This window comes from Pelobates fuscus, chromosome 3, assembly GCF_036172605.1.
Source record: "Pelobates fuscus isolate aPelFus1 chromosome 3, aPelFus1.pri, whole genome shotgun sequence".
Taxonomy (NCBI): Eukaryota; Metazoa; Chordata; class Amphibia; order Anura; family Pelobatidae; genus Pelobates; species Pelobates fuscus.
In genome coordinates, this window is record NC_086319.1 from 308,941,692 (window position 1) to 309,085,870 (window position 144,179).

Consider the following 144,179-nt stretch of genomic DNA (forward strand, 5'->3'; position numbering starts at 1 on the left):
ACAGTGTCAGTATGTCTGTCACAGTGTGTGTGTGTGTGTCAGTGTGTATCTGTATGTTGTCAGTATGTATGTATCTGTGTGTGTGCCAGTGTGTATACCTGTGCATGTATCTGTATGTAGCCAATGTGTGTATCTGCATGTGTGTCAGTGTTTGTATCTGCATTTGTCAGGTTATGTATCTGTGTGTCTGTATGTTGTCATTGTGTGTGTCTGTGTATCTGTATGTTGTCAGTGTATCTGCGTGTGTGTGTGTGTGCATCTGTGTGTCTGCATGTGTGCCAGGTTGTGTGTCTGTATGTGTGTGTGTCAGTGTGTGTAAATGTGTCTGTATAGCTGCATCTGTATGATTGTGTATATCTGTGTATCTGCAAGTGTTTCTGTGTGTGTATGTGTATCACAGTGTGTGTGTGTGTGTTTGTGACAGTGCATGTGCATTTGTGCATACATCTCAGCATTCAACACTACACGCAAATACACACCTGCATTCAAACTTCAACACTACATATAAACACACCTCTTTTTTTAAACAACAAAATTATATATAAACACACCAGTGTATTTATAAACCAACACTACACATAAATGCATACTTGCATTTAAATGCCATCTCCACATACAAACACACCCCTACATTCACACAAACATACTCCATACAAAAACATGCTTACACTCAAACACACAAATACTGCTCAGTGCTAAATACAACCCTGCATGCATGGGACAATGGTAGCGCCCCAGCTGTCAAAACATTGTTGGAGTTGCATGACAGATGGGGATCTACCTTTTGCCCCCTCTTGCCCAAAATAATTCATGCACCAGAGCCCTCTCTACTTTACGTCCGCCTCTGCGTTGGGGTGGGGGGCATGATTGCATGCCAGGGAGGGGACGACAGGGTTTAGGGGGCCCAAGCAAATGTTTGCCCAGGGTCCAATCCATATTAAAGACGGCCCTGCCCTCTACCCACCCCACAACCCCTCTACCCACCTTACATAACCTCTACCCACCATACATAACCCCATACCCACCATACATAACCCCATACCTACCCACCTCACAGCCCCCCTACCCACTGACTACCCACTCACAGCCCCCCTACCCACCTCACAGCCCCTCTACCCACCATACATAACCCCTACCCACCTCACAGCCCCCCTACCCACTAACTACCCACTCACAGCCCCCCTACCCACCTCACAGCCCTCCTACCCACCTCACAGTCCCCCTACCCACCTCACTGTCCCCCTACCTAGTCACAGCCCCCTACCCACTCACAGTCCCCGTACCAACCTTGCAGAACCGCTACCTACTTAAGTCCCCCTACCCACCATACAGCCCCCATATCCACCATACAGAACCCCTACCCACCATATTAGAAAAATAAATATATATCAATATGTAAGGCGTATATGTATGCATGTCTTGTCACCCCAGATGATTGATTAATCTATAAACACATTATATATATTATGGGTTTATATATTTTATGTGTATTATATAAATATATTACTCAATCATCTAATGCAGCGTTTCTCAATTACCCTAGGGTTCCGCGAGAACAAAATTGGGCTTCCACAGCGATTTGCACGTCGGGTGCCCCAAGCATTTAGGGCCATCTGATGGGTATCGCTAAACAGGGGTCCGGTCAGTCGCCGCGGTCATCTAAAACCACGACCGGACCCCTGTAGTATTGGATGCTGGGAGGAAGGGACAGCACTTCCTCCCAGACAGAGTGCGCCGCCTGGAGGGGGAGAGGGAGCAGCGAGGACTGAGCAGCACACCAACCTCTGCCAGCAGCACTGAAGATCCTCCTGCAGAAATGTTAAAACACTATCAGTGTTCCACGGGGAAAATTAATTTGGAACCCCTGATCTGATGATTGAGTAATATATAAACACATAATAAATTTCATATATATATATTTATATATTACTCAGTCATCTAGGGTGGCAACACATAGCCGTACTTATTACATGTGACAATACGTGGCACAGTGACTTATGGGGCTGGCATAGCTTTTTTTTCCAGGGCTGCTTTGTATCCCCAGTCCGGCCCTGCTATAGGGTCGGGAATACATGTTTGTGTTCCTGACCCTATAGTGATCCTTTAAATAAAACATTGTTACCTATAACTTGGATTAAGCAATAAAGCAGTAAATGCTTGCTCAGATGTTAATTTTGTGAACAATTGTTCCATGTGAACATTTACTTGAGTTGCAGAGTATTCGAAATCTGAAGGATCATCCATTAAATTACAAAGTTTCTGACATGAACCTGTAAATTTATCAGCTACAATGTCTAGTTTCAAAACTTCAGTTATAAATTTTTGTTGTTTTAGATCCAACATTTCTGCTGCTGAACTGCCGCCAGTAAGGTGCTTGCTTTATTGGCTTCCGAATAATGCTTAAATTTAAATATACACAATAAAAAACACTCAGATCTAACAAAAGTAACTCTGATATTTACTTGATTTCTGACAACAATTTCATTGAAGGATTTGCTTTATTCTTATTTTTAAGTTTGTACAGTTTGTTAGTCAAAACATATTTTTCTTGTCCGTCATTTCGTTTCAAGTAAGCAACTTAATAAAAGATCCCTTGCTTGTGTAATAAAAGATTCTATGCTTTTTAAATTACTGATGAGGGCATTTCTAAAAGTTCATAAATACAGCTTTCATCTTGTTTTTTCTAAAGATTGATTCATTACTGTTTCCTGAGTGTGAGACAAATGTTATTATTTGTCAGATGGGTGTATCTGCTTTTTATTTCCTACACAGGAAACCAGAGGAGACTCACAAAAACTGCATACATGATAACTTGCAGAGTCATTAGTTCATGGATCTCTCTTGGTTTCTGGGGCATCTAGTGAAAGGACCTCATGACTGTCATTAAAAATATTTCATGGTACCCATGTTCATTGCTGTAAAAATAGCTAAATAAATCAATGTGAACAAATTTAGGCTTAGACCAATGCTTCTTGGTAAAATCTAGACTGTTAAGCTCTATGAAAATTAGTCTGAGAAGCACTGGCCGATTGTTCCAAAATATGTAAAATAACAAACTCTTTCTGTGACTACTCCTAAATCTACAACCTTTCAAAATCACTTAAAGGAACACGTTAGTGTTAGAGATGCAAAGATGTATTCCTAACACTATAGCGCCCCTCTGCCCCGCAAATAATTTCCGATGGAAGTCTTCATGCACAGCGTGATGCTTAATGCTGGAAGTCTTCATGCACAACGTGAGAACGTCCAGCGTAGTTTCACGGAGACTGAGACAGTCACAAGAGGCAATCTTAACCCTGTAATTTATACACTGCAGGTTCTCTAAATCTGCAAGGTTTTTCTTGGCAGGGCTACGGGAACAGGGACACTGAACCCAGACCACTTCAATTAGATGAAAATGGTCTTGGTATCTATAGTGTTCCTTTAAGTGTGATTTCTACTACTCTGCAACCAAAAGCCTGAAGATGTATATTTCCATGAGAAACAGTATGGGTTTTGGAGACATTAGAGTGAGCAACTCCCAGATAAATGAATTAATAAATAAATAATCTGCGGGAGAATACAATATTAAAAGAACCTTGTAGGAGACCCCAGGATTCTCTAATTGCCAGAATGGAGCCAGAATTGGTTTAGTGTGTAACATACTGGCAAAATCTGTTGCATGACATTTTGTCTTGAATTCTGGTAATCACCTGTAGTTTGATTATATGTTAAATCCATATATACCCAAATGGAATTTGCAGTCCTTCAATAACTGGAGAGGTTCAGGTTGCCCACTGTTGATGGTATTTTTATGATTCATCCAGATTCTGTCATGTGAAAGAAGGAAATCAGATTGGAATAGAATTGCTTATGCATTATAATTAATCGAAATAACAATGCCCCAGGCATCGTCTTCTTTTTTTTCTTCCAGTGACCTAACTCTATAAAAGTCACAGGAAAATAAAATCAATAGAACTGCATTTTTTAAGTTATCCTCTATTTCCATAGTAGGATGATTAATGATGAGTGATTAAAACAAACAGGCAACGAGACAATGCAGCATTTTAGAGTGAGTTTTCAATGATTCACTCTTAGACAAGTGGAGTCGAATTCTGTACAAAATAATTTCTTATGACTATGTATCAGCTGATTGTTCTAGGAAAGATTCCGCATCATTTCCACACCATCATTGGCGGGTCGATAGTCCATGCATTTTATAGAACCCATCTTGTGAGCTGTTTGTCGAGGGTCCTTAACGAAACTCAATCATTCCCTTAACTTCAATTGACAATTATCAGCTTGTTCTTTACTGGGCACATTTACAAAAACTAATGTACGTACACTGACCTTTGTCTATCACTCTTAGGGTCCAACTGTTTGACTATAAGCATAAGGAAAACATGGGACTTCGGATGAAGAGATCTTTTCTTCACAATCTGTTTAGTTTACAGTCTTCATTTCCTATGGATGGTAGATTTCCTTCAGGTATTCATCTCCATCAACGATTAAGCAATGCTATACACAAACAGGGGTGTATCTAGAAATCCCAGGATCCAGCGCAAGAATCAAAAAAGGGCCCCCTCATTGCCCCCATGCTTACCTCTAAGTAATATCCCTCTGAGTGGAATGTGTGTGGTGCCTGAATGTGATTCTGTGTGGGGCTTAGCTAAGTGTGTATGTGTGTGACTGGCTGAGTGTGATTGTAAGAAGTTGTCTGAGTGTGATTGTATATAGGGTTTGGTTGCATGAGAGTGTGGAGTGATTGTCCTTGCTTGGGTACACTAACCCTAGCAGAGCAGCCCCCCATGCTGATGGTTACATGCTTGCTTCACTGCCAGTGTATTGGTGTCATTGCATCCTATACTTTTGGTTGCGCAACACACTAACAGGGAGCAAGTGAACAGCCTGCCACCCAATCTATGACATTAGACCCTGTTTGCCAGAGTCTAATCTGGAGGATTTGTATTGACAGGTGGGGGAAGGACCATATTTTTAAAGAGCTTTAAATTGAAATCTATACATTTGCTCACATTTCTCTTAGCACAGTGTACAGATGAAATTTAAACTCTTTAATATACATTTATTTTATGTACACTTTAACATAACACATTAAGACTGGGGCTATCTGGGGATACTGGATTTATGAATGTACCCCAAGTATTTGGGGTACATCCAAAACTCGGGTAAAAATGTGTGTGTGATAATTATGTTAACTGTTTATCTGAGGGGAGGAAATGTGTGGGATGTAACATGTTTGTAATTGGTTACTGTCCTAATTATGTAGGTGTCTCCCTTTCATGGGCAAAATCGCATAAAAGGAGAATCCTTGTCAATAAAATTTAGTTCTTCTTGACCCTTCAAAACGTAGCCTCGTCTCGTTTTTGGAAGGGGACTTTTACTGCATTATTACTTAACTTTTTAACAGCTGAACCTGACTCTCCTCTTGGATCTTGTGGATGGGAATAACCAACTTCATTACTATACAGCAACTTGCCGGGAAAAAGGACGTCTCCAACGGCTGATACCCTCTCACTACCTGGGTAGCCGTTACAGCCTCCAATTTCCTAAGATCTCAATCAATGGAGGCACTTTGCAAAGTCAAGGACTTAAAGGATATACTGCTAATGTCTTGGTGACAGATACCAGAGGGCATGTTCAGAGGTCCTGTGGAGTCCATGCCTTGGGGCATCAGAGCTGGTTTAGCAGCGCGAGGGGAACCTACACAATATTAGGCAGGTAGTTTTAATATTGTGGATGATCAGTATACACCCTTTTATGCATATTATTACAAATCACATTAATTGAGCAAAACAATTCCTTTAATTAAACATTTTCTTCCTTTTAAGCAAACACGCTCTCACTGACTCCCAAATACATTCTCAATGACAGACACTCATTTTCACTGAAACACACTAAATCTGTTGGTTGTTGGTTTTCATATACTTAAAAACTGAATATTCATTATTTAGTTACTTACAGAAATAATAATTAAATTCATTATTTCTTTACTTTTTAGATGTGAAGATATCTAGGAAGATTATCACTTTTTCAACAAAGTTAAGGTGAGTATTTCCTTTTATTTTTCAGAGAAATAATAAAAGAAAAACATGAAAAAAATTAAAGGCTTTAATATGTCTCAGCAGCGAAATGGTTAATCCAGAAATCCTTTTAAATAAATCTTGGGTCAGTTACCCTGAAGCAGTACAAAGGAGAGAGAATTACATCAGTCGAATATCCTTTCCGCTTCAAAACTAGTAAATCAATGAGTTAGGAACAAACAGAGAGAAATCCTTTAAGTGGAGCTGAATCGGTATCGAGGAGGGGAATCACGGAGGAGTGCTTGATGATCTGGCATTGGAGTCCAAGGTTAGTATACATGGAGAGTGTGCAAGGAATCAGAATTCAAAACACAATGTTGTAACAATTATCAGCCCGCAGAGCCTCTGACAGCGCATCCATTTATGCGTCATAGAAGTCCCATCAGTGTCTCAATTAAAGAAATATAACCCTCCATGATTTTTTTTTTAAATCTGAGGGAAACTCCTGATCTTAGATGCAACCTACACAAAGCCTCTGGGGGGTTACTATTCATACTTGAGGCCTCAGCTGAGTCTTTCGGCATTTACCTCAGATTTAAAAATAGTTTAGTCAAATCGGCAACCAATAAGGGAGAGAGGTGGTGAGATACATAATAACCCATCCTCAAAGATCCAAACCTATTGGCGGTGTGGCTCTGCCACAGGCAGAATGCTTCACGTCTGGTGGTCTTGTCCAGATATAACACCCTACTCTTACCCACTGTTCATTTCCTCCCTTCACTGGGCCTTCCCCTCTCTAAATTTATGATTTTACACCTTTGCAATTTCTATCTGTCACACGGCCAGGCCGGAGCGGCCACATGCCAGCGCCCGGCCTTCGCGACCGTGTGTCTGTGCCCGCGCAGACACATAATGGATAAGCTTAACTCTTGTCTGGTCTCCCTCTGCTCTCCACGCTACACAGCTGGAAGCTGCGATTTCAAGAGACAGACACCAATTGTGACGCTGGTGATGCGGACACACGTTTTGGCGTCACCAGGTTTCAGCAACCAATGGGAATCCTTCTTAGGCTATTTAAGCAAATTTTTTCCTATTGGATCCAGTCTGTCCGTGACACTATCCTCACCTTTCCTCCATGCTGTTTCCCCATTTTTCTGTGATATCTTCATGATATCTAACCGCATTTGCTACTGCTATCCAGGGTCACCATTGAGTGGTACAGCCAGTTTTAATAAGCAGCCCCAGCTGTTATCTGTAATGATGCACACTGTAATAATATACCCTGTAATGATATGCGATTTGGTTGGGTACTGGATTGCTTTGCAAGTATGTGATGGCCCAAGTCCGTTATTGACTCTACATACTGATCCCATTCTAGGTATATAGGTATATTTATTTTGAATTATTATTATATATTCGAAATGTTAAAATTAATTTATTCAAGAAAACAGATCAAGTTGAAGTCACTGGAGTAAAATAACCCCCTTTACCCCCAAAAATATTTATTCAACATTTATTCACCGAATTTTACCTGCAGCTCTTTTTTTTTTTTTTTTTTTTATTGTATCTCTATTCTCCTGCTTGTAAATTGGTTTTATAACTACGTTTACTCCTCCCCATCATACTCTACTCTGGGGTAGTGCTGACAACTTTTGACTTGATGTCAAGTACAAATGAGTAACTTTAGTTTCCCTACATATTTTGCAGAACTCTGTGTGGATATTTCAAATCACATTATGAGTACAATTTACTGGTTTGATGGAAGCTGCTGGAGTTGTTTAGTTCGACCCTATATATTAATGCAAGCTCTATGAGCATGACCTGTGTGGAATGAGGAAGTTTTCATAGAATTCTGTGCACGCTGACGTGATCGACTCTTTCATATAACTCAATTGACACCAATGTATAATCATTTAAAATACAAAAAGATAAGTCCTCACTCCCATCACTACTGGGCCGGCAGTAAGGCAGTAAGGCAGTAAGGACTACAGTGCACATCAGCCCCAATATATAGTAAAAACCAAAGAAAAGAAAAAGTTACCTGTGCTCTCTCCTTAATCCCTGTGTATATTTAGACAAATGGAGGTTATTTAGTTGCTCCAATGGCCATTGGAGGGAATGCCCACCTGTCGACGTCAAGGCAGACCCCCCTAAAGCGGGTCCTAACACTGACCCTTTAGCCTGCTTCCTTGAGCTTCTGGCAAAGATATCTCTAATGAGACAGAGAGGGGTATTTTTTTTAAATACACCCCTATATACTTATTAACCCTTAATAGGGAACACATGGGATGGGCGGCAGCATTGTAACAAGGCTGTTTGATACAAAGTAAATACAAATACAAAAAGAGAAGTCCTGTGCTTACTCCCATCACTACTGGGCCGGCAGCAATGACTACAGTACACATCAGCCCCAAATAGTAAAAACCAAAGAAAAGAAAAAGTTACCTGCGCTCTCTCCTTAATCCCTATGTATATTTAGACAAATGGAGGTCATTTAGTTGCTCCAATGGCCATTGGAGGGAATGCCCGCCTGCCTAAAGCGGGTCCTAACACTGACCTTTCAGTATAATCATTTCAACCTGCAGGCTTTGCAAACACCTCCATTTTATACATACTCATCATAGTTTGTCAGGCTAGTTGGTCCCAAATACTGCATTTTTTTCAGGAAATATCCCAGAGGACAAGCCAAGCCCGTACTTTTTTTTTTTTTTGTCAATTCCTTTATTCTTTAGGCAGATTCAAGGTACAAGACAAACAAAATTGAGTTAGAGCAGAAGTTACAGACATAACCAGGCTGAGCACATATAAGAAACATGGATATATTAGTGGGTATAGATACGTTTAGGGTAACTCCAGGAATATTCGGCCTCATTTTAAAATACACTGAGTGGAACAGGATAGATATGCATGAGTAAGGAATTATACAATAAACACAACAGGTATGCATGAGTGTAATATAGTAAACCATGCTTGGTGAACATATAAACACATAGAATTAGTGCGTCTGGGTACTGGCTGCTAGATGGTGAGAGAACAAATATTTCTGCACAATTGATATGCTGGAAATCTATAATGGAGACATTCAGAAATCAGTGATTAATCCAATGCCCCTGGTAGGAAACAAGATACAGTCCACCTTCAAGTCAGGCATGGTACCATCTCCCTCCCCCACGCAGTCTTGTATAGACTTAATGCTCATGGTCAGTAGCAGGTATGCATCTGCTGTATAATGAAAATTCACTTTTTTGTGCCCAGACCTTGAAAGTGGCCAGGACCGCATTTCCAAGGACCCCCCTTCTCCCCTCGGTACATGCCCCTGCTTTTAATCATCTATAACTCCTCCTTATAGTGGTTTTCATCTGACCTTCACAACTACATATGTTAACAATACAGATGATGATGCAGGTCTGGATTTCCCATTAGGCAGATTAGACACCTGCCAACAGGTGCATGTCTGATGGGGCACCCACTCTGCCTGTTGAAAGTTCCTTCCCCTACCACCTGCCTGGGGTTTGCTGATCAGAACAGAGAATGCTGGAATCTGGAATCACTATATTCAATCTGTGGGAGCCTGATCAGTGATGACACCGCCCCCTGAGATTGAGCACAGCATCGTCTGGTGGAAGTGGGGAGAGGACACACCGCAAGACGTCCTACATCAGTAAGGCTTAGTTGACCATGCTGAAACATTCGGGTGGTGTAGGCCTCTCCTTGATGGCCGTGTTTTATCAGGCAGCTCATATACTCTGTGTCGCCAACTGGCATGTACCTTCCACCTCTAAGCTTTGGGTGGCAATGGAATTGAAGCAGGGGGAGAGGAAGATCCCTCACTGACCCTAAGTATGTTGACCCTGCGCTCACACAATTTGAGTCGATCTGCTCCTCTAGGGAACATGTCTCTAGAGGGGTCTTGACATTATATGCCATGATACAGGCAGGAGGGAGCGAGACAGTCCCCAAGGTTCATAATGGGAGAGGGAGATATCAGCTCAAAATACCAGGAGATGAGCTATAAAGTCCTAACTAATTGGTATAGGACTTTAGATGTGATACACCGCATGAATGCTGCAATGCCGGAGACCTATTGGCGGTGTGGCTCTGCCACAGGAGGAATGCTTCATGTCTGGTGGTCTTGTCCAGATATAACACCCTACTGGGTGCAGATACACTCAAAGATCAGGAAAATCACGGACTCAGATATCCCTTTCCAACCACTCCCCATGCTTCTTCACGATACCGAGATACCAATAAAAGCTTATAAGAATTAATTAACCAAACATCTGCTTACAGCTGCAAAGTCTTTGATCCCAACCTATTGTAAGCAACCTGGCGGGCCTTCCCTCCAGCAATGGGTAACCAGAGTAGAAATGGAATCTATAACAGTAGAGCTCAGAGGTTCATCGGACAAAGATCTGGACCCCGTGGTTAGATTACATTTCACATGTAGCCTGTTGTTAATAGGCAAGAGGCGTCTCATCCTCTCCCCCTCTGGGACTGTGTTGCCCTCCCTTTTATTTTTTTCTCCTTCTTTTCCCACTACATCACCTCTTCCCCCTATACACTCTGCACCATTTACTCCTTACTCTACACCACCTTCTATTTCTTACTACCAGCTAGATCGAGCTACTATTTTTCAGCACACTACGATGTAGCACCACTGTTTTGTGATAAAATTATTCAATGTACTATATATTCTGCAGACTAATATCGTGCTTTTCCTGTGCAAAGAATCCTTCTGTATAATTTTTTTTCCACATACATAAAGAATGTACAAAAAAAAGAAATGACAGACACACGCATGCATGCACACACACTGCTACCCAGACTGTTCATGTACATTACTACACATGCTGCTACCCATACTGCTCCCACTACTGCACATACTATTCCATACAACGTTACACACACATACTGCTACCCACTCTATCCACACACACTACTATACCTACTGCTGCACATACTGCTAATACCCACACTGTTACACACACCCTACTATACATTGGTTACTACATATTACTCACACTTTTACTCAAAAACAAATGCACACATACTGCTATGCACATTGTACAAACACTACTACACATACTGCTGCCCATACATACAAACACACATGCTTTACACAAACACACAATGATAGCTACAAAAATGCATATACACGCCTCAGTTCTATGCTGGAGATGTGAGGAGGCAATAGGGACGGACCTACACATTTGATGGTCCTGTAGAAAAATAACTCAATACTGGACCCAGGTCCACACGCAGATCAAGGAAATCCTGGACACCGACCTCCAGCTACAACCACTTCAGATGCTCCTCCACCACACAGAGATGCCCATATCGAGATATAAAAAAAAATCACTTACGAACCACCTACTAAACGCAGCCAAACTACTCATCCCAGCCAGATGGCGCACCACGCAGGCCCCTAACCCCAAACAGTGGATGGACAGGGTGGAAGAGATCCATGGGATGGAGACACTCATCGCATCTCTGAAGGGAACCACTGAACGATGCCTACAGACGTGGACACCGTGGATTGACTTCATCTCCCGTAGAGAGACCTAGGGGCTCAACCTGGGGCCCTTGATAGATGGAACACAGGACGACCGCCCCAACATAGGCCTTGGAGGGGGTGAACGAGACGTGAGGCGAGAAGGGACGTGGACGGCCGCGGGTGGCGCGCGGGGGCGGGCCCTTCTGCTCGGGTGGGCACCTGGGAGGGGGTGACACCCTTCCCTCCACACACCCATTGTGCCCTGTCCCCTGCTCAACCCCACTAGGCCGCCCTTCACACTGGCCCTCGTACTGATGCACAACTAGTACAACTTCTGCCCAGACTCTAACTTCACACCGTCTAACACAGATCTCGACTCCTGGCAACAGCACCTGCGCGGACGAGGGGACCATAGGAACACGGATGGACTCGAATCGTGGATTAAGCTCGCCGAAGGAAGACCATCAAGCATAAGGGGGAGACACAGGTGACACACACCCCGAGATTGGAAGGGGACATGGGAGGCACAATGGGTCTCGCTGCAAGTCTGACTGACGCTCGACCGACAGATGCCCAAGACGGGACACACCGAAGATGGGGGGTGGAAACGAGGGCGACGGACTTGACAACCCGTACACGACAACTATCGACATAGCACCACAGAACCCAGACGCATCTGGGAAGATGACCACTAGTGGCCCCGGAACTATAACGGCCTACTCGGAACAGGGCCGTAACCCCTTAGAATTCTTAGAACGGACACTAGGTCACCTCTATCCCCAGAACACACGCCAAAAGTGCTTACATTGGCACTAGGCAGACAAGGAAAGCCATCCACCGCGTAATGCGGTTATACGATACGCGATCTACGGCAGATACGCGAATCTCCTGTATTATCGCTGATGAAGCTTGTTTAGACATTTGCAGTAGATGAAAAGATGAAGCATGGTTTTAAGATTATTTGAACTATGAAGTTACAACTGTTGTACTGTTACATTTATGCTATCCTGTGACAAAATGAAAAAATGAAAAATAAAGATTGTAAAAAAAATTAAAAATGCATATACACGTAGACATGCAGATATTGTGTAGCGTGTGCCCATGTGTACCAGATATTTACACACACTGATACACATGGGCACACGCTACACACTAGACTTCCTTTCAGTTTGAACTGCAACATGTCAACATTTTGGCCAATTGATTAACCAATGTCCGAGCCGAAATGTACCAGAATCATAAACTCAACATGCCACGCAATGGCTGAACATGTTTGTGTTGATTAGTGATTCTGACTTTGTCAGTGGTGCAAAAAAAAATAAAAGACGATGGATGGGAAAAAGTGATTGATTACCGGACAGCCACTAAATGTTGATTTTATTTAGAGATTAGGTGAGATGTGAGCAATAGAGAGGAAAAGGGTAGTAGCAGTGAAAAAAATAATCTATATAGATTTAAATGCTCATATTAGTTTGCTGCAAAATATATAGCTCACAACTATGCAACCTTTACTGATAAGATAATAGAAAACAGGAAATCTCAACTCTAACTTCCTCCTCCTGTGCCTTACTATTTTCTGTTTGTATTTCTAACCTTATCTCATTTCCTAGACTCTGATGGAAGTGCTTTGGCAGTTGTTTAGTCCCCTCCATCTGTATCCTTGCCATCCCTCTTATCGTATTTTGTATTTTTCCTCTTCGGTTTCACATTCTCTTCTGAGATCTTCCCAAGTATCTACAAATATGCTATAGAGACACAAATCCTAAAAAGTAGTTTTTCCATTTTGTATAAAATGGAACATGGAAATGTAAAAAAAAAAAAAATGTTAAAAGAACTACTTAAAAAGCCTTTCTGTGACCAAATTTCTATAAAACTGATATCATACATAATATAGCTCATGTTATTGCATGTAAACAGTGGATCTACATTAGGGTCACCAGGTCCACCATGTTTTCTTGGACACATATCACTTCTTAATGCTGTTGGGCTGTTTAGATATGGCTTCCAAAGACAGTCATGTGCAATATCAGTTCTACATTCTACAGGTAACCCCTTTTCACTTGCTGTTCATTGAATAAGTTATACATGTCCATGAAAACAATATGAGACTGGCAAACTAGCATATATTGTGTGTATCTGTTTGTCACAGTATATGTGTCTACGTGAAACTACTCCGTCATGCAAAAACCAATGCTACACATTAATATACCCCCTGCAACCAAACACCGATCTGCACACAAATAAAGTAAAACAAATGTAAACAATATACTCCTTACATTCAAACGCACCTTTGCATTCTAATATCAATAATACACAAAATAGGCCCCTGCATATATATATACACTGTATGTGTATATATTCATATCTGCTTTATAATTGGCTTCTATTGGGCTTATACATTTATTAATAAAAAGTTTGGTATATATCAACATGGTCTGTTCATTTCCAAAAGATCTGCAGATATCCTACATACAAATGTCCTTACCTGATAGTCTGTAACAAACCGTGACAATGAGTGACATACTGAGAAGGACAGGTGGTAGATAAACAGGCCAGATAGGTCATAGCGCATTAATTCAGATTAGATATGGATCCTGAAATATTCTTTATGAGAAAGCAACAGGATTTAGTGAGAAATTGAATGTGGTGAAAGAAGGAGATTTAGTAATTCAAGTGTAAAACAGATGTTGTGGACATCCACAGGAATTTTTTTTCCAGGAGAAAGAGATACAGATACCTTTGTAAGAGAAAGGTAAAAATAGTAAAAACAAGTTCCTAAATATCTTCTAAACCACATGCACAGTACAGGGTATCCAGGGTTTAAAATTGCACACAAATTGCATAGATAAATATTTGTTCCTGGATATTTTATAAATACCAAACAGCAAACACAGCCTTACACCCAAACATTAACACTACACACAAATGCAACAATGCATTCACACGCACATAGTCAATACAAAAACCCATAAACATCCAAACAAGCAAAAACTGCACACAAATACAATCCTGCAAGATGGGCAAATGGTAGATGCCCAGCTGAAAAAGCATTGTGAGAATTTGCCAACAGTTCCAACTTTTTATCTACCACTGCCCTAACGGGGCCCCCCAAAAAACTCTTCCACCAAGGCTCATTCATCACTATGGCACAACACACACTGTTGACATACCCCCCTTGCTGCCAGACAAAAGTTCATGAAACACTACTGTTTCACTTAATACCATTATACAAACTATGACATTTACTTATAATTAAATCTGGATTACGCAACTGGGAATCATTGCATTCTGGATATGTATCGCTTTACCTATTGGGTCGTGTTCCCCATTCTTTCTAGATCTACAGAGCAATTCTTGTTCCTGTTGGCCACAAACTGCCCGCACTTACACGTTTCATTTAACCATTGTACAATGTTGCAGAATATGTTGGAGTTTTATAAGTAATAATAGTTATAATGTTGTTTCATCTTTCAGGTGTCAGCAGCTCTAATAGTAGTTGATTCTGCTTTGCTGTGGAGATCACTTCCAGCCTTTGCAATTTAGCCTCATCTTCTTCTCACTGTCACGGATTAAGCTGCTGAGGCTGTGTCGTGTCTGATATACTGCTTTATGCAGCTGAAAGATATGAGAGGACAGAACTTTTTTTTTTTACATAGCAGGATAGCAATCCAGTAATTGAAAATCACCCATGCACTAAGCAGGCCTTCTGCTGCTTCTATTAAACAGCTTAGATTTCATAAGGTTGCATGACGGGGGCTGACCTGTAAATGTTTAGAACTTGCAGAAAATTCCAATTGGGTTGATTAAAGAGAATCCTATTGTATCCCACAGTTTAATTATACAACACATGTAAATGCTTGTTCCATGGCTTTCTAATCCAAACAATAAAATGTGGGTGCAACTATGTATACTCACTTTTCTGCATGTCTGCCAATTTATGTATGGTCCGTATCAGCGTATATCATTATCAGGTAGTTTGACAGACTAGCATTTGCATGTTTGAGGCACACCTTAATACCGTAATAATTACCGGTACCTTACTGGGAACAAAGAATATTGCCTTAATTCCTAATGAGAGTGAAATTAACATCTTCTGACTTGTGTTAATAACTATATACTTAGTGGCCAATTGATTAGATACAGCAGCTTAGCCATTCATATAAATAGCCATTCATCTGGCTGCAACTCACCTAAAGGAGATGGGTGGGGTCAGGGCCGGCCTTAGGCCTGTAGGCGCCCTGTGCGAAAAATCTTCAAGGCGCCCTACTCTGGCCACTAGCCCTCTTGGTCCACATCCTCCCATTTATACTTCTAACCATTTAAAACCTCCTTATTAATCCCCCACAAAAAAAATATTAAAAAGTTGTATCAAAATACAAATGTTACATTAGTGCAATATAAATATAGCTCTATATAGGTGTCTCCCATTTGCAATTAAAATGAGACAATAATAAAGATTTACTCATCTTTTCCCTGCGCATCCCACAATGTCATGGAGGAGACGTTGCCTACCACGCCAATGTCCAATCCAATGCTTCTCATAGAAGACAAGCAAGTGTTGCACAGGCAGTAAAATGTTCCCATAGGAAATGATTGAATCAATGCTTTTTTATGGGGCTCCTGCATCACGTGACCAAGTTTTACTCAGTCAGTGCAGTGGAAGCACCTCGAGTGACTCTTATACTGACTTATTGCTGGACTTAACACAGCAATTTAAATATTGCAGTATCTCAAAAACACAGGCCCATGCACTCAAACCACTTCATCTCAATGGTCTTGGTGACAATAGTGTTACTTTAAGTAAAACTACTTGAATTTGTTGTTTAAACGGTAAGAAAAAAACCTATATATAGCAAATTGTCTATTTAAAAAATTGATGCACAACAACACATACTCACTCTCACTGACACACACAATCACAAGTACACATAGAACCACTGTCAGATGCACTCATGATGCATACAATCAATGACACAAACACTGACGTGCACTCACTGACACAAACACACAGAAACTCATTGACAGACATACACTGAGCAAACATTCACCAACACACCAACACACACACTCACTGCCACAAGCACTCACTGCTACACACTGTCACAATCATTCACTAACACACATTGACACAATAACTCACTGACACACACACACACACTGAGCAAGCACTCACTAACACACACACTCACTGCCACAAGCACTCACTGACACACACTGTCACAATCATTCACTAACACACATTGACACAAGAACTCACTGCCACAGGCATTCACTGTCACAAGCACTAACTGAAACACAAACACACACTGGCACAGACCCTGGCATAAACACTGTCACACAAACACTGAGAGTTGTACCTTATGACACACACAGACACTGGCATACAACAGTTTACAAATGCATATATCCACTGTGTGGTTTACAGAGACATTAGTTTGGCAGATAATACAGGGTTGTAATGGTTGGTGCCTGGCAGCACTGACAGAAATGGGGCACTAACAGACAGTTAATAGATATTAACATTAACAGACAGGATTAGCTGATCTGCAGGGTGTCACACAGCAGCAGGGGAAGGAAGGCTGTGAGGTGATGGCACTCCTCCGAGGGGAATCTACAGGCAGCACAGGGGCCATACAAGTGGTCAGTGCTGTAAAATGCCAGACTGGCAGCTAAGGAGGGGGGGGGGGGGGGTTCTGGAGGAGCATGCTTAGTGGATGAGTAAGCAGAGGGGCTGTCAGATTGGAGAGTGAGTGTCTGCTCCCTTACTGACTCCTCCTCCTTAGCTCTGCAGCCACTCGCAGCTCCTTTTAAACTGCATGTCTCTTATCAGGAGCTGGGAGTTCACGGAAGCCAGGAATGCCTGTGATCTGTGTGCTGCCTGGTTACTCCCCCACGGCTCTCCTCTATATTAACCTCCTAAATGCCACAGAGACTGCAAGGGAAGGATTAACAAGCCCTAGTGTCCAAGCATGTGAGAGCTGTGTTGGCTGCCCGGCGCCCCTGTTGCCATGGCGCCCTGTGTGGCCGCACAGCTCGCACACCCCAAAGGCCGGCCCTGGGTGGGGTGGGCATGAAAAAGGGACAAAGGAGGAGACACAGTAAATTGCAAGATGCAATGGCATGGGAAGTGTGGACATCATAAATTATGGAGATGGAGAAGGAGAGGATGGAAAGCTCCTGTACTGACCTAAACCTGATAGTGCAGGGCTGCTATTATTGGCTGACAGTCCTAAGCTGACACTCTCAATTAACGAGCTGGCCAATTAACGAGCTGGCCGTGAATTACAGGGCTCAATGGGAGCTTCTTGCAGCTTCTAGGGGAGGCGGTGACAAGTGTCTGGTGGACCACAGGTAAGTTGTCAAACTGTTCTTAAACAGTTTGACTATTTACTGTGGGTGGTTGCCAGGGCACTACTTGTACCATAACCACTACAGTGGACTGTTCATTTAAGCAATGCTTGTACTAGGATTGTACCAACATCACTAGGATGCTAGGTTTGAGAAAGTTCTGTATATAAGGTCAAAATTCACTTTGGTGAAACAATAAAGAATCACTTGAGCAAAGGTGTCAAAGCATCAACATTACTCTGGAAGCCAATGGAACACTGCTGCTCATAGCTCATAGCTCAACTTTTGGAACTTTGACCCAGAATTCTGGAGTAATGTCCTAAAAGTGCTTAAAGGACCACTCTAGGCACCCAGACCACTTCAGCTTAATGAGGTGGTCTGGGTGCCAGGTCCTTCTAGGGTTAACCCATTTTTTCAGAGAAACTGCTATGTTTATGAATGGGTTAAGCCTTCCCCCTATGTCCTCTAGTGGCTGTCTCATTGACAGCCGCTAGAGGCGCTTGCGTGCTTCTCACGGTGATTTTCACAGTGAGAGCACGCCAGCGTCCATAGGAAAGCATTATGAATGCTTTCCTATGTGACCGGCTGAATGCGCGCGCAGCTCTTGCCGCGCGTGCGCATTCAGCCGACGGGGAGGAGAAGAGGCGGATCGGAGGAGGAGAGCAGGAGGAGAGCTCTCCGCCCAGCGCTGGAAAAAGGTAAGATTTAACCCCTTTCCCCTTTCCAGAGCCGGGCGGGAGGGGGTCCCTGAGGGTGGGGGCACCCTCAGGGCACTCTAGTGCCAGGAAAACGAGTATGTTTTCCTGGCACTAGAGTGGTCCTTTAATTCTGCATGGACACCAATTGAATGTTCCTGCTGATTGTTGATTTGCTAGAATTAGTCTTTAAACCCTCATGTGTAATATAATTTTTAAATCTTATTTCTCTTACAATTATGGCCATATGGAGCCTCAGTATTTACCCTTTGTAGATTATGGTTATTATGCTCAATACTCTGATTCACTAGAAGGTTGTATTATGTAATATAAAAAACACAGAACAGTGTTTGTGAAATCCAATACTAAAATCTAATTTGCAGTCACAGTTATTGACTAGAAAGCTAGGTTCACAACAGGTTCAGCTTGTTTTCGTGTCTGAGCACTTCGTCAGGAAATGTTCAATGGTTTTAGAACACACAGACTGTTGCAGTTTTTTACTTTGGTATTTTGTTTGAAGTATCATTTGCAAAATTACTTATATTAATAGATAGAAAGCAGGAATATTTGGCAAAAGGGATTACAAAATTGGCCTTGAGAGCAGGGGCGTACCTAGAGCAAATGGTACCCGGGGCGGGTCCTAGTTTTGGCACCCCCCCCCCCCTCCTCCCCCCTGCACTTTAAAATGTAAAATACACCCACAATTTTTTTTAATGTATGTAGCATTGAGCAGTGCTTGCATGTTTCAATGTAAGCATGCTTTTGTATGGAGTAAGTGTGAGTGAATGTAGGGGTGTGTTTGTATGTAGTGTTGGCATTTTAATGCAGGCATGCTTTTGTGTGTAGTGTTGGCGAGATGCAGTGGTGTGGTTATATATAATGGTGATGTTTTAATACAGAGGTGTGTATGTAGTGTTTACACTGGAATGCAGGGATGTGTTTGTGTGTAGTGTTGGCAAGATGATGAGATTTATGCAGATATATACACACACTGACACACATGCAGATACGACACACAGTCACAAACAGATACAGAGACACACATGCAACTACACAGACACACATACAGATACACAATGCCATCCTCCTGTTTAGTACCTGCTGGCTGAGGCTGTTGGGAGTTGGGCTCTGGTTTTCTCCCAATCAGTGCCGCCCTCCATCCTGCGTGTCTCAGTGTTAGCTGGGAGGAAGTGACTGAATTTCACTTCCCCCAGGACTGCCATTTTATTATTACAGAAGCCTGGTCGCACCATTAAAGCACCACAGTGCACAACTGGGCCCCTGAAGCAGTGGTGACTCTAGGAACAATATATAGGGGAGGCACATAAACAGGTGGGGCTGGGAGCATTAATAATTTTCACTAGGTAATGGGGTAATGTGCTGCCATTGGCTGTCTGACGACAGCATGCTGTGCATGCTGGCATCAGACAACACATTTGCATAGAATTCACATTAGCCACCTAGATTTCTGGGATGGCTGACACCTCTTAACTTTGATCTTTGTTTAGCGGATAACTCCCCTATTTCTTATCCTTTTGTGGGATTGCCATATTTAAGGACACCAAATAAGGGAGCTATCTGCTAAACAGCACCCTAATTTGGTATCTTTACATATGGAATCTCACATAAGGGCACCAATTTAGGGAATTCTCTACTAGACAGCTAAAAGATCAACATTTAAAAAGCCTTTTTCTTAATTTTAATCTTTAGGTTGTTTAGTAGATAACTCACTTATTTGTTATCCTTATGTGGGATTGACATATTTAAGGACACCAAATTAGGAGCTATCTACTAAACATATACACAACCACAGATATACACACGCATTTAGTTATTAAGAGGTCCAACCAACCTCCCTACCTTACTCTGGGAGTGACTAGCGGTTGCTGCTGATCTGGGATCTCTGTGCTCTTCCTTCACAGCTCACTTGCACAACCAGTAGTGATGCCGATGCCAGGATGGCGTCATACCCCGGCTGCCGGCTTACTGCAGGGCGTACACAAACTCCTATATGGTCCATAAAAATGTTTAATCTCACTGTCTCCCAGTATATATCTGTCCTACCTGTCTGGGGGGAATGTGACAACGTGGATGTATATGTAAGTGGGTGAGTATTACTAGCAGGAGAAAGGTATATGGCAGGGTGGGACAGTGTGATGGATACTATGACAGTGTGTGCCATTGCACACAGTGGATTTAAGGAGGTGATTGCAGGTGAGGTGGTGAGTATATGGTGTTTTATGTCACGGGTGGGAACAATGGGATTGGGTGTTATATGGAAGAGAGGATATTATGTCAAGGCAGGGCCAGGGTGTATGGCAGGGTGTGTATTATGATACGGTGGAGGTATATAGCAGGGAGGATATTATGACAATGTGGGTATTATATGACATGTTAAAGGGGTATATGCCAGGGTGGGAATTATGACCAGGTAGTGGGTTTATAGCAGGGAGAGTATTATGACAAGGCAGGGGTGTATATGGCAGGGAGGGTATTATGACAAGGCGGGGGTGTATATGGCAGGGCAGGGGTGTTTGTCCAATCTACTTGTCTGCTGTGACAATCTACTTGTCCTGATACAAATCTTTATTGATAGTAATTTAGGAGACAGACCTGGTGTAGGGCACATAGTGTGGGGGGGATTGAGATGTAGTATGGGTAAGACACATAGTGTGGGGTGATAGGGATGTAGTATGGGTAAGACACATAGTGTGGGGTGATAGGGATGTAGTATGGGTAAGATACATAGTGTGGGGTGGGATAGGGATGGCAGAGTGAGGCGGGGACAGGTGGCAGAGTGTAGGAGGGAGGGGCTGACAGAGCGTGGGAGGGAGTGACAGATAACAGAGTGAGGAAAAGAGGGAGTGACAGGTGGCAGAGTGAGGGAAGGAGGGAGTGACAGGTGGCAGAATGAGTGAGGGGATGACAGGTGGCAGAGTGAGGGGATGACAGGTCGCAGAGTGAGGGGGTGGTTAGTGACAGAGTGACTGAGGGAGGCGGTGACAGGGTGACTGAGGGAGGGGGTGACTGGTGACTGAGGGAGGGGGTGACTGGTGACTGAGGGAGGGGGTGACTGGTGACTGAGGGAGGGGGTGACTGGTGACTGAGGGAGGGGGTGACAGAGTGACTGAGGGGGGGTGACAGGGTGACTGAGGGGGTTGACAGAGTGACTAAGGGAGGGGCTGACTGGTGACAGAGTGACTGAGGAAGGGTGAGAGGGTGAATGAGTGGGGGGGTGACAGGGTGACTGAGGGTGGGGGTGAGAGGGTGGCTGAGGGGGGTGTCAGGGGGGTGACAGGGTGACTGAGGGAGGGGGTGAGAGGGTGACTGAGGGAAGGGGTGACAGGGTAACTGAGGGTGGGGGTGAGAGGGTGGCTAAGGGTGGGTGACAGGGTGACTGAGGGAGGGGGTGAGAGGGTGACTGAGGGAGGGGGTGAGAGGGTGACTGGGGGGTGAGGGGGGTGAGAGGGTGACTGAGGGTTGGGTGAGAGGGTGGCTAAGGATGGGTGACAGGGTGACTGAGGGAGGGGGTGAGAGGGTGACTGAGGGAGGGGGTGAGAGGGTGACTGAGGGAGGGGGTGAGAGGGTGAATGAGGGGGGTGAGAGGGTGACTGAGGGGGGGGATAAGAGGGTGACTGAGGGAGGGGGTGACAGGGTGACTGAGGGAGGGGGTGACAGGGTGACTGGGGGAGGGGGTGACAGGGTGACTGGGGGAGGGGGTGACAGGGTGACTGGGGGAGGGGGTGACAGGGTGACTGGGGGAGGGGGTGAGAGGGTGACTGAGGGGGGGTGACAGGCTGACTGAGGGCAGGTGACAGGGTTACTGAGGGGGGTGACAGGGTGACTGATGGGGGTGACAGGATGACTGAGGGAGGGGGGTGAGAGGGTGACTGAGGGAGGGGGTGAGAGGGTGACTGAGGGAGGGGGTGAGAGGGTGACTGAGGGAGGGGGTGAGAGGGTGACTGAGGGAGGGGGTGAGAGGGTGAATGAGGGGGGTGAGAGGGTGACTGAGGGGGGGGGATAAGAGGGTGACTGAGGGAGGGGGTGACAGGGTGACTGAGGGAGGGGGTGACAGGGTGACTGAGGGAGGGGGTGACAGGGTGACTGGGGGTGGGGGTGAGAGGGTGACTGAGGGAGGGGGTGAGAGGGTGACTGAGGGGGGGTGACAGGCTGACTGAGGGCAGGTGACAGGGTTACTGAGGGGGGGTGACAGGGTGACTGATGGGGGTGACAGGGTGACTGATGGGGGTGACAGGATGACTGAGGGAGGGGGTGAGAGGGTGGCTGAGGGAGGGGGTGAGAGGGTGGCTGAGGGAGGGGGTGACAGGGTGGCTGAGGGAGGGGATGACAGGGTGGCTGAGGGAGGGGGTGATAGGGTGGCTGAGGGAGGGGGTGACAGGGTGGCTGAGGGAGGGGGTGAGAGGGTGTCTGAGAGAGGGGGTGAGAGGGTGTCTGAGGGAGGTTGTGAGAGGCTGACTGATGGGAGGGGGTGAGAGGCTGACTGATGGGGGGTGACTGAGGGTGGGGGTGACAGGCTGACTGATGGGGGTGACAGGGTGGCTGAGGGAGGGGGTGAGGGTGAATTTACAAAAAAAATATTATTTTACCGTGATTCAGGGGCTGTCTCTCTTCATGCCAGCCCAGGGTCAGGCAGTGCAGGAGGTGCAGGCAGAGTGGCCGCAGGGGAGAAACCTGTCCGAATACAGGCTCTGCGCCCCCTGCTGGCACACTCCATAACAACCTCCCTGGTGCCCAGTGATGACTCAGATCACAGGCTGGGAATCCCCTCCCTGTGTTCTGACTCACTCACTGAGCGCCGGAGCCGCGAGGGAGAGGACGACCAGCAGGAGGGACAGAGTGTGGCACCCCCCTACTGGATGGCACCCGGGGCGGACCGCCCCCCCCTTAGTACGCCACTGCTTGAGAGGACTGCACGGAATTCAAAACACATAATGGATTAAAAATTATGAATTTTTAGTTAAACAAGGAAATAACAACAACAACATGAAACAGCTTTAAACAGCCTCCCATCAGAAGTGCTTTAGAACTTTAGATTGATTGTAAGGTATAGACTTAAAGGTTGGTAGTCTGGCTTAGACACACTGCTATTCCAAGTACTAGATAAAATAAAGATAATATAAAGAGTGAAACCTGTCTGTTTTTTGGACAGAAAATGAACATATAGACCAGTTATCTTTGTATCCACATTAATGGGACAGTATGTTCACCAGAACCACTACGTCTTAATGTTCCTGCAGGCTTTTCAATGTAAACACTGCCTTTTCAGTGAAAAGGCAGTATTTACATTGGTACCTAGTAACACCTCTAGTGGCAGTCATTAAAACGGCCACTAAAAGTACTTCCTAGTCCTCTAGAACCTACGCTCGGCATCTCCGCGCTCTGTATGTAGATGCTGGATGTTTCCCATGGAGATGCATTGATTCAATGCACCTCTATGAGGAGATGATGATTGGCACAGCACAGCATTTTGCCGTGCATGTGCAATAGCCTCCAGATGCTTTCCTACGGGAAAGCATTGAATTGGCTGAGATCAAGGTTGGATGATATCAGCCATACAGGTGGAGCCAGGCAAGGCCGGCTGCAGCGAGAGTGGCATGGCTTGGGAGAAAAGGTGAGCAAAATCACCTTTTTACTGAGATCGGAGGGAGGCTGTATACCTAAAAAGCCACTTCAGGACTATAGAATACATGTTTGTATTTCAGACAATATAGTGTTCCTTTAACACCCACAGGATTATTCAAAGTGAATTTAAAATTTTAAACCAAAGTAGCCAAGCATAGCTGACTTAGTGAATTTTTGCAGTCTGGCTATTTTAACCTTAAGTTTGAAATTTACTCTAAATGTACCCTGAATTCTCACTTTTTTAATAATCCTGTAATAGATATTGTTGAAAGCCAGAGAAGAATTACGATCTCACAGAGCCCTATGCAAGTTACCTATGTGCCTCTCCCCATTCTTTACAAAAGGATAATAAATAAGACCAAACAAATTCATGGTTCCATGACCCCTATATAACACAGGGGTCCTAGGTGGACGCCAAGGGTTATCCTGTGGCTTATTCCTCTTGTACCATACTGATGCACTATCGAGGCTATCGATTCCACTATCAGTAACAGAAGATGAGGGGACTTCAAGCTGGTTTTGAATACATTTATTGAAAATATAACATATGTACTAACAACTATAAGTATATATATGCCTGGTTCCACCCCATAGTATCTTAAGTTGTTACCTATGTTATATGCAGAGGTATATTGAAAGGGAGAGTGATAAACTAAAGCAGTGAGAATTTGAGAAGATAAAGGATGGAGTCAGATGGAGCATTGGGGAAGTAGCATGGGTGAGAAATAGTGATGGTACTGGTAGAGGTGAAAATGATCAGTAGTTGAAACAGTGGATGTGAGAAGGACAGGAGCAGTGGAGGTGGTCCCATCACTGATTACAGTGATTACTGTGCTATAACCTATGTAGGTGCTATGAGTCAATGAAAAGTTTAAGGGGATAACCTTCTCTTGCTTCATGGTCCTAATACCTTTGAACTCTTGATTTGTGCACTGCCATGTATTCCCTGTTTTCCATTTTTGTCTTGGCATGCCGTTTTGCAGAAGATGACCTGATGGTTTTATGTAGACTTGTTGCATGTATTCTGTGAATCATTGCGTGTTAGTGTTAATGTAATGTAAGCATACATTTTTGTCTTTGTTTCTGTAACTCTGAGTGGGTGTCCTTTTGTGAACCTAGTATGGCCAGTCAAGTAGCTACATGTATACTTAAGGGTCTGTTTCTGCCTGGAGTTATGGTACACAAACTCTCATGTTTTTGTGTAATGTGTCATATTAACATTGATATTTTATTCTCCTTGCAGTTTTCTCTCTATTAGTCTTCTCTTCGTTACTACGTAGCTCGTTCTCAGATTCCACATTCTTCTCACACCGGACTTTGTCTCCACTCCTTAACTGAGTAAACCGCTTAGCAAACCACGCAGTGACTTACCTGACAACTCGAATCAGGGTTTGCCTCCGGCTTAGTACATCACACAAACCTTACTGTCTCCCTGAAAACAACTGGCCTAAATGAAGTGGATCACCCTTTCTGTCTAATCCCACACCATCAAGATATTGATATTTCTCACTTACCTGGTAATGACTTGGCTCTGTATACTGGACTTTTCTTCTAGATTCTCCCTCTGTATGGCATACCTCCATGGACTAATTACCTTGTAAACAGACAGATTGGTTAATTACTCCCCTTATGGAAATTCCTACAATGTCACTATTCACTGTTTAGTTCATTTTGGCTAAAGACATACAGTTACATTTTCTTAGAATGTTTATTTTTGTTGTATACAAGATATCTACATTTTCCAAATTTGTAGTAATGCAAGATATACTACCCTTGTCTTTTATTGTTTTTTTAAACAAACAGTGCCATAACCTCCTTAAGAAGGAAATACTTTTTCTCATTTATTTATGCTTCATATATGAGTGTTTTTTTTTTTTTTTTAAAACAAACAGATCCTTAGGATTTATTTTCTGTCTCTGTTCCAGTGGAATATTGACAAAACTTGGACAACTAGAGGTGCATGAATACTGCTTTGAGAACCACTGTTCTAGAATCTTAAAATTCTGCGACATTGAGAGAGAAAAAGAAACATTTACCAGTATATACACCTCCCCAATGTGATCACAGCAAAAAAAAATTGTAATATTACCAATATAGGACCAATATGGGACTGGACTGTAATGCAAACAGTGTGGAACTGGACTTGGGTACAATAGAAAAACAATAAAAAACAACAACATAGTGTAAACTGTATAATAAAAAATGTGTAGTAGGTAAGTATGTGACTCTCACTCACATTCTCCAGAGCCGTACCAGGCTCTGTAAAACAGGCTCAGGGGTGCCAGTACTGGCTAACGATCCAGGTGATCCAGATAGATGCGACTCCAGAATTTGGATGCAAGATATATTTATTGTATAAAATTTTAAAAAGGTATAGGCACTAATGGGCACTATGGGGGTGGAACCCAAAACAGACAATAGTGTATATAGCAAAATTGGAGTTCCACTTACCCCTATCTTTTAGCAGCCCAGAGTGTCAAAAATACACATAAAATAACAAATATAAATATGCAGAAGATTGAAGCAGACGCGTTTCGGCTAACAGCCTTCCTCCAGTGCTTGTCTTCATGTTCTGTTGGGTCTTCTTTTATAAGTCCTATCTGTCCCATTCACCTGGATTCAATTTCGTACCGGCGTCGCGTCACTTCCGGTTTCGCGGGTGACGTCACTTCCGGTTTTTCGGCCGGCTGGAACGCACGCTGAAACGCGGCGTTCAGGATGTTGGTTGCTCTTAATTGTTATACTTGAGTCCCCATAGCAACCTTAACCTCCATATTTGCAGGATATCATAACAAAATGAGAAAAATGAAAATTAAAACGATGATCTATAAATGGCTTACACATTGCAGATATTATATTAGCTGACATCAATCTCTTTATGTTTAAAAGTAGAGCAATGTATTCTTAGAAGAACTATTTAATTACATATATTAAACAATGCTATGTGTGACCTCAGAGACTTTACATTTAGATAGCAATTAAACAGAAAGCCAGTATAGCCTTCTAAACCTGATAATTCAAATAGAAAAGATTAAATAAATTCTAAAAAATATATATAAAAAAAAAAATATGTATGTATGAATTTTATAAAAAATGTATAAACTCAAAATCTAAATTTAACCCCTTTGGGGATAGGGTATTAACATCAAAAATCCACTTGCCCTCTATCTTCGCTAGCTCTTTGACATTGTTATCACCCCTCCAATTTTTAAATTTCTTGAAGATGACAGTATATGACAGTAATGAAGAATCACCGCCATGTTTCTCAGTGAAGTGTGCTGATACACTATGTTTCATATACCCCCTCTGGATATTGCCCACATGTTCCGCAACCCTGGTTTTAAATGCTCTGGTAGTCATCCCAATGTATTGCAGACCACATGGGCACCAGAGGAGGTATATGACATTAGTGGAGTTGCATGTTAAAACCTGATGGATTTTAAATATTCGATTAGTAGAGTGGGAAGTGAATTCTGTCTGTTTTTGTTTGCTAAATATTGTTTTCTTACAAGCTGAGCAGGACTTGCATGGATAAAAACCCTTTTCCAGTCCAAAGAGGTTTTTTCCTTCCCCTTTGTCCCTAATGAAGCTTGTAGTTAGATGTTGCTTTAGGTTTTTTGCCCCTCTATAGATAATACGTGGCTTGTCACCAATAATTTCCTTCAGATTCGGATCTGATTTTAGGATCCGCCAATGTTTGTTGATAATATGCTTAATTTGCTTGGCATCTTCACTATAATTTAAAATAATTGGTACTTGGTCTGCACCCTTCCTCCCCTCCCTAGACATCTTTTTCTTCAGAGTCTTATTTCGGTCCATCTTTTTAATAGAATTAATACAACTATCCAATTCCTTGGCGTCATATTTCTTCTCTACAAACCTGTCTCTCAGGCAGACTGCCTGTTCCTCAAACACTTCAGTATCACTACAATTCCTGAACAGCCTAAGGAACTGGCCCTTAGGGATACTTCGTAGCCAGGATTCATAGTGACAGCTGGACATTTCTATGTACCCATTTACGTCGACCTTCTTAAAGAAAGTCTTGGTTTTAATGGCTTCATTGTCCACATAGACATTTAAGTCCAGGAAGTTGATATTGGATGTACTGTACTCGCTTGTCAATTTAATGTCTGGATGTTGAAGGTTTAAGAATTCTAGGAATGGCTGCAGTGATTCTGCATCACCGCGCCAAATAAAAAAGATGTCGTCTATAAAACGACGATAAAGGACCAGGTTACGCGCCCAGCTACCTTCCTCCGTTAGGAACGGGTTCTCCCAATGCGCCATAAATAAATTGGCGTAGCTGGGCGCGAACCTGGTCCCCATCGCCGTCCCCTTAAGCTGCAAAAAAAAACTTGTGATCAAACCAAAAATAATTATTGCAGAGGATAAGTCTAATTCCATCTAGGATAAAGTCCACCTGTAATTCCTTCAATTCGCTATGATTTTTAAGGAAATACTCGACTGCTTCGCAGCCGGACAAGTGTGGTATACTCGTATACAGACTTGAAACGTCACAAGTCACCAATAGCATATTGCTATCCCATTTGATCTTTTCCAGGGAGTCCAACAGTGACATAGAGTCACGTAAATAGGATGGTTGTACAACCACCAAGGGTTGTAATTGCTTGTCTATATATTCCGACAAGTTACTCAGAAGTGACCCCACCCCTGACACTATGGGCCTGCCAGGCGGATTGTCCTCACTTTTATGTATCTTTGGCAGGGTGTAAAATACCGGGGTCCTACCTATGGTGGAGTCCAAGTATTGGAACTCATCCCTATTTAGGATTCCCAGTACCTTACCCCTGCCCAAGAGAGATGCGTACTCCTTTTTTATCTGTCCTATGGGGTCACCTTTTAGTTCTTTATATGTGTTTAGATCATCCAGTTGTCTGTAGATTTCCTTCACATATTGGTCTCTCCTTTGTATAACCACCCCACCCCCTTTATCAGCGGGTTTTATGATTATTTCTTTATTTGTCTGGAGTTCCTTTAGCGCTTTCCTTTGAAGAAAATCCAAATTATCCCTTTTATAATTCCTCTTACTATTATTATTTAAATTCCTCACATCGTCCATCACTAGACGCTCAAATACCTTCATCCCCCCATTTATCAGGTGCCTGGGGAAAAATGTGGATGTCTTCTTGAGCTGGGTATGATGGAACTCTTGGAGGCCTTCTAAGGGCTCTGGAGGGGATATTTTATCAAAAAATAATTTGATACACATTTTCCGAGTAAATTTATTTAAATCAATAAATGTGTCAAATGGTTTATTAAATTCTGATGGAACAAATTTAAATCCCTTTCTTAAAACTTCAATTTGTGGTTTTGTAAGAATCATATCCGTTAGGTTAAAAATACCTATTGATTTAGTATCCTCCCCCTTTTCCTTTCTCTCCAAGATTCTTCCTGCTCTACTCCCTCTCTGATTTCCTGATTTCTCCTTTTTTGGGGAAAACCCGTCATCTCCCTCCTCAATGGGCCCTGCCCTAAAAAAGGTGATGATGTAGGGTTTCTTGTCTGTCCTGGGGAATTTTCAGATAATACTCTGAATCTATTTTGGTGTGTAAACTTCGTATAGTTATAATCTGTCCCATATTGGGAACCCTGTCTCCTTTGGTATGATCTATTCTTGTCTTGGTAGGGTCTTTTATTTGGTGTATATTGGTCACGAAATTGTTTATGTTTTATCACATTCTGTCTTCTTACAGGATATTTGTTAGCTGAAATATATGATTGTGGGGATTCCTTCCTCTGAAAGTGTACCATCCTATCCCTAGAACGAGATCTACTTTGTGGTTGAAATTTCTTTGAGAAAGAGCGGACTTTTTTATGTGCATAGTCGCTCTTATCCCTCAGAAATTTTCTCTTTTTAATAACCACAGTTTCTTGCTCAACCTTTTCAGATTGAGAGAGAAGTGCAATTTTGTAGACCTGTCAAGTGCTTTTTGTGTCTAGGAGGTGGCAGTGACTGTATTGTCTCTATTATTGACTCTATAATGGTAACCACGCACTTGATTGTGTCTCTTGTACTGTGTCTATACCTGAACAGATATGTGCTCAGATTATTCTAAATTCCTGGTTGATACACTTTTTAATACCTTTATAGTAATAAGAGAGGAGGATCGTTGAAATTAGTAAAGCATTTATAAGAAAGAAATGTAAGCACATACAAGAATAAAAGAGAATTATATGTAACTGGTAGTAACTCCGGGCTAGATTTAAATTACACTAGTCATAAATACTGTCATTCTATCAGCTCCACTTCCACCCCCAAAAAAAGAATGTTAAAATACAGAAATATTATTACAGAGCGCTACATGAAATGACAGCAGAATGTAGATAAAGCAGGTAACTGCATAACCGGGTAGGATTAAAGGACAACTATTTTTAATAAAATAAGCCGTTTCTTTTTGTAAGAAAATATTTGTTTTTAAATTAAGTGAGAGACGAGAGATGAAACAGATCTCTATTATAATCTCATAGCATATATGACCTTCAAATTTTTCTGATCTCTAATCTTTACATGACTGCTGACTCCTTCGATCACCAAATCCCGTTACCCTTCCATTCCCAATAAGTAACGCAATGGAAGGGTAACGGGATTTTACCCAGCAGACAGACACTTTAAACTTCTTCCAGAGCCTCTTCAGCCTGTCCTTCGTCATCAACCAAATTCAGGCTGCGACTCCCCAAGCCCGTCCGGGCATTATTCATTTACCAAACTTGCTGGCGCAGGAAACCCGCAGCTGTGACAAAATGAGAACAAAGAAAATACAACACAAAACAACAATTCCAGAACAGAACAGTTGGGGAGGGTGGGTGGGGAAAGACACTGCCAGGCTCCCTCAGCATTGTTCACCAGTAGCCTGGTAATTTTTCCCAGAATTCCATGCTTTCAACTGTAAAACCAACTGTATCCTTTTGGTTGCTATGCCAACTCCTCAGGGCAGCAGTCATGCTCCCCCCTCCCTATTCGCTCCGGGGGTTGGCCTGAAATAAGCGTTTGGCTTGTCTAGAACAACATCTGGCACAATACATGTTCTGAAGTTTAAAGAGTGGGTATAACTTTTCTTCACCCTAGTGTTGCTAAAAATACCACGTTTTCCTAGACAGAATCGCTTACACCAAGGATTCCAGAGCCATTACAATGCAATCAATTAATTACGGAAGACTGGATGTTGAGGGTGGCGCAAGGGTTGCCCATCAACATCATTTACTCCACTCCCTCTAGAATGTAAGCTCATGGAGCAGGGCCCTCAAACCCTCTGTTCCTGTACGTCCAGTTGTCTGGTTACAATTACATGTCTGTTAGTCCACCCATTGTACAGCGCTATGGAATTTGATGGCGCTATATAAATAATAAAATAATAGTAATAATAATAATCATGGTGGTAATAATCATTTTTTTTGTGTTTGTGTATATTATACATTATCCTCCATAGCCAGTAACCTGTGTTTATTATACATTATCCCCCCATAGCCAGTAACCTGCGTTTATTATATATTATCCCTCCCATAGCCAGTAACCTGTGTTTATTATACATTATCCTCCCCATAGCCAGTAACCTGCGTTTATTATACATTATCCCTCCCATAGCCAGTAACCTGTGTTTATTATACATTATCCCCCCCATAGCCTGTAACCTGTGTTTATTATACATTATCCCTCCATAGCCAGTAACCTGTGCTTATTATACATTATTCTCCCATAGCCAGTAACCTGTGTTTATTATACATTATCCTCCCCATAGCCAGTAACCTGTGTTTATTATACAATATCCCCCATAGCCAGTAACCTGTGTTTATTATACATTATCCTCCCATAGCCAGTAACCTGTGTTTATTATACATTATCCCCCCCCATAGCCAGTAACCTGTGTTTATTATTCATTATCCCCCATAGTCATTTATCGTTGGACCTAGGCAGCATGATGTCTTAGGCCGGCCCAGAGAGTGAGTGAGTGAGTGAGTGAATAATATAATATATATGTTCAGAAACATATTAGTAATATATGTAAATCGGGTTCATGCAAAGAGGGTGAAAAGGTATTAAAGAAAAACACACTTATTGCATCAAATTTACAAAGCCAAACTTTTATGGGATGAGGAATATATCGGTTGTAGACTGAGAATTTCCATCTGCCCAATCTTTTAATAATATACACTGGAGTGTCAGTGTTGAAGGAGACCAAAGCTGCCCTTATTCTAAATGAAAGACCCGAGACATGGATACAACCCAATCTTAGGAGTAGTGTTCTGATGTAGAAGATGAATTTAGCCGTAGTCAGAGGGATTCAGTGAGAATAGTGGTGAAATGTGTGTGGCATGACTGAGTGTAGGTAAGTAAGAGTCAAGTATTTTAACTGGGCACTAGTTCTAGGTGGGATAAAGTGGTACAGCGGATGGATGAGTAGTTTGGTTCGTTTTAGAGGTTTGTAGAGAAAGTATATAGTGATCATGTTTTCTAGCGATATCCAATATTTTTAAGGTGGTCCCAGTGCCACCACTCTTATCTGGTGTCACAATAGCTTGCACTTAAAAAAAAACTAAACTTTTTTGACTGTAATATAATAGCAGTCACTTTCCTTCACACGTGTGCGTTTCAGGGCCTGCCAGGGCACAGTGTCACACCAGTGCAACTCATATCTGGTGTAACAGTAGTGTACATTAAAAAAAAAAAAAAACTAGAAATTTGACTGTGAAATAATAGCAGTCAGTTTCCTTTACACGTGTGCGTTTCAGGGCCTGCCAGGGCACAGTGTCACACCAGTGCAACTCATATCTGGTGTAACAGTAGTGTACATAAAAAAAAAAAAAAACTAGAAATTTGACTGTGAAATAATAGCAGTCAGTTTCCTTCACACGTGTGCGTTTCAGGGCCTGCCAGGGCACAGTGTCACACCAGTGCAACTCATATCTGGTGTAACAGTAGTGTATTTTAAAAAAAATACAGGGGGCTTGTTGTCACCTTTCGGGGACCCTTGGTGTTGTACGTGGCTGGTTGGAGGAAGAGACCTTCAATTACATCAGTGAGGACAAGGAACGGGACATGGCTAGCTTGGTATCCAACCTTGTGCAAATGGGGAGTTTGCGGTTGTGCAAATGGACTGTTTGCGGTTGTTTGTGGTGCGTTAAACGGGGAGTTTGGTCTTTCACTGTGAGACCACATCACAACCAGCAGGGTACGGACGCAGATTGTAGAACCAGCAGCTGTTTCTTCCACCAAGCACAGAGCACTTTGAGACCGACCGGCAAACAGCGTGCAGCACCCAGAGTGAGGTCTGGGACGCACGCCAACCTCACGAAAAGCCGTCAGATAGTAATTATTTCTGCAACATACTATCCACATCCATCCAGGTCGGTCCCTGTGGTTAGATCGGAATCACCAATACAGATGTGCTGGTAACACTCTTGCAAACCATCCCTGGCTGTTATTTTTATACTTTTATAATTCTCATTGATTTTAGTACTTTGTATACCTTTGGCACAGTCACTTTTGCCTAAATAAAAAGTTGTATTTTTGCAATGGATGTTATTTTTCAATATATTGGATTTTATTGATCGCACTATATCATAGAATACAGCTAATCGCACTGCATTTCTACCTTATAAGATCTTTGGATCACAAAGTAAGCTATTCGGTATACACTCCACTCACTATGTGCATACGGATTTAAAGGTGTATACACCATAAATTACCGTGTTAGTATACACTAATTTTCACACCCAATTTCAGCACAATTGAGGAAACCGTTTCTCATACTGTTGTCCTATACATGAAATGGTCAACATCTTTGCCATATAAAGTATAGCATTTGACGTGTATCAAACTGATTCTGTCTATAGCAGATTTAAAGGTACACACCCCATAAATACAAGTACCGCCCTCCATCCTAAAAATCTAACCAAAGCCTTTTTAATGGACCAGCTCCTGGATTCATCACACTGATCCCACGGTGTTAATCTCAATATTTCACATTTTTAGACAGAGTTTTGGTGAAATCTCTGCCTACATCCAGTCTTGAGCGTCTCCATTTACCAGTCAGACTCCCTCATCCCTGTGTGTTGCATTAGGCATACCAGACTAACCTTATTGTAACCCTTACACTACCTGATCGATACAACATCATACCTGATGTTTTAAAGCACGTTATTCCAAACAATTTAGGAATGTTAGGTGATTTATGCCCTTTATGGATTAAAACCAGACTCTGCATCAACTATGTAATTTTCCATGGGAGTTTTGCCATGGATCCCCCTCCGGCATGCCACAGTCCAGGTGTTAGTCCCCTTGAAACAACTTTTCCATCACTATTGTGGCCAGAAAGAGTCCCTGTGGGTTTTAAAATTCACCTGCCTATTGAAGTCTATGCGGAAGTTCGCGTTCGCCGTTCGCGAACGGAAAATTTTATGTTCGCGACATCACTAGTAACAATAAAACATGTTAACTTTTTTGTTTGAATTCGCATTGCGCCAGACTACTATTTGTAGGATTTGGTGGGCCTTCCACGGCGTTATATTATGTAATATGTCCTAATGTACATCACACAGCTTACCGAAATCTGTTGATCTGAGGAAACATGATTTTGTAATGTGAGCCCAAGTTTGGATTAATAGCCTCAGTTAGCTATAGCCCAGTATTACTCAATATCACAAAAATTCGTAAAATATCCTTGTATGTTTGTGTTCCCTATGAGTGTGTTCTTGGAAATACAAGTAAATCAGATGAGTAAATAAAGAAAGAGATTATGTTAAGATTGTTTACTTTCTTAATGATGAAATATGTCTTCACAAAGAGCCCACAAGAGAACAATTGCAAGTTTCAACCTTACTTTAAGAAGTGACGGATAACAAGTCACAAAGGAAGGCATCCATTTGTGCACCAAAGTGGTTAAAACATACACAACAAACAATTCCCAATCATTTTCTCTGGTAGGAGGCTGTGGTGCATTACCAATCTATGTGCTCTGTGTACTTTTAGAAGAAAATGGTCTTATATTACAAACAAGCTGTTGTTTAAATAAGCCTTTGAAGATTTGAGAAGAAAATAAACAGAGTGACATTTTATTCATTCTTTGTTTTCATTGTACATTCCAATGAATTGTATGAATTGTACGTAAGTAAATATCAAACAGCATTAAAATAATCCGCTTATGTAAACACGGCAATGTATACAGCAATAACAAACATCTTCTATGGAATTTGAATCAGTGGAGAGGTGGAGATTGTACTTTCTAAAACTCCAATGTATATTTGGAGTAGGCCGTATTTGTAAATGGACATACAAAATCAATGGGATTTCTTGACAATGAGGAAAATTGCAAAAAAATGGCAAAGGAACTGCATCTTATAGGTTAAACAGCAAAACTGAACACCTTCTCCATTATCTGTATGGTAAATCTAACGCTAAGTACGGTCATCAGGGCCGCCATCTGGGCATGGCAACCATAGCTGATGTCATGGGCGCGGCGGTCCTAGGGAGCCCGTCGGTCATGTTTTACAGAGGAGATAACAAATACAGAATCACATCTGAAATCTGCCTATATAGAACTGAATGAATTGATGTAAAAGTGGCTCTTGAAAAGCACGAAAGGACCAATCTTTTTCATTAATTTAATTTTCATTGAACAGTCAAAACAAAACAAACAAAAAAGCAATTAATATACATAAGGTAAATGTAAAATAAGGCCATTATTTTTTAGAAGATCAGAAACCAAAACACAAAAAAGCATAAAAATAAAGGAATGGGAACACAGTCAGGATGTGGCATAAGTGATTTTAAAAAGAGACTTGAAGAACTGGCTAAAAATAACACCATCTGGAACAAAAAGCATTGATCACGTTCAAATATTGCCACGGTAGATTAACAAAAAAAGGGAAAAACTTCCACATGTAGACAAAACAAAGTAAGAAAATTAGAATCTAGGGCGAAGGGATCCCAGCAGGAATTGGGTGTATTATCCGTAAAGGTGGAGGGAGTGTAGAGGTAAGGTACTAAATAGTGCTCTACTGGATCAGGATTCACCAGTCCTGTACAAGAAACTAAACACTATATAAGAAACACTAAATTTATAAATTTTGTGTATTTTATACAGAGTCAGAAAATGCTTAACACTAAACCTGCAACCAAGAATTTGGGTTGCTTTCCTTACTAACATAAAAAAAATTAAAGTTTTGTGCTCAAACTCCCACTACTTCTGAGCAGTAGAAATGACTATAGAACTCATCATGCCCAATACATAGGATGAAAAAAAGAAAAGAAAATGTTATCTGTGCACTATGCCAAATCCCTATGCACATTTAAATACCTGGAGGTTGTTTAGTATCCAATGGCTATTAAAGCTCACCTGGCATGTCAAGGCAAACATTTTAGGTAGGTCCTATACTAAGAATTCACCTTGCTGCTTTCATCTAAAAGGCGATGGGGAATTGTTCCAAACCTCTACACTGTTATTAAACACATGGGTTGGGCGACAGCACCTTAACATGACTGTGTAATGTCTAAGGAAAGGGTTTGTTTAGGTTTCATGGTGGGTTATATTTAGAATTATGGAAAAGGGGTGTTTAGGACATGTGCCATTTGAAGGAATTTTTGTAAAGTACTCACCCCCCATTTTCTTTAGTTACTATCCTATGATTTATAGATGCATACGCTGTTATATGCAATTACAATTCTTTATATAGCGCCAACATATTATGCAGCTCTGTACAATGTTTAACCCCTTAAGACCGCAGCCAAATGTACAAGTTGTGATCCAAAAAAACGTAAACAAAACCTGGCATTTGCGCTATATGTCTGTCCAACCATAATTCACCTCTTTCATATTAAATGCACCCCCATTATTATATATCATTTTATTCAGGGGAAACGGGGCTTTCGTTTAACATCAAATATTTAGGTATGGAACATAATTTAATATGAAAAAAATATTTAAAAAATGGGAGAAAATAAGAATTTTTTAAATTTTTTTAGTTCTACGTGACATTCTAACTGTGAATGTCATAATACTGTTTGCTTTTACTGCAATACAATACACATATTTGTATTCAGCGATGTCTCGCGTGTAAAACAGTACCCCCTATGTACAGGTTTTATGGTGTTTTGGGAAGTTACAGGGTCAAATATAGCGTGTTACATATTTCAGTTGTTTTACATTGAAATTCGCCAGATTGGTTACGTTGCCTTTGAGACCATATGGTAGCCCAGAAATAAGAATTACCCCCATGATGGCATACCATTTGCAAAAGTAGACAACCTAAGGTATTGCAAATTGAGTATGTCCAGTCTTTTTTAGTAGCCACTTGGTCACAAACACTGGCCAAAGTTAGTGTTAATATTTGAAAATGCAAAAAACTAATTTGAACGCAAATTTTGGCCAGTGTTTGTGACTAAGTGGCTACTAAAAAAACTGAACATACCCTATTTGCAATACCCTGGGTTGTCTACTATTGCAAATGGTATGCCATCATGGGGATAATTTTCATTCCTGGGCTACCATACGGTCTCAAAGGCAACCTGGCGAATTTTAATGTGAAAAAACTGAAACGCAAACCTTATATTTGACTCTGTAACTTTTGAAAACACCATAAAACCTGTACATGAGGGGTACTGTTATACTCAGGAGACTTCGCTGAACACAAATATTAGTGTTTCAAAACATTAAAACGTATCACAACAATTATATCGTCAGTGTAAGTGCCATTTGTGTGTGAAAAATGCAAAAAATGTCACTGTCACTGACGATATCGTCGTTGTAATATATTTTACTGTTTTGAAACACTAATATTTGTGTTCAGCGAAGTCTTCCGAGTAAAACAGTACCCCCCATGTACAGGTTTCATGGTGTCTTGGAAAGTTACAGAGTTAAATATAGTGCTAGACAATGTAATTCCCTGAACTTTTGGCCTGGGTTGGCAGGCAGGTCCTGCAAATTGTAATTAATAAAATGACCTAATTATGTAAAATTATTACATAAATATATGCGTAGAATTATTATATATATATGTGTGTATATATATATGTATATAATTTTTTTTAATTATTTTTATTTATATATAGGTATATACATAGTGATATATACGTATATACTTATGTATATAGATATATATATTATTTCGTTCTACATGTATTTTGATATCAATATATATATATTAATTTTAAAATACAGTTAGAACGAAATTACGCGTGTTTATATATTTTTTATCTATTTTTTTTTCATTATTTTTTTATTATTTTTTTATTTATTTTTTTAACGTATTTATATATTTATTTATTTTTTATTATATATAAATATATATATAATGAAAATTATATATATATTTAATCAATATCATTGTACGTGTATTTTGATATTAATATATATATATAATTATGTATATATTAATATTAAAATACACGTAGACAGTGTATGCATATTTATGTGTATGTGTGTATATGTGTGTATATATATACTTAGATCATATATATAATAAATATATATATGATCTAAGTATATATAATTTATTTTTACACTGTTTTAACATTTTTTATTTTTTTTTCAGACAGCAGGGGGAGTACCTGTCATTACAGGCACTCCCCCTGCTGGCAATGCCTTGGACGGCTATGCCGTCCATGTGATCGCGGGGTCCTCGCAAGGACCTCGCGATCACATGGCCCTGGGCGGCTGAAGAGGACGCAGGGGGACTCCCTGGGCTCCCAGGTAAGTCCCCCATACCGCGATCGCCGGCGTGGGATCGCCGGCGACCGGGTAAGTACATAAGATCGCAGGACGTACTATGCCGTCCTGCGGCTTTTAGAGCCACCAAAATAAGGACGGCATAGTACGTCCTGCGGTCTTAAGGGGTTAAAGAAAGAAAAACAATTAATTTTAACAAAACACGTTTGTTATATGGGAACAGTCGGTGAAAAATGTACAATCTAAACAGATGAGGAACAAATGCACAGAGGGTATTGGGGGACTCAAATGATTTGATATATCTGAAATAATGAGAGGAGCTTCTTGGAGGGGAACAGAGGAATGTTGTCAGGATGAGGAATACAGGGGCAAGCTAATAGGCGCCTCTAAAGAAGTGTGTTGTTAAGGATTACTAGAAGGATTGCAGTAATGGAGAGAGTTGAATGTGATGCGGGAGGGCATTCCATAAGGAAAGGGAAAACCTATAATATCCCTGCAGGTGCGAGTCTGGGGTGTAGTTATGAAAACGGAAGAGTAACAAGTTATCCACGGAGAGAAGAGGCAAGGCTGAAACATATCTGCTAAAGAGGTAGGATATCTAAGCACGGGCACCATTATGGAGAGCTTTGTAAGTAAGCACGAGATATTTGCACTGAATCCTAAATAAAACAGGAAGCCAGTGTAGAGACTTACAGAGATGCAAGGTTTGAAAGTATAGGCGGTGTTCATTGCAGACTGTAGAGAGCCAATCTAGGCATTTTCAGGCCAATAAGCTGAATTTTACAATAAGCAAGGTGTAAAACAACAAGAGCGTGCTAAAGCATTTTAGTCACGTCGTGAGTGAGAAAGCGAACTCTATAAATGTTTTTTTTTTAAGATGAAAAGACGGGATTTGGTGATTTGAAATAAGGGATGAAGGAAAGATCAGAGTAACATCAAGACAACATGCCTGCACGGTAGCGGTTCCAATAGCTCTGTTGACCCAAAGGTAAACAGGCAGCTATTACCTAAGTGGGAGGAAGACAAGGAGTTCAGTCTTGGAGAAGTTGAGTTTTAGGAATAATGAACTCATCCAACCAGAGATAGAGGAGAGCATTGGTAACACAATCCAGTAGGTGAAGAGAAAGAGAAGAGAGGTAGATCTGGGTATCATCAGCGTACAGGTGATATTGAAAGCCATAGGGTGATATCAAGTCATCATGGAAGGTAGTATAAATTCGGAAAAGTAGAGGTTCCATAACACAGTCTTGAGGAACTCCAAGAGAGAGATACAGAAGGGGTAGAGAAACCAGAGAAAGACACTTAGCAGTATTGAGCAGTCGGCCTAGATCCCCAACCCCTGGCATGGGGTTTCCAGCCACCCTAACATCTTCCCAAAAGCAGAGTGGTGTCCAAGAGATGGAGCAGCTAACCTATGTCCCCAGGAGCAGCTCCAGGGAGGGGAGATCAACATCCTCACACCCCAGTGGCTGAGTATGTTCCAGGGAGAGGAGGTAGTCAGCCACCCTCCCCAGCAGCGGATTGCAATATGTGGAGAAGAGGAAGAGGTAGCTAATCTCCCTCCCCAGTGGAGGATTGTAACCCAGCAAGAGGAAGTAGAGATAGTCGACCTCGCTCCCCAGCAGAAGGTTGCAACCCATGGAGAGGAGGTGAAAGTAGCCAGCTTCTCTCCCCAGTGGCAGAAAAGCTCCTGGTAGGGGAGGTAGTCAGCCACCCTCCCCAGCAGCATATTGGGTCAGCAAGGGTGGAGGAGCCTTTTAAAGATTACTGCCTAACTAATCCCGGCACAGACCGGTTGGAGGCATGTTACCGGATTTATCTACCCCTGGGGGCAGTGGTCTATTCTGGTTTTGTGCTGCCCTAGGCATGACACACTCGGGAACCCCCCGTCCTTTCCAAATTTCTCTTCCTGACAGACACATGCCCTCACTGATGAATGCACTGACATACATTCACTGAAAGATACACAGTCATTATCACACACACTGTTTAACCAACACACACTTTCACTGAAATATACACATTCACAGGCATACACATTCACTCATTCACAATTACACTCACTCAGTTACACACGCACACTTACTTTCACTGACAGACACACAGATTCACAGATAAACATACATACACACCGACATACATACACACTCACTGACAGACAAACACCCTGACTGAAATGCATACACACTCACTGACAGACGAACACTCACTCAGTGTCAGACACGCACACACTGAGACACACATATACTAACTGACAAATACACACTGACAAACACACATACACACTCACTGACAGACATATATACACTCAGTGTCAGACACACACACATTTACTGACAGACATATACATTCACTGACAGACACAAACTCTCAGTGACAGACACGCATACACACACTGACAAGCACACTCACTGAAAAACACATATACACTCTCACTGATAAAACCATATAAAACTGATAAAACTCCCTACCTTTGGGAGTGCTGGAGTGGATTCTTCCCTCAGATCCAGTGGGGCTGGCTGCAGATCGGCGGACAGGCGGGCGGTTGGGCTGGTACAGTGGAGGCAGGTGGAAAGGGAGCTCTGATCTTCCTGCTCAGCTCCCTTGCATGCCTCTCAGTGATGCCGAGGCTAGAGTGATATAATATTCCGGCTCCGGCATCACTGCGGGGCGAGCGAGGGAGCTGAGCAAGGGAGCTATCAGAGAGTGCTCCCTCGCTGGCCACCTCAATTATCAGCCACATGCCAGCATCGGGGGGGGGGGGGGCCTGAGGTTGCCAGGGCATTGGTGAGGCAGCTTTTTTGCCGCCCCCCTGAAAGTGCTGCCCAAGGCAAATGCCTTGCCAGCCTTGCAGTAGATACATCGCTGCCGGGGGGGGGGGGGGAAGGAGGGGAATGTAATGGAAGGCTCTGTTACCTTGGCATTTGGAGTGGCCTGAAGTGTCAGCCTCCCTTCCTTGGAACGGTGTTCTGTGTTGAGGAGCAGGTACACAGGGGCCATTCGGACTGCTTTCCCCCCTTATTTGGATTTGGCACTGTTTTAAGGTTGATGTACCATTGTTTTAAATGGGGATTTTTCAGACTTAGTATAGGCTGAATATAGATATATTGTCTGACTATCCGTGAAAGCCCACTCATGGAGGTACTGGTATAAAATAGCACAGACACATGGCTAGTGGTGCTTTAATGCACAGTTAACCTGGTAAAATGTAGCTAAACTTCCTAGACTGAGTTCCAGCTTTTACATATCCCATGTAAAGAATAGATCTGAAGAATATTGGTTTAGGTGAAGGGAAGGAAGGAATGAGTTTGAGTTGTGTTCTCATCACCTGGAAGGGTGGTTCTAGACAGAGGTGAACACTGTCTAAGCTAAACAGATGTCTAATCATGGGATATGTTTTCTCTAAAATTTGAACGTAACACTTGGCTGGTTGCATGCACAGAGACCTTTATGCTATACGGGTAATCCTCGTCTGACAGGATCAGAATAAAGAAAAAACAGATCTATACCCTGAAGGCTTGCCTTCCTACGTGTTCTGCTGACAGGATGAATCTAACACAGCACCATATTTTGCCTGAGGGATTTGTTTACGTTCATTACATATACATATCTGGGAAACTGTGACCCATTGGCCAGACACAAACTGGCCTGTTGAAAACAAAATGTTGTCAAAGGTTATGGTGATTCTGCTATTTTACAACATGTCCACATCTGCTATTTTACAATATCAGGAAAAAAAAGATGATATAAATAATTAAAACATTTTTTAATGATAAATCACAGGACACTTAAATGTTTCAGGTTTACCACGTATCTACATCTTTATTGTATATTATTCAAACCTTCTTATGGAAATTTTAGATCTCATTCTCTGTCTCATGCAGTTAAATATCTGGTAAAACTGAGGGTAAAATATTATTATTATTTTGGGAAAAAAATACATATATTGGACATTCTATGTGTCTGGGAAGAGGGAGAGGCTCTCCAAAATGGTTTGCTTTTGTGTAAGCGAATCAGCCATGTTATTTATGTCCTTCAACCTGATTCTTTATTTCAGAGGAGCAGAATAGTAAGACGGTGTACTAATTTGCTGCACTATGGTGCACTCATCATACTTACGCTGCATGTTAGTAAGACAGGGCTTATCACCTGACCATAGAAGGGCCAAGTGTTACACAACAGTTTTCATAGTTTTTCATTACTTGCAATTTTATTAACTACTTAGCTTTTTTTTTTTATTCTATTGTATATATTTGTCCACATAAGCCAATATTTTGTATTTATTTTAGAGCTGAGATGGTTTCTAGACAATAATTATTTTCCTGCATTTGAGGATTGTGCCAACTCGTGGCAAGTATAGGAAAAAATTAATGAAAAAAAAAATATCTGATTTCATAACCACAAAACTATCTAGACACAAATCCATATTTTTTTTGGATGGAGTCTTAATGAGTGCGGTAACAGCACAATTGTCTAGTGTACTTACTGTGAAAATATGAAATTAAGATGCCAACATCAGGGACCCTTAAGAAATCCAGCGAATGAGTGAGTACAGTTAAAGATTATTGGATGAAGTTTGGGGAAGCTACACACTCTGTGTTTGTGTATCTTTGTGGCACCTGTCAAGGTTAAAAATATTTATTCCAGAACTTAGCGATAGTTTAAATACAACTTATATAGGCCACAAACGTATTTGAGTACTATCACACAGATGTGTAAATGTGTATGTCTAAACATGGTTAGTCACCAAATATTTGGAGTATATTCACTAAACAATAAATTGTATTTCAGCGATAAACATGTTACATGGTAATAAACATGAATGCAAGGTTAAAAAAACAAAACACACACATGTTCAATATTTTACACATGTCCATTGTTGTTTAGAAGAGAAAAATAAGAAACATATTGTCACAGTTAGGTGGTAATCCCATCGTGAAGTAATTAATAATTGAAAGGGTGATTCAATAGAAAAATTAGACATAGCTGAGCATGCGTTTAAATCTCATTACCCTAAGCTTTAAAATGAACCTCACACAGTGCAAGATTTGGTGTGCAATGGGCAGTTGTAGATAAAATCTGATTCTAAACATTGTCATTTGAAAGGAATGCTGTAAGAGTGGTATAACCTGCTTTTTTGCCTTACATTATCAGTAGCAGTTTAAATTGCAATTGAATAGAAAACAATCTGTAAAACCACTGATGGTGCCGATTATCTTGAAAACACTGTGCTTTGTTGGATTTAAAAAAAAATATTAAGGTGTCCTTACCAACCAGAAGAAGTATGGATGTAAAGGTCACATTGTGCTGTCAAATTCACTTGTAAATGTGTAAATTAAAAGCTGTACTAGCCTGATCTGATGTGTACTTACTCAATAATTATAGACATACCTTGTCACTGTCCATGCATCTATCTCCTCCAATACGATTGCATGCTGGTCCACAAAGTCTAGCCAAGTGCTAAGTATTGTGAGGATGCAACACTTAGCATTATAGGTGGACTGGACACGCATACACTTGTTTCCACTGTGGTCACATTTGTAGTTTTTACTATAGAGACAGAGGTAAAACCTGGGAACTAACATTTAGGATTAATAAGTATAAACAAAACCAGTCGTGGCAGTCCAATAGTTTGGAAGAAAGGAACTGATGGACAACCGCCAACAGATGTTGTCAAACTAATATCCCAAGATGGGGGTAACTCTAATGAGGAATATCAAAGAATCACATAAATGCAGGCCCAACAAACAGAAGGTACCAGAAGGGAGAAAAGTCAGAAAAGTGAATAAAAAAAACAAAACCTAACTTTTATTAGGAACATACAAAGATTATAAAAATACTCCTAAAACAGGTGTACCTGTGCATCATCTATGAATAATATTTTGCCTGATATAGCTGTTAAGTATATACATAGAGTGATGTAGTGATAAACTTAATCATCTGCAAATCTACTGGATTATTTTAAAGCCCTTCTTCAAAATGAAAGATGTTAGAGGTCTCCTCTGTCATTCCCAGATAGGCTCATGGTCCAAGGTGGTGCCTCATAAAGAAGGGTCCTCCTTTTCTTCATACAACATCTCCGTGGTTCTGGGAGGAGATAGTTTGCTGCCTTGTGCTATTCCTACATTTTATAGGGACTCAACGCCCATTACATTATGAATGGTTTAAACTTGCTCACAGACCTGTGGTCTGCTGCAGACTTTTTCCAAATTTTTTTTTTTTTCAATTAAAAGATGGCCTTACCAGAATTAACACGGGGATATTAGAAGTGGAAGCTACCACAGGCTCCCATGACAACAAATTGGAATTCAAAGAGCAGAAGCTCGATGAACTACAACAGATCAACCAGGATGCTATTGTCCACATCAACATACTGTTAGCCTTAAAATGTTAAAATAAGAGACAAGAGAAATACTACAATTTACAAAATCCCTACATCTAGATAGCACATTCTGTTTATCAAAGTAGACTTCTACACCCCCTTTGGCTACCACTGACTTGATTGTCCACTTCCAAACTACACAATATAGAACTTTGTTCATGTCTGTGTCCAAGGAGCAGACTTTTCTCACATTTGAAAGTAACTCTCTTTCTATCTTCCCGGGCCTTATATGCAATAGTATGTACACAGGATCAGTGCTGATATACCAACAAGATATCCATCTACTACAAAACTTCACGTATCCCATAAGTGGGGATTGTACCACTGTATGCCATCCACAATAGTGCTAGTCTTATAGATCTGGAAAACTTGAGTAGGACCATATAGACCTCTTACAAAATAGTACTTAGTACCTGTTAGGATATACTGCACCATTATTTGCTGTCTTTTTATTTTTTCATACGGATCTCTTGAATATCTCATGCCCATACCTTACTGAGGAATACTTCCCCTGACAAGATTGCGATTGACTTCTTATACAAGGTTTTATTTGGACTTTTTGCTGTATTTATCAGGCATAGACTTTTTTGGACTCTTGATTATTATTCATTATCCATATTTCAAACTCTTTTTGATTTTTTATCTTGTATGTATTTTCTCTTATATAGTGTCTTGTATATGTGCTTGTATAGTTTATAATCAGGTTTTTTTTCACCTGTGGCGCCGCCTCCCCTTCACCTTTTTTTGTTTTGCTTACATGTAATATCCTTACCTGACACAGGTCCTTATGGCCTCTGCTGTCGGACCTTTTGTCTAAGGACATTTGGTATCACTGGGGTATGACAAGTTTGCTCCTGTTTACTTATCAAGGTAATGCCTGTCAGGTGCAAAAATCTTAAGAGTTGGACACACAACCATGCAACTTGGGCCTTGGACTCTTGTTGTTCCTACTGTGGGTCTGCATCGCTTAGACCCCATCACAGTCACATGATCAGTTACTCCTCACTTTCAATCATCAAACCTTGCTGAAGTGGCGGTTACAATGATCCGTCTTTGTTCAGGACTGGAAAACTCTATCTACACATAGAATTTCTGTCAACTTTTCTTTTACATTTATAAATTAAGTGTGGATGTTCTCTAGATAGTAAGATTTATATGGTGCACTTGTTTTTTTTTGTTGTTGTTTTTTTTTGCAGCATGTGTTTTCTTGCATCTTTTCCTGTATTCACTTGAGCTTTTAGTAGCACAAGTAATTTGTGTATTTACTTTTGTCCAGATCCTCTAATCATCTTGGTAATCTACTTAAAGTACAATTGTCACCTAAACACTATTTTTTAATATAACATCCCTTTCATCAAGTTTTTAAAGGAAACAGATTCTTTGTTAAATGAAGTATATTTAAAAAAAAACTTGAAAAACGTGAAAACCCCAGGATTCTTCAGCCATGTTCGTGCACCTTGGGTCAGACAGCAGACAGTGCACTGTTCAGAGAGTGAAGCGGGAAAGACCATAGAGACTATATAAGGTTTTCAAACACTGTGTAACCCAAGGCACATTTATATGGCTAAAGGATCTTGTCATATACCTAAGGTAGGGATGAAAGGAACTGTCACGATCCCGGGGAACCCAACACGCTAACACACACACAGACACACACACAGAAAGTGTGCTGTACCGGTCCTTAGAGTGGCCGGGCTAAGCACACAAAGAATAGTCAGGAGACAAGCCGAGTAAGGGGAACCAGAAAACAGAATAACGAGAAACAAGCCGAGGTCAAAGGGTAGGAGAAAGTCACAAAGTCAGTATAACAAGCCAGAGGGTACGTAACCAGAAAGCACACGTTCACAATCGATACTATAAAGCAAAGACCACAACAGGGCACAGATAGACAGGAAAGGTAAGTATTTAAATCCTAGCCTGAATCCTGATTGGCTAACCACCAATCAGTATTAACAAACACACGTGGGGGATATCTATACCCCCCACTGTGTTTGTTGCACTGTAGCTTTAACGCCGGGTCACGTGAGTGACCCCGGCGCTTAGATAATAGTGCCGGCTCCCAGCGTGCAGCGTTAGACATGCTGCCGCTGGGAGGAGGAGAGGAGGACGCGAGCGGCGTGTCAGGAGGAGAGGACGCCGCTCGCTTAACGGTAAGGGGAGAGGGGACCGCGGGCGGCGACGGACCGAGGGTGAGTGCTGCGAGAGGATTGCAGCCTCCCCTCACCGCTGCCCACGGAGCCCTGACATAACCCCCCCCTCGAAGACCGCCCAGGGGGCGGGAAGCCGAAGGCTTCAAAGGAAACCGCGCATGAAAGGAGCGGATCAAGGAGGGGGCGTCCAAGTCAGAGACAGAAACCCACGACCGCTCCTCCGGGCCATAACCCTTCCAATCAACCAGATACTGCAACCGACCTCGAGAGAAACGAGAATCAAGGAGAGCAGCCACCTCATATACGTCACTAGAGACCGCGCGGAGGGCATCGGAACGCCTGAGAGAGCCAGAGAACCGATTACAGAGCAAGGGCTTCAAAAGGGAGGTGTGAAAGGTGTTAGGTATGCGCATGGAAGGGGGCAAGGCCAGGGAGTAGGATACAGGATTCACCCTACGCAACACCTTATAGGGACCAAGGAACTTGGGCGCGAACTTCATCGAGGGAACCCTAAGGCGGAGATTCCTAGAGGACAACCAAACCCTATCACCCGGAGCATAAGAAGGAGCCGCACACCTACGACGATCAGCAAACCTCTTTTGAGTAGCAGCAGCACGACAAAGAGCAGCATGGACCTGATCCCACATCTTCCGTAAGGAGGCGAGGTGCTCGTCCAAAGCGGGCATTCCCTTGTCGGAGAATACACCGGGAAGGACAGCGGGTTGGAACCCATAAGCCACCATAAAAGGACTTGCGCCAGTAGAAGAATGAGACACAGTGTTCCTGGCAAACTCAGCCCAGGGAAGGAGACGGGACCAGTTGTCCTGGTGTGCATTCGTGAAACAGCGTAAATACAACTCCACAGACTGATTTGCTCGTTCGGCAGCTCCATTAGATTGCGGATGATAGGAGGAAGTAAACGATAAGGAGACCCCCATCTCAGCACAAAAGCCTCTCCAAAACCGAGAGACAAACTGAGGGCCCCTGTCAGATACGATATCTTGTGGTATACCATGCAAGCGGAACACTTCTTTGGCAAACACCTGAGCCAACTGAACCGCAGAAGGTAGCTTCTTAAGCGGAATGAAGTGCGCCATTTTGGAGAACCTATCCGTTACAGTCAAAATTACTGTCTGCCCATCAGATGAAGGAAGATCCACAATAAAGTCCATGGATAAGTGTGTCCACGGTTTCTTGGGTACAGATAGGGGCATAAGGAGTCCCAGGGGTTTAACATTAGGGGACTTACACTGTGTACAGACACGGCAAGCCTGCACGTAATCTACCACGTCTTTTTTGAGTGAGGGCCACCAAAACTGTTGGAGAAGACCCTTGTAAGTCTTGGTAACCCCTGGATGACCAGCCGTTTTGGCTGTGTGAAATAAAGTCAACAACTTCTTTCTGTCTTTTACTTTCACGTACAGCTTACCAGTAGGTGTCTCAGAGGGTGCTTGGGGTTGGTATGACTTGATACCATCAAGAAAAAGAGACGAGATAACCAAACGGGTAGTAGCTATTATATTAGTTGTGGGTACAATGGGCTCAGGAGTGGAGGTAATAGAATCTACAGGTTCGTACTGGCGGGAGATGGCATCAGCCTTGACATTTCGATAACCAGGCCTGTATGTGATTATGTACTGAAAACGTGAGAGAAATAAAGACCATCTAGCCTGACGAGAGGATAACCTCTTAGCATCTGCGATATAGGATAGATTTTTATGATCGGTTATAACCAAAATCTTGTGTCTAGCTCCCTCTAACAAGTACCTCCATTCTTTAAATGCCATCACTATAGCTAATAATTCCCTGTTCCCAACGTCGTAATTCTTTTCAGACTCTGACAAGCGTTTTGAAAAGTAACCACAGGGAAGGAGGGGTTCGTCATACGATTGTCTTTGTGACAACACTGCTCCTATACCTGATTCAGAGGCGTCTACTTCCAGTACAAAGGGAAGGGAAGGATCAGGATGGTGTAACACAGGGGCAGTGGCAAATGCCTTTTTTAGAGTCTCGAAGGCCACAATAGCATTAGGATTCCAAACCCTGGGGTGTAAACCCTTTTTTGTCAGTTTAGTGATAGGGGAAATAATGGATGAGAAGTTTTTAACAAACTTTCTATAATAATTGGCAAACCCTATAAATCGCTGTATTGCCTTAAGTCCTTGGGGAAGGGGCCAGGACAGTATAGCTTCCAATTTTGAAGGATCCATGCTGAATCCTTGTTCAGAAATAACATAACCCAGGAATTGTACAGAGGTTTGGTCGAATAAGCATTTCTCTAATTTACAATAAAGACCATTCTGCAACAACCTTTTAAGCACCATCCTAACATGAGTATGATGTGTCTTCAAATCTGGAGAATATACAAGTATGTCATCTAGGTAGACTACAGCACAGACATGCAGTAGATCTCTAAGGACATCGTTTATGAGGTCCTGAAAAACGGCAGGAGCATTACACAATCCAAAAGGCATGACCAGATACTCGTAATGCCCACTACGCGTATTGAACGCCGTTTTCCATTCATCATTCTCCTTAATACGAACAAGGTTATAAGCCCCCCTGAGGTCTAGTTTAGTAAAATATCTAGAACCTTTGACACGATCAAACAATTCGGTAATGAGGGGAATCGGATAGGCATTTTTAATCGTTATATTGTTTAGGGCTCTGTAGTCTATACACGGTCTCAAATCGCCCTCCTTTTTTGCCACAAAAAAGAAACCAGCACCAGCAGGAGAGGAGGACCTTCTAATAAAACCTTTACTTAAGGCCTCTCGTATGTACTCCTCCATGACCTGGTTTTCTTTCTCAGAAAGAGGGTAGACCTTACCCCTAGGAGGCATAGTACCCGGTAATAGGTTTATGGCACAGTCATACTCACGGTGTGGGGGTAGCTTATCTGCCTCCCTTTTTTCGAAAACCAAAGCAAGGTCTGCATACACAGAAGGGACAGAAACAGAAAGCGGTTTAGCCGTGGGCACGTTAAGTAAACAAATGGGACGTACTTGGGCCATACAGTCTCGTTGACAAGATTCCCCCCAGGAGAGTATGTCTAAACAACCCCAATCAAGTACTGGGTTGTGTTTCACTAACCAGGGAAAACCCAGAACTATGGAAGCAGTAGGGGAGTCAATTATTTGGAAGGTTAACCTTTCCTTGTGTAAAGCACCCACACACATCTCTATATCTTGGGTCTCATGGGTCACCAGAGGTCTCTCAAGGGGTCTACCATCTATGGCCTCAACGGCCAAGGGTGTGGCCTTTTGGATCAAAGTCAAGGCTGCGGTTCTGGCAAAGGTCTCATCCATAAGGTTGTCAGCCGCACCTGAATCGATCAAGGCTTTAGTTGTTATGGTGGTTTTATTGACCAAAAGAGAGACCGTAATAAATGGTCTGGAGATGGACACATGAGGGGACAAAGTCATAACACCCGAGGCCGACCCCTCTCTAGGCCTTAGGTGCTGGAGTTTCCCTGTAATTTAGGGCATGTATTACAGTGGTGACCCCTCTTTCCACAATAGAGACATAACCCCTCCCTTCTACGATACGTTCTTTCAGCCTCAGTTAATCCCGTAGCACCCAATTGCATGGGTTCGGGGGATGGTTGCCTAGGAGCGGGTAACGCTAGTAATGCAGTACTGGGTAGAGCAGGTAACACCCGTGTATCCAGCCGTCTTTGACTACGTCTCTCTCTAATGCGGTTATCAATAAGGATTACATAGTCTATAATATCATCTAGAAGGACAGGCAGTTCCCTGGATGCTATTTCCTCCAGTATGTAAGCGGCCAAACCCTCCTGAAAGGCTGTTACGAGGGCGTCGTTATTCCAAACCACTTCAGCTGCTAGAGTGCGGAATTCGATAGTATAATCCGCTACAGATCTGTTACCCTGTCGAACCCTAAGCAGAGCTTTGCCAGCAGAGGCAACCCTACCGGGTTGATCAAACGTGCGTTTGAATGCGGACAAAAAATCCGCAAAGGACATAGGAGACATATTTTCCCACATGGGGTTTGCCCATGCTAAAGCTCTCCCAGACAGGTGGTTTATCAAAAAGGCAATTTTGGATCTGTCGGTGGGATAGGAACGTGGATTCATCACCAGATGGATGTCAATTTGATTGAGGAAACCACGACACAATGCTGGGTCACCACTATAGCGCTGTGGCGGTGTCATATGGACTACATGGGCAGGAACGGGTACTGGAGTGGCAATGGGTTCGGACACAGCAGCAACCGCCTCCTGGACGGCAGGCTGCAGGTGTGCAGTACGAGCCAGTATGGTCTGCAAAGCTTGAGCAAACTGATCCATACGGTGGTCCAAGCCATCCATTCTAGCCTCCTGATTAACTAGGAGCTGTGGTATGTCAGCAGGTTCCATTATGGCCCTGTTGTAATGTCACGATCCCGGGGAACCCAACACGCTAACACACACACAGACACACACACAGAAAGTGTGCTGTACCGGTCCTTAGAGTGGCCGGGCTAAGCACACAAAGAATAGTCAGGAGACAAGCCGAGTAAGGGGAACCAGAAAACAGAATAACGAGAAACAAGCCGAGGTCAAAGGGTAGGAGAAAGTCACAAAGTCAGTATAACAAGCCAGAGGGTACGTAACCAGAAAGCACACGTTCACAATCGATACTATAAAGCAAAGACCACAACAGGGCACAGATAGACAGGAAAGGTAAGTATTTAAATCCTAGCCTGAATCCTGATTGGCTAACCACCAATCAGTATTAACAAACACACGTGGGGGATATCTATACCCCCCACTGTGTTTGTTGCACTGTAGCTTTAACGCCGGGTCACGTGAGTGACCCCGGCGCTTAGATAATAGTGCCGGCTCCCAGCGTGCAGCGTTAGACATGCTGCCGCTGGGAGGAGGAGAGGAGGACGCGAGCGGCGTGTCAGGAGGAGAGGACGCCGCTCGCTTAACGGTAAGGGGAGAGGGGACCGCGGGCGGCGACGGACCGAGGGTGAGTGCTGCGAGAGGATTGCAGCCTCCCCTCACCGCTGCCCGCGGAGCCCTGACAGGAACATTATATAAAAAAATAGTGTTGAGGTGACCGTTGTCCTTTAATATTTTGCTCCCTTATGCTATCGCCTTTGCTAAGATGGGTTGGGGATTCCCTATGGTGCTACTCTATGTCTGTGCCCATTACTTGGTTCCAAGTGTATATCCTGTAGAGATTACTTGCTGTTCTTGGATCTGTACTATGCATATTGATGTCTACATTACGTTAGTCTGTGAGTGTCATGTATGGAATGAGGAATAAATAAGGAATACAACTAAATATGATGGGATGCTCTGTAATGAAGAATATTGCAAAGCAAAATGTTAATTTCATATGTAAAAACATGTATTGGTCATGCAAGTATTATTATCATTTATGTAAGTGATTGTTTAAAGCTTGTGCCACTCTAAACCACAATTCATTTGAAGCTGCATGGAGCTGTTGGTTTCTGAATTCTTGTCACTTTTCTCAAATTTAAATAAAATTATTTCTATTGAATGTTTGCATTGCTTCTGATGTTTATTGTAACTGTTCATAAAAGTTGCTAGTCTGTCTATAAAACAACTGTAACGGCACCCCCAGGCATAAAAGGGGTTAACCTGCCATTTAGTAGATCTTCCCCTTCCAGAGACACAGGCACAGCTACTGCAGAACCCCAAACTCCCGAACAGGATACCAAGTAGCACTCCAAACTCCCGAACTGGAACCTCACGAATAGCTGCTAGCAGCTGAACAGGAAAAGCACTAAAGCAGCTTACACTCCTGGCAATCAGTCTCTAACAGCATACAGTAAATCCCCCTAAGAACGAGACAAAGCTCTGTGTTGAGGGTCAAGCAGTGAACAGACAGAGCTGTGGGTTTATTGTTCTTATATACACATTAGTACCACCCACAGGGTTTTGGAAAACAACCAGTAAACACGTACAATATACTCAGACACTCCCACACAAAATCCTCCCCTCTGCCTGTGATACAATTACCTTACACAATGGGTAATTAAAATGGCCGCAGCCACGTGTTCCTTTGTCAAATGGCGGCCACTTTGACGACTTCGGATGCATCCGAAGTGCCATATAAAAAGTACCAATCCTTCCCCACAGTATTTAAAGGGCCGGAATGAGTGACATACACTCTGGTATGGCCGAATACTATTTTTAAAGGGCCCAATCTCCCAGGGCCATAGTCCAGAGGCAACAGGCGGGCAACCAGGCTCCTCCAATGCAATGTGGCGAGATTGGTCTCGTCACAACAACATAATAATTATTTATAAATATTGTGTGGCAAAATGAAATTACCTTAACCTTATTGTTGCATAGTTCTGACAACGAGTTCAGGAAAAAGAGGGACTAGGAATTGAGGCAAGGTAAGGCTCTGATACGGTGGGGTATAGAGAAAAGTACTCGGAAGGAACACTAACAGAAATAGGCCCACTTAGTCATAAAAAGTCTGCTGAGTCATAGACAGCTTAATAGAACCTGCGACATTGACCATGTGCATTCACAAACCAATACTTGCGATGTACTGTGATCAATGAAGATTTGGTTTGTCCTAACTCACAATGCCACAAAAGCCATGAGCAGACATTACTGCTCAAATGATCAGGGAAAGCAGAGGGGCAATGAACTTGTTGCTAGTGTCACTTCTACCTGGCAGAGTAGGAGGTAGAACTGAAACTCCTGGGTGGCAACATCAAACAATGCTGAAGCAGCAAAGAAAAGATCAGTATGTACTGTACTGGCTATGACACACAAACTAAGTTTGATGGGGTAACATGGGGATAATAGTTTGCACTGCACTGAAAACAGTTTGCATAGTGAAGTTAAAAGTGAAAACACGCAGTGCATCTAAAAACATTGAGTAAGAATTGCAAGGTGCAGAACGAGCTCCAGGTTGTGAAGGGTGTGAGTCACAACAGAGCAGATCCTACTATTTGATAGTTGAATAGTTGATTTAAAAAAAAAAAATGCAAATCTAAAAACCATGTTGTGAAAAATGACTACATAATTATAGTAACTCGGAATACATTAGCATTCCCCCTCTGGCCTAGAAAGAAATGTAACAATAATATTAATGGTTGCAAATGTGCTCATTCAATTTTGTGTCCAGCAGGAGCCGATCATAATTTTATTTACTGTGTTCATTTATAAATAAGATAGTGAGTGACATGCTTTTTAAAATGCTAACTGTGCTACTGGACTGAATTATAATTTAATTTCAAATTCACTAATGCTTTTCTTGTAATCACCCCCATCCTCTTGTGCCAAAATTTTAATGTGATGACTTTGTGACAAAGTGGGGGTGTAATGTTCTAATAGTGCAGCCATCAGTACGAGCATTTCACTGGTTCACATTGTGAATATACTTATGCCTGTAAACAGTGCCGGACTAAGAGATGACTGGGCCTGGTGCTGACAATTATGATGGGCCTAATTAATCTTATCGATAGAAAACACCTAAACATTCATACTTTCCAAGCATCATGTATGGAGGTGGTGTTGGAGGAAAATACATACCCTATACTAATCTCTCGCTTTCATCTCTCAAAACAAATCCATACCCGCTAACAGCAGCGTTTGGTGAAGCAGAATGTCAATGGGCGGGGTAAAAATGTGGGTCACTAATGGAAATCCCGTAACCAGCGCTGCCCAAAGGGGCCGAAATGCCCAGAAAGAGGGCAACTCTGCCCGAAGAACTGGAAGGTCAGCCCGACGTGAAGGCATGTCAGACTGCCTGCTAATCAGTGGCTGCTCTAAACGTTGTGGGGCCTTAGGCACAACTCAAATGTAAACACCCCACTAAAAGCCATAGTGAAAAAAATAGGTGTCACATTGTGAGAGTATAAAGAGCTGTAGTTGTACGGAAGGGCAGGCTTGCAGCGCTGGATACAGAGAGCTAATCTCAGTATTCATCATTCAGATCCTGTCCATTTAGAGCGCAGTGATTTTTTTTCATTTGTTTGCATTATCTCTACATAACACCCAACAGCCTCCCTTTATAGAAATAGTAAACCCCCAACATATCAGAAGTACATGGCATTTTATGTTTCAAAACTGGAGAACCCCTTTCGGAATCTAGATTCTTTATGCCCTGGGTTGAAAAGCGTAAACAAAAACTGGAATTTGCGTTATATGTCTGTTCAACCGTAATTCACCGCAGTCACATTAAGTGCACCCACACTTATTATATATCATATAATAAGGAGAAACAGGGCTTTAATTTATCATTAACTATTCATATATGGAACATAATTTATTATGAATATATTTAAAAAAATGTGAGAAAATAAGATTTTTTTTAAATTTGTATTTTTGTCTGACATTTTAGCGGTGAATGTCATAATACTGTTAGGTTTTACTGCAACAAAATGTACATATTTGTAATCAGCGATGTCTCACGAGTACAACAGTACCCTCCATTAACAGGTTATATGGTGTTTTGGAAAGTTACAGGGTCAAATATAGAACGTTCCATTTTCAAATTGAAATTTGCCAGATTATTAATGTTACCTTTGAGACGGTGTGGTAGCCCAGGAATGAGAATTACCCCCATAATGGCATACCATTTGAAAAAGTAGACAACCCAAGGTATTGAAAGTGGGGTATGTTTAGTCTTTTTTAGTAGCCACTTAGTCACAAACACTGGCCAAAGTTAGCGTTCATATTTGTTTTTGTGTGAAAAAAGCAAAAAACTAATATTTGGCCAGTGTTTGTGACTAAGTTGCTACCTGGGCTACCATACGCTCTCAAAGGCAACATAACCAATCTGGCAAATTTCAATGTCAAAAAAATGAAATGCAAGCCTTATATGTGACTCTCTAACTTTCCAAAACACCATAAAACCTGTACATGGGGGGTACTGTTATTCTCAGGAGACTTAACTAAACACAAATATTAGTGTTTTAAAACAGTAAAACATATTACAACAATAATATAGTCCATAAAAGTGCAGTTCGTTTGTGAAAAATGCAAAAACCGTCACTTTTACTTAAAATATCATCGTTGTAATACAATTTACCAATTTGAAACACTAATATTTGAGTTCAGCGAAGTCTCCCAAGTAAAACAGTACCCCCTATGTACAGGTTTTATGGTGTCTTGGAGAGTTACAGGGTCAAATATAGTGCTTGCAAATTCAATTCTCTACACTTTCTCCCTGTGTTGTCAGGCATGTCAATCAAATTTTAATTATCGCCTAAACTGATTTTAACCCCTTGTCTGCTGAAACGGTCCGTTACAATATATATATATATATATATATATATATATTTAGTATTATATATTGTAGATTTTTTAATATTTTACTATTTTGAAAAATAGCTTTAAATAAATATATTAAATAAAAACAATATTAAATATTTTTAAAAATGTAGGCAAAAATATTAAATGATTTGAAAAGCTTCTCCAGCAATACTAAATCGAGGCCTTGGTAAGCAGGTTGCCTCGTTCACTTGTTGCCTTAAGAAATGGCCACTGGAGGTGCTTCCTGGCTCAGGGCTGCACAGTATGCAGCCCGGCCTTTCAGCATCTCCATTGAATTGATTCAATGCATCTCTTTGAGGAGGTCCTGATTGGCCAAAACAGCATTTTGCCCCGCCCCATGATGATTTTAGCCAAACCAATGTTTTCCCTATAGGAAAGTCCTGTAAGGCAGTGGTTCCCAACCTAGTCCTCAAGTACCCCCTAACAGTCCAGGATTTAGGGATTACCCAGTTGTGTCTGTTTTTAGAAAGAAAGAAAAAAACACTTTATACATACCAGAGTAATCCCTAAATCCTGGACTGGTAGGGGGTACTTGAGGACTGGGTTGGGAACCCCTGCTGTAAGGTAATAATTGCAGTTTCTAAAAAAACTACAATTATTTATATTGCAGGACTAAGTGGGACTTGGACACTGCGCCCAGACCATTTCAATGAGATGACGTGGTCTGGGTGACTATAGTGTAAATTTTAAGTCTGCACTGAGCAATAAGGAGAGGGCTAGCAAAGGCTACGCACAAGAGACATACAGCTTTTGCAAAACATTTTTTAGATACATTTTTTTTTATTTTTTAAGGGGGGGAGGGGGTTCAATGGAATATTTATTTAAGGTCTGGATTAAAATTTAAAGGGAAAACTCCAGTACCAGGAAAACAATCCATTTTCCAGACTGAGGAAATTTAATGCGCATGCACGGCAATGCTCGCACACGCATTAGAGCTCTCCAAAGGAAAGCATTGACATTGTCTAGTAGACAGCCACTAGAGGTGGAGTTAACCCTGTAAGGTAATTATTGCAATTTATAAAAAAAACTGCAAATATTTACACTTGCAGGGTTACGAGTAGTGGGAGTTGGCACCCAGACCACTCCAATGGGCAGAAGTCGTCTGGGTGCCTACAGTGTCCCTTTAAAAGCTCTGCCGCACGTCAATCCCACTTCAAAATGTGTCTTTCTTTATTTTAGCATCACGTGCACTGCTCTGTGATCATCTGATATTTTCCAATAATGAACCTTACAGGCCTCTATCTAATTTTGACCCTACTTTATAACAATTTCACTCAGTTATGGCTTTTTGCCTGCATTCCCATTTCTGATATCATCCTGTGAGCACTCTAGACACGGGGTACCGCTGTAAGTGACCTGTCAATGTATAACCCAGGATGTCTACTTCCTAAAAATCCTGCCCTGTCTCACTTCCCTGCTCTTTCCTCCTGCTTCATGTAAAGTGCACTGACGTCACCTTGATAAGTACCATGTAAAGGGACACCAATTCCGTCCCTGCTCTGTCTCTGGATTACTCTGACAGCTTGCTAGCAGCCTGGAGGGAACCAGGAGTGTTTCTATAGGCTTCTTCCTCCACTCTCCCAAATAATCTCAGCCCTCCTCCCCTGTGTGCCCCTCATCAAATGATTCACTGCAACGTGGTGCAATAACCCTTCCGGGTTCCACATTCCATTTCCTGCACTGAGCGAGCAGAACAGCAGGAGCAAGTAACGCTGAGAACCAGCGAGGACCTTCCAAGCTACAGCCGCTCAGCCCAGCGTGGAACTCAGCCCATTGCACCCCTCTCCACCGGCCGCCACTGCTGCGACACAGCCCAAGGGCTACCTCCACCTGCTGGAGGAGTCTTGTCTACAAGTCAGCAGCCCCTTGCACCCCACGCTGCTCCTCCTGGGGGACCCCCAGCACAGACACAGCTGAAGATGAAAGGGTTCCTGGTGAGCCTTCTTTTGGGCTTGTTTCTCCATGGAGTCCTGGGAAGCAGCAAGCTCTTTAAACGGGAGATGCCTCAGCTCACTACAGCCAGCAATGTGAGTTACAGCACAGTGGAGACCCCAGCTGAGCATGGGAACTCCACCACCAAGGAGACTTTCTACAGCACCATTGAGAAGTACATGCCCACCATCAAGAACGTCTTCATCTTCGTGTGTGGCTTCAGCACCTTCCTCATCGGCTGCCTGGTCTTTAAGATCTTCAGGTACTGGGCATTATGTCTGCATATGGTACACACTCACCCCCCCCTATGCTCTAATATAACATTATATCCAGCTCTGTCTAGTTGTAACTGCACTGGAAACATTGTATCCAATACTCCCTGTTTGCTGCCCATATGCTATCATGTAACTGTGTGCAAGAATAAGGCATGAACGTGTGATTTACTTTTGTATTGTTTTTATTGCACGGTCATTTACATTTTTTTTTTTCTTCTGAGTTACTTAGTTGAGTCCTGCAATAGTTTAATATGATTCCTTGCAGTGCAAAGCAGCGTTGCTGTTGTTGTTGTCGTCTTGCATGTAATATACTCTTTGTTTTTAATCTGTCACAGTTTGAGTTGTTTGATATGAATGCTTTTATTACCATGTCAGGTTTTGTTTGTTAGTAAGTCTTGCATATAAGGAATTTTCATTTCATGTGTTTTGTATACATTTCTCAAGTCTTCACAGAGCATGTTTCTGCACTTATCCAAGGCTATTGGTAATATTCAGGTAGTATGCACATGGCATATTGTATGCAAGCAATTATAGTAGGTATAATTGAACTAGCCTCTTGATTTTGACCATTAACAAATGCAATTAAGGGGGAAAGTTACATTAACAAACAATGTTAATATTGGCCATGTACACATTGAGGCCACACGTGGTGAGTATTCTTGTGGAATCTACTGGCTTAATAAAAGTGTATTTCAGTTTGGGATTGGATTCCATTGGAAGTACAGACACCTAACCATGATCCCCTTTGAGGTGTCATATGTGTCATATGTCTCGATTTAAGGAAAAGGTTTTACTCTGAAAGTAAGCAGTAAAAAGGGTGCATGCAGTTTTGTTACATTATTAAAGCAACCACTGTAGCAGGCAAAGCAAACTATATGTTTCCCCATTAAATTGACAGCTTTTAATCTATTTTAGTGTACCTGTATCTTGTTTCTGTTAAAATAGTTTGAGGTACTGTCATGAAATAGCATATCCTAATGTCATGCTGAGCTGTAGGAAATCATGCCATCAGTTAATCAATTTATCTTGCACATTTGTAAGTTAATGTACCATGACTTGGCATTAATATGTACTGAATGGCAATTAAACCTGCTCATGTTAATTTGCTATACTTGTACTTTGTGTATAACCTCCTCCTCTAAGGCACAAGCCCGGTTGTGAGTTTGTCAATTTGTATTATGACTATAAAAGGTTTTTGGGGTACACTTATTTTTGGTATGGGTATTTATGAAGCCCAAAAGTATTCTGTAGCACAGTTGGAGTAATGCAAATAAATGCTACAACAAGCTTTTAACTTGCATGAATAAGAGTTAATGAGGGTCTGTCTGAAACTAGCTTTAGAATCTACAGGTTTATTTTTAAGGTCAAAATAGCCAAAATTCTAGTTGGCTACTCGACCCATATATTTCAAATTTACGTTGAATTCTCGCTTTCGCAATAACCCTGTAAAGGTATGGATTAACACTCCAGGGTGGGTTTTAACATTGATTTGAAGTAGATCAAAAACTGTTTACACCTGTTAATTTGTTTTGTCTTTTATATTTATATGTACTAGTTATTGTCTTACACTAGTATTAGTGTATGTGTATATAATGTATGTTATTATTATTTTTAATACTGGCAATAAGGTCTTTCCTGAGCTCTGTCCCTCCCCCTTTGAAGTTCTATCATTTATCATACCCCGTGTTTTCAGAGACACGATGGATTTATTAATCTTTTTCATATGTTTTTTAAAAAAATGTTTTTTTTTTCAGACAGAAAAGTGTCTTTCCTAATTTTTCCACCACAATAATTTTTTTCATCTTTCCTGGAAAACAAAACAAAACAGAATTTAGTCAGAAAAGCTGTTGCTTGTTGAACTATTTTTAGAACAATTTAATAAATCTAGATTAGAGACCAAAAATAAGACACTTTTTAGAAGATTTTTTGATAAATCTCTACCAGTGACTTCTTTTTATCTTTAACATCAACTTATAAATATGAAATTTCTTTAAAACCTTACTATCTACAAAGATGCCTACGTCTAAACATAGTGACTTTTTCGTTTTAATTAATTTAAAGATGGGAATCCCAAAAACCACTGCCATATAAAAAAATTATTTCTTTTATCTCTCATCTGCATGTTTTCCCTGCCACCTCAGCACCAAACACATTTAAGTACCATTCCTACCTTCTTTCTCTGGTCGTCTTTTGTGGTTCGAACAGTAGGAGGTGTATCCCTAAATCTCGGCCCCTCCGCTGCCTACTTTACCTATAGTGCCTCCAGGATAACTGATAACATCTTGCACATACCCAGTCATTCCACATTCACTTCCTCTTTTCACGGTTCTCTTTGTAATTCATGTTCAATCTGTAAAACCACAAAATCTACTGCAATTCATGATCTCTTGCTCCTTAAAGGGAAACTATAGTGCCAGGAAATCCAAATAACCCCTTCTATCACTTACCTGACTCCAGCGCTATAAAGGTATAAGTCCCTCGGTGCTGGCTCGCCTCCCCCCGCTGTTGTCAACTTAATGCATGTTCGCGGCATTGGCCACACTCGCATTAGGATTTAGGAGATTCTGGCGATCCTGGAAGTCCTCATGCATAGCGTGAGGATGTCCAGCATTGTTTAGACCAGTGTTCCCCAACCCAGTCCTCATGGACCACCAACAGTCCAGGATTTATGTATTTCCCTGTTTTATTCCAATGGAGATACTGACAAAAACCTGGACTGTTGGTGGTATATAAGGACTGGGTTGGGGAACACTGATTTAGACTAACAAAAGTAGTCTAAGCACCGGGAAGTCCTTTTAGTGGTTGTCTGGTAGACATCCACTAGAGGAGGAGTTAACCCTAGCAGAAAATGTATTGCAATTTATAAAAACTGCAATAATTACATGCTCAGGGTTAAGGATGATGGTAGTTGGCACACAGACCACTTCAATGAGCTGAAGTGGTGTGGGTGTCCCTTTAACTTCCTGATACTTACTGAAACCTATCCCTCTAACACTGCTACCCATAATTCCTCATCCTGTAGTGGCATACAGCTAACATTTCCCTAGACCATGTGATACTTGAGGTGAAGACATGAGATTTTTCCCTCTCGTCTCATCATTCCTTCTTGACCTGTCTCCTTGTCCTTCTCTCTCCTTTTCCTCTTTTGAGATTCATTCAATTTGCCTATTTGAAGCACCATTATCTTCAGCACCTCTGACACTTATTTACTTATCTTTGAATCACTTTTCTGCTTGACTCTTTTACTTTCTCACTTCTTACATTTAATTTCTCACCCTTGGTGACGTCAATTTCCCTATTAAAGGGACAGTCTGAAAAAATAGGCAAACATGATTTTTTTTTTTCATATTTACCTGCTTCTCCTTAATTATGCTTATCACCATGGGGAACACTGATTTACCCAATCAGTGTCCTATCCCTAGGAATTCAGAAATGTGCATTGAGCATGCTTGTCAGATTTACGTATGTGCAGTTGGCAGATTTCTTCACCTTGCATAATCCTGATTTGGGGGGGCAATATTAAATGCCTATTAAATATTTTATACTTTTTTTTTTTTTTAAGAATTCTAGTGATGTATGTCTCTTTAATCAAACACAATTCGGTGGCCTCAATATTTCTAACAATTACTGCCTCATGTCACCTTACTCAGTGAACTAATTCTCCTACACACATAGCCTGCAACACTCTTATATTTTTCACAACTTTCCCTTTGTCAGATCATCTGCTAATTTGTGTGTTCAATGTGCCCCTCACTCAACATAATCAAACTCATCCTGGCCTATCACACAATGAAGCTCTCTTCATCTGCATCAATTTTCTCTTGTTGCATCTACTCTTTAATCAACAAATGCATCCCATACCGTTACTCTGAGTGATCTTTGTTTTTTCTTCTGTTCATTCCCACGTTGCTAATTTTCATCTACATGATTTCTTGACAACTGCACCATGGTATTTCTTTCCTAGTTAAATCACTTGCAACTAGTCTCCAGTCCATTAAGAAGACCCTGAAATCTAATATTTTTAGAAAAACATATCATCTTCCTTAAAGGACACTCCAGACCTCTAAAGCACTTAAGCTTGCTGAAAAGCTTTGTTTGTGAAGTGTATTTTTTTTTCCCTTCATTTTAGAAAAGGTTTAGATTTTAATATAAATTTGCATTTAAAAAAAATTATACTGGTTACATCCAGGTTTTTCAAGCAGACAACAGGTCCTGCTACTTCCTGGTTTGGTTAGCTTAGTTCAGGGATAGGCAACCTTCGACTCTCCAGATGTTGTGGACTACATCCCCCATAATGCTCTTACACACATAATGCTGGCAAAGCATCATGGGAGGTGTAGTCCAAAACATCTGGAAGGTTCCTCACCCCTGGCTTAGTTGCACTGAAATAAAGAAGCAGCAATTGCTCAGAGCACCTGACTTGCAAAGACTTCTCATTGAGCTACATTGGGAAGTCTGTGATTGAACAGTCACAGAAAGTCTGGGCGGGGTTAGAAGAGGAGGGCTTGCAAAGGCAGCAGACAAGAGATCTGCAGTTTTTGCAAGCTGGTTTTAGATATAAAACATGCATAATTAAATGCTCCCAAGTAGAGATGTCCCGGACTGTTCGCCGGCGAACATAGCTTGCTTGCGGTTGCCGCGGCGGGCGAACATATGCGATGTTCGGTCCGCCCCCTATTCGTCATGGAGGTGGGAGGGTCTGGGAGGGAGGGTCTGCTGCTGATTGGCTGGAATGTGTCTGCTGACTGTGAGGTACAGGGTCAAAGTTTACTCAATGATGACGAATAGGGGGCGGAACGAACATCGCATATGTTCGACCGTGGCGACCGCGAGCAAGCTATGTTTGCCGGCGAACACTCCTCTCATTACAATAGTCCTCCCATACCTCCGCTCATCACGTTTCCACAGACTGTTTCACTCTTCTTCCATTCTACACTTTATCCAAAAATCACATTTTACAAGCATCACATCTTTCATCCTGTCCTCTTCTCTGACACATTGTTCTTCATCTGTTTTTTTTTTTACCCCTGTGTTCTAGATTGTAAGCACATGTTTTAGCAGAGACTTCTTTACCTTGCGTCTGTTAGCATTGTTTTTGTCTGTCAGTTACGTCCTGTTAATAATAATTCTAATGTGTTCTGCACCTGTGTGTGTGTGTATTAGTATGTTGGGGCTGCAGTTTATCTCTGCAATGAAACACACTCAAGGATATCCTGGTTGTTTGTTTGTGATCATTCTGTTTGACTTTAGTGTTTGTTCTTACTTCATTGTGCTGCAGCCCTGTCTACAATCCTTCACCAAGTGCCTGCAATAGATAGCAAATTCTCATAATGTTTTGTGATTTTTCTAATGGATTCCTAGATTGTAAACCTGTATGAGCAGGCTCTCTTCTCTTGCTTTTACCTGTTTGTTATTATGTATCCTTACTGTTGAATTATACATTTCTGCAGGCCAAATTGGTTCTATAAAAATCAAGATAATAGAAAATCAGTATAATATTTGCAGGGTTTCAGTGTTGCCTTACACCTGTATAAGGTCTTTCACATCTGAAATATAAACCAGCAAGTCTGGACCACTTTGTGGTAACCTGTAATCTTTCATTCTGCCAGTGTTTTGTCGTTTTTTTTTTTTTTAAGACACAACTTTTGTACCTCACTGGTATGAATAGTCATTTTAATAATAATGTCTGTTTAATAGGCATTCTTAGCACAATAACCACTACATCATGATGTAATGATTCTGGTGCTTGGAGTGGTTCTTTAATACAGCATTATGTCGGTTTTTTTTTTTTTTTTGGTTTTTATTTTTATTTTTTTACCTCGAATTGCAGTGATTGGGTGAGAGTGCTGGAGGCGAGTTAGTGATATTGACACTGATCATGCAGAAATGTTAAGTTCGAATAGCTGTGATACCAAGGTGCATGCTGTTGTGGTGTGTGTGTGTGTGTGTGTATATATATATATATATATATATATATATATATATATATATATCTATCTCTTCAATTTTTCACTGAAGGTTTGAAGAACATTACTGGAAATATGTAGAACAAACTTTACATGATGGAAAGTTATAAAAATATAGTTCACAGACATTAGCTAACTTTGCATTGCAGTTTATTTCCAATAATGCGTTGCCAGCCTAGGAGCTGTGTAATGTGTGTCACTACTTATTCATGTGGCTGCATATATAATCTATGTTTGACTACATATGTATGCCCAATGTGTGCATGGGATCACATATGCACCTGTATGGGTGAGAGGTATAGAAATGGGTAGGCAAAAGACATGCCTTTGACCATCCCAATTGTGGTGGGACAGTCAAGATTTCTGGGTCCTGTCACACTTTTTGGGACACCAAGAAACTGTCCCCAAAAAAGTATCCTGCAAGCATCTCACTTGATGCGCATGGTCTTCCTGATTATCAGGCAGCCTGGCGTGCATTCATGCCAGGTAGACAGCGAGTAATTTTTTGAAGTCCCGCCCCTTTTTAGGCATGCCTCCTTTTTTTCCCTCTACAGGCAGACCTGTGCCACTATTGCGTCAGGCCAGCAATACTGGAATAACTTGACTTGCAGACACTGCTCTCCATGCTTAACCCCTTAAGGACACATGACATGTCTGACATGTCATGATTCCCTTTTATTCCAGAAGTTTGTTCCTTAAGGGGTTAAAGGGACTCTGTTTTCCTGGCACTGCAGGTCCCCTCTACCTCCCATCCCCGGTTGCTGGAGGGGTGAAAACCCCTTCAGTCACTTACCAGAGGCAGCAACATGTCCCACGTCGCTGCTTCTTTCTCCACCGCCGCTCCTCCCCTTCATTACGTCAGCCGGCGGGGGAGACTGATCCCACCCGAATTAGACCTCTCCATAGGAAAGCATTGAAAATGCTTTCCTATGGGGATTTTAGCAATGCTGGAGGTCCTCACACAGTGTGAGGACGTCCAGCGACGCTATAGCACACATAATCTGTGCTATGATCCCGGAAGTGCCCTCTAGTGGCTGTCTAGTAGACAGCCACTAGGGGAGGACTTAACCCTGCAAGGTAATTATTGCAGTTTATGAAAACTGCAATAATTACAGTTGCAGGGTTAAGGGTAGTGGGAGTTGGCAGCCAGACCACTCCAATGGACAGAAGTGGTCTGGGTGCCTGGAGTGTCCCTTTAAATCAGTGATATATTAAGGTGTCTGAGTTCTTGCACCAGATGCACCTGCATTGGCTTGTCTGTTACTGAAGAGGATTTGATCCCTTGGTGCAGGGAAGAGCTCATTATATATCAAATAGTTTAAAACCCGAGGACAGTGACAGTGACCGAGAGCATTCTAGGGAAATTTAGTGGTCGTATCTTATACCTTCAAAGTTTCCCTATTGATGACCCAAATCCCTCTGTCCCTCTTCCTTTTTTTTTTTTTTTTTTCTTTTTTTTTTTTTTAGAGCTCCGTATTGGTGGTGTGTGTGAGTATATAACAGAATAAAAAGAATCTCAGGCACTCACTGTGATTGTTCTTCAAGCAGGTTTATTGCAACGTTTCGACCTCAATGAGGTCTTTTTCAAGATTTCTATTTTTGTGAGTATATAACAGACCTCCACAGCAATAATACTCACAGTAATGTGTCTTCAAGCTACAATAAATGTGTTTATGAATTGCTCTCTGTAAAGAAGATACATTGTTGTTGTATAAATTATTAGTAAGTCACCTAAACAACAATCTCAGAACAGCCCCGCCCCTGGCCACACCCCCACTCACATCCCTAAAATTAAAGTGCTCCTTTCTGTCTATTTGAAATGTTGGGAGGTATGGCAATCAAACTTTATTTCAACTAAACTTTTATTTATTTATTAATTTTTTTAGTTCAATTGGAGGATTTTTTTTCCTACTATGGATATTCTAAGCGAATCCAATCATTTTGTATTTGAGGATTTTGTTTAAAACCCTATAAATGCAAATAATTTTACCAGAAAGTAATAGATTTCTGCAAAAAAGAAAAGGGAAATGAAAAATGACTTGCTTTGTAGTAACTGTTGGTTTGATCTCTCAGAATTCTATACAGGGAATTTCAAGATTTAAATGGTTTCAGGGGGACTGCCTGGGATGCTAGGCAAGTCCCCCTCCCCCCCACATCGCCAGCGATCAGGTAAGTGAATAGGACAGCAGGGACGTGCTATGTCATCTGAGCTTGTACTTGCCTAATTTTAAGATCTGCTAAGAAACAGATGATTGATATTTGTCCTGATATGTAAAACCATAGAATTTAACCCCTTAAGGACACCGCTTCAGAAGCTGGACATACCCTTAAGGACACAAGCAATTTTTGCATTGTTTGCTGTTTGTGTTCAACTGCAATTTGCATCTCTCTCATTTATTGTACCAACACATATTATATACCGTTTTTTAGACAACAAAAAGGGCTTTAATTTGATGTGACCTATACATGTATAAATTCTCATTTATTACAAAAAAAATGCAAAATAATGTGGAAAAAATCAATTCATTTATGTGTCTTGATTTACAAAGCACATAATATGTGTAGGATTTCAGTTTATTTTGAAAGTTACAGGTCACAAACTACAAGGTCTAAAATAAAATTTCAATGTGAAACAATTTTAGAAGTTGGTATGTTTGTATTGGAAGTTTAATACCCATTACAGGAAACAAAATTGCCCCACAAAAGTATATATTTATATAAAGTAGACATCACAGGCTATTTACCTAAGGTTAGTTTGACACTTTTTGCGTAGCCATTTCACCGCCAATCTCTGCTAAATATTGGAGTAAAATTGTGTTTTTTCTCTATTTTGGCATATTCACATATAACAAGGTTTTTGTAATGTGTATTTCATAAATCTAGTGTGTGCTATCCCTGTACAGAACCCCATATTGTGTTCAGCTACATCTGCTGAGTACAACGATACCCCCGTTGTATACCTTTGCCCCATTTCTGTGCCATATAGGAGACCATGCTATTTCAGTTTCTATAGTTGGAATTTTCATAGATGGTCATATGTCTGAATTTGTGGCATTATAGCCATTTGACTGTTCAAATAACCCCATAAAGGCCTTCCATTTGAGAAAGCAGACACTCCAGGGTATGTTATTAGGCATATATTATACCTTAACTTGCCACCATGTTTTCACCAATTTATTTAAAATTTTGTGGTGAGAAAAAATAAATTTTTTTACATACATGTTGCATTTTCGCTGGGTATTTCTTACATTTGATAAGTGCCACTGTCATAAATTCCCCCTAAGTATGCTCAGTTACCTCTTCTGAGTAAAACAATATGCCCAATATATGACCCAGACACTATTTTGTGAAGTTACAGTGCTGTGAAAGAGATGTGATAAGTTCAGGTTTTTAAGTGTGAATTTACATGGAGAGTTTTAATGGGTCCGTATTCTATTTTTAAATATGTTAGCAGGCTGCTTTTTCCAATTACCCCAAAAAGGCATACTATTTCTTAAAGAAGACGCCCAAGGGTATTTCAATTGGCAAATTTTGAACCTTAGCGTGGGATAATTTTTCCGTTAGCTTGTATCAAGTGACACACAGTGAGTTTGTACTGTATATTTTGCAAACCTTATGTGTGCTACAGCTTTATAATACTTTATATGTTGCTCAGCTATGTTGTCTGAGTACAGCAATACCCCCGTATGTACCTTTGCCAGTTATATGGGGACGTTGAAGGGGCACATTTCAGACACAGCCATTGCTGGTTTTGTCAAACTTTGAATTTTTACGCTGGGTTGTTACCCCACTTTGAAGTTTTTTAGCAGGCTATATATTCCAACTATCCCATAAAAGCATACTATTTCTTAAAGAAGACATCCCAGGGTATTTCAAAAGGCATATTTTGTGGGGGATCATTTTTCTGCTAGCTAGTACCAAGTGTAGTGGTAATAAGCATTTTTTCTGCTTTTTTGACACACACCGTGAGTTTGTACTGTGTATTTTGCAAACCTTATGTGTGCTACAGCTATATAATACTTCCTATCTTGCTCAGCTGTGTCATCTGAGCACAGCAATACCCCCATATGTACCTTTTCCAGGTATATGCGGACATTGAAGGGGCACATTTGAGACACAGCCATTTAAGTTTTTTCAAACTTTACATTTTTACGCTGTGTTCATACCCCACTTTGGAGGTTTGTTTGTAGGTTAATTATTCCAGCTACCCCATAAAGGCATACCATTTCTTAAAGAAGACACCCTAGCGTATTTCAAAAGATGTATTTTAACCCTTAGCGTGTAGTGGTAATACGCTTTTTATATGCCTTTTTGGCATACTCAATGAGTTTGTAAAATATATTTTGCAAACCTTATAGGTGTTACACCAGTATAATAAATCATATGTTGCTCCGCTATGTCATCTGAGTACAGCAATACCCCCGTATGTACCTTTACCAGGTATATGACAACGTTGAAGGGGCACATTTGAGACACAGCCATTCAAGGTAGAATTTTTACGCTGGGTCCATGCCCCACTTTGGATTTTTTTTAATAGGTTGTGTTTTCCATTTACTTCACAAAGGCATACCATTTCCTAAAGAAGACACCCCAGGGTGTTTCAAAAGGCATATTTGAAACCTTACCGTGGTATCATTTTTTCGCTAGCCTGTACCAAGTGTAGCGGTAATACGCATTTCCCCCCTTTTTTAAACATTTTTTTTAACTTTTTAAAAGTTTTTTTTAACTTTTAAAAAGTTTTATTTAGCTTTTAACAACTTATTTTACTATTTTAAAACTTTGTTTAATCTTTTCAAGGTTTTTTTTTTAACTTTATATTGTTTTTTTTTTAACTTTTAACCCCTAACTAGCCTAACTGTAAATCCCCCAATTTCCCCACTAACTTCTACCCACCTTAGCTAAATAAATAAATATTTTAAAATATTTAAATGAATTAATTAAATACATTTAACCCCTGAGGATTAAAAAAAATAAAAGTTAGCCCTCAGGGGTTAAAAGAAAAAAATCAGATCACAGTGAAATACTGTGATCTGTATTTTGATCACTGCAGGCAGTGATCAAAGGGCAGGGAAGGGGTTAAATTGTATTTGAAAGAAGTGAGGGGGTGGGATTTTATTGCCAACACTTTTTTTTTCTTGCAGAGAGAAAGATCAGCACCGATCTGTCTCTCTGCTGTTCACAGCTCACACAGAGCACTGTAGCAGGTGTGATCACTCTGTCTCCCGGTCAGAGCGATCTCATGGGCTGATTCAGTGAAACTGCCTGTGGTAGTGTGCCTCCGATAGGGAGACACACTACAGGAAGATTAACTCAACGATTGCCGCGATTGTGGCAATCAGGGGTTAACTTTCATTTATGACGGAAATTTTCCATCATGCGTCCTTAAGGGGAGTGCTGCAATGACGGAAAATTTCCGTCATGCGTCCTTAAGGGGTTAAAGAAGTTGTACTTTTTCCCGTGTGTGTGTGTATATGACATAGCAATTTTTCAAATATATAAATTATGTAATGAAGTCATAACGTTTACTTGAAACATTTATGAAAAACTCACTTTATTATGACATCATAACATATAATATCCTCATGACAAGGTGAGGTAAATGCCACAATATCCTAATGGATATTTACGGGTTAACGGGTTAAAAATAAATGCTAACACTTCTAAATCTTCCTTCAGAGCACTAAACCTTAAAAGCAAATGAAATATAAAATACAAATTCCTTTTACTCTTAATATTCTTCCTTGTTAAAACCTTTCATGAAAGTTGCCAATCCCTTTGGCAATGCAGATGTTTTTGCCTATTTTTAGAACAATATGTTTGTTTCTCTACCCTTTCCCCCCCATCCCCCCCAAAAAGGTTGTGTTTTTTTATTTTTTAAAAGTATTATTATTTCAAATAAGAGTACGTGGATGTTGCCTCTCTGTGCATTATTTTGTTGTGCATGCATATAACTGGATATATTGTATTTTCCTTGCTGAATAGTGGGAGCCATCTTTGTCTTTCGTGATAAGCATTGGTTACCCAATCAAAAACTGTGCAGGTAAAAAAAAAAAAAAAAAAGGGCAAGTTAAAAGAATGCTGACACCATGTGCAGGGGCTAGGGATCTTGGAAATGTCCTCTGTGATAATTTCACACCTTGGTCCTGGTATTAGCTGATAAGGAGCCCTTCTGTCCAAAAAGTGATAAAGATGGCTGCCCCTACATAACAATGGTAAACCAGGAAACTTTCTTAAAATAATTGTGAACTGTTATTGCAAAACCATCCACAACAAGGCTATTGTACGTGCAATCTTAATTCAGTGTGACAATAAAACACAATGTTGGTTTTTCGTCCCGTATAGTGGCGGTACTGACAAGTGGGATGTGCCTTCGTTAATGGACAAGAAGCTCCCCCTTATTTTTTAAGCTACCTGCCATGCCCGCCTGTTTCCCATATAAATCCTGTACCTTAGAGAAGACTCCAGTTCTTCTTGTCCCGGCAACGGGACGGACAGCTCCTGCACAGGCTGCTGATCGGGGAGGTGAGTGCCCGATAGCTCCCCGGGTGGGAGCTGAGCGGCAGATCTACTTCCATAAGTTGCGTTACGGAACGCGACCGGAAGCTTTTTCTTATGTGGCCTCTTTTTGAAGTCCCGGGCGGACCTCCCACCGGCAATGCCCACACATGCGCACAGCAGTGGAACGCACGCCCGGGAGGTATTGCATTCCACTGAACACCCACTAACAAGCAAAATTGTAGTTTAGAGAATTGGCGCCAAATTTGAAATCTTTCGCTATAAACTGTGCAGAACCTGTCTGACCCCAAGGGTGGGTGTCCAGTACAGATTCTCCATGTCACCAGCCCTCCTACACGGTTGTGAGGTGCTTGAGGTGAGATTTAATTTCATTTAAAAACTCCCTTTAATGCCGGTCACTGAATTGCATGCTTGCTGAAACTTAGTTTTTTATGCTTCTACAGATATGTCCAGTCCAAATTCTCCGGATAAAGCTGAAAAATAATAGATGTCAGCTACTGTCCCAAAAAAAGGCCACAAGCAAATCAAAGCACAAGATCTCAACAAACAGGCCAAAAAGACAAAATATTGACGCCAAGAGTGTGGCAGGGCGTCTAAGGTTCTTCGATCACAAATGGAAGGATACAACTTCAAATTGTTGGATTCTAAGAACCATTTCGGAAGGATACAGAATCCACTTTGCCAAAACCATCTTTCCTGCTTTTAAAATACCTGTCAAGAAAATAAATCAGAGGCACTGCTAGCAGAATCCCTTATCCTTTTATGCAAGGATGTTATAGGGCAGGTACCCAAAAACTTGGAATTTCAAGGAGTTTACTCACGCCTGTTCTTGGTGCAAAAACCAGATAGATCCTTCCGGCCTATCCTAGACCTCAAGGTCAACACATGCATTCCGTATCAGAAGTTCCGTATGGAAAATATCCTGTCCGTAACCCACATCCTAAAGAGGGGAGAATTCATGGCAAAGTTGGATCTGAAGGATGCATACCTCCATTTGCCAGTGCAAGTGTTTTCTCTGAAATTCCTAAGATTTGCAGTTTTAACAGGATGATGGAAGATTCTACACTTTCAGTTCAAGGCACTCCCTTTTGGCCTTTCATCAGCCCCTCGCATATGTACAAAGATCCTGGCTCCTATAGCGGCATCCTTATGCCTGAGTGGTATCTCGATAGTTCCTTACCTGGACGATTTGTTCTTGAAAGCGGAATCAGAACAGCACCTCCGGTCACACTTCGAGATTGCAATAAAGGTTTTGGAAGATCATGGTTGGCTGATAAACTTCAAAAAAATCTGGAATTCCAGGGACTTCTGGTAGGTTCAAGGTCCTTATCCATTTTTCTTTCCAGGTCAAAACAAAGACGGATTTGAAGGGCCGTTTCAAGTGTACAGAAGGAATTATGCTCCATCAGAGAAGCAATGAGTGTCCTGGGGCTTCTCACTTCTTCAATCCTAGCAGTAGGTTAAGCAAAATCAGAAATAAGACCTTTGCAATGGGACATTCTTGCGCAATGGTCAAGACAACAGGAAGATCTGGATTCAACGTTTCACCTATCCAAAAGTGTGAAAAAACAACTAAATTGGTGGAAAGACAAAAGCAACCTTTCAAGAGGTCTTTCTTTCGCACAAAGAGGTTGGATTACAATAGCTACAGATGCCTCCCAAACAGGTTGGGGCGCCCCTCTAGGTTCTCGTTTCATTCAAGGAGATTGTAATTGGAAAGAAACAAAGGCATCCTCCAACTTCAGAGAGCTGAAAGCGGTGTGAAATGCGCTAAAGACCTTCGGTCCAGTTATCACCAAATGGGCATTAAGGATTCGGTCAGACAACACCACCACAGTGGCTTACTTAAACCATCAAGGGGGCACGAAAGTGAGATCTCTACCAGATAAGGCCTCGGCCCAATCCATGCTATGCTCACTCTCGGCAACCCATATCAGAGGGTCTCTGAACATCATAGCCGATGACCTCAGCAGACGTCATTGGTCTCATGCAGACTGGTCACTAACACCCCAAATGTTCTTGGAATTAGTTTGGCTTATCGGAAATCAACCTTGTGGCCACAAGGAGAAACCGTACCTTAGCTTTTCTCCAGGCACAGGATTGCCCAGACTTCCTAGCTGGCCGTTCTCTCACTTGGAACTACAACATGGGTTAGTTTTCCCTCCGATAGCATTGATTCCAAGGATTGTTCAAAAAACAAAATAGGAGAAAGCAAGGATTCTAGCCATCTTGCCCTTCTGGTCAAACAGAAGCTGGTTCTCCAAAGGAGAACACATGAAAATTTCACACTGGTCTCTCTCAATTTCAACCAACATCATAGAAAATGTGATTCTTCCAATAGAGACCCTGGAAATGTTCCACCTGATGGCATGGCTGCTGCAAGGTTGATTCTCCGAGAGCAAGGTCTTTCAGGCAGTTTGTGTGACGTTCTGCTGTCATCGGTCCATTTATCAACTTCTAAAATTTTTCAGAATTTGGATGAAGTTCAGGAACTGGTATTCTCAGCATGGCTCGGATCCTGCTAAAGCTTCTATCCCTGATAGGGGTGATATTGCCTCTGACTTGCTTATCCGACGATTTTTTTTAAATCTATACATCTGAAACATCCTCCCAAGCTCTCACCTTTTCCTACCTGGGATTTGTCATTGGTCCTTCAAGCCCTTTGTGAACCTCCTTTTGAACCATTGCAGGATGTTCCCCTGAAACTGCTTACAATCAAAACGGTATTCCTGGTAGCCAACATCTCGGCAAGAAGGATAGGGGAACTTCAAGCTCTTTATTCAGCTTCTGAATTCACTATCTTCCATCAAGACAAAGTGTTCCTGCACCTCAGACCTCTTTGCATAAGGTTATTTCAAGTAAATCTATGAACATAGAAACATAGAATGTGACGGCAGATAAGAACCATTCGGCCCATCTAGTCTGCCCAGTTTTCTAAATACTTTCATTAGTCCCTGGCCTTATCTTATAATTAGGATAGCCTTATGCCTATCCCACGCATGCTTAAACTCCTTTACTGTGTTAACCTCTACCACTTCAGCTGGAAGGCTATTCCATGCATCCACTACCCTCTCAGTAAAGTAATACTTCCTGATATTATTTTAAAACCTTTGTCCCTCTAATTTAAGACTATGTCCTCTTGTTGTGGTAGTTTGTCTTCTTTTAAATATAGTCTCCTCCAACCTATTGTTCTGCCTTCATTCTGACAATCTCCTTCGTCGGATCTTGAAAGAAAGTGGCATCTCCTTGATGTTAGAAGGGCATTGGAAATGTATCTTCAGAGATTGCAATGCTTTATGACCTCTGATCATCTCTTTGTCACTTTTCGGGGCTCTGGTAAAGGAAGTAATGCCTCTAGACCTTCTATCTTCAGATGGCTAATGGAAACCATTAAACTGGCTTATGAGATCCGAGGGGTTCCAATTGGATTTCCATTGAAGGCCTATTCCACAAGGGCTATGGCAACTTCCTAGGCTGAAAGAGCGGCAGCCACACCTGAAGACATCTGCAAGGCAGCTACTTGGTCTTCCTTTCATACCTTTATTAAGCATTATAGGCTGGACATATTCTCATCCTCTGAAGCAGCTTTTGGGCGTAAGGTGCTCCAGGCAGTGGCCTTCTAAGTTCCCACCCTTTGTTTTTTTTGCAGGGATTTTGCTATATCCCCCTTGTCAGTACTACCACTATACATGAGGAAAAACAGTAATTTTACTTACCGTAAATTCATTTTTTCTTAGTATAGTGGCAGTACTGCCTTCCCCTCCTCTTTTTGTATTGATTAAATATCTTTTGCAGTATTCGTTCTCCGTTTGGTTCTTTTGTATAACTGGAGTTTCCTCTAAGGTACAGGATTTATATGGGCAACAGGCGGGGCATGGCAGGTAACTTAAAAAACAAGGGGGAGGTTCGGAATTGTGACTAAGTCATGATAGTTCCTTGTTTTATTTTGTTGTTTCAAGATAAAAAAAAAACTAAAAACACTTTGTGAGATCTACAGCGATACTCAAAAACGCTTCAGCATGACTGGAAATTACGGGCAACATCATATTGTACGAGCATGGACATTGGACTGTGACACACTCGCACAGTGCGTCTTCACGAAAGCGGTTTTCACGGAATACCATTACATAGATGCATATCAACATGCCGTATTTCTGTTCTGCTTTGTTGTTGTTTTTTATGTATGATCTGCTGTCTCGCAAAGCAAAAAATAAAGAATATAAAAAAAAAAAACCAAGGGGGAGCTTCTTGTCCATTAACGAAGGCACATCCCACTTGTCAGTACTGCCACTATACTAAGAAAAAAGGAATTTACGGCAAGTAAAATTACTGTTTTCCTTTCAGTAATTCAGTTTAGTTTTTTGGGTATCTGTCAAGGTTCGCAGTTCCTAAGAAAGCAGGAGTTAAACTCCACAGAACATACTGTTTTGTTTTTCTCTCACTTGTCCTGTAGACATGTTTTTGTAATTGCAGTGATGTCACAGGACATGAGGCCTCTCACCGTAAGAGCTTTGCATGCAGACTTATTTTACAGCAACATCATGAATTACTTAAACTGAGAATAATAGAGGAACATGGAATGAACTTCCATCATTGAGTCTACAACAGAATTAAAAGTTGAAGGGGGGGAAAACAAAAGTTTCTTATATAAACAGACGTTGAATTATTGCAAAATTCATCAAACAGATGCAGCAGATGGGCTAATGTCAGCAACATTTAATATACTGTCACCATACTTTTGGGCTTTAATCATTCTGCCGTATAAACTGGGATTCACACGTTTCCAGCGTCATTGCTAATTAAATTTATATAGCTCTGAATAGTAGGGGTTTACTTGCACTACTTGTACTTAAACAGGGAAATAAATAATGAGGTAAAGCTACCCCTCCACCTCATCCCAATATGTGCTCTATTATTTTAAGAGCCATAGACTCTGCAGCTTTTAGTGTAAACTGAAGGTAAAATTTAAAGTTTATTCTAGCCAAAAAACAGTTACCCCCACCCGATGGAAAAATAAAGTTTAAACTTACCTGTGTTCCTGCACAGAGGCCCACATTGACTGTCTGGCGCTAGCACATACAGACTCCAGGCACCATGACCATTTCAAATTAGTGAAGTGGTCATGGTGCTCTGAGTACACATTTAAGTAACCGCATTGGTCATGGATATCCACAGATGATATCAAATTAGTTTCTATAGGCATGCCTGTACTTAACACTCATCTCTTTTTCAAACACATTCTGTTCAAGTTTGTTGCCCATATGATATCAGCATGGTGCTGATATGAATTCTGAATCACATGGAGCTCTCCTATGTGACCAATGCATTACTTGTGCACCCCATCAAATTTGGCTGCTTTTATGAACACTAATACTCTTACCAGGACAATAGATACCAAATATGATACCAGTGAATATATTGTAGGTTAATGTAAAGATAACAGGAGCAGACCAGAACCAGTACCAGGGGATGCAGCTGAGGGGTTACCTGCAGGACTCAGATAAAAGTCAAACTTTGCAAACACAGCCTGACCATTTTCTGTAGGGTGGTACCATCGCCATAACCAGAACAGGTGGTTAAAGTGCTATGGTGTTTGACAGAACCTATTAAGGGGACAGAACCTATTAAAGGGACATGTGTCTCTTTCTTTGTGTTTTTTTTTTTCACTATAAGAAACTATATGAGGTCTTAACTTTATTAATTTTTCTCAAGTATAATTTTGGTCTGCAGACTTTTCAGTCACTGATTTTAAATTTTTTTTTTTTACCGTGACTTAAGGTAAAATTGTTACTGAACAAAAATAATAAATACATTTTAAAAAATATCCCCCGATTCCCATATCCTTAAAATAAATCCACAAAGAACCATAAACACAATCTGTTTGGTAAGTTTAAGGACATATTTCCTATATTTTTCCTCCTCATATTGGCAGGGAATCCATTAGTAGATAAGGTTGAACACCGGCTTAGCTGTGACCTGTATCCACTATATACTCTTGGTTAGTGGTAGATTTAGACCTGCTTTATTTGTGTCGTGCAAGGCTGCTTTCTTATGCTTATCCTGCTGACCTACATTCAGCACTTGGCTGTCTAACTCTTCCTTAGATCTTTGCATGATTCAAATCTTTTATGTCTGCCTCTCTATACACTTTTTTTTTTTCTATTCATCTATATACATCATCTATTCAGTGTGCAAGTTTAGACCTAAAAATGCATGTCAATGCACATATTTATGCCTCCCTTAGTCTTGATCACTATGCCATTGGCCAGGGATGGCTGCATGCCTTGCCACATTGACACAGAATGATGCAGAGACCTCCCACAACTCTAAGGGTGCACCCAACAACTCGTGAGATGATGTATGAATTGATTTACGGACAGGGTTGCAAAAGGAGGAAGGAATCCTCAAATTAATGTAACTTTTTTTATTTTGCACATTTGCTGGCAATTTTAATCTACAGGTTAAATCTATAACTACCTAAATGTAAACTGCCTTTAATTTGTTGGGGTTGACCTACAAAAAGGCATGCATTTCTTACACCATTTAGTTGGCAACCAGATGTTAACTTTACTTTTATCAAAGCGGCCAACAGTGAAGAAAGAAAGTTCGGTACAGTTCCACAGGTCCCCAATTTTAGGGATGTGGCCAGGTGCAGGCTGTTGTGAGAACTGTTCCATAACTTACGAATAACAATGTATACAACTAAACTGTAATTTGAAACAAAAACAATGTATCTTATTTACACAGATTGATTTTATAAACCTATTTATTGTAGTTTAAAGACACATTACTGTTAGTATTATTGCTACGGAGCTCTGTTATACACTCACACACCAACAATATGGAGCTCCAAGAATAGGTAGGTGAGGCGTTGCGATAAAAAAGGGGGGCAGTGGGCTTTGTGCCTAAAATAGGGATTGTGCCTTGTAAATAGGGACAATTTGAAGGCATGTTTTTGTCAGGCCAGTCCTGGTTTTAGATACCTGTCTACCATCCTGGATATTTATTTATTTATTTTAATTAAGTAGTGTCTCTCTAAAGGTCATTATATGTTTAAAAACCAGCAACAGCGCTAGCCGATTCTAGGGCGATTCTGTCCAGGTTTTCCTCTTTGCTTTGCCACCTTGTTCCGGGATGATAAACCCTCGCAATGTTGGCGAATATAATTTAAAGGAATACCATGAGGTAAGAGGCCCCAAGGTGCACTATTACCTCAAGGGATTAAACCGTTCTCAAACGGTTGAGCCTCAAAGTTGTCTTCAGTGCTGATCCGAGCTAACCTCCAGGAGGCATTTGGCTTGTGAAATTTCAGTTTCATAAAGCGCAGTGTGTTGCCGGGCAGGGGTACCACTGCTGGCTGAGAGTTGTCAGTTGACACTCTCGGCAAATCAGTGGCGCCACTGCTCAGCAACACTACATGCTTCCTGAAACTCACATTTCAGAATCCTGTAGCTGTCTGGATGAGAAGGGAGATCAACGCCGAAGGCAACAGTGGAGTTAAACCGTTTGAGAAGAGTTTAACCCCTTGAGGTAGAGTGTGCCCAGGGGCTTCCTGGCACCATAACAACTTCATTTGGATGCCTTTACACTGCCCAAACTTTCCCTTTAAGCCAAAATGCTATATATATGCTTTTTATATACCAGGTAACCATAGGAGGCATTCAGTGTGCTAACACCTTTTCCTTCTTGCGATCACCCTTCATTCCATTGCCATGATTGGGTCCTAATCAGAATGCGAGTGAATACAGATTGAGAGATACAACACTTCCTTATATAATACTATCTAGTTGGCATTGTGGGCAGCTGTTCTCTGTTGGATGCTTACAGGAGGCAATTACATGAAGCTGCTGCAAATCAATTGCATTCTCAGGAATGGAGAGCTAAAATGAAATAACACATTGGGAAGAACAAGATGCGGCCAGCCTGCTTCCATCCTGATTAAATTGCAGTTGCAGCTTCTGATTTCAAATCCCATTTACACCTTTTGTCCCCTGTCGACTAAATTGCCAAGTTTCAACAGCATGGCTTCTCTGAGTTATTTCTCCTCTGTGCTTTTTATTTTATTTTTGTAGTAGTTCCTAGAACTGCTCCTCTAAGTGCAGAATTCTTTTAGTATACACTGGTGTTTCCCATAATGTGCAGGCCTGCCCACTTGCGGAAGGTCCTGCCTTTTTGGCCTACCGCCTTCAGAATCTTGCAGAGAGTGCTGCTGAAATTCTCTGCAGTATCCTTGTATGACTGTGTACAACTTGAGTGCATCTAATAATGTGCTTGTGCGGTTTCCCAAGAACAGTTCCCTAACGTCCCTGAATCTCTTGTTTGTGTGTGTGTATGTATCTATATCTCTTACTAATTGTTTAATTAGAATACAGGCAAACAGATATAGCCTTTTCTTGCAGTGAATGCAATGTATGCCAGGAGGGGGACATTTTAGATATATCTATGATCATTTTCTTGACCGCCTTGAATCAAACTTAAAAGGACACTTCGAAACCCTAAAGCACTTTAGCTTGATGTGTGAAGAGTGTGTTCTCTTTTTTTTCATATTACAAAAAGTACAGATATTAAGACAAACTAACACTTTTTTTTTAATATAAATTAACAGTGTTACGCCCTTGGCTTTCAAACAGACAACAGGTCTTGTTACTTCCTGGCTTGGTTAGCTTAGTAAAGCTAAACTCAAGAGGCGGCAATTGTCCATAGCATCTGCCTTACGGACAATTCTCATCAAGCTGCATTGGGAAGTCTGTGTCTGAACAGCCACAGAAAGTGTTGGCTGGGGAAGGAGAGGAGGCCTTGTAAAGGCACCCGACCATAGATCTGCAGCTTGTGCAAGCTGTTTTTAGACTAACACCCAATGAAAAAATCCAAAGATTAAATTTGTTGTGTTTTGGCAGTGGAATGTCCCTTTAATGGGCATTTAATTTTGCTAACAGTACCAGATTAATGATCCAATATGTGATGCTCTGTGTTAACCATGGCAATATGCATATTGATTTATGACATTTTAAAAAGAGGTAATAGCCAAGCTTATTAACATGACATGAATTCTAGCTGTATTTATCCATTAAAATATTTATCAAATCTTACAATTAAATGCAGCTGGATTTTCTGTATATAGCAACGAGTACTAACAGGGATCACTCTACCATCACTGATTCCATCTTACTGTTTCAGTAAAGACGGTCAGGACTGCATTCTTGATTTTATATTTTATGTCTCTTAATGGATTATTCTCTTGGCAAACCCCAACCTAAAACCATAAATACAAGTTAATTTATTATTATTATTTGTGCAAATAATCTAAGCAAAATATATAGTGAAATAACTAATAAAAAATGTAAAGGGAAACTATTAATCAAGTAGCATATTTAAATATTTACAGAAATGTTTATAGTCCAATCCAGTAACATGTTGTAAATTATTCTGTTTGGGGCCCAGGTTGGAGAAATTAGCTATTGCATAATCAGTCTCCACAGGCTACAATAAAGTCTGTGTATAAGTTTAAAGGATACTATAAGTGCCAGGAATACAAAGCTGTATTCCTGGCACTATAGCCCCTCTGCCGCCTCCCTCTTCAGGTCGTGGCTCTGCCTCCTCCGTCCCACGACGAGTGGGCACCAATGTTCAAGCACAGCAAATGCCAAACGGGTATTAGACATCCCCATAGGATAGCATTGAACTTAACTGCTTTCCTATGTTGAAAAATCTGACACTGCATGTCCTCATGCAGAGCGTGAGGATGTCAGGCATCTGATACCGGACCAAAGGTACGTTTGAATTCAGGAAGCCCTCTACTGGCTGTCGGGGAGACGGCCACTGAAGGCAGAGTTTGTGCTGTTATGTAAACATTGCAGTTTCTCTGGAACTGCAATGTTTTAGATTGCAGCACTAAGTGCAAAAGGGGCAGTGCACCCAGATCACTTCAATTAGTTGAAGTGGTCTTGGTGTCTTTAGTGTCCCTTTACGTTAGTTGTATTGGCTTTTGAACTTGTGTTTTCATGGTTTATACACTATTCCTTTTTTGTATCACCTGACAAATGTTTTTTTTTTCTTCTGTTGCCAATTGTCAAAACCTTTTTATTTATGACCAATCATCTGTATGTTTGATGCCATAATATAGGGATCTCAAATTATGTTGATGTCCTGCAACTCCCAGAACTCTTCTATTCCAATAGACTAAGAATCATGAAGGTTGTTATTCAGTAGCATCTGGGGTGCTGGAGTTACCATAACCCAATAAAATGTAATAGAATTTGTCTTTTGCAGGCCTCGGGTAAAGCCTATAGTAATGAGCTTTGTTCAAAAACCTAAGCTGTAGAACTACTTTGACTTTTTATGTGTGATTTGAAATATGTCCGAAGTCTTACCTTCATACAAACACATGCAGAAGTCCGGGCTGGAGAAATCCACATTATCAGAGACTGCTTTAAAACGCCTCGGCCGCACCCTCATTCAGAGTGTTAAAAGAAGTGACGGTTAAATACCATTATTATTTTGATCATATATATGACGGTGGTCTAAAAAGTTTCTCTATATTAATACATTCTACAGCTTTTGGAGAAATGTCTATTTCAGAAGACTGCAAAAATTTAGAATAGAGGATAAGTGAAGAGTGAAACATAATAAATTTTTGTTTATACCGGGGACAGAATGATGCATCTCCCAATCTCACCTCTTTCCTCACTACCTAAATAAGTCATCAGAATGGATGTTTGGATATTTACTCATGTGTAGCTTTTGAGAGTGTGAAGAGTAAATGAATGAATGGCTCTGCTAGTTGGATACGTGTGAGTTGCAGTATGGCTACATTGGTATGTGGAAGTGAGAGGCCAATTATCATCGACATAATTGTGAGTGTAGTTCATCGGGTATGTATGAGAAGGTTGGTTATTAAAGGGTCCATCTACGGACAAGAACTACTTTGCACCATCTTGCATCCTTGAAGTCTGTTTTCTTTCCCGTTGTGGCTTTTAACTGCAATGAGTTTTAATAATTACTGCAACTATAAGGATGCCCCTGAAAAGAAGCCAGTATTACCACATCCTTTTTAGTTTTAGATTCTGTCCATCTTGTGCACACTGCATGCACAATTAAGATTGTTCAAACTCCTCTTCTAAAAAAAAAAAAAAAAAAAAAATCCATGGCCTCTCTCATGTGTGGTTAGTGGCTTGTGAGATGGTTAGATACAGCGTTGCTTACAATCTGTGAACCACAATGTGTATGCTCCTAGTCTTTGTAGTATTATAGATTGTGGCTTCTGAATTCTAAGGCTCACAAGAGCATGTATGCATTTGTTTTTTTGTTAATTTAAAATATTTCTAATTACAATGATTATTTAGGTAAGGCCCATGATAACATTGCATGATATCGGGTACTCATGTTCTTGATATTATTATCTGAAGTTAGCAAAATGTTTTATTGCTAAATTACCATTATAGTATAGCAAGACAGATGGTTAGAATAAAAGCAATTCTCAAAACAGTCCTCACAATCTGGTTAAAGAGCAGTTTGCCCCATTCAGCGATTTCATATTAAAACATTATACGAAAGTCCATGTCTACACAGGTGGAAATGTGTATCATGTAATTCTAGGTCAGGGATAGGCAACCTTCGGCCCCCCAGATTTTGTGGACTACATCTCCTTGATGCTTGCCAGAATTATGGTTGTAAGCGCATTATGGGAGATGTAGTCCAAAACATCTGGAGTGCCGAAGGTTGCCTATCCCTGTTCTAGGTATTCAATAAACTTAACTATCATGTCCCAGGATTCTGCATTTCAAATTGAATGTAGAAATCCACACATCTTTATCCTGCAGCTGATTGCCTCCAACTTGGCTCCCTGTCAACAGGGCCGGACTGGCCTACTGGGATACCGTGAAATTTCCCGGTGGGCCATCAGAGAGCTGGCTGACTTGCGGCCGCAGGGGGGATCTGGCTGTTCTGGCTCTGCTCCCCCGCTCGGGCGCGCTACTTAATGAGACCGGGGCTGGAATATCCAGTCTCATTAAGCTGTGTGCTGGGGAGCAGTGTGCAACAACAGCCAGCTCCCCCCTGCGGCCGCCGGAACAGCCAGCTCCCCCCTGCGGCCGCCGGAACAGCCAGCTCCCCCCTGCGGCCGCCGGAACAGCCAGCTCCCCCCTGCGGCCGCCGGAACAGCCAGCTCCCCCCTGCGGCCGCCGAAACAGCCAGCTCCCCCCTGCAGCTGCCGGCACACCTGACCCAGCTGTCTGCCCTGCAAGACTCCTGTCCGGTCGCCCACAGGCGATATTATGTGTCGGTGAGTGTGTGTGTGACTGTGTCAAGGGGTGTGTGTGTGTATTCACCACTTTTTTTTTTTTTTTTTTTCCCACGCCATGCGTGGGGCTGGCATAGTTTTTTCCAGGGCTGCTTTGTATCCCAAGTCCGGCCCTGCCTGTCAATTAAAGACACTATGGCCACCCAGACCACTTCATCTCATTGAGTTGTCTTTGTGCAGTGTCACTGCCCCCTTAACCCTGCCATGTAAAACATTTCAGTTTTAGAAAAACTTTCTCAAGTGGCCGTCTACTCTAGTGCTTCCTGCAGTTTCATGGAGTTTAACTCTGTGAAATGGTGCTGGACATCCTCACGCTTTGCATAAGGACATCCAGCATATTGAAAAACAACTATAGGAAAGCATTGATTCCGTGCTTTCCTATGGTAAAGACCTAATGTGCGCAGTGCTCGCATGCGCATTAATATGCCCCCTGTTGGCTGAAGTTGGCAGAGGAGGAGCCAGAGCCAGCACACAGGGACATCAGGAATCAGGTAAGTGAAAACTTTAATTTTTTTTCTTTACCCTTTATATCACCGTGGGAAACACTATAGTGTTCCTTTAACCCCTTCACGACCTCGGATGTACCTGGTACGTCTGATGGTAAATCCCCACTTACCTGATCGCTGGCGATCCCCTGCCGGCGATCGCGATCCTGGGGTGTATACATATTCCAAGTACTTTTATATACACATACATCAATCCTAATTAAAAGTGTATTTTATTTTTAATTCTATAAAGCAACCAAACATCCCCACAGCTCAGAGATTTTGATTCCGAAGTTGACTTTAATTCGTGGTGCCTTGCATTTCTAAAAAATTAAAAAAACATCTCCATTGCTTAAATATTTTGGAAAACTTTATTAAAGTCAGCTATAGATGGTATATGGTTCCAAGGAGATTAAACAAGATATGTCAAACTAATCCTCCTAATTGCTGGAGATGTTTTAACTTAGACGGCTCCATGATACACATATGGTGGAGCTGCCCTAGAATCCAACCAATATGGAACCTTACATATAAAATAATAGCTGAGATAAGTAATATTCATCTAAACTTTTCACCAGAAACGGCTTTATTACATATTTACAAAAACAAGCTAGATAAAAACAACGAAATACTAGTTATACATTGTTTTATGGCCACAAAGCTCCTGATTGCAAGATCATGGAAAAAAACAGATATTCCAAATATGCATCATTTAAAGGGCCAAATTCTGAATCAATTAGAGATGGAAAAAGGAATAATCTGGCATAATGCTTATAAAAAAAAAAAAATAAAAAAAAAATAAGAGAGATATATAATACCCTTTATAGTAGATATAAACCATATAGAAAGCTAAAGAGGAAAAAAAGATCAATACAATACAATCAAAAAAGCAGCAGCCTTTGATTGTATTGTATTGGTTTTTTAATATTGTGGTCCCTGAGGAAGTCCCATATTCTGTAGAAGGGACGAAACGCGTAGGACCATTGTTTGTATTTATTTTATATTTTTATACAAATTAAAACCGCTTTTTTCAAACCTTCACCCGGAGTCCTGTATTGGAGTGGAAGTATCCAGGGAATTTTCCCAAGCCCCCCATATCATCAGGGGAGGCACCATATATGCCTGAACTGTCCAAGATTCTGTGAGTGCATTTCATATTGCGCAGTGTCAATATTGTAAACTGTATTACACTATATTTCTTTTATTCATTTCCATTTAGATAATCAGCCGGTTCCCTCTGTTTTATATATATATATATATATATATATATATATGTATATGTGTGTGTGTAATAATAATAATAATAATAAGAAAATAATAAAACAAAATTTAAAAAAAATTATACACCAGTTTAAATTTGTTCTAATTGTATTTGGATATTAATATATATATATATATATATATATTTTAATCAAAATACATTTTGAATGACTTTCTAAATACATATTAAAGGAATGTAGACCATATCACGAAAAACAAAGGTAACCTGTTATTGGTGATTTTCAATGTTTTAATTGGTGGTGAAATTTCCAGATAAGTATTTGTTTTCTGTAGCCTTAGGACTGTAATATACAGTTGAAAATTACAATGATGGTATATTACAAGACCGTTTATTTGTTGTCTTTGATATTGACTTAAATGGAAAATACTTTTGTATCTCCTCTTCAGTGAAAACAACCAATTGATCAGCTTCTAAAAATGTTTTGTAAAAAAAGGGGCACAATAGATCCAGTCATTGGATTAGTTTTCTATTTCTTGTGTTTATTTGTGCGCATGATGCGTGCAAATTACCATGAAAAGTTGCATATGACTTGAAATTCAGCAAAACATCCCTAGGTTAAAAAAAAAAAAAAAGCATTAGTATGACCGCCTTTTAATAAGCAAACTCTGTTTCAACTCCTCATCACTCAAAAAAACCCCAAGAAACACCCCAGAGAAATGAAAATGCATATCTTCTTCCGCTTTGTAGGAAATGGTGAAATCTAGGATTTATATCAAATACTCAAATCTACAAGCCTCTGATTGAAACATACATTTAATTTCATAGTCTTGGAAGTTACCACAGTACTCTGTATAGTTCTATAAAATATTTATTCCATGTTAGATAGCATACATGCCTATAGGGAGCTCTGCTTTTTAAATAGACTTATCCGCATATTTACCCGTCTGGATTTACTTTATTGTTGAATATATCCGTGTGTCTATGGAGAAGAAGACTCTGATGGTTGGCAGGTTGTGCAGGCAAAGACTCTCAAATATATCACGGAGGTTTTTCAATTTTGCATTCTCCCAAAAAAGCAGCTGACAGCACAGAAACGTACTCCTTATTACCATTAATAAAAACAATCTTTTATTCACCTGTTTAGAGTCCTTAAAATCCATAGCGTAAATACACTAACACAAATCTCACAATACTGTAAATGTCTTTAGGAACATGCCAAGCACCATTACCACTACAGCCTGTTGTAGTTTTTTTTTGGTAACAGGAATTCCCTTGTGTCAAACAGATTGTAGCTGGCTATAGTTGTTATGGTGCTTGGTATGTTCCTTTTTAAGACATATATTGCATACTTTTTCAAGACTTCATCTATGGAAAATGCCACGTTGATTTGCCACGTTTGCTGTGAATTGTACCTGGACTTGGTGCATTTTAAAGTTCTTAGGTAGGTAGGTGAATAAAGGATTGTTTTTGTAACAGATTTTAAACTTTAAATTTTCCACATTGAAGGACACCGCATCCACCATGTAAAATCTGGCATAGTGAGTAGACAATACCGTTCCAAGTTTGTTTTATTTTTTTCGTCACTGCAAAAATAGCCATTATACAAGATGGAAGAAAGAATACATTTTGTTATATTTTGCTCCTTTGGAGTACCCATGGTGCGAGCAGCATTCAAGTTTCGTTTAGTCTTGTTAACATTTAAGTTGTTTCAGTGGATCTGAGACAGATGAGCACGGAGTGCAGATGCCTGTGGTAAGCTCCAACACTGCTCTTATCCAGATGAGGGCAATTAGCCAGGGAGAAAAGGGGACATCAAGATGCTCTTTCAAGATCTGTCACATCTGGAAAGCATATCTCCATGACTTGCAACATGAGCATAATTGAAGGCCAAAATTCACAGATTGGAGAGCTGGGTCCTTTGAAACTATCCAGGGCTTAGTCTGTGGTCTCTAACTTGCAAGTCCAGTGGCTCACTCACTGCCCTAGAGACTTGAAGAGATGTTGAAATTGTGGAGTATCTGAGGAAGTGGATAATGCGGTCATATTGCCTTTTACCAATACCTTGGCACACACCCTTGTACACCTAACGAGAGCTCCTATTTTATAAATGCTTTAAGTGTCCATAAAGCGGTTAATGCCCCTGCAGAGACTCCAAGCAAGACTCCAGAAAACATAAAAGATGTAGTTACAAGTGGAAATGTTGTTGGCCCAGGTTAATCGGTCATCCTGGTCTTTTGAGGATCAAATGCTTTTCATTTTTTAAGAACATTTTTAATTTCCATATAAAGTATGGTCACAACCAGAAGACCATAATAGCACCGTGGTCCTCGATTGCTTGCTTTAATTTAAAAAAATAAAAAATAAAAATAAAATTCAATAGCAAATGTTTCTCATGCTCTTAGCTGTAAGGCACACACTGACTTTTGGTTTTATGCTGTGGCTTGGTTCGATATTCTCTGGGTCACAAGAGGTTATAGCAAACACCAAAGTATAAGTTTCTGTTTCTAAATAGAATGCCAGACGTGGACAATAATGCTTGCCTGTTCAAGGCCCTGCAAGGTATTTCCATTGCACAACTTACTAAGACAAGCGACATTCATATATATATATATATATATTTTTTATTTTTTTATTTTTTTTTAGAATTAAGTAATCTTTTTGTTTTGGCTATTAATATCTATTACACAAGGGTTTTCATAAAAGACTGTTTTCTCAATTGGTTTTTATTTTTTGAGTTGCCCATATGAAAAGTGATTTACTTTCCCCATCTGGGAACAATACCTATACATTCCTTATTTTTTTTATTTTAATTTTTTTATCCATTTACTCCAATTTCATATATCCTGTCTGTTGTCTTTTTATATGTGTTACCATGTAAATATATCCTTGTATATGAGGTTATATAAAAGGATATATTAATTTATATTCATTTTTTGTCAATAACAGACTTAAAATTCTTTTTTTTAGCAGTTTTTCATATATATATATATATATATATATATATATATATATATATATATATATTATATAAAACATAAAACATGGGGGGATGGTTGCACTCACCTGAACATGCTTAAATGGGGTGCTGCTGGGGGCCATATTATACAATAAACAATACACAAGATCCAGCATACTCTCCTATCTACTAAACGGCAACTTCAATGTTGACAGTTTTTATTAGTTTTTGGTAAGGAAGGTAATAATAATTGGTAAGGAAGGTAATAAACACACAGAGCGTTTAAAAGCAAATCGGATGGTGAAAATTCACATGGTAGGGTTAACGTAGTATACACAAAAAGATACCACTCTCTCACATACAATCCAGGTGCCTCAGGCTCCGTGTTGGCAAATCCGAAATTAGCAGATCTGAAGAAAGTCAGGTCCAGGCACTCTGGTTTTTGCAAAAAGCATATTTATTGGAACAAAGGAACAATGTTTTGGCCTACACAGAGGCCTTTGTCATGCTTGGCCAAGGCCTCTGTGCCGGTGAAAATTTGATAGAACACCTGCGGAAACGTTTCTCCTTTGTTCCAATAAATCTGCTTTTTACAATATCCTGAGTGTCTGGACCTGACTTTCTTAATGCATGGTAGGGTTAAGATGCAAAAAGGGGGCTTAACACACACAGACAAGGGAGGTGATAGGAGACAATGGAGGTGATAGGAGATACACACGTGTGTGGGGAGGTAAACTGTGACACACTAAAAAGTTACAATTCGGGGGTGGGAATCTGCGTAACTGATGACTGCAATGCTTTAAAATGCTTTGAAAATGTGTTAAAGATGCATAGGGTTTATTTACTAAAGAGTACAATGTAGGAAATTCAAAATCGCTCAATTGGCAAAATTCAGCAATAGTCACATCTATTTTAGTAGAAAGTTTACAGTTTGGTTTTCATTTTACTACAGTTTACTGAATAACTACTACTTTCGGACTATTTTGTCTTATGGGCAAAGCTGAAGCCGACAAACCGCAGACCTTTCACTTTGGTCTGTTGCCACTTCGCAGCAACTTCCCTAGTGAGGGCTACATAAAAATCAATCTTGTGCATAGTAGATCCACGGAGGATCTCATGGTAATTACAGACTCTCTCACCCGTGCACGTATTGTACTTTCATGTATGGATGATACAGAACAGTTGTATGGATGATTTAGTAGAACAGTTGCAAGGACTCCTGGCGATTGAAGCACCAAGATCTGAAGAAGTTCAGCTCTTTATATATTTTGCATATGACCCAAACGGTGACATGTCTGCTTTATGTGTGGCTGTCCAGGGGAAATAAACAAGAAACGTACTTACCTGAATCTCTGCGACCTTCCTCAAAAGACTCCTTTTGAGGAAGGTGGCAGAGATTCAGGTAAGTACGTTTCTTGTTTATTTCCCCTGGACAGCCACACATAAAGCAGACATGTCACCGTTTGGGTCATATGCAAAATATATAAAGAGCTGAACGTGACAGACTCTTTAAAAATAGATTCTGCATGATGTCAGCTTGTTGTGTGTTCAATATGCTGTTTAAATTGATGGTTGTTTGTCCTGGAAAACATTTGGGATTCCATATGTAGGAAGCTGTATGCTGAAGCAACTCTTACAGATACTTTAAAAAAAACATCTGGACTGACGTCTGTGCTTTAGAGTGTGAAAATAGATCAATTTTGCCTAATCGCTTATGTTGTCATGAACTGCAGATGTTGGTTGTAAACAGCACAAAATACTGATTTAATGTTGGTCTTCCGGTATCTAAATGTGCAGAAAGTATTTAAAGGGACACACAATAGGCACACGGGTTATGTTGATGCATATTAAATCTCCTGACAAGATAACTTACCTGATTTAATATGGAACTTGATTGATGTCCTGCTTTTCAAAACCAGCACATGTTCTGCCATATTTAACTACCCTGAAACATTTTTGTTTATAGAAGGTGGACTAAAAAATGTATTTTTTTTCCCTCTCTCCCTCTTTCCCTCTCTCCCTCTTGTATATTTTTAATTTAATTGTATATATTATAAATTGCCTGATCTGAAACAATGGGGAATTTTAATAATTTTTTTGTATTCAATATAAAGACTATGATGCAGAGTGTTTTTTTTAATTTGATGTTATTTCAGTAAATCGGTTATTCTACAGTACTGAGGTATGCACGGACTGCGTATCCTTGAAAACAAACTTCCACATATGTGCCCAGATTGGGACCATTTGCTATAATTATATTTGTTAACTTACGCTCCACATGGTTTTCCTGTTAAAAGAGGGGTATATTTTCCTTTGAAATTGGCTCCAGATTTTTTTTTTGGCGGCATGCAAAACCACTTCCTCTGAAGTTTTACCTCTTGTGCAGTTTTCATGGTAAGAAGATACAAGTAACGTAATGAAGAAATTGTCACGAAGAGGGCCATTTATAATCGGTTTTCCTCTTGGAACTTTTTAAGACCAAATCAACTGCTGAGTTAGCTGTGATTAGTGAGTTATTGCTGTTACAACTACACTGGGATTACTTTACCCTGGTTTTCAAAGCTTTGAATTGCTTTAACCATTCAAGTAACAGAGAAAGGACTTAGCAACACACCTCTGGCTCTTAAATGACCTTGATGAGAGAACTTCTATTTTCTTAGAGCTAATCATAATTTCTTTATCTTTTAAAGTGGCATTTGAAGCACAGACACGTTGGGTGCTGTGTATAGGTTAGGTTGCATTTATGCTGGTTGGATATTTCTTAAACATATTTATCATTGTTAAAATACAATTATTGGATTTTGCTTCATAACCCCACATTCACTGCTCATCACTCCCAACCTGCAATGTTCAATTTTTTAGTTCAGTTATAAATTTGTGAATTATACATTACACTATAGGAATCTCAACTATTTTAGCTTAATGATGCAGTTTAGTGTAAAGATCATGCATCTGCAGTCTCCCTGCTCAATATTCTGCCATTTGAGAAGTTAAATCACTTTTGTTTCTGTTTATGCAAGAAAACCAGGGTAACCCTCAGGGGTTAAATTTATTTTATTAATTAATTTAAATATTTTAAAATGATAAATTTAGCTAGCTGGGGAGGGTGGAAGTTAGTGGGGAATTGGGGGATTTAGTGTTAGGCTAACTAGGGGTTCACGTTAAAAAAAGTTTTAAAATAAGTTTTAAAAAGTTGCAAAATTAAGTTAAAAAAAGTTTTAATAACGTTTAAGTAAAAAATAAAAAAAAACCCTTTACCCAGTCCAAATAAAAATTAACCCCTTCCCTGCCAGTCGATCACTGCCTACAGTGATCAAAATACAGATCACAGTATTATACTGTGATCTAATTTTTTTTAACCCCTGACGATTAACTTTTTATTTATTTTTTAACCCTCAGGGGTTAAATGTATTTAATTAACTAATTTAAATATTGTATAATTAAATATTTTGCTAGCTGGGGTGGGTGGGAGTTATGGGAAAATGGAGAATTTACTGTTAGTGCTACTTACTGCTAGTTATGGGTTAATGGTAAAAAAAAGCTTAGAAAAATGTTAAATCTGTAAAAAAAAAAAAAAAGTTTTAAGAAAGTTTAGGAAACTTTAAAAAAAATAATAAGCAAAACAAAAGTTTAAAAAATAGTTTTAAAAAGTAAAAAAAGTTTTAAAAAGTTAAAAAATACATTTTAAAAACGCTCATTACCACTACACCTGGAACAAACTAGAGAAAAAATTATCCCACGCCAAGGTTCAAAATATGCCTTTTTGAATTACCCCAGGGTGTATTCTTCATTAGTATGTGTTTGTGGGGAAGTTTAAATAACCAACCAAATTGGAACATGGACACAGCGTAAAACTTCAAAGTTAGAAAAAAACTGAATGGCTGTGTCTCAAATGTGCCCCTTCAACATCCACATATACCTGGCAAAGGTACATACGGGGGTATTGCTGTACTCAGCAGACATAGCTGAGCAACATATGAAGTATTATACAGTGGTAGTAAACATAAGGTTTGCAAAATATACTGTGCAAACTCACTTTGTGTGTCAAAAAGGCAGAAAAAAACGCTTATTACCACTACACTTGGTACAAACTAGCGGAAAAATGATCCCACGCTAAGGTTCAAAATATGCCTTTTGAAATACCCTGGGGTGTCTACTTTAAGAAATGGTAGGCATTTGTGAGGTAGTTTGAATTTAAAACCTGCGAAGATGCTTGGAAATTGCACATAGGCCCAGCATCAAAATTCAAAGTTCGGTAAAAACTGATATGGCTTGGTCTCTTTTATGGCACTGTAGCTTCACAAAATAGTGCCAAAGACATTCATTGGGGATGTCTTTTTACTCAGAAGACTTAGCTGAGCATAATTTTGGGGTTTTGAACTTAGTGGCATATACAAAATGCCCAGCAAAAATGCAATCCGTATGGAAAAAAAAATGCCCAAAATTATTTTTTACCACATACTTTGGCATATACTGGTGAAAAAATGGGGGCATGCTAAGGCACAATATGCACCTTATGAGATACCCTGGAGTGTCTACTTTTACAAATGGTAGGCCTTTTTTGGGGGGGGGGGGGGGGGGTTTGAACAGTCAAACTGTTATAATACCCCAAATGGAAGCATAGGCTCATTAAATCCGTCTCTCAAAATTCTACTGTGAATACTGAAAAGGACAGGTCTCCTATATGGCACTGTAGCTTAACAAAATAGTGCCAAAGACATACAATGGGGGTGTCCTTTTACTCAGAAGACTTAGCTGAGCATAATTTGGGGGGTTTTAATTGAAGGTTGGCGGTTAAATGGCTACGTAGAAAGTGTCAAAACAACCTTAGGTAAATAGCCTGTGGTGTCTACTATATATAAATATATACTTTTGTGTGCCAATTTTCTTTTTCAGTTTTCTTTTATGGCTATTAAGCTTACACGACAAACATACCAAATTCTAAAATAGCTCCACATTTAAAGTTTATTTTACTCCTTGTGCTTTGTGACCTGTAACTACCAAAAAAACCTTAAAATCCCAGACACATTATATATTCTGTAAATCAGAACAACTAAATGAATTTATTTTTAATTACTTTCCTTAACCTGCACTAATTGTGCACACATTATTTTTCAAAAACCTTTTAAAAACTCAAAATTTTTCATTTTTTTGGCATTTTTCTGTATTTTTTTTTTATAATAAATAAGCATTTATGTAGATATATGTTACATCAATTAAAGCCCTTTCTGTCCTTTAAAAAAACGGTATATAATATGAGTCGGTGCAATAAATTGATAAAATGTAAATTGCAGTTGAACAGAACAACAGCAAAAAATGCCGTTGTCATTAAGTGAAAGACAAGCTTCTGAAGCTCTGTCCTTAAGGGGTTAAAAGCTTTCCTCATTTCTTTCTTGGGATGAGGAATATATTGGTTGTAGACTGAGGATTTCCATCTGCCCAATCTTTTAATAATATGCACTGGAGTGTCAGTGTTGAAGGAGACCGAAGCTGCCCCTATTCTAAATGAAAGACCCGAGACATGGATACAACCCAATCTTAGGAGTAGTGTTTTGATGTAGAAGATGAATTTAGGCGTAGTCAGAGGGATTCAGTGAGAGTAGTGGTGAAATGTATGTGGCATGACTGAGTGTGGGTAAGTAAGAGTCAAGTATTTTAACTGGGCACTAGTTCTAGGTGGGATAAAGTGGTATAGCGGATGGATGTGTAGTTTGGTTCGTTTTAGAGGTTTGTAGAGAAAGTATATAGTGATCATGATTTTTAGCGATATCCGATATTTTTAAGGTGGTCTCAAACAAACATAAAATGCTATATAAAATTTGTGGGAATATCGAATAGTCGTGTACAGTAAATCAGAGAGGGCTCAGAATATCGAACCATCGATCGGTTACCTGGATGAAGTAGGGGGTCTATCTGTTTTATTAAATACACGGTAATATGCTTTTAATGGGATAGGACGTTAGGAAAGGTGTGTGTGTGTGTGTGTGTGTGTGTGTGTGTGTGATTGGTTGGGATAAGTGGTTGTGGCTGTATTTACCTTATCCTGGCTCCTAAACTTGAGCCGCGCGTGGCTGGATCACTCCTGCCTCCACACAAGCCGCATGCGGCTTGATCACCTCTTCCGACTTAGCCGCGTGCACTGACCGCAGTGATGGGTCACGTGGCCCGTCTGGCACTAGGAGCACGGCTCGAGTCACGAACTCGCTCTTAAAGGGGCAGTGGAAGCCAAAAGTTGATTCAGGCTCCCATTGGCCCACGTCATTCCAGCACCCCCACACACGAACGTTTTGCAAATGGGGAGTTTGCGGTTGTGTAAATGGACTGTTTGCGGTTATTTGCGGTGCGTTTAAATGGGGAGTTTGGTCTGTCACTGTAAAGCGGGCATAACCCTTACACTACCTGATCGATACAACATGATACCTGATGTTTTAAAGCACGTTATTCCAAACAATTTAGGAATGTTAGGTGATTTATGCCCTTTATGGATTAAAACCAGACTCTGCATCAACTATGTAATTTTCCATGGGAGTTTTGCCATGGATCCCCCTCTGGCATGCCACAGTCCAGGTGTTAGTCCCCTTGAAACAACTTTTCCATCACTATTGTTGGCAGAAAGAGTCCCTGTGGGTTTTAAAATTTGCCTGCCTATTGAAGTCTATGGCGGTTCGCCCGTTCGCGAACATTTGCGGAAGTTCGCGTTCGCCGTTTGCGAACGGAAAATTTTATGTTCGCGACATCACTAATGATGTATATCTGGGTTGGCCAAACTTTGTGACTGTAAGAGCCTCATGTAAAAATTTACAAATATAAGAACTGCAATAAAATTTATTGGAATATTCAACAGAACCAAATATCTGAATTTAAATTTTTATTAGTATGACTTGTTTATTTAGTGAAAAGAAAAATTGTGGTGAGAGCACTCAATTCATGCAAATACAATATTTTACCAGACTTGGTTCAATGGAAATATCTAAAAACATAAAACACAAAAACATAGGGTAACATTGTTAAGAAAAGGTTTTCAAGTATAACGTTAAACTGGTTAAACTCACATATTGCTGAGTCACTTTAACAAGCTGACTCAGACTTAGGGCTTGTATGGAGATGACATTTTTCAACTTTGGACGTCCTGTATCGATTATGGTGGGTCTGCACTTGGAAATACTTCTTCAAATAACTCCAAAAGGCAAGATCCAATATAAACTTTCTTTATTCTAAAATAACTTTGTAAAAATAAATCCTAAACAAATACAGGTAAAATGTCCTTAAAAGCAATGCACCACAACGCGTTTCGGCACTCACAGCCTTTCTCAAGTGGTCTAATCTTCTCATCTCCAAGTTCTTCTTTAAATCCTCTGAAATTTGGCGCCCTTTCATTGGCGTCCCCTATGTTTTCCGCTTTCGTCATCTTTGGGCGTCTGCCGATTTACGTTGCGTCATGACGTCTGGCACGTGCATCATCAGTCATCGCCCAGACGTTTACTTGCGTTATGACGTGTTATGGGCGCCGGACCCGGAAGTAATACCGGCGCCATTTTTCAAAGTCCAATTACATACAAATTTGCCAGTCTCTTATACTTTCCATTACAGGACAATAATATAGGTTAGTTCAAAGGAAAAAAAACATTAAATACATACTTGTTTTCCATATAAAACAATAATTATACAGAGGGATACTCTACACCTATTTAGAAAGGAAGGAAAAAATATTCAATATTAAAAAATATATATAATAAAAAGGCTTTTATGGCTCATCTAAAATCCTTTTAAAATTATCTAAAAAAACATATAAAATTATATACATGAGTTAATCTCAAAATCGATATTGAGGCCATGGGGGGGACAATGATTCCAAGTTAAAAATCCATTTCATCTCATTTCTGGTAAGGAGGCTATCTATGTCTCCCCCTCTCCAATGAGTTTTTACGGCCTCTATTCCTATAAATTAAAAACCAAAAGTGTTTCCTCCATGTACTTCTAAAAAATGTTTAGAGACATTGTGCAGGGTAAATTTTCTATTTATATTATACATGTGTTCCCTAATTCTTATTTTCAATAGTCTCTATGGTATACTGTACACCGCAGGGACATATTATCATGTATATCACATTTTTTGAATTACACGTTATGAATGATTTAATCTCATGTGTTTTCTTATTCTGAAAAGAGGTAAAATGGGTGACTTTTTTATTCTTATTTTTTCTCGGGGTACAACCCCTACATGTTCCGCAGTAATAGAAACCTTTTTCTTTTTTAAACATGGATATACTTTGAGGATTTTTTTCTTTATCTAAAAAAACTTGAGGTTAGAGTTTGTTTAATATGTTTTGCTCCTCTAAATATCACTCTGGGTTGTGTTCCTAGATATTGCTGTAGACTATAATCTTGTTCTAGAATATGCCAATTTGTCTTCATAATTTTTTGTAACTTTTTGCTATGAGAACTAAAATTAAAAATGACCGGTACAATCTTATTGTTTTCCTTTTGTTCTTTTTTCTTATATTTTAAAATATTTTCTCTTATTTCTTGTCCTACTTCATTTTTAATATTATTTAAAAAGTCTTGATTGTATCCTTTCTCCACTAGTTGGTTAATAAGTATCTTTGTTTGTTCTTCATATTGTTCATCTTCTGTGCAGTTACGTCTTAATCTTAAAAATTGTCCCTTTGGTATATTGGTTAACCAAGGTTTAAAATGGCAACTTTTAAGATTAATAAAACTATTAACATCTACAGTCTTAAAAAAAGGTTTTACTTTTTATCCTATTGTCTTCTATGTAGATGCTTAAATCTAAAAAAATTTACAGTCTCGGAGCTAATTTCCCATGTTAAATTAATATTCCAATTGTTAATATTTCAATTATTTAAAAAGGTATCTAGGGATTCTTGTGTGCCTCTCCATATTAAAAAGATATCATCAATGTATCTCTTGTAGAGGACCAGATTTGTCCCGAGCTCTGGCCTTGAGAAAATAACGTATTCTTCCCAAAATGCCATAAATAAATTAGCATAGCTCGGGGCAAATTTGGTCCCCATGGTCGTACCCTTGGTTTGCAGATAAAAATTGTTTTCAAACCAATTTGTTAATTATACAAAAAAAATCAAGAGAATAAAAGTTAACATGCGAGAACAAAATAAAAAACAAAATGGTGTCAATCTTTCTTTTTTTGAGGCATAGTCACTGTGCCTCAAAAGAAAGATTGACAAAAAAAATCAAATACAATTTTTGTTCTTTCCGATTTTTTAAATATAGTCGAAAACAATACTATGACTCCCCTCATTCTCCCAGCGTGCCCATGTGTCTACCTTCCATACTCCCCCCCCCCCCCCCCCCCCCACCCGACCAAGTACTAGCTTACTTGTAGCGTGGCTAAGCTGTGGACTGGGGTAGAGGCACTTGTTTTCTTTCCTGGGTCGGATAGGAAGCCATTCTGCATACTCAGTGTGTGCACTTCCTGTCAGACTGGGGAGAGGAGAAACCAGTTGCTTTACCCTAGTCAGTGGCTCGACCAAGCTACATGCAGAGACCAGAAGGACGGGAACGCTGTGCATTGCCACATTGGTCAGCTGGATACTGCATTCCCCTGCGCTAGTGTGCCCTAAGGCAGCTGCCTGTGCTGCCTCATGACTCAGAAAAGTGCAGCAGGCCGCATCGGACGGTCTGAAGAGCCGCGTGCGGCTCATGAGCCACATTTTGGCCATGTGTGATGTATATTCTAGTGATCACACTATCAATACAAATTAATGACAATGTGTCAACGTTTTTCTTAGCACATTATGTTTGTGAACAGGAGCTTTAAATTTGTATTGCATGCTTAGTTCTCAAAGTCATAGCCAGGGTATGCCACGTAAACCAAGTGAACTCCCTACTAAACAAACACCGTAGTGTGCACTTAACCACGCATGCGTGAATTTGCCTGGAGCATCATGGGGCGAATAAGGAAGTGCAGAAGTTAATAAATGCTTCAGTAGCATTTACTGGGATACGAAACCAGGGACTTTTATAAAATACTCTTTTGTGCTTTGGGGGTTATCTTTCTGTACAAGGAAAGCTGGCAGTAGTCTTTCTGCCATTTCATCTATTTCTTTTTCTAGATTGTTATCTTGTATCACAAACTGTAACATATTGTACATCTGTGAAATCTACAGAATTGATCTATAAAGCACTCGGTGTGATTGTATCATTGGTAAAGTAAAAATGCAAAAATCAACAGGCATTCCAGAACTGAGATAAAGCTTACTATTTACTAAAGAAAAACTAAAACAAAACCAAATATAGCTAGTGTTTGAGCTATAGCATTGCAAAAGATACCCCAAACATATCCAAAAATGTCTGGCACTAGAGGTGCTTTCTAGTCCAGTCACTAGCATTCAGCATCTGAAAGCTCTGTAAGGAGAAGCTGAACGTTCCCTATAGAGATGCTGAATGGCACAACGCAGTGTTTTAACACACATGCGCAATAGCCTCCCAATGCTTCCCTATGGGAAAGCATTGGATTGGAGTGGGGATGGTAACCAAGACAGCCACTTCAAGACACTATAGTGTCAGTAATACATGTTTGTATTCCTGACACTATAGTGTTCCTTCAAGACATCCATCTATATGAAATTCTTATTAGGAATGTCCTTCTAGAAGTGCTTGTACACGTTTAAAAAAAAATAAAAATAAAAATCTATAAATAATCTATTTTGAAAATGTTTGTGTAAATCAGTACATTGTGGTTTTTAACCCCTTAAGGACCGATGATGGTTCAGGACAGTCATCGGAAACTTCCCCTTGAGGACCGATGACAGTCCTGAACCGTCATAATGGTATTATTTACTTACCTGATTACCGCAGTTCGCCCGGCGGCGATCGGCGTTGCTCCCGGTCTTATTAGGACCCCGTGAATTAGTACCCCACGGCCATGTGATCGCTCAAACAGAGCGGTCACATGGCCGCAATAGGTGTCAAAGTATCTGCCTGATAGGCAGGCTACCTGCATGTGTAAAATAAAATTAAAAAAATGATAGCTAAAAATATAATTTTGTATATGTGTGTATATATGTATATAGATATATTATATAGATGTATATAGATATATATCTATATAATATATGTATGTCATATGAAGTGTATTTTTATAGTAATTTTATATTATTTTATATTATGTGTATATTAATATAAAAATACACTCAGAATTAAATTGCATACGTGTGTGTGTATATGCAATATATATTGTGTGTGTGTGTGTGTGTGTGTATATATTGTATATAATATATTATAAGTAAATAAACGTGAAAATAATAAAAAAAGAAAACAAATTTTATATATATAAAAAAAAAATATTCTAACTGGCAGACATGGGATATGTAGTAACACAGAAAAACACTGTTACAAATATATATGGTGCTTAATTACATAAATAGAAGTTCATTCTTTCCTGTAAGTGTACCTTTAATGACAATTGTCCAGCAGGTAGTGGTATACCTGGCTGCATGCCGCTTCAAGCTATTATTTTACATCAAAAGCCTCAAAGGCAAAGCGGATGCATGTGATAGACAGCAGCTTGTGTGTTAGTTATTATGGGGCACATAGAACAGAGAATGCATCAGCTGTTTGAAGGAATGCAGGAAGGAGCTCAAAGCTATTAACAAAATCACAGCAGTGTCAATGCCCTGCTGAAAAACTGCGACCCATGCAGAGAGTGAATGGGTTAACCAGCCTCAAGGGTTAATGAGATTCCAAATACAATAAAAAAAAGTGTCACATTAACGTTAATCTATCCAAACAACAATGTGTTTAGACAAACCAAATGTGTTTGTTCAAAAACCCAAGTGACATAGAAGAGGTGGTGAATGACATATGTTTACACAGATGTGCCATAAGGACGTCATACAGTATGAAAAGCTCAATGGCATGTGTTCTCCCGAAACTCACTAATGCTAACCTCGACACATCTATTTAAGGAAGGAAACATACACAGAAAAATGCAATCATCCACACAATCAACTCACCCTGAGAAAGGCACCATTCAGGTCTAACGTAGAAAGGTACCAGTGCTTTTACTGTGACATGCATCTAAAACCCTGCCTGAATGAGTCAAACTTGAGGAATACAAAGCTTCAAGGATATAAATTCAGTTCTGAAAACCCTATTAGGTTATTTATTAAAATAGGAATAGGAAGGAACTTGCTGGCAACAAGATATTTGTTGCATAATGTTTTTAATATAGCTTCTTTGCTATCAAATACTCCACAATTTCCAGTTTAGTGAATAACTCTCCATCCCTGACCATTCAGCATAGTGTATATTATCATGAATTCAAAGTGAATTTCAAATGCAGGCCACAATAGCCAAGTTAGGAATATTCTACCAGTAGGCTATGTTTTGATTGCTCTATTTTATATGAACATTTGAAAATGGACCGGTGGCGGTAATCCCAGTCCCTGCTGGGGAAAAAGCCGAGAGCATCCCACCAACACATGCCGCCGCTTCCTACTCCTGGGCTGCAACCAACATGGCCGACGGAGCAAGGGAACACCCTGAACCGACATGGGATACTAAGTTTAATGCTGCCTTCGACAAGATATGTGCAACGTTCTGGGGCCGGATTGCAGCCCCGGGCAGAGCAAACGCAGCAGCCTATCACTCACACCGCACAGCCCCAGGCGGAGGTTCTATCAGCGAACAGCCCAATCGACCTAATAAACCCAGCCATGCGCAAGGAGAATGCTGCAGTCTCTACCGCATGCCCTTCTTCTGTGCCGGGCACTGCTATGTTTACATTGAGGCTTAATCCAGCCTCTAGAGGCAGTCTCCCTGAGATGATGCTGGACGTCCATAGGAAAGCATTGAGTAATGCTTTCCTATGGGTGGTTTGAATGTGCACGCTGCTCTGGCCGTGCATGCGCATTTGGCTCCACTCGGGCTCCACTCGGGCTCTGATGTCAGCAGAGGGAGGAGAGGTCACTAGCGCCGAGGGAGCCCTGCACTGGATCAAGGTAAGTGGCTGAAAGGGTTTTAACCTGGGGGCCCTGAGGGAGGGGGGACCTAATAACCCTATAGTGCCAGGAAAACAAGTTTGTTTTTCTGGCACTATAGTGCTCCTTTAAGGACTGCTGACTTGTGAAGTCAATCATTGTTCTAGTGGGATGTCTGATTTTCCAACAGTCCTCCTAATAACTGGACAGTAGTACTGTTATAAAGTGTACTTGTGATGAATTTCAGTACATTTTAAACCCTTGCGTAAATTGTTGCGTAAATTGTTCTATACAAAGGATTTATGCCTTCCAATTAGTCATTTGACTTGTACTGATGAAACCATGGTGCGGAGTATCTGCCACATTAATTTTATGGGAATAAATGTAATTATATATTTTGCATTGAAGCCTATAGATTTTTCTTCATGGTTATGGTGCATAAACCCTGTCTGTTTTAAAGACCATGTTAAAAATTGCATTTCCTGAAAAACCACAATGTTTACATTTGTTTAAAACCATGTCTCTAGTGATTTATTTGACCAACAGTCACTAGAAGCTCCTTCTCATGAAGACCTCTATAAGAAGTAACTGTCTGGTAGAATGTACCAATTGCTGTGCATATGATGTAGGTAGTATAGTAATATCAAAATTTTTATTTTAATGGTCTTTGTTGTATGAAAACGGGTTTTTACCAACGTGATGTGCTTTAATGAATAATAGTGAGAATTACAGTAGCCAGCTGAATAGATGCATTCAATTTATTTATTTTGCATATGTCTCATCATATAATGGCTGTGTAATGAGTGTGTATTCGGGTAGGCCGAATGCTACATAAGTGACAAAAAATGTGTTTAAGTGCATGTTCGGGGGAACTGAGCATTTTTTCCCCAAGATGGCTGCGCTAACTGAAGGAAAGCGCATGCACAGCCTTTAGGGGAATAGAAAAACTGGTCCCAAGGATTACCATTTTGATCTTTTAGAGAGATATGAACTTCATGAAATACTCATATTGTATTGGAATTCCATTGAAATGCCAAAGCAGACAATGTGAGTATTTCATAAGACAAAGCAGGGATTTCTTTGACTGGTGATAAAGCCTATCAAAATAAAAGGTTGAAGCTTCTTTCGTCAAGTTTTGTGAAATCCCTTAGACATTGCTAGGGGTAGCTGTGGGAATCTGGCTGGTTATCTCAAAACGTGAGACTTGGATTATGGAGATCCTTCATAGTTATCAGTGTTGTACTTTATACATGCCTGCTCTGATCTGTTGGAGAAACTGAATGTGTGTCAATAGATGAATGTCTATGTATCTCTATATGAATGACCCCCCCCAGGGTTATACATTTGACTGGTTTTGGTTTTTCTGAGAGAACATCACACCAAGAATAAACATACTCTTTGGGTTTTAGATGCAAGCCAACATAAGCAGTAACGCTCAACATTTCATTCCATACCAGCAGTGGCGTACACACAACCCATGGGGCCCCGGTGCGAAAACTGATCTATGGGCCCCCCCCCCGCTTACTCTGCGCGGGCTGGGACCGCAACACATGGCGGGCGGGCACCTGGTCGCAGGGCTGCGACCCGTGCGACCGCGGTATGTACGCCAGTGCATGCATAAACACATACACTTAAAGGACCACTACAGACACCCAGATCAAATCAGCTCAATGAAGTGGTCTGGGTGCCAGGTCTCTCTAGTTTTAACCCTGCAGCTGAAAACAGCAGTTTCAGAGAAACTGCTATGTTTCACTGAGGGTTAATCCATCTCTAGTGGCTGTCTCATTGACAGCCGCTAGAGGATTTTCTGCGATTCTCACTGTGAAAATCACAGTGAGAAGACGCTGAACGTCCATAGGAAAGCATTGAGTAATGCTTTCCTATATGGGCGGTTTGAATGCGCGCGTGGCTCTTGCCACGCATGTGCATTCGGAGCTGAGAGGCGGATCGGGACGGAGAGATCCCCAGCGCCAAGGGAGCCCGGCGCTGGAGAAAGGTAAGTGCTTTAGACACACACACACACACACACACTCTCATGAACAGACGCACACATTTACTGACACACACACACTCTCATGAACAGACGCACACATTTACTGACACACACACACTCTCATGAACAGACGCACACATTTACTGACACACACACACACTCTCATGAACAGACGCACACATTTACTGACACACACACACTCTCATGAACAGACGCACACATTTACTGACACACACACACTCTCATGAACAGACGCACACATTTACTGACACACACACACTCTCATGAACAGACGCACACATTTACTGACAGACACATACTCAGTGACAGACGCACACAAACATACTCAGTGACAGACACACTCTAAAACTCACACTCTAAAACTCACACTCTAAAACTAACACTCACACTCTAAAACTCACACTCTAAAACTAACACTCACACTCTAAAACTCACACTCACACTCTCACTCTCACTCACACTCACACTTTCACTCTCACTCTCACTCTCACTCTCACTCTCTAACACACTCACTAACACACTCGTTTTTTCTTTTTTTTTTTTTTTAATTTAATCCCCCCAGCCTCCTTACCTGTGTGAGAGCTGGGGGGATTCCCTGGGGTCCAGTGGTGTTGCTGGTCACCCGGCTGGCGGGCGCGCAAGGGAGCACTGTCCCCTGGGTGCTCCCTCTTCAGCTCCCTTGCGCGCCGCGTACTGATACCGGAGCCGGAAGATGACGTCATCTTCCGGCTCCGGTTTCAGTGCGGTGCGCGAGGGAGCTGAAGAGGGAGCACCCAGGGGACAGTGCTCCCTCGCGCGCCCGACAGCAGGGCCAGCCTCGGGGGGCCCGGAGGTGGCCGGCTCCTGGGCCCCCCAGCAGAAGAGGCTGGCCCTGTGGGTACATACCGGGTCGCAGGGGCAGCCGGGCCCCCTGGTGGGCCGGGCCCGGTCGCAGCCGCGACCCCTGCGACCCTGGTATGTACGCCACTGCATACCAGGGATATTATTTGATAAGTCAATTATAAGGACTGAAAAGCAATAGTTACACTTGCTTGTGGCTGTTTATATTTCAATAAAGAGGCCTGAAACGTGTCTAAAGTCCAGAGAGTCTACTTGTTCTACAGTGTGACCGCCAATAACCACCATCCTAAAGCCCCCATTGTTATCACTTGAGCCTCTTAATGCATTTCTGGTAAATGCACAACTGCATTAAAGTAATGTATCATAAAATATAACCTCAAAGGGGTATGATGTCTAACAAACTTCACGTAAGGTCCTCTTCAGATATTTGTGCACATAATCTATAGGTTCTGCTGATATGATTTGGTTAATTCCGAGAGTGTGTGCTGAAAAGCGATTTGAGGCGCACTTGGAGAAAGTCGCTATATAAATACTAGTTGTTGTTATTATTATAATAAACTTTCTATTATGTTGTAGATATTACGGTATTGCATTCTTCAAGATGGCATGCTCTGTATATGCATCTGCCTCCTCACAAGTGCACTCAGTCATCGTACAATGCTAAGCAAGCAGCTATATACTGATTTGTAAGCACTTGCCTGGTACATGCTGGTACATGCATATCTATGTTTCATGTTTGTTATGAAAGGGTCCTTTTAATTTAAAACCTGATCTGCTCTCACCGTCACAACCTCTTAACAGGATAATAGTGATGAACTGTAACCTTGTCAGGAGGGAAGTGCTGATCATGCTATGTTTTGTCTAGGTTACTGTTTGTTATTATTCATGTATTCCCTGATGCACGGTTCTAAGCACATTTTCTTTTATTAACTCTCTTCAGGTCTGGGAAGAAAATACGAAAAATCCGTAAATATGACATCATAACGACTCCAGCCGAAAGAGTAGAAATGACTCCCCTTAATGAGGACAACTACGATGATGAAGAATCAGCAGTCTTTGATGTCAAATACAGATATAGGTAATTGCCACCTGTGTCCTCATTTTCAACCCATATCCCTGTGTGCTTTTTACGTCTTGATGTATCTCTGCTCAGGACGCTCAAAACGTTTTGTGATTTTGTATGAGGGGACAATAAAATACCCTCATAAAAATGATAAATGTGAATTTGTTATTGGTTGCATGTAGGGTATTCTGTGTATGTTTCACAGTACTTCTCCCATTAACAAGTCTCACTGTGTTCCTAAAAACTTGAAATGTTTAGAGGTATCTATCCTTTACACATGCTCATTCCCCCAGTCGTTGTATATCTGGCCCTGAATCTGAATGGGGCCAATGTAGGTAGTTACAGAGTAACTTTGAAACATGCAACTAGGGAATCTGTAAAAAAACAACACCCAGCTCAGCTGTAGGTAAAAGTAATATGGAACATACAATTTTAATGGACTTGGAAATATAAAAATAAAACCATAAACAATGTATAAGATATGCAGGTTCCAAGGAAATTGTCCATCTAACTCCATTGAGGGGCCCCTTCACTGGAGAAATGCCAAGTGAAAATAAAATATCCCTGAATGAAACATGATTTTATATAAAAAATAAAAGTGAATGCATGCAATCAATAGGGGTGGGAATATGGAGCTCTAAAACCTTCCCGGCTAATATGGCAAAGCTAGGGGTATTCTGAGTACGTTCCCAAGCCTGCATAGCTTATACATTGTTTATTGTTGTATTTTTATATTTTTAAGTCCATTAAAATTGTATGTTACATATTACTTTTACCTACAGCTGAGCTGGGTGTTGTGTTTTACTCATTCCCTAGTTGCATGTTTCAAAGTTACTCTGTAACTACCTTGGAGTTACACTGTGTATTACCGTTATACAGTTCGGTTGGTTAAGCTGCTGTTTATGTGCAGACATATAATTGGACAATAATAGACACGGTGGTTCACATATATTTATTTTATTCTTTTATTTTTTAAAGTGATGTATATTTGTAGTTGTGATTATTAGATATCTTTGTGCTGGAACTATTCTAGAGTTTTTTGGAGCGCTCACACACGCATATTTTTCTATTGTTTCATAAATCACGAAGTCGCTCGTTTGTGTTGTGAAGCAGCCCTTTTATACAAAGCTATAATACAAACATATTTTTCTGTTCGTTCAGATTCAGTTACCTATCATTTGATTATCCATGTAATATATCTATAAAAAAACTCAACAAATCAAGAAAAGACACATACTTTTAGACTGACGAGTAACCATACAATTTAACATAGTATTGTTTTCAAAGAAACAATAAAGTGTTAGAAATACCAACCTGTATTCTTAACATGCTCTAGTGCCCGTGTCCATATGTAGTTCTAAGCCCCCCCACCCCCAAAGTACAATAAAAAAAAAAAGAAAAGAAAATAAACTTTCCTTTTCTCCTGCATGACACTCCCTCAGGGTCTGCCTCTAGTTCCACTTCCAGCGATGTTACCTGGTGGGTGTCGCTCTCAAACCAATAGTCCAGTCTAGTGCTCCTCTTGTCTGATGTACATGTATCCAAAATGCATGATCATGTGACCTATGATTTCTTATGAGCTGCATTTTTTGGTCACATGACTGAGTTTCACTTGGTCATTGTAGAGGAAGCGCCTCAGGTGTTTGGAAGACAGTCTCTAGAGGAGTGTTTAACTCGGCAATGTAAACACTGCATGTTTAAAACGACAGGGCTACTGCACACAGACTACATTATTCAGATGAGGTGGTCTGGGTGATTTTAGTCTAATATATCATCGCACACATGTTGACTTTCTATTGTGGTGTATTCAGAATGCATTCATCATGGCAACACCACTAAACTACCCAGTACCACTCTGAAAATAATTCTGGTGCTTGGAGGATGGAAGGTTAGTGTGGCCAAACTTAGGCCGAATGTATGATGTCACAGAGAAGAGAACCGGAGAAGGTTGACCACAGGTCAGACTACCTACTTACAGAACAGATTAATCTCCACCTGTGCCACAATTAATTCCGAAGCTGAGAAATTACCTGAAGCTGTTTGAGGTAACCTAGCAACCAGGTTCCAACCGTTGACAGAATGTCATGAGGTAGCTGGGAAGGAAGCAGCTAGAGGTTTACCAAAACCATGAACACCACTCCAGGCATACTGCCTTTACATATGTTACACCCGCACTTTTAGTTAAATTTGGGCTTTGAAGTATCCTTTTAATAGGGTTGTGTCTGAAGAAAAAGGTTTATGGCACAGCAGTCTTCAAATTTGTGTACAAAGCCTACAAAGAGTAAGACTAAAGTCCCTGGTACCTGGTGTGTCGCTTTAAGTCTTTTACTTTTTACAGAATTTTCAGGATAAAGAAATAAATAAAAATAAAAAAAAATGTGTCCCTGAACAGATTTCTCTAATGAATGCTCTGTGCAACATGATTATGTGGTAGCAATGCATTCAAATACATGTTAGGTTTACTTGTGAAATGGTTACTGGAATTTTGCAAAGATACAATGTGCATTACTCCAGAGCCCCAGAAGTGATGCCAATCCAAGCTTTCATAATATATGCATTTATTAGCCTCACTTGCTTATCTTAGGTTGGCCGAGTAGGAGAGAACCTTGAGTGATTCACCATGAAGTCTCCGTTCATGGCATTTGCTTTAATGCCGTTTGTAAACGGCCAGCCAAGAATAATCTTATGCTGTAGAACGACCTGTCCTTCAGATATGACAAGGCCTTTGTTAGGCCACAGGGAGAAGCTTTTCAGGAGGGAGAAGTGGTGCCTTTTTTGATTAAGGTGTAAAAAAACAAAAAGTTGATTGATCTTATTGCAAGACTGGTTGTGCTTTGTAAGTGTTTGAGGTTTTATTTCTCCCTCTATGCTCCTGGCAGGTAGTTTTGAAGTCAAAAAATGTTGTTCTCATTATTTAAAGCACGTACAACAGTTTAGACAATGAAGCTTAAAATGTGCCAGAACCTTTGCTTTTAATGGATTTATGAGACAGAATAACCTATCAGATAGTTCTCTGCTTTGAAGATCTAACTGTCCATGGACACAAAATATTATTAACCCTTCACTGCTCTGTGTTAATACCTTCTACCATCATGAATGACAGCAAATTGCAAGACTGAGGGTATAATTTATCTACAGTAAAATTATTTTAAAAAAATAAGCGCAGTTGGCGAAAATAAGTCAACAGCTGTAACTGAAATGAAACTCCGAAAGGTCATTGTGTATTTCTAGTGCGTAATACATTTTCGAATTATAGTGAAGCTGTCAGGTGTGCCTTTTTTAATTACCTTGCTTTATTTTGTTACGTCTGTTTTTTGGCATGGGATATTTGCATCGGAATTGCTAGCTTAATGACATTTTGCATGCTCTTTATTAGAAAGCAGATTGGCACTACTTATTCAATGTGATAAAGAGCCAGCATGTAACATTTCAAGCTTTTGTGTAGCAATCTCTCTTTCTAGAGTGGAGGGAGTATACAAAAAAACTTGAATGCAAGAGGGCAAGATTCCAGTTGGTTACCGTATATATTCTCTAGAGGTGTCAGGTTTGCAGCAAAATGTTTACTAATGTATGTTGTCACAGTGTGTGACTAATGGCTGGTGGAAATGGAAGAATAAGTGCAACCTTGTTAGAACATACCACAGACATCCAGATCGTTCAGGCCTCCACTGGAAAGTTCTACCAGGCAGGTTCTTCTAAGACCCAAACTTTTATTTTAATCCTGTTTCAGTTTATTATATTGGTGATTATCAAAAGGTACCCAGGTAATAAGGTTGGTGTAGTCAGCAGCAGTGTAAAAAGAGCAGAATACCTGGGTTACAGGGACACTCCACTGACGAAGTACAAAAAAAAAAAAAATATCACTGTCTAGTAGATCTACCATTTCATTGGGGTGTATTTAAACAAAATGCTGTAAAAGCTGCATATCTCTTGTCTGCATCCATTGAAAGCTCCCTCTTTCATCCCCAGCCCAAACCTTTTGTGTCTGTCCAAAGACTTGCACAGTGCAGCTTAATGAGAAGTCTTTGCAAGGCAGGTGCTCCTGGTAATTGCTGCCTCTTTTAGTTTAGCTCCACTGAGCTTACCAAACCAGGAAGTAACAGGATCAGTTGTCTGCTTGACAGCTAGTAGTGTAGTTAGGAGACAAGGTCGTTTTAGAAAGTGCACATTTATATTGAAATCTGCACTTTTTGTAAAGTGAAAAAAAGAGGACACACTCTTCACATATGAAACTTTTCAGTAAACTAAAGTGCTTTAGGGATCTGGACTGTCCCTCTAAGGCAGGCTTCCCCAAACTCAGGCCCTCCAGATGTTGCTGAACTACAACTCCCATGATTCTATGAATGAAATGGATAGGATGAGAATCATGTAGTTCAGCAACATCTTGAGGGCCGGAGTTTGGGGAAGCCTGCGCTAAGGCAAGAAATATACAATGATGATTAAAAGAGGAACTGTAGGGGGGGCGGGGCCGGGCCGCCATGCCAGCAGGCTGCAAGTTAATACAGCTCCAGGGAAACTCATCTAATAAGGGGTAAAACACCCATGAAACTTAGCTTGGAACCCCCTGAGAGTGCGAGATACCTGGTCCTGGAGTGTCCCGGTGTAGCTGGAACACCTGATATTGGGTGGACCGGGTCCTGGTGAGATGTTTCGGGGCTGGGAAGACTGAGGCCTAGCCGGGAGGGGAGAGGGACGGACGGCCGCTGCCTCGCTCTCCGTCCCGGCAACGACTGAGAACCGCTACAAACCCTGGGTCCCCGGCCCCGTTTACCCCCCCTATGGGCCGGCGGGGGTTATCCCGGCCCCCACCGGGCAGGCGACCTCATGGCAGTGCTAATGGGCGACTAGGCGCCAGCAGCTACCACGCGGCCCTGACAAAATGGCCGACAGATGCACCTAACCAGCAAACCGCCAAAGACTGCGCGCTGAGGGAGAACCCCCACGAACAGAGCCACGACCACCCAGGGCACTTTAATGCAACCACGATGGGGCAGCGGCAGAGACCTGTGGTTCTGCCATCTACCAGACTGCAAGCAGACCTACTCACCAGCAGAGGATCCAGCGCCTACATTGACCGAGCCACCTCACTAGAGCTACCTATCACGCATACCGCAGACCAACACTGAGGCAGTGACCACACCTGATTACCGAGACCTGCAACACATCATACCCACACTCGCATACCGGCAGAGAAAAAAAGTCCACATAGGACCGCAGACACTTCAACCTGTAGTGGGTCCCAAGGACGCAACGGTCACCGAGGTACCATATGAGGACTATCTATATGCCGGAGCAAAGGACACTGACCACCACAATCCCTGATGCCAAAACCGACAGGTACCCCAGCTCCTTATGACAGACGGCACCTAAGGCAGTATCCGATGGACCCGTCGCTGACAGCCTTCCCAACATGAATCCTGGCTGTGGGTACCCCCAAATGGACATTTCCGCTACCGGTACTATAATTGAGGCTGTAGTTAATATTGGACTGATGCCCTAGTGCAGTTAACAACCTAGCTAGCCACAACCTGCCTGGTGGTATAATATATACTTCTTGAGTACTCAACTTAAAATAAGCTACTGTTTTATACAGGCATATGCCTGTGCAACTGTACTCTATTAGCTTGCCTAATGAAACCTTAAGTAAACTTTTAATGAACCGTCTTGAAACAAGCAGGGATAGTGCACACAAACAAGAATAGACTTAAATGAATTTTGAAGGGTAGTATTCAACACGTAATGGAGAATACCGTGCAGCTCAGCTTAATACCTTCACACATAGCTAGCTTTCGTTGCTCATGAGTTTGGTAGTTATTCGCTGCTTAAACATGACAACCTAGCTTGTATCAGCTTGCCGTTAGTACATAAAGACATGGGACATAGCTGAGCATTATCACCTTATACTCCAGGGAGTGCTTTATGCTACATGACTATCCCACACGTAGCCCGTATGTGAAATCGCTAGACCGCTTAGATATAGATGTATGTATAACGCCTGCAACTTGACTGTCTGTAACATTTTAATTAAGCTTGATATACACAAAAAAACTACAAAATGTGCATATTCTCATGCCACTGTCTAACTTTTTGGCATTCTTGAATAATGCTGTTGTGGCGTATGTTTGGAAACCTGTAACCACCTGCACAACTAAAAATAAAGAATTAAAAGAAAAAAAGAGGAACTGTAATTTCACATAATGTTTAGCATGTTTACTTATGTCTGTTCAACAAATGTTTGAGGTACGAAAAATTAAATTAAATGTAGAAACCCACACCTCTTTATCCTGAAACCGGGTGCCTCCATCTGCCTCCATGTTGGCTACCTCTTAATTAATATTATACGCGCTGACCTTTTGCACCTGGCAGTCAGCACTGAGACATCCTACAGAGAAGATGAGAAATAAAACAATGTTTTTATTTCTATTCATCATTTGCAATGCTTGCCCGTGCCCTCTCTGAACTTGACTTTAATGTAATTTGCTAAATCTATTATACATTTTAAAAGAAATTGGAGAATCTCATGAAAAAGGTTAACTCCAGTTATGAGTGATTTTCAAAGCTTTATTTGGTGGTGTAAATTCTGACCGCTCTCATTTAAGTAAATACTACATGAAATGGTATTCACCTTGCATTTTTGATTCTTAGCATTGCTTAATTTGACCTTAAGAGCTTTAGCCAAGAGAGCCTTTCCAACAATAATGATTATATTATTGTTTCAAGATGGCTGTGGGCTATTGAAATGTTCTTAGGTTTGCAAAATAATTATATAAAGTGTGTTTGGGTTAAGAGTGAAATTGATGTGTTGTGTAATGTTCTGTATCTGAATATCTTCCAAAAATCCTGTCTGACTCTTTTTTTTTTTTTTTTTTTTAAAGAAAAATCTCCTTGTTGGATTACTATGGAAATTGCATGCATTAAAACACTGGGACAACTTTAAATTTCTATTCTTGGTGAATTACCAGACATTGCTTATCCTCCCAGCTGGGCACGTGCATGCCTCCCAACATTTCAAATAGACAAAGAGATACATTTTCATTTTAAGGGTGTAATTAGGGATGTGAATAGGCGTGTAAATTCAGTGGCTGGCTGTTTTGAGAATGTTTAGGTGACTTACTAATAATTTATACAACTAAAATGTAATTTTACACTGTATCTTATTTACACAGACTGCTTTCTAAACACATTTATTGTAGTTTAAAGACCCATTACTGTGAGTATTCTAGCTGTGGAGTTCTGTTATATACTCAGACACAACACCAATATGGAACTCATAGAAAAGAATTGTTAGAATAGAAAAGAGGGACAACTGGATTTGAGCCCTCCTAAAAAGGGACACTTGGGACGTATGCATGGGAAGTTGCTAATATATATATATATATATATATATATATATATATATATATATATATATATATATATATATATATATATATATAAAATTTGGTTTTACATTTTTTATCCTTTTTTTTTTTTTTTCTTTTCTATCTTAACTGCTCTCCTGTCTCCCCTCGCACTCCATGGATTCTAGTCACAGATCATTTAGAAAGCTAGCAATTTCCTTGTTGCAGTTCATTCTTTAATCCTGTTTAGAAAACTGTATTTGTTTCTATGCAATCATTTATTTTATATAACATTGCTTTGTACTTAAACACAAATGACAGATTTCACTTCTTCTTTTCTTTTTCAGGTAAATACACTTAACTTGTTTCTCCCCCGGCATCTGGTTCCCAAGAACGCTGTCAGAGACCGTGTGGAGTGGAGTTTAGTTTCATTGGCCTCGAAGACTGAAATATAAGTCTGTTTGTATCTACATGCTCCCCGGTGTGTTGAGAAATTACACAGATTAATTGGCTTAAACCTTTCGCTAAACACTCCGATTTCAACTCTTGGAAACTCCACGGATGAAGATGCAAAGCTAGAACTACTCTCCAAATGGATATAGATATATATTTTTCTTTTAATAATTCAAGTTGTTTTGTTGGTGGGGGTTTTTTGTGTGTGTGCGCGCACATTTGTGCTTGTCTTATACATGCCAAAGAGTTTTTATATAAAGACTTTTGCATGAATGCTGTAATTACAGGAAACATTCCACTGGTGAAACAATATCAATAACCCTGCAGGTAACACTTAAATCAATGAGGTACTTTTACAGAAAACTTTCATGTAAAAATGAATTAGCTGCATGCCACATGGTGTGCAGTCAGTCGCTATGGTTTTGCTAAATATTCCCAGGAAGATAACATCCAGATGACCTTAGTTCTATAAATGGCAAAATCCTTGGAAAACAGAACATAAAGTAAGGATTTTATCACCATGTGTTACATATTAGGTGTTGCCGTCAGCCTATCTTCAGCACAAAGCGGAGATCGCAGTTCACTAAGTTTCTTATGGAGAATGATAATGTTACGTACACAGGGAACATCAAGGTCTGTTCAGTTGTATTACCTGTGGCTATGAATATGTAGCCACATGTGGTTCTCCACAAAATGTGAATATCGAATGGATGCACAGTGGCAGAATGAGTCCTTTTCTGATCTTGACTCATGCAGCATTATTCAATGTTAACCTAAATTAATTCTGGAATTACTGAGTGCCATATAGGAATTAACATGAATGTATTACAATATGCACTGTACATTTATATGGTTAGGCGCTTTTTTTTCTTTTATTTTCTTTTTGTCTAAAATTGGACCCTTGTTGCTGGTAAAGTTGAAAGATATATAATTTTTTTTTTTTTCTCACAAGTTTAATAGGTAGGGAGAGGTAACGTTTTATATTTTGGTCAAGTTGCCATGTTCTCAAACTACTTTTGAGGTGGTTGTGAACTTAAAACAAAATGTTTGTTTTGTTGGTGTTGAATTATGGATTTTCTAACTTTTACATCTTTTGCACTCCTTGTGATGCACCCAAACCTCAGCAGTGTTGCTGCTTTGCATCATTTGCGATGTGGGATCTGATTTAACCTATTTGTTTAGTTTTATAAATATGTTTTCTGGGTTTGTAAAATCAATATTTTGAATAGTTGGATAAGTTTGAAGGCCTTGGTATAACCAGCAGAATTGAAGGAATGCAAAATTATACTATTCCGCAGTGGTACCAGGCAAACTTCTTTTTATGCATACTGTACGAAAATTGCTGTTTATGAATCTTTAAAGTGCACAATCCTTCCGTTTCACAGGTATGTATTGGTATTTGGTGTCGAGACACTCTAAATGTAGCCACTCCCCCACCCACTTATGTCTATAATCCAGTGGTTCTGTTTTTCTTGATTATCCACAAGATTGATATATTCACAATCAAAGCCGGGTAATCGATCCACTGTAGAAAGGTTTGCAAATAAAGGCAAATAGCAGGCATTAGCTGCTGTAAAATACAGATTTCTTGAAGCAATCCAAATTACAAAACAAAAAAAAAAGGTAATTTCACAATGTTCACAGATATAATTATTCTCCATAAATGTGCACTTTAGTAAATGTAACTAAAGTTGAAGCATTAGTCTTTTAAACCTGTCTTTTAGGGGTTTAGACATAATATTAATATGTGTGTGTAGGTCAGTTGGGTTTGCTCACTTGTGGGTTTTTGCTTTTGTATTACAGAAAATGTTATTGCTTGATAGACATTCAAGGGACGGTTAAAAATTAAAGCTTTATACCATTTCCTTCCGGAGTTAAACACTCTTTGACTATCTTCTAATAAGGCATGTGCTATTTTATTGAAGATACTTGCATTCCAGCAATAATTCATTTTTTTATTCAACTTTTAAGCATGTTAATATTTTACACTCCCAGCATATACATTTGCCAATATGTTTATGCATTTACCTCTGGGTTATGAATTAGAAAAGCGAGAACTATAGATTTGTAGTTTAACGTCAGGCGTTTGCAGTCTTAATGAGATATAAAGATGTCATTCTGGGAGATGCAGTTGTTCAAATTTAGAGAATTTAAATCTAAAAATGGTAAAGGGATATTTTATAAATTTATATTATATGTATTTGGTTTTGGGCCAGCAGTTTCAATTATGTAGTGCACCAATCTTCTTTTTTTTTTTTTTTTTTATGATTATTTATTTTCTTTCTAATAAGTGATTGAGGGTGATTTTTTTTTTTTTTTTTTTTTTTTTTCACCTGTGATTGTTCTGGCTGTAATGGTAATAAATCTTATCCCTAGTAGTACAGTTTAAAATATAAAGAATTATTTTCCTGTCTTGGGCTACTTTTTTTTTGTTACTGAGTGTTTGGCTGTACTGAAGATGTTTGTCACTTTATTGGGTTTAAATAGAACATAGAAGGTAACATTATGCAGTGAACATCTGTAGAACGTGAAGCTCTGTGCACTCAAGTAGAATGTGAAAATCTGCATGATGCAAATGATGTTCTGTGCACTTGATTAGAACAGCAGCCAAACATGGCATCATTACAAGGACCATTCTCTTGACCACTTAATTATTTTTTGTGGGAACATCTGGTGTATCATTATTATGCACAATCAATCACACACTCTTGTCCCTTAACGTAATACTCCGGGCACCATAAAAAGTTTATCTAATATTGTTATGGTGCCTGGAGTCACGCAATGCAGTCTTACCTTAAGTGTTTTAACGGGAACACCGAAGATTTGTCACAGTCACTGGTATCTCATTTTCTTCTTTTGCTTAGACTTATGTGTAAGTATGTGATTGTGCACACAAGCAGTGAGGAGGCAGCAGTGATTGCATAAGACTGAGCTGATACTCTGTCTGTCACTGGCTGCACATCATGAGTAAAAGGATAGCAATCTGCATATATTTGCTCATGAGAATTGTTTAACACTTAAAGGTAAGACTGCGCCAGAGCATCCTAGGCACGATCACAACTTCAGTGACATGAGGGGCACAAGACTGTTCCTTTAAAATATTGATATGAAAGTTTGACTGAGGGATATAGAAATGGTAACAATGTTACTATTTTGGTTTAGAAAACAGCTGTGATCCCTGTATGTACACCACACACACACACACACACACACACACACACAGACACACATATATACAGACACACACACATATACAAAATATTTTAGTCACCCTCCTGTTTCCTACCTTTTAAATGCAGAAGGGTGAGTTTCCTGGGGTCCAGTGGTGGCTCTGCCTGATGCGAGTCAAAGTTCCCACTCTGACTCCCTCCTCTCTTCCTCCCGCGCAGCTCTGTCTGATAGCTGGGAGGAGTGACTGGGGCAGTCACTTCCTCCTATTGTCTGATGTCATGTCAGGTGGCCTGGTCGCGTTGTTAAAGCGCCGCAGCGCTGACCGGGCCTCGTGGAAATTCATAGCCATCGGATGGGCCACAGGATGTGCCCCTTCACGTGCAGGCCTGGGCCACAACACATGGCGACGGGCACCCGGGCCACACTCAATGTCAGACCATGCATGCATTGGATGCAAATATGAGGAAAAGCTCAACTGATAACTTACTTTGGAACATGCCTTTGTCTGACTTCATATAAATGAAATTGATTTTATTCTGGACAGGTAGAAGAGCACTTTATCCAAATAATTCCATAACAAACTGAGCTTGTAAGGTGATCTGAAATATGTTGACTTTTTTATAAATAAAACTAATAATGTAAACATAGCTGGTATCATATCATAGAGATGAGTATGTCATGTGTGCTGTCATATTAATTGGCCCCCAGTGCTCTTAGATCATTGGTATTTACAGTTGGACAGTTTATTAAATTTTCTGTACATATGTACAGAGTGGCTGTGTATGCCGCAGCCCCTGTTTTATCAAACACCTCCAAAATACACACACAGAACCATAACCACTACAATAAGCTATAGTGGCTATTGTGGTTACAGTGCCCATTTAAACACCCTTTTTATTGTATCTCAATATTCTGTGTTTCACCTAGCTGCCTGCATGAGGTGGCCTATCACATTTAGCCTGTAGGTTAATTTGTGGCAACATATTGTATTGTGTTGTGGTTCCTGTTGTTGTAGGTAGGGAAAACATGGGCAGCAATGATTTTTAAAAGGGTTTAACACATTTCCCCAGGAAAGATCTTGCCAGTTTCAACTTTCCATAGGTAGCAAACTGCTTCTTTCCTAAAACTCAGAATACAGTGTTTTTACTGTATAAAGTCACTATCTCCTTTCCAGAGCTGTCACTAGTTGCCCTGATCATTTTAAAACGTGTGTCCCAGCCCTCTGAAATTATTCACTACTGGACAATGGTGTGTATCCATCACAAAAACAGCATATTCCTTACAGAGTCCATACAATACACACAAACACACACAAATATATATATTTTATAATCGAAATTGTAGCCATATTTGTCCAGTGAACAGATGAATTTTGTATCTTGTAATACCTTTTTTTTTTTATTGGACTAACATCATTTTGTAATGACAAGCTTGCGGGAGAATCTCCCTTTCTCTAAAGCATATATATATTTTTTTATTTGCAAAATGCCAACATATTTAACAGCAGGAGGCAATTATAACTTTCCTTTCATTCTATCCTGAAATGCAAATGTTTTTGTTTTGTTTTTATTTACAAGTGTCCCATGTTAGGCGATAGATCTGGTCAACCTAATCGTTCCTTAGGATGTCTGTCATGAAACCTGTATGAATGTTGCCCTAATATTTTAAGTACATTGTATAACAAAATGGCCTAGGTTATTTAAAATATTGTCATGCTAGTAAGGCTGTTGTGGACAGGTAGAGTTTATTTTAATGCATCCTAAATTTGTTTTAACAACCGTTGTGGGATCTTGGGTAGACAGTAGAGATCTAATCCAACATACCTTTTTGTTATTGGAACACTCCATGCAACCTAACGGCTACATCATTATCTGCTGAAGATCTTGACTCTCCTGGTAGATGTAGACATGCAGTGACTTATAATTTATATATATATATATATATATATATATATATATATATTTGGGTGTATACATATATTAATAGTTTTATACGTTGATTTACTTTTTGGGGTTAATTTTGTGTGTGTGTGTGTGTGTAAACACAAAGTAATATTTTTATCTTGCTAGTTGTGAGGTAAAACTGCAGATACAACTTTTCAATGAATTAGTAATAAAAAAAATATATATATTTTGTAATGCCTGTGCCAATTAATGGGTTAACCACTACGCTGGTGAATAAAGCTCTTTTTAGAATTGTGTGACACTGCCAAATATCCACATGCATGTGATTGTAAGACTTTCTATTTGCTGCTATGTGATCTGTGCTGACTTAACAATCCCCTCAGACTTTTTTTTATGTTCCATTTTGTGTGGTTGTTGGGAAAACAAGCTAAAAATAGACTACAAGTACTTTGTCATTCCTTTTTGATTAGCTATTTAATGACTGCAGGACCTCATCTGTGCTTTAATTACCAGTTCATTTAAGCAAATGAAGCAAGCTGGCTTCAGACTTCCTGTGTGCTTTGTAATGCAATGTCTGTGTTTAAAGCGGGGTTGGACAATCTGTTTCCCTCAAACTGTTGAAGCACAACCAACCATATCACTCTTGTCCTGCCTCAAGCTATTTCAGAGTGATGGGAGTTGTAATTGTGGTTACCCAAGTTGCTACCGCTCAGCATGGTTTTCATTTTAAAAAAGTGTGTGCATGAATATCAATGATTTGGAAATGCCAAAGTTTGACAAATGTTTGTATAATTTAAGAGACAGACATACCTGTTTAAGAGCCAAGTCTGACTTTTCATTTTGCAGCTAAGGAAGGGTTCATCAGCTGAGTTCCATGTAAAATATTCTACGTTTAAGCTCCACGAGTATGTTTTTGAGCAGGGCTCCTGGGTTTGCCAATTCCTTTTTTTAGTGTATTACAAACCCTTATTGACTGCTATATGTGACCATTAGAGATGCTACCTCGGCCATGTTATTACAAACAGGTATGAGTTCCATGTGATCTTGTGGGTGCATGACCAGCAGTTTCTCTAGAATTTACATGTTGCAATCATGCAACCACTTTGTTGCACCAGCTCCACAATCCAAAAAAACAGCTGTTAGATTAACACTAATTACCAGTTTACAAAAAAATGCTGTGACTGCTTTGGTTAGCACTATACCTGTTTATATAAATATCAAACCCTCGAATGCCAATTTAAAAAAAAAAAAAAAAATATGCAATGAATCCCATTTTCTACATAGACTTTTTAGTCTGCTATAGTAGTTTCTTGAAGTTATTTTTTTTTAAACTTATTTTTTTTTACTTAAGATTTTTTACCAGATATTACCAGATTTACTTAAGATTTTTTACCAGATATATTTAATGCTCTAGACTAAAATTTTATTAAAGTATAGACCTTTTTTATGTTTTGAAAAGAACAAGCCGCATCGATGCCAAGAGTGGAAATGCAATGTATAAATTGTGCAAACAACTGCTGGTAAATAGAATATTCTGAGAGAAATGGGCTTACATGGTGGTCTATTTGTGACATCATGTGGCATTACCTGCAAATAGATTGCTATGATGCAGCACATCTAATTTGCATAATGCAACAAATGGTGATGCAGTTTGTGAACAGGAACATTATTTGAAATATTTTACAGATTTGTTTTATTTTTCTTCTGCTTGAAAGTCTGCTGGCACAGTGTATAGAAATGTTTTATGATCTTCTTTCACATTATTCAGGTGACAGATTCCCTTTCATAAAAATTTGAGTTTACCTTGGGGCTATATAGCCATATGGGCGATATATTGCTGTAAAACAAAAACAAAACAAGTGTGTGTGTGTGTGTGTATATATATATATGTATATATATATATATATATATATAATATTACAACTGTCTCCCTATCCATTTACAGAAAAATATTACTAAACACTTTTTTTTTTTATTATTATTATAATTTTGTATCTTCTAATCATTCACAAGGTGTCTGTAGAAAAGCTTGTCCTTGAATCTGTGAACCAAATTAGGATGTGCTTTACTTGTCAGGGCTTTTGAAGGCAGATCAGCATGCTAGTTGGTTGCTTGTGAACTCACTTGGCTTGTCCTTCCTGCTTCACTAAATGAAGAGAGAGCTGTCTACACGCATGCAAGCACATAGTGCCTATATGATGGCTTATGTCAGCATTGATCCCATGCAGGCCTTTTGTGCCTCACTACAAAGGGAGACTGGTAAATGTGCTAGGATGTGGAGTCATAGAAAGCATGTGTGTGTGTATAAAATATATTTATAGCTCCCCAAGCCATGGGATTTAATCACATTTATGTATTTAACTATGGATATAAATTAGGATTACCTGAGCTTTAAGGAGTAGGGGTTTACACAAATGTTAGTTACAGTCTACTATATCTATGTGGTCTTGACACAAAAACACTAAGGCAAACACTCTTTAGGTTAACAGGGTTGTAGTAACATCCAAAATCCAGTAGGGGTCAACCTGTAAACTCGCTATATAGAAGAAACCCTTTTCACAAAGCTGAATAATAAAGGGGGAATTGTTTTTTTTTTCTCTATGATCAACCTTTGCCATCCTAATTCTTGTAGTCAGAGCGAATAGTTTCGGTTATAATGATTCTGAAATTTACATCACTTTTTTTTTAGATATTTGATTTTCCATCAGCAGAAGTCATTACAAGGAATACTTGTCATTATGCTGCCCTCTATCATAGTATAAACGGCTCTCATTTTATTTTTGGATCCTGCATTTCTGATTTTTTTTTTTTTTTAATTTTTTTTTTTTTAAATCCATTTAATGAAAGTGCTGCTTTAACTCTCTGAATGCTGGACGGGTCTACAAAGCAACATTACTCTATAGCTATATTAAAAAAATAAAAATAAAAAATATATATATATTTTCCCTCCCTGGTTAATTGGTTGCTTTGCAATATATGTCTTCTTTTTTTATCTTGTAATTTAAATAATTTAGTAATCCTATATACTTGGTCAGAGTTTAAATGAATAGAGGTGTTTTATTTTTAATTTATATTTTATCGAGACATTGTATATATTGGTATGTTTAAAAAAAATAAAAAATTTCTATATCTACAGCATATTTATTTATGACAGAAAAGTACACTTACTCCTTCACTGATATTCTGCAGCACAGTGAATGGCAGAGTATTTGTTTCCTCCAAGTTACGACGTATTTTAATAATTTTTCTGGTTAACAGCTTTGATAATATGTGCGGACCATGCCCTTTTCACATTACAATGTGTGTTTTGAAAAGGCTTATTGGCTTTTTGAAAGCAATCTGTATTTAAATTGTTGATAACATTTTTCCTGCCACAAAATATATGTCTAAGAAATTCAATGTTGATATAAATATTGTTTTAAGACCGGTCTTTCAATTTAAACATTTTGTTTTCAAGCCTTTGTTCTTGTTACTATGGTAGACTTGTGTTGGTAATAAAATGTTCTTGGTAAAAAAAAAAGAGGTCTGTGGCTTTTTTTCCCCACCCCCACTTTTTATTCTTTAAATTCTTTGTTATTCCTCTTATTTAATTTCTCACTGTTTCTCTTCTCCAGCAACTCCCTTAAAGGAGCACTCCAGCATTAAATAAATTGTAAATTAAAACATGTACCGATAATTTAGGTTTAAGTCCCTCCCCTGAAGTGACTTAAAGCAGTTCTGTCATATCAAGCTTGCCACATCCTCTAACCAAACATGTTCTTCTCTTTGTCTCCTAAATTACACAAGACAAAGTAGAGACTACTTTGTCTTACGTATTTTTCCTGTTCTTGACAACTAGTAATGCTTAAAGCAAGTAGAATTTTCCGGCAATACTCACCTCCCAATCTTGTCCCTCACCTTTTATTCTTGCAATGCTCCATTTTTTTTCTTGAAGAAAGATGACTGCATGTGGGCAAGAAATTCAATGTGGCATGGAGAATAGTCAAACGAGGGCGAAGACCAGCCATCAATGTCAGGACCTTGTAAATGGCAGCATGGGTAAAAAAAAAAAAAGACCCACCACTGCAATTAAAGGGACACTCCAGGCACCCAGACCACTTCTGCCCATTTGAGTGGTCTGGGTGCCAACTCCCACTACTCTTAACCCTGCAAGTGTAATTATTGCAGTTTTTTATAAACTGCAATAATTACCTTGCAGGGTTAACTCCACCTCTAGTGGCTGTCTACTAGACAGCCACTAGAGGTCACTTCCTGCTCTATAGCACAGGAAACCTGTGCTAGAGCGTCGCTGGACGTCCTCACGCTGTGTGAGGACCTCCAGCGTCGCTCAAATCCCCATAGGAAAGCATTGAAATTATTTTTCAATGCTTTCCTATGGGGAGTGCTAATGCGCATGCGCGGCATTGCCGCGCATTAGGTCTCCTCGGCCGGTGGGCGGGATCAGTCTGGAGATGAGGAGCGTCGCGGAGGAGGAGACAGCGGCGAGGGACATCGCCGCTGCCTCAGGTAAGTGACTGACTGAAGGGGTTTTCACCCCTTCAGTACCTGGGGATTGGTGGGTGGGAGGGAGAGGGACCCTCCAGTGCCAGGAAAACGGATAGTTTTCCTGGAACTGGAGATTCCCTTTAAGGATTGGCAAAAAAGGTAAAAACAGGGCCTGTATTTAAAAAAAAAAATAAATAAAAAATACTTTGGGGGAACAACAAAGACTCAGAGTGTGGGACATAAAAATAAAAAAATTTGGTCAGCCGATGACCAGACCCCTTTAAAAAAAGTTTTTTTTTTTTTTCTTCCAGTAGTCTGTCCACAGCTCCTCTTGTCCTCCATGATGATTTCCCAGTCATTGATTTCCTTTGTGTTCTATGGAGCATGCACAGCAATCTTTACACCAATAGAATACTTTGCATAGAGGATCATTGAATCTAATGCTTCTGTAGTAGAGGCCCTCACATCTGCGTTAATTGAGTTCTCAGAGCAAGTGAGGAAGAGCATCCTCCCAGCTATCTCATAAAGCTCATCGGCTCACAGCTTTTGAAATCTTTTTAAATCACTTTTTAAAATTTTTTATATAAAAAAAAAGCGAGAACCTTTAGGTAACACCTGAAGCACTTAAATAAGCAAGTGCTGTAGGGGTCTGGTGTGTTCCATTAATATACTATGGGGGAGCAAGGGCTATGTTATGCCTGGGGCTGATTTTATTTTGTTTAATTTCCAATTAAGCACTTTAAGATTGTTTTAAGAGTCCAAATGTAGCAATTTAAGTTCAAAAGTGATCTTTTAATTTCAGAGAATATGTGATCAGGGTAAACCACTCAGGAATTTTGTCCAGAATTAGCAAATAATCCTGTTAAATAGCACAAAACGGGCAGCAGAGTGTAGAAAGACTGAAAAGGGGAGTGGGATACATTTAAAACAAAGCAGGAGAGGGGTATATGACTTTTTTTTGCTCCTAAAGATCAGGCCATCTGTTGAATTAATGAACTTACTCGAAGTTGAAATTAATTCAACAATAAATAGTTTTGAGCTTATAATCAAACTGAACTTCAATAAAAAAAATATATATATAAATAAAAATAAAAAAACCTGGTGTTCTTTTACTCTATCCAACACAAGTGTTTGATGTGTTACGTAGGCTGAAAAGAGACATGTGTCCATCAAGTTCAACCTTTCTTAGATTTGTTTTTTGCTGTTGATCCAAAAGAAAGCAAGAAAAAAAAAAAAAACAGTTTAAAGCACTTGCAATTTGGCAACAAACTAGGAAATAAATTTCAATAAACCTTTTGAATGGCTTTTAACCCATTGGGTAATGGCCAGTGTAGAACAGCTTCTATTTTACTAGGGTCCATCTGAAAACCAGAGGCTGAAATATTATAGCCCAAGAACTGTACTTCCATCTGGTCAAATAGGCATTTGTCCAGTTTGCAATATAGCCCATTTTTGAGCAAAGTTTGTAAAACTAGTTTAACATGCCCATGATGAGTCTGGAGAACGGTCGAATAAATGAGTATATCATGCAGATATACCAATACGAAAGTATAAACGTATTCTCTGAGAACATCATTAACCCCTTAACGCCGTTACGGCGTTCCATGCCGTTGCGGCGGCATAGAACGCCGTAACGGTTTGCAGCCCCTGGAGAGATCTACTCACCTCCACTGCGATCCTCTTCTGGAGGGCTGCCGGACAGCCCAGGCAGCCCTCCCCCGGCAAATATGGCCCCCTATAGCTGGCTGTGGATCTGCCAGCAGGGGGACTGTCTAAAATATTAGACAGTCCCCCTGCTGGTAGGTAGTGTAAAAAAAATATATATTAGACAAGTGTAAAATTAAATTAAGTGTTTTTATATATAGAATATATGTATATATATATTATATATATATACATATATATATGTAACGTCATACGTAATGTATTTTAATATTAATATTATATATATTAGTATTAAAATACTTAGAATGACGTTACATATATATAATATGTATATATTATATATATATATATAATAGATATATACACATATATTATATATATGTATAATTACAATAAATAAAATAATTAAATAAATAAAATATTGAAACAAAATTTAAAATAAATTATATATTCATATGTAATTTCATTCTAACTGTATTTTGTTATTAATATATATATATATGTAACAAAATACACTTAGAATGACATTCTATATATATCTATCTATATATAAAATACAAATAACCGCAAATATATATATATATATATATATATATAGATAGATAAAAATACCAAAAAATCCTGCACTCCACCCAAAACAAAATAATATAATGCCCGGTGCTGAATCCAAACATAAAAATATAAAGCAAAGGTGAAGATGGAAAGCACTCCAAGGACTTCGTTAAAATATAACCTTTATTCGATCTCCAAAATAAAACGGTCAACGTTTCAGCCTGATACACTCAGGCTTTCCTCAGGTGTCCTGAGGAAAGCCTGAGTGTATCAGGCTGAAACGTTGACCGTTTTATTTTGGAGATCGAATAAAGGTTATATTTTAACGAAGTCCTTGGAGGGCTTTCCATCTTCACCTTTGCTTTATATATATATATAGATAAATACATGTAATTACATAAAAGATTACATTAGTATACACGTAGAATTTAAATACCTATAAATGCATATGTATTAAAATTCTACGTGTATATTTAAGTAATTTTTTAACATAATTATGTCATTGGATTAATTAAAATTTGATTGACATGCCTGACAACACAGGGAGAAAGTGCATAGATTTTAATTCGCAAGCACTATATTTGACCCTGTAACTCTCCAAGACACCATAAAACCTGTACATAGGGGGGGTACTGTTTTACTCGGGAGACTTCGCTGAACTCAAATATTTGTGTTTAAAACTGGTAAATTGTATTACAACGATGATATTTAAGTAAAAGTTATGTTTTTTGCATTTTTTACAAACAAACTGCACTTTTATGGACTATATTATTGTTGTAATATGTTTTACTGTTTTAAAACACTAATATTTGTGTTTAGTGAAGTCTCCCGAGAATAGCAGTACCCCCCATGTACAGGTTTTATGGTGTTTTGGAAAGTTAGAGAGTCACATATAAGGCTTGCATTTCATTTTTTTGACATTGAAATTTGCCAGATTAGTTATGTTGCCTTTGAGACCGTATGGTAGCCCAGGAATAAGAATTACCCCCATGATGGCATACCATTTGCAAAAGTAGACAACCCAAGGTATTGCAAATGGGGTATGTCCAGTCATTTTTAGTAGCCACTTAGTCACAAACACTGGCCAAATATTCGTTTTTTGCTTTTTTCACACAAAAACAAATATGAATGCTAACTTTGGCCAGTGTTTGTGACTAAGTGGCTACTAAAAAAGACTAAAAATACCCCACGTTCAATACCTTGGGTTGTCTACTTTTTCAAATGGTATGCCATTATGGGGGTAATTCTCATTCCTGGGCTACCACACCGTCTCAAAGGTAACATTACTAATCTGGCAAATTTCAATTTGAAAATGGAACGTTCTATATTTGACCCTTTAACTTTCCAAAACACCATAAAACCTGTTAATGGGGGGGTACTGTTGTACTTGTGAGACATCGCTGATTACAAATATGTGCATTTTTTTGCAGTAAAACCTAACAGTATTATGACATTTACAGCTAAAATGTGAGGCGGAACTACAAATTAAAAAACAAAATTAAAATTTCTCACAGTTTTTACATTTTATTCATAATAAATTATGTTTCATATATAAATATTTTATATGAAATGAAAGCCCCGTTTCTCCTGAACAAAATGATATATAATAAGTGTGGGTGCATTTAATATGAAAGAGGTGAATTACGGTTGAACAGACATATAGCGCAAATTCCAGTTTTTGTTTACGTTTTGTTTTGATCAGAACGTGTACTATTGACTCCGTCCTGAAGGGGTTAATGAGATCCTGAAATACGGCTGGAGCATTACATAAGTCAAATAATACCAGTAAAGTAAAAAAAAAGCTAAAGTTAAATACCAGAAAAACGCAATCAGGAACACATTCTCGGATAACGGGAACCACAACAGGGCACTGACAGAAAGGTAATTTGTTTTTAAATAACGCTCCTTAGGCTGTAATTGGCTGTCTCTGAGCTCTGACCCCAAAACGTGGCATCTTTGATGTGGGCAAGAACAAGAATTTCCATCTAGACCGCTTTATTTAAATTTGAACACTAGTCTATGTGTGGAACTGTATCAAATTATGTGGAACTGTATCAACCTCCTTGGAAAAATCCAAATAGATCACATCTACTGCAAAACCCTGATCTATACTTCTACTTACTTCTTCGTAGAACGCAATCGAGTTAGTTTGACATAACCTGTGCTTCATAAAATCATGCTGTTTTTTGCTGATAACCATGTTCTTCTCCAGGAATTCTTGAATATTATCCCTTAATAACCTTTCAAATACTTTCCCAGCCACAGAAGTTAAGCTCACAGGTCTATAATTTCCAGGCAAGGATTTCGAACCCTTTTTGAATATAGGAACCACATCCTCCTCCCTTTAATTTTCTTTTAAAATATCTAACAAATATAGAAGTGTAATAGAATCTTGCAACGTTCCCTATTACTTTTCTTATTAACAATGTGTTTGCCCACATAAATTAAACTTTCCGGATTTTTTTGTGTATTATACTGTTCTCTGTAAGTTCAAGACACTGTAGTACACGAAAATCCCAGAATACTGTTTTTGTCAGGGAACAGTGTTTTGAACCAACAATCATACCATCCTCAATGGCACTTAGATCATGTGTTTTTGTTTTTGTGTTCCCTATTCAATAATTTGTGAAATAACTGGTAAACCTCTCTTGACCACGTCTGCATATTTTATCTATTGTACTGCAGCCACGTGACATCCTCCTACTCTGTTTGAAGAGTAGGTGTACCAAAAAGTGGACACTGTTTACTTATAAGGCTTCAACAATACTTGTGTCTTCAATCATTCAAAATTACATTTTGATAAACCAATAAAATCCTCATTTCAAATGGATTCTTCCACAGTCTTATTATCAAATGCAGGCTTATTCCAGAGCATTTGGTGATCCAATTATTTCAAAGAATGACCAACATCTAAACTTACCCTACAATATTCTGGAAAAAAAAGTTATCTTGAAAAACCAAATACACTGATCAGCCACAACATTAAAACCACTGACAGGTGAAGTTAATAACATTGATTATTTTGTTACAATGGCACTTGTCAAAGGGGTGGGATATATAGGGCATCAGGTGAACAGGCAGTTGAATTTGAGAAAAAATGCACAAGTGAAAAGATCTAAATCACTTTGACAAGGGCCAAATAGTGATGGCCACATGACATCTCCAAAAAGACAAGTCTTGAGGGATGTTCCCAGTATGTAGTGTCTACCAAAATTTTCCAAGGAAGAACAACCTGTAGACCAGGGTCGTGGGAGCCCAAGGCTCATTAATACATATGGGGAGTGAAAGGTTAACCCATTTGGTTCAATTGCACAGAAGAACTACTGTAGCTTATATTGCTGAAAAACCTAATGCTGGCCAAGATAAAAAAGGTGTCAGAATACACAATGCATCACAGTTTGCAGCAGACTGGTCAAAATGGATATGATGGCTGTCACGGGTAACCGGGAGTTGGAGCCCAAGTGCAGGAGATGGAACACGGAGGCAAAAACCAAAGCGCAGTACAGATGGGGATATCCAAAGGCAGGGTCAGGCGAGAAGCAGAAGTCACTGCCGGCAGCAGAGTATCGTAGTCAGTAAGGCAAGCTGATAGTGAGGAATTTTCCCTTGCCATGGCCTTTTGTATCAATTTGAAACTCTCTGTATTTCTCCTAGTCCCCAAACCAGCTGGCGAGGAGCCCCAATGAACGATACAAGACCAGGTTTAAAGTGACTTCTGACATTTAATGGGCTGTGTAACAGATTTTATTCAGCAGCAAACAGGGGTGGTCTTTACAAACATTATCCAATCCTAATAAAATAATCTATGTTAACATCTTAACCTATAGCAAGCTTGCAGGTGTATCTTCATGTTCGGGCCTTGCCCAAAGCTAAGTTTCACTATAACTACGCATTTAGAATTTAAAGATATTTACTACGCAGTTCTAAATTACACATTACTATGCAGTTATGATCAAAGGGAGAAACACAGGAAATAAGGCCAATGGCAAAAACATACAGGATATAACACTTACACTTGTTACACGATGTTCTATAACTCTTGTCTAGGGTTATATTCACTAAACATTGGGTATAGATAAAGTATATTATTTCAAATAGCTGACATGTTCCAAGTTAGCCAATTTTAAACAGACTGAACATCCTGTCATCATGGGCGTAGGAACCGGGGGGGATGGGGGGACGCATCCCCCCCAGCAAATCATGCGGGGGGGACAGGTAATGGGGAAATCCCCCCCAGCTCCGCCGGCCCCCCTTTTGCTGCAGCCGCCCGAGCACTCTGCAGAGAGCCTCAGGCGGCTGCAGCTTTGCCCGGGCTGGTGCGTCCATGAGGGCGCACCGCCCGGGCGCAGCCAGAGGAGAGGGGCTGACAGGAGGGAAGCGCTCAGCGCTCCCTCCTGTCACTCCGTCAATGTAGCGTGGCCGAGCCCTGTATAGTCCGCCGGTACAGGGAGCATCTGTCTTCTGTACCCGGCCGGACTAAAAGGAAGTGAACACTGAGTGTGCACTTCCTGTTAGTCCGCCGGGTACAGGAAACAAAAGCTCCCTGTACCCGCGGACAGTACAGAGCTCGGCCACGCTACAACACAGGTAGGGGAGGGGGGAAGAAAGAAACCGGGAGGGAGGGGGGGGGATAAAGAAACAGGAAGGGAGGGGGATAAAGAAACAGGAAGGGAGGGGGATAAAGAAACAGGAAGGGAGGGGGGGATAAAGAAACAGGGAGGGAGGGGGGATAAAGAAACAGGGAGGGAGGGGGGGGATAAAGAAACAGGGAGGGAGGGGGGGATAAAGAAACAGGGATTGGAGGGGGGGATAAAGAAACAGGGAGGGGGGATAAAGAAACAGGGAGGGAGGGGGGATAAAGAAACAGGGAGGGGGGATAAAGAAAGAGGGAGAGGGGGATAAAGAAACAGGGAGGGGGTAAAGAAACAGGGAGGGAGGGGGGATAAATAAACAGGGAGGGAGGAGGGGGTAAAGAAACAGGGAGGGAGGGGGGATAAAGGAACAGGGTGGGAGGGGGGGATAAAGAAACAGGGAGAGAGGGGGGATAAAGAAACAGGGAGGGAGGGGGGGATAAAGAAACAGGGAGGGAGGGGGGGAGAAAGAAACAGGGAGGGGGGAGAAAGAAACAGGGAGGGGGGAGAAAGAAACAGGGAGGGGGGGAGAAAGAAACAGGGATGGGGGAGAAAGAAACAGGGAGGGGGAGAAAGAAACAGGGAGGGGGGAGAAAGAAACAGGGAGGGGGGAAGAAAGAAACAGGGAGGGGGGGAGAAAGAGTGAGGGGGGAGAGAAAGAAACAGGGGGGGAGAAAGAAACAGGGAGGGAGGGGGGGAGAAAGAGTGACATCCATCACACACTCACACAATCATGCCACCCTTACACACACAGAACACACAATGCACCCTGTGCACACACACACACAATCACACAATCATGCAATCCTTACACACACAGAAACACACAATGCATTCCTTACACACACTCAATGTACCCCGTACACACACTCAATGCACCCCTTACAGACGCACACACTGCATCCCGTACATACACAGAATCACACCTTGCAGCCCTTGCACACATATATCAGGACATCACCTACACACTCCACCCCCTGTGAACAAACTCATTGGTGGAACCTGAAGATGGACCCTGAGACCCAGACCTTGAGCTGTGTAAAGGGCCCCCAAAAAATGGAGCTGCTTCCCGTTCTCACAGAACATTGATTTTTGGGACCAGTTACAAACAGCCTCCAGAGAGCCTGCTCTACACCAGACCAGTGGAGCCAGACTGCAGCTAGAGCCCATCATCATCCTCATCTGGTTGTAAGTAGGCAATCTAGCATATTATTCGTGGCACTAATCTCTAATTTACCTCACATTAAAGAAACACTATAGTCCCCAGAAGCACTGCAGCTTAATGTAGTGGTTCTGGTGTCTATAGCCTGTCCCTGCAGGCCTTTTAATGTAAACACGGCGGCACTCCAGCACTGGCATTAGTTAACATGGCAGAAAAATAATTGGAAACGGTTAGGGGGGCTACTAATAAGGATAGGGGGAGAGGGGTAGGTAGAAAAATAATTGGAAGGGTTTAGGGGGCTACTAATATGGATGGGAGGAGGGGGGAGGTAGAAAAATTATTGGAAGCGGTTCGGGGAGTACTAATATGAATGGAAGAGGTAGGGTGGGTTCGAATATGCATGGAAGGGGTTAGGGGGTACTAATATGCATGGAAGTGGTTAGGGGGGTACTAATATGCATGGAAGGGGTAGGGGGTTAATATGCGTGGAAGGGGTAGGTGGGGTTCTTTTGTGTATGGAAGGGGTAGGGGTGGTTCTAATATTCATGGGAAGGGTAGGGGTGGTTCTAATCAGGAGGATCCCGGCGCTGTATCCGGGTAAGTAAAACCCCTTCCTTGTAGTGACCCTTTAATGTTATTATTTAATCATTGATATAGCGACTGCAAATTCCGTAGCGCTGTACAATGGGATAAACAACTCCTAATTTACGGAATAAGAATATACCCGGCGAGTAAAAATGCTATCCCCCCCAGATTTTTTTGGGTTCCTACGCCCATGCCTGTCATCTGTAGCTTGAGCCTTGGGTCAGTATAGGCAAAAATGCATTATTCCCAACACAAGCAGAGGTCAGAGTCCAGGAAAACAGTCCGCAAGGCAGCATACATCCAGCAGGAAAAACAACCAACCAGATACTCAGGCAGAGCTGGCTTTTATAGCAGCTGAGTCTAATTGGCTAGGGGCGTCAGGTGGATCAGGTGGATTTCCATATGTAAATGACCATTTTTGTTTAGTCAAATGTTTAGTCCTCGTCCTCCTGTTTTATTGAAATGAAATTTCCTTTAAAGTATTCTGCCCTGCATAAACAAAGCCACTGGAACCTTTGATATCTGCTGTGTTATAGGGAACTGTAAAGAATTGTAGATTGAGGCTATATTATTATTATTATTATTGTGTTATTTATATAGCGCCATCAAATTCCGCAGCGCTTTACAATGTCTGTCTGAATTTCAATGGCAATCCATGGAACTCCAGACAGGTGAAGTGTGGTATATCAGGCAAAAATAACTGAGTGCAGTACAATTCACCATGCACCAGGTAAAGGGACCCTGATACGACGACCTTTGCAAGTCTAACACAATTAAATCAGAAATATTGTTACAATGTATACAAAACAAGATACACCTAGAAAAAACAAAAGCAGAGAACACTCATAGGGAAACACCATTAAGTAGAGATGTCCCTGCTAAAAATATTGCACTCACAGAATAAAGGAGTAATTCAAGCCCATCAGATTATCTTTGGATCTTGCAATGAAATTCCTCAAGGGTACATGCAGAGAAAAGAAGAACTGGACATAGTGTAAAATCTTAATGCTGTAAAAAATACGCTTTTAGTTGAAAAACTCACAAACAGTAGGAAATAAAAATGCTCATCAAAGATCTGTGTCCCTCTCTCCAAGGTGGTGAATGGAAGGAGCAGGTCACAGAATTGCAGGTAGCTCTACGCGTTTCGTCTAAAGGTTAGACTTCATCAGGAGAATAGTAAAATACAAGTGATACAATCAAATAAAAATACATCAATAAAAGTCCAGATCTTCTATCTTCTTTTAAATGTCCCTCTTGCCCTCTTCCATGCCATGTCCGCCAATCCGTGTGTCTCACCACAGCTGTTCGGTATTCTCTAAAGTTCAAGTCCATATATGGACTTCTGTCCGGCCGCCGTGGAACGCACATGCGTTCCACCCATCAGGAAGAGACCTTCATTTTGCGTCTCTGTAAAAACTTTATCAGTCCGTGGCTGGAACGCATATGCGTTCCACGCCAGCCGCTTCACCAAAGAGGGAAAAAAATGAAATAAAAACGGAGAAAAACATATGTGTAAATATCTAATTTAATAATATTTAAACGCATGTGCAGAGAGCCCAAAATGCTGATAAACCCAAAACTGGTTCAGCATACACAATGATTGAATGTGTATACTAACATATTAAAATTTATATCAGTAATCCAAACAGGGTTGATTAACACAGAAAAAAAATAATGATCCACATAAAATAATAAAGGTGACTTATGATCATTAAGGGAGCGATATTGGAATACACAAACTATTAAATAAACTTGATAAATAATGAAAACTTAGTGAATAATAAAAAATATGAATGAAAATAAATATAGAATAAAAATAAATGAATGAAAATAAAAATAAAAAATAAAAATAAAATGAAAATAAAAATAAATAAAAATGAGAATAAATAAAAAATAAAAATAAAATAACAATAAAAATAAAAATGAAAATATATATATAAAAAAATTATATATATATATATATATATATATATATATATATATATATATATATATATATATATGAAAATAAAATAAATAAATAATGAATCAAAATTAATGAATTAATGAGTAGAAAAATTTAAGAAAACAAATGAAATCAAAATCCACATTCAACCCATAGGGTTGAAGGGTTTTAAGTTTGTGAATCCAGTATCCCTCCCTTTGTCTCAATCTCATAGTAATATCACCGCCTCTTACACCAAGAGATACTTGTTCTATAACCACCCAAGATAGATTGTGGGTATGAAATTGTGAACATTGATTACAATGTACTGGAACAGAGTGATTTTTTAAATCTTTCCTAATATTGTTTTTAAGTTCTAAAAAGCGGGTCTTAGCTGGTCTCCCTGTTCTCCCCACATATTGTGCACCACATCCACACGAGAGGAGGTACACGACATGCGTAGAAGAGCAGGTGACCCGTCCCTGAATGAGAAAAGTTTCTTTAGTATTAAAACTGGAAAAGGAATGTATATGTGATTGTTATCCCTTACATGCTTTATATACACCACACATATAGAATCCTTTACCATTCCCCAATTTCTTATTAGTCTTATTGTGAAAATGACTAGGTGCTAAGTAAGTAGAGAGGCTCCTGCCTTTCTTATAAATGATTTGAGGATGTTCTGGTAACTGTGGACCTATAAATTCATCATATTTAAGAATATTCCAATGTTTTTACAAAATTCTGTTGATGGCAAAAGCTTTTGAGTTAAATTGGGTGTGGAATAAAAACTCAAAACGTTTATTAGGATTATGCATCAGTCTTGCTTTATCAACCAAAAGGTCTCCCCTCTCAATATTTTTAACTTTTTCAACTTCTCTGTCCAGTATATCCTTTTCATAGCCCTTCTCGATGAATTTGTTAGTCAAGATAGCAGCCTGTTCTAAATATGTATCTTGGTTAGAGCAGTTCTAGTCTAGTATACTGGCTTTTAGGTACTCCTGATAACCATCTAGGATGATGCCCACTTGTGGATTCGATGTAACTATTAGTATCTGTGGGTTTGAAGTATGTTTTCGTGGATATTTGACATCCCTGGACTGAAATATTCAAATTCAAGAAATTAATAGAGGTGGAACTATATTCAGGAGAAAAGACAAGGGAAAAAGTATTGTTGTTAAGATACCTAAAGAAATCTAACAGATGTTCTTCAGACCCCTTCCATATTACAAGGATGTCGTCTATATAACGATGCCAGAGGACCAAGTCCACCCCATATGGATTATTGTTCCAGACAAACTGGCGTTCCCAATAGTCCATTAAGTCCATTAGTCCACTAAGATAACTAGGGGCAAACCTGGTACCCATGGCAGTGCCCTTGATCTGCAGGAAGAATTCATCATTAAACATGAAGAAGTTAATGATCATAAGTCACCTTTATTATTTTATGTGGACCATTATTTTATTCTGTGTTAATCAACCCTGTTTGGATTACTGATATAAATTTTAATATGTTAGTATACACATTCAATCATTGTGTATGCTGAACCAGTTTTGGGTTTATCAGCATTTTGGGCTCTCTGCACATGTGTTTAAATATTATTAACGGAGATATTTACACATGTTTTTCTCCGTTTTTATTTTTATTTCATTTTTTCCCCTCTTTGGTGCCGCGGCTGGGGTGGAACGCATATGCGTTCCAGCCGCGGACTGATAAAGTTTTTACAGAGACGCAAAATGAAGGTCTCTTCCTGATGGGTGGAACGCATGTGCATTCCACGGCGGCCGGAAGGAAGTCCATGTATGGACTTGAACTTTAGAGAATACCGTACAGCTGTGGTGAGACACACAGATTGGTGGACATGGCATGGAAGAGGGCAAGAGGGACATTTAAAAGAAGATAGAAGATCTGGACTTTTATTGATGTTTTTTTTTATTTGACTGTATCACTTGTATTTTACTATTGCTCCTGATGAAGTCTAACCTTTAGACGAAACGCGTAGAGCTACCTGCAATTCTGTGACCTGCTCCTTCCATTCACCACCTTGGAGAGAGGGACACAGATCTTTGATGAGCATTTTTATTTCCTACTGTTTGTGAGTTTTTCAATTAAAAGCGTATTGTTTTTACAGCATTAAGATTTTACACTATGTCCAGTTCTTATTTTCTCTGCATGTACCCTTGAGGAATTTCATTGCAAGATTCAAAGATAATCTGATGGGCTTGAATTACTCCTTTATTCTGTGAGTGCAATATTTTTAGCAGGGACATCTCTACTTAATGGTGTTTCCCTATGAGTGTTCTCTGCTTTAGTTTTTTCTAGGTGTATCTTGTTTTGTATACTGGTTTGTGAGGATTTGAGGAATCCTTTTGTTACAGCCTAGATTTAAAGGGAAGTAATTCATCTTTTTTCCTACAATATACTGCTGCAACTGGGTGGTATTTTTGTCTATTTACACATTGTTACAATGTGTTAGATCCCCCTTGCCATTCACACCATATCAATGGAACTCTGCATTATTTTACTAGATTGATGTACAATGAATTATAAATAAGTACAAGAGGACAAAATTTACTTCAAATGAGTTTTTAAACTAATGAGACTCTTTGAAGATTTTTTTCAGTTTAAAAATAGATCTAATCATGATTCATACAATAAATGTATTAAATAAATATGTGTGTTCATAAATAAACTGTTGTGCACCACCCACACATCCCAGAGCAAATGTCAGAAAAGTGTCTTGTGTTAGACACACTGGTTCTGAAAAATTGTGCTTCTACCTTTCTCCTGTATTAACACATTAGAAGTGCAAATGAATACACACAGTTGTCCATTATCTAGATCAGGAATTTCCAACCGAGTCCTCAAGTACCACCTATTAGTCCAGGATTTGGGGAAACAACTGATTTAGATGGTAACCTACATCTCTGTGTGCTTCCTTAGCAAATGTGTTAAAATGTAGCTTTTTTTCCCCCTTTTTCAAAAAGTGTGTAATAATCCAAATAGATCATAGGCCATGCAGTATCTAGGCTGTGATGAAATAAAAAGTATCAAATCTGATTGGAATGGATGACAAACTGGGCCTGTTCTTAGAGAATGGTGACCGTCCAGGCATGTCATGTGTTTTAGATTTTGTCATGCAAACATACATGCCACAATCTCTGGACAAATGCAGGTAGTGACACTGTCTTCAAGCACTCAGTATCAGACATTTTCTGGCATTTCTCGACATGCATTAGCGTTCACAGATCGATCACATGCTGCGTAAGGCTGATTAGTAATGCTTTGTGTGTCTGTGCTCCAAACCTCCCTGCTCACTTACAGTGAGTGAACAGGGAGCCATAGTCTAGTGAATTGTCTGACACCCTCCCTATGAAAATTGAATTAACCTTTCTCACTGTATTACTAAATGACCTGTGTTTGTTTCTTAAAATGACGCTATAAGCACCAAAACAACTTTAGTTCAATGTAGCAGTTTTAGAGTATAGAGCAGGGTTAGGCAAATTTTGGTACTCCAGATGTTGTGGACTACATCTCACCTGGTGCTTTTCCAGCATTATGGCTGTACGAGCTTTAAGACAAATGTAGTCCAAAACATCTGGAGTGGCAGAGGTTGCCCTGCATTGTCCCTACTCAATTTGCTGCCAGTTAGTAGTTAGATCACCTTTGTTTCTGTCTATGCAACTCTAGTCACACCTCACATAGCCTCCATGAAATAATTATTTCATTTTTAATTAGACCTTAGACACTTTTTAAGTAAGTGTGTAGGGGGCTGTGTGAGTCTCAGCCAGGGGTGGTGTGACTAGGGCTGCAAAAGCAAAGGGAATTAAAGGGACACTATAGTCACCAGAACAACTACAGCTTATTTTATTTGTTCTGGTGTGTATAGTCAGTCCCTTCTGGCTTTTTGCAGTTAACACAGTTTTTTTCACATAGAAAAGTCAGTGTTTACATTACAGTCTATGGATACCTTCAATGGCTACTCCCCAGATAGCTACTAGAGTTGCTTCATGGGGCAGTGCTGCATAGTGTGCATCACTAACATTCAGTGTCTCCACCCTCTGCATGGACAGACAAAACTTTCCTCATAGAGATACATTCAATGATTCGATGCATCTCTATGAGGAGATGCTGATCGGCCAGGGCTGTATTTGATTTTGCTGGTTCAGCCCCTGATCTGCCTCTTTATCAGTCTCAGACAATCTAATACTTTCATATGGGAAAACATTGTGATTGGTGTTGATCAACACTGCTGATGATGTCAGCCAAGCAGGCAGGTCAGCACCAGCAGCAGCAGACTGGAATACAAGTATGATTTTACTATATTTAGGGGGGATGGGCAGTGGGGCTAAATTGTGTTTTTTTAACACTATATGGTCAGAAATACATGTTTGTGTTCCTTTAAAGAACTGAACAGTGAGACTGCCGGGGCATGATCTATCCAAAGCCACTTCATTAATCTAAAGTTTGTTTGGTGCTTACAGTGTCTCTTGAAGGTTCTGAGTGCCTAACTAATTTATAGAATAAGATAAGGGGTGTTAAATTTATTATCTTACTTCTGCTCAAAAATAACCTTTTCATCGCTGTATCATAAAGTGAATGATGGGTCCCAAGTATGTCTATTCCTCACTGTGTCTATTCCTTACTTGTCACACCAAAGTAGATAATGCCATTTGAACTCAGAAATATGTCAGGGCTCCTCCTTGCCCTGGTATTGTTGCCTCTTTTATTCAACAATTTCGCTTTTACCCTAGACATTATATGCCCTTGTGGTGCTTCTTTCTGTTGCATCCAATCAATGCAAGTACGAAAATATCCCGTCTCTTACTTTGGTTTCCACTTGAAACAGATTTGCACCCCTCTAAACAGGTTCCCACCTTGTTCTCCAAGTGCTTTTCACCAGGTTCTCATAAAACCATTTGTGCAGCACTTGTAAAAAGCACACAATATAAAAATGTGATTACATTACATGTACATGTTATTGCCAAATACATTGATTTGTTATTTAGCAGAATGGAATTTCACAAAGAAACTCTCACATAGGGTTTCAGATTAAATAAAACGGCAACAAGATTTGTGTGTGGATGTATACAATTTCATACCTCCCAAGTGTCCCTATTTAGGAGGGGCAGTCCTAGTATTGATCCCAGATCCTTAAGATCCTCTTTCTATCCTAATGTCCCTGTTTTCTAGGAGCTCCATATTCTTGGTGTGTCTGAGTGTATAACAGAGCTACACGGCAATAATACTCTCAGTAATGTGTTTTTAAACTACAATAAATGTGTAAATAAACTACAATGATTTTGTTCTAAATTATATTTTAGTTGCTAAAATTATTAGTAAATCACTTTTTTATGTTTATTTAACAGGCCCCCACATGGCCTATAATATTGTACAGAAACTGTTTGTCTATAATATTGTTAAGTTATAAAATTATCATTGAAGTGAGAATTTAAAGTGAAATTCAAATTTAAGGTCAATATAGCCAAATTGGAAAATTATCTGTCAGCTATGTTGTCAGCTCAGGTACTACAGCCATCAATTTGAAATTCACTTTGAATTCTCACTTTAGTGTATAACCCTGTTAAATCTGTTAAAGTGTTTCTGCTGCTTCAATCTCTCTAAAAGACAAATATCCTGCTGAGAGCGGGTGGCAATGCTTATCGTCCCCTTCCTGCACCTTTCCTAAGGTCCACTTATTTCTCTGTTCCAGGTTGAAGACCAGTTTCGGTCTATGAAGGGGTGGAGGAGTAGACTAGCAAGTCCTAAGGAGAGAGAACTTCAAAGTTTGTAACTAGGGCAGTATAGAGAGCTGTTGGGCTTGTAAGAAACTCATAGACAGTTTTGTTTGTAATTTTTTTGTATAAGTACCAACAAAAGTATAGTTGAATTTAACAGAATATACGATAGGAAAATGTAAAATTTGCGAAGGATATTGAAAGCGATGGAAAAAGGTGAACACGTGTGTTTAGAAAGACAAAATACAGATTGATTGTATCTGCTCTGTACCCAAAATCCAATTGCTGTAGCAGGAAAAATAATATTTAATTGGTAACCTAATCGTAGTCAACTAGATTTGTTTGTAAGTACACTGAGCAAAAACATTTTTTATGTCCCTAATGCCCACAATGCTGACATACTACGCCAGATGCGATGCCTCACTGACACACCCACCCTAGCAGTCGTTCATTCACATCCCAATTTCTCCAAGATAAAAGTTAGTAGGTAGATATTCTCTATGATATCTCTAAGATGCTGGACACCATAAAGAAAATCCCAAATTAAGATTGTCTCAACAGATCCAGGACACATGGGGGTGTGTGTGTGTGGGGGAGGGGGGGGGGGGTTGAGGGGGGCTATGGCTTCATTCTGCAAATACAGTTGCAAGAAAAAGTATGTGAACCCTTTGGAATGATATGGATTTCTGCACAAATTGGTCATAAAATGTTATCTGATCATCAGCTAAGTCACAACAATAGACAATCACAGTCTGCTTAAACTAATAACACACAAAGAATGAAATGTTGCCATGTTTTTATTGAACACATCATGTAAACATTCACAGTGCAGGCGGAAAAAGTATGTGAACCCCTAGACTAATGACATCTCCAAGAGCTAATTGGAGTGAGATGTCAGCCAACTGGAGTCCAATCAATGAGATGAGATTGGAGGTGTTGGTTACAGCTGCCATGCCCTATAAAAAACACACACCAGTTCTGGGTTTGCTTTTCACAAGAAGCATTGCCTGATGTGAATGATGCCTCGCACAAAAGAGCTCTCAGAAGACCTACGATTAAGAATTGTTGACTTGCATAAAGCTGGAAAGGGTTATAAAAGTATCTCCAAAAGCCTTGCTGTTCATCTGTCCACGGTAAGACAAATTGACTATAAATGGAGAAAGTTCAGCACTGCTGCTACTCTCCCTAGGAGTGGCCGTCCTGTAAAGATGACTGCAAGAGCACAGTGCAGACTGCTCAATGAGGTGAAGAAGAATCCTAGAGTGTCAGCTAAAGACTTACAAAAGTCACTGGCAAATGCTAACATCCCTGTTAGCGAATCTACAATATGTAAAACACTAAACAAGAATTGATTTCATGGGAGAATACCACAGAGGAAGCCACTGCTGTCCAAACAAAACATTGCTGCACGTTTACAGTTTGCACAAGAGCACCTGGATGTTCCACAGCAGTACTGGAAAAATATTCTGTGGACAGATGAAACCAAAGTTGAGTTGTTTGGAAGAAACACACAACACTATGTGTGGCGAAAAAGAGGCACAGCACACCAACATCAAAACCTTGTCCCAACTGTGAAGTATGGTGGTGGGGGCATCATGGTTTGGGGCGGCTTTGCTGCGTCAGGGCCTGGATGGATTGCTATCATCAAAGGAAAAATGAATTCCCAAGTTTATCAAGACATTTTGCAGCGATTCACACCAGACATCCCAAGAATATTGCTGAACTGAAACAGTTCTGTAAAGAGGAATGGTGAAGAATTATTCCTGACCGTTGTGCACGTCTGATCTGCAACTACAGGAAACGTTTGGTTGAAGTTATTGCTGCCAAAGGAGGTTCAACCAGTTATTAAATCCAAGGGTTCACATACTTTTTCCACCTGTACTGTGAATGTTTACATGGTATGTTCAATAAAAACATGGCAACATTTCATTCTTTGTGTGTTAGTTTAAGCAGACTGTGATTGTCTATTGTTGTGACTTAGATGATGTTCAGATAACATTTTATGACCAATTTGTGCAGAAATCCATATCATTGCAAAGGGTTCACATACTTTTTCTTGCAACTGTATGTACTTCTTCAGAACCTGGCCCGTTAGGCTCTTAAACCAGCACTGTAATAAAGGGCATAGCTGCTAATGTAACTGATGTATTTAATTCACCATATTCAACTGATATACAGAGCAAAACAATAAACATAATACAAATTAGGAAAGTGTAGATACATTTACAGATCTATACTGAAATTACAATTTAGTAACAGAACATTTGTGTTTGTATCAAAAAAGGAGGAAAAAATATTATGCACACATTCGCTGAAATAATAAATCTCCCTATTTTTAAAACAACACAAACATCTGGACTGAATAGGGAAGCTGCGTGACATAGATAGACAAACAAGACAAATATATGACAGAACAAAGAGAATGAGAGACAGATAGTGATGAGGTACAATATGTTCAGATATAATGAGTGACAGGAGAGTAAGACATAGGTGATTAGATAGACTTATAAATGGAGAGACAGGCAGCCAACCAGCTAAAACACAGGAATTATTTACAAAACAGTGTTAATTAAGGATAGTTACTATGAGTTTGGATTGCTATAATAATATTAGGATTCAAATGGAATACATTTTCTTGGTGAAAAGAAACAGGGGGTTAGCTCTGAGTGAGATTAACAGCATCAACTGCAACAGAATATGAATACCAGGAGAGCCATAGAGACATGCAGACAACTTATTGTTACTTATATTCAACTATATGCAGTTGTAACAGCTCCACCTAGTGTTGTATGTGCCAAACACACTCATTATAACAGATAATTCATAGTTTTACTCCAGTACCTAACAATTATTGAAGAAAAAGACAAATAAAAATAATTTTATTTATTTGGGATGATTATTCATAGTTGGAATATGGAATTTTAACCATTTATGATATGTAATATATCTATATATTTGTGCTACTACTATTTGATATATATTTTTTTGCTACCAGTAAGACTGCTTTTGTGTGCTTATCTGTGCTTGCTGGTAACGTTTACTCTGAGAATAGCAGAATTTTACTGAGTAAATAAATATATGATGGGTGTCAGAAAACCTTTAAATAACCATCAAACGCTGGAGATCAATTCTATAAGGAGACAACTGTCATGGCATAATTCATTGTTGCACTATAGAATATTGCTATTTAATGAAACTTGTGGAGTGCATATATGAATTGGCAACTTGGCAGAGGGGGAAGGGCCAATTTAATTACAGAGGACAGATGTCAGAATGGGTTAATATAAATTATATAGGAATGTGATAGAGGTCAGATGGTTTACAACATGATTTGCCCTTTTGATCTGCAAAGTGTGAAAGGAATTGCTCTTTTGATCAACCAAGGCTTCTGAAATGTGTGAAATGCACACAAGTTGCCTCTGAGTCTCCTTCAATACAAATTGACTCTCTAATTCGCCATATGTCTAGATTCCCTCTTAGATAAGGGGTCCTTTGATATGTTAATGGCCATTAGCCTTCAAGAAAACATTTATGTTCCAGTATCATATCCAAAAGAAACATTAATACGTACTCACAGATTAGTAATTAAGCCTAAGTTTTATAATATTTTGAATGGGACAAGCACAATCTTCTAAACAAGCCTAAACATGATTTATGCAACTTAAGCCGTTTTGAAGGAATTGTGATGTCCGCTATACTTGGTCACAAGAAGTGTGACATATCTATGGAATGGAAATATGGTAACAAATTAACAAATTCATAGATGCAATTATTATTTCTTTGGCAAGTACAAAAGAGGAGATAAAACCAAAAGCTTCTATTTGGATAAATGTTGGTCTGGAACACAAGGAGATGGTCACGCACGGTTTCTATAGATACACCTTATCTCCACCTCTGGGCCAGACTTGTAAACTTGAGATCAATCCAGAGGTTACCTGCTTGTCACCATCATTCATTGCTAGAGGCCCCCTGTGCAGAAGTTTTACTTTTAAAACCTAAATGAGTAAGTAATTAGGACTTCTGTTATTTTATCCTATTTGTTTTTAACTGTTGTTGGTGTAACTGTCATACCTAGGTATGCCGTGCAGCACATGCGACTTCCAGGGGGTGCTGTGCAGCAGCCACAAAGTCTCCGGTCCCATGCCATCCCGGCCACAGTAAACACCATGTGGTGTTTGGTTGCACCACGTGAAGAGCAGCCCCTGCATTATCTGTCTTCTGGCAAGATTTCCTAATCTTTTTGGCAACCTAACGCCACCTACAGGAGTCCTTGGAAATTACAGGACCCTGTGGGTGCAGGCTTTTCATAGCATTAAAGTGACAGGTCATATTATTGTGACACATCATCTGCCCTTCACAGGTCAAACCCCTTTGTGTGATTTGGTGCAGGGTGATAATGCTGTCCAATAAGATTTTTGTTCTCCCTATTTAAACTTCCCTCTTCCTGGAGATCTTTGCCCTGGCTTGGTTTCTTCTGCCCGAGAGTGCTTACTGTGAAGTTGTTTTGGTTTTCTCGTTACTGACCCTGCTTTGTATTTGACTATGTTGATTGACTATTCTGATGACGTTAACCCGGCCATTTTAAGGTCCGGTATAAGTACCTTCTCTCTTTTTATTCATTCAGTCTATTTACTGTTTCCCTATACTCTGTGTGTGTGGGTTACCCAATCTTGACAGTAACTAACTGTAATTTGATTGTTATCTATATTTTTGTATGCACTGTGACTATTTTTGTTCATAATAAATATTCCTTTCATGAGTTCTGCCTTTGTCTGGTAATGAATCACGTTACCTGAAAATACCAATAGATTAGAGTTTTGCAATTGTATAGATATTCTGCTAAATTGTATTTGGTGTATTTTTTTTAGTCACATTTAACTGACGGACCACAAATTGTCTTGGTGGTGGCAGCGTTAAAAATAGTAATATTTATATTACTATATTTATATTATTATAATTAAGATATCTATAATTATTTCCGGTCTAGTGCAGACAAATAGTGAAATAGTGAACTCTTTCACCACCAGAACTAAGTCAGGCACACTCTTGGAGAAGTTGCGTTTTTGACAACCATTACTTCCAAATTTAGCCACAGAAAGACCATTGGTAAGTCATGTATCCCACACATTTATCTATACATCCTTGTTCATGTAGATTTATTATAAAGTGCAGGGTGCAGGAAAACAATGACAAGGATAGCAACAATGAACTTGATATGTTTTGTGATTCATGCTCATAGTTGCATGAAGGAGGGGATTTTACTCTTAACTTTACATCTGCATTGCACTTCTAGCAACACTTTGCATTCCAACACGGTGCATCCACTAGCATTTAATCTACAGAGACAATTGG

The 144,179-nt window shown here is 40.0% G+C and overlaps 1 protein-coding gene across 1 annotated transcript; it reads left to right on the forward strand.

The window, feature by feature from the left end:
* The first annotated feature begins 58,206 nt into the window (after positions 1-58,206).
* On the forward strand, positions 58,207-115,266 carry FAM174B (family with sequence similarity 174 member B). The gene is made up of 3 exons (XM_063445624.1): positions 58,207-58,881; positions 105,094-105,231; positions 112,904-115,266. Exons 1-3 carry the CDS (start codon positions 58,607-58,609, stop codon positions 112,905-112,907), a joined length of 417 nt encoding a protein of 138 aa, XP_063301694.1. The 5' UTR covers positions 58,207-58,606; the 3' UTR covers positions 112,908-115,266.
* Positions 115,267-144,179: the final 28,913 nt, after the last annotated feature.

What these genes read in the sequence shown, in the direction of transcription:
- FAM174B (XM_063445624.1), top strand. Translation starts at nt 58,607, where the DNA reads ATGAAAGGGTTCCTGGTGAGCCTTCTTTTGGGCTTGTTTCTCCATGGA. An exon ending in CTGGTCTTTAAGATCTTCAG is followed by an intron (nt 58,882 to 105,093) that starts GTACTGGGCATT and finishes AACTCTCTTCAG; the next exon opens with GTCTGGGAAGAAAATACGAA.